Consider the following 144179-nt stretch of genomic DNA (forward strand, 5'->3'; position numbering starts at 1 on the left):
AGAAAATCTGTGCGAGATTACACAAGGGATTTCAGGGGCCTCTGATTAGATTTCACCAGGAAATTCAGGGCCCTCTGTCTAGATTACAGCAGTGAATTTAGCTCACTCTGGCGGGATTACACCTGGGATTTCAGGAATATCAGATTATTCCAGGGATTACAGGACCAGCTGTACTGTACTACACCAGGGATTTCAGGACACTCTGTCTAGATTAAACCAGTGAATTCAGTTCACTCTGGGCGGGAATACACTTGGGATTTCAGGAATCTCAGATTATTCCAGAGATTGCAGCACCATCTGTGCTGTACTACACAAGGGAAATCACGACCATCTGTGCTAGGCTACACAAGGGATTTGAAGTCCCTCAGTCAGAATTACACCTGGGAATTCAGTACACTGTGTCTAGATTACACAAGGGAATTCAGGACCATCCGTCTAGATTACACCAGGGAATTCAGAACACTGGGTGGGATTATATCCAGGATTTCAGGAATCTCTGTGCTAGATTACTCCAGGGATTGGAGGACAGTCTGTGCCAGACAACAGAAGGGAAATCAGGACCATCTGTGTGGGATTCCTCCAGGGAATTCAGAACCCTCTGACTCGATTAGACCTGGTAATTCAGTGCCCCCTGTGCTTTATCATATCAGTGAACTGACGACAGTCTGTGCGAGATTACTCTAGGGATTTGAAGATGTTCTGTCTAGATTACACCAAGGAATTCAGGACCCTGTGCCTAGAGTACTCAAGGGAATTCAGGAACCTCCGAGTAGATTACACTAGGGTATTCAGGAGACTCTGTCTAGATTACACCAGAGAATTCTGGGCACTCTGTGTCAGATTACACAAGGGAATTCAGAACCATCATCTAGATTACACAAGGGATTTCAGGGGCCTCTATTTAGATTTCACCAGGAAATTCAGGACCCTCTGCCCAGATTACACCAGGGAATTCAGGACCCTCTGCCCAGATTACACCAGGGAATTCAGGACCCTCTGTCTTGATTACAGAAGGGAATTCAGGACATTCTGTCTAGATTACACCAGGGTATTCAGGACACTCTGTCTAGATTACACCAAAGAATTGTGGGCACTCTGTGGCAGATTATACAAGGGAATTCTGAACCATCATCTAGATTACACAAGGGAATTCATTGCCCACTCTCTGGATCATACCAGAGAATTGACGACCAGCTGTGCCAGATTACACTGGGGAATTCAGTTCACTCGGTGCCATATTATACCTGGGCATTCAGTACACTCTCTGCTGCATTACACTAAGAAATTCAGTTCACTCTGTGCGAGATTACCCAGGGGATTTTAGGGGCCTCTGTTTAGATTTCACCAGGAAATACAGGACCCTCTGCACAGATTACACCAGTGAATTCAAGACCCTCTGACTAGATTCCACCAGGGAATTCAGGGCCCGCTGTCTAGGTTACACCAGAGAATTCAGGACCCTCTTCCTATATTACAACAGGGAATACAGGACCCTCTGCCTGGATTACAGTCGGGATTTCAGGACCTTCTGTCTAGGTTACACTTGGGAATACAGGACACACCGACTAGATTACACCAGGCTATTGAGGACCCTCTGTCTTGATTACAGCAGGGAATTCAGGACACTTTGTGCGGGTTACACCTGGGATTTCAGGAATGTCGGTGCTAGATTATTCCAGGGATTGGAGGATTGTCTGTGCTGGACTACACAACGGGAATCAGGGTCATCAGTGCCTGTCTACACAAGGGATTTCAGGACCCTCAGTCTGGATAACACTTGAGAATTCAGTACCCTCTGTGCGGGATTACTCCAGGGATTTCAGGACCGTCTGTGCTGGACTACACCAGGGAATTCAGGACCGTGTGTCTAGATAGAGCTGGGAATTCAGGGCCAACTGTGCTCTATCACATCGGCGAACTCACAACATTCTCTGCGTGATTACACAAGGGAATTCAGGACCTACTGTACTTAATTACACGAAGGAATTCAGGACCCTGTGCCTAGATTACTCTAGGGAATTCAGGACCCTCCGAGTAGATTACACCAGGGTATCCAGGACACTCTATCTAGATTACACCAGAGAATTCTGGGCACTCTGTGTCAGACAACACAAGGGAATTCTGAACTATCATCTAGATTACACAAGGGAATTCATTGCCCAATGTCTGGATCATTCCAGTGAATTGAAGACCAGCTGTGCCAGATTACACTTGGGAATTCATTTCACTCAGTGCCAGATTATACCTGGGCATTCAGGACTCTCTGTGCCGCATTACACTAAGAAATTCAGTTCACTCTGTGCGAGATTACACAAAGGATTTCAGGGGCCTGTGATTAGATTTCACCAGGAAATTCAGGACCCTCTGCTCAGATTACACCAGGGAATTTAGGACCCTCTGTCTAGATTACAGAAGGGAATTCAGGACAATCTGTCCAGGTTACACTTGGGAAGACAGGACACTCCGACTAGATTACTCCAGGCTATTGAGGACCTCTCTCTAGATTACACCAGGGAATTCAGGACACTTTGTGTGGGTTACACTTGGGATTTCAGGAACGTCTCTGCTAGATTATTCCAGGGATTGGAGGATTGTGTGTGCCGGACTACACAAGGGGAATCAAGACCATCAGTGACTGTCTACACAAGGGATTTCAGGACCCTCAGTCTTAATAACACTTGAGAATTCAGAACCCTCTGTGCTGGATTGCTCCAGGGATTTCAGGACCGTCTGTGCTGGACTACACCAGGGAATTCAGGAACCTCTGTCTAGATAGACCTGGGAAATCAGGGCCAACTGTGCTATATCACATTGGTGAACTCACAACACTCTCTGTGTGATTACACCAGGGTCTTCAGGACACTCTGTCTAGATTACACCAGGGAATTCAGGACACTTTGTGTGGGTTACACTTGGGATTTCAGGAACGTCTGTGCTAGATTATTCCAGGGATTGGAGGATTGTCTGTACCGGACTACACAAGGGGAATCAGGACCATCAGCGCTAGTCTACACAAGGGATTTCAGGACTCTCAGTCTGGATTACACCTGGGAATTAAGTACCTTCTGTGCTGGTTTACTCCAGGGCTTTCAGGACTGTCTGTCCTGGTCTTCACCAGGGAATTCAGGAACCTCTGTCTAGATTATCCCTGGGAATTCAGAGACCCCTGTGCTAGATTACATCAGCGAACTCACGACACTCTGTGCGAGTTTACACAAGGGAATTGAGGACATTCTGTCTAGATTACACAAAGGTATTTAGTACCCTATGTCTAGATTACTCAAGGAAATTCAGGACCCTCTGAGTACATTACACCAGGGTATTCAGGTCCCTCTGTCTAGATTACACAGAGAATTCAGGACGATGTGTCTCAGTTTTCACAAGGTAATTCCGGACCCTCCTTTTAGATTACACAAGGGAATTCATTGCCCACTGTCCGGATTACACCAGGGAATTCAGGACCCACTGCGCCAGATTACACTGGGGAATTCAGGATCCTCTGCCTCGATTACAGAAGGGAATTCAGGACCTTCTTTCTATACTACACCAGGGAATTCATGACCCTCTGTGTAGATTACACCAGGGTATTCAGGACCCTCTGTCTAGTCTGCACAAGGGATTTCAGGACCCTCAGTCTGTATTACCCCTGGGAATTCAGTCCCTTCTGTGCTGGTTTACTCCAGGGATTTCAGGACCGTCTGTGCTGGACTACGCCAGGGAATTCAGGACACTCTGTCTAGATTATACCTGGGAATTCATGGCCCCCTGTGCTAGATTATATCAGCAAACTCACGACACGCTGTGCGAGATTACATAAGGGAATTGAGGACATTCTGTCTAGATTACAGAAGGAGATTCAGGACCGTCTGCCTAGATTACTCAAGGGAATTCAGGACCCTCTGAGTAGATTACACCAGGGTGTTCAGGACATTCTGTGTCAGATTACACAAGGGAATTTAGGACCCTCCTTTTAGATTACACAAGGGAATTCATTGACCACTGTCCGGATTACACCAGAGAATTGAAGACCCGCTGTGCCAGATTACACTGGGGAATTCAGTTCACTCGGTGTCAGCTTATACCTGGGCATTCAGGAAACTCTGTGCCGCATTACACTAAGAAATTCAGTTCACTCTGTGCGAGATTACACAAGGGATTTCGGGGCCTCTGTTTAGATTTCACCAGGAAATTCAGGACCCTCTGCCCAGATTACACCAGGGAATTCAGGACCCTCTGTCTAGATTACAGAAGGGAATTCAGGACATTCTGCCCAGATTCCACCAGGGAATTCAGGGCCCGCTGTCTAGGTTACACCAGAGAATTCAGGACCCTGTTCCTATATTACAACAGGGAGTTCAGGACCCTCTGTCTGGATTACAGTTGGGATTTCAGGACCTTCTGTCTAGGTTACACTTGGGAATACAGGACACTTCGACTAGTTTACACCAGGGTATTGAGGACCCTCTCTCTAGATTACACCAGGGAATTCAGGACACTTTGTGTGGGTTACACTTGGGATTTCAGGAACGTCTGTGCTAGATTATTCCAGGGATTGGAGGATTGTCTGTACCGGACTACACAAGGGGAATCAGGACCATCAGCGCTAGTCTACACAAGGGATTTCAGGACTCTCAGTCTGGATTACACCTGGGAATTAAGTACCTTCTGTGCTGGTTTACTCCAGGGCTTTCAGGACTGTCTGTCCTGGTCTTCACCAGGGAATTCAGGAACCTCTGTCTAGATTATCCCTGGGAATTCAGAGACCCCTGTGCTAGATTACATCAGCGAACTCACGACACTCTGTGCGAGTTTACACAAGGGAATTGAGGACATTCTGTCTAGATTACACAAAGGTATTTAGTACCCTATGTCTAGATTACTCAAGGAAATTCAGGACCCTCTGAGTACATTACACCAGGGTATTCAGGTCCCTCTGTCTAGATTACACAGAGAATTCAGGACGATGTGTCTCAGTTTTCACAAGGTAATTCCGGACCCTCCTTTTAGATTACACAAGGGAATTCATTGCCCACTGTCCGGATTACACCAGGGAATTCAGGACCCACTGCGCCAGATTACACTGGGGAATTCAGGATCCTCTGCCTCGATTACAGAAGGGAATTCAGGACCTTCTTTCTATACTACACCAGGGAATTCATGACCCTCTGTGTAGATTACACCAGGGTATTCAGGACCCTCTGTCTAGTCTGCACAAGGGATTTCAGGACCCTCAGTCTGTATTACCCCTGGGAATTCAGTCCCTTCTGTGCTGGTTTACTCCAGGGATTTCAGGACCGTCTGTGCTGGACTACGCCAGGGAATTCAGGACACTCTGTCTAGATTATACCTGGGAATTCATGGCCCCCTGTGCTAGATTATATCAGCAAACTCACGACACGCTGTGCGAGATTACATAAGGGAATTGAGGACATTCTGTCTAGATTACAGAAGGAGATTCAGGACCGTCTGCCTAGATTACTCAAGGGAATTCAGGACCCTCTGAGTAGATTACACCAGGGTGTTCAGGACATTCTGTGTCAGATTACACAAGGGAATTTAGGACCCTCCTTTTAGATTACACAAGGGAATTCATTGACCACTGTCCGGATTACACCAGAGAATTGAAGACCCGCTGTGCCAGATTACACTGGGGAATTCAGTTCACTCGGTGTCAGCTTATACCTGGGCATTCAGGAAACTCTGTGCCGCATTACACTAAGAAATTCAGTTCACTCTGTGCGAGATTACACAAGGGATTTCAGGGGCCTCTGTTTAGATTTCACCAGGAAATTCAGGACCCTCTGCCCAGATTACACCAGGGAATTCAGGACCCTCTGTCTAGATTACAGAAGGGAATTCAGGACATTCTGCCCAGATTCCACCAGGGAATTCAGGGCCCGCTGTCCAGGTTACACCAGAGAATTCAGGACCCTGTTCCTATATTACAACAGGGAGTTCAGGACCCTCTGTCTGGATTACAGTTGGGATTTCAGGACCCTCTCTCTAGATTACACCAGGGAATTCAGGACACTTTGTGTGGGTTACACTTGGGATTTCAGGAACGTCTGTGCTAGATTATTCCAGGGATTGGAGGATTGTCTGTACCGGACTACACAAGGGGAATCAGGACCATCAGCGCTAGTCTACACAAGGGATTTCAGGACTCTCAGTCTGGATTACACCTGGGAATTAAGTACCTTCTGTGCTGGTTTACTCCAGGGCTTTCAGGACTGTCTGTCCTGGTCTTCACCAGGGAATTCAGGAACCTCTGTCTAGATTATCCCTGGGAATTCAGAGACCCCTGTGCTAGATTACATCAGCGAACTCACGACACTCTGTACGAGTTTACACAAGGGAATTGAGGACATTCTGTCTAGATTACACAAAGGTATTTAGTACCCTATGTCTAGATTACTCAAGGAAATTCAGGACCCTCTGAGTACATTACACCAGGGTATTCAGGTCCCTCTGTCTAGATTACACAGAGAATTCAGGACGATGTGTCTCAGTTTTCACAAGGTAATTCCGGACCCTCCTTTTAGATTACACAAGGGAATTCATTGCCCACTGTCCGGATTACACCAGGGAATTCAGGACCCACTGCGCCAGATTACACTGGGGAATTCAGGATCCTCTGCCTCGATTACAGAAGGGAATTCAGGACCTTCTTTCTATACTACACCAGGGAATTCATGACCCTCTGTGTAGATTACACCAGGGTATTCAGGACCCTCTGTCTAGTCTGCACAAGGGATTTCAGGACCCTCAGTCTGTATTACCCCTGGGAATTCAGTCCCTTCTGTGCTGGTTTACTCCAGGGATTTCAGGACCGTCTGTGCTGGACTACGCCAGGGAATTCAGGACACTCTGTCTAGATTATACCTGGGAATTCATGGCCCCCTGTGCTAGATTATATCAGCAAACTCACGACACGCTGTGCGAGATTACATAAGGGAATTGAGGACATTCTGTCTAGATTACAGAAGGAGATTCAGGACCGTCTGCCTAGATTACTCAAGGGAATTCAGGACCCTCTGAGTAGATTACACCAGGGTGTTCAGGACATTCTGTGTCAGATTACACAAGGGAATTTAGGACCCTCCTTTTAGATTACACAAGGGAATTCATTGACCACTGTCCGGATTACACCAGAGAATTGAAGACCCGCTGTGCCAGATTACACTGGGGAATTCAGTTCACTCGGTGTCAGCTTATACCTGGGCATTCAGGAAACTCTGTGCCGCATTACACTAAGAAATTCAGTTCACTCTGTGCGAGATTACACAAGGGATTTCAGGGGCCTCTGCCTAGATTACACCAGGGAATTCAGGATCCTCTGTCTAGATTACAGAAGGGAATTCAGGACCCTCTGTCTAGATTGCACCAGTGAATTCAACACCCTCTGACTAGATTCCACCAGGGAATTCAGGGTCCACTGTCCAGATTACACCAGAGAATTCAGAACCTTCTTCCTAAATTACAACAGGGAATTCAGGACCCTCTGTCTAGATTACAGTCGGGATGTCAGGACCCTCTGTCTAGATTACAGTCGGGATGTCAGGACCTTCTGTCTAGGTTACACTTGGGAAGACAGGACACTCCGACTAGATTACACCAGGCTATTGAGGACCCTCCATCTAGATTACACCACGGAATTCAGGACACTTTGTGCAGGTTACACTTGGGATTTCAGGAACGTCTCTGCTAGATTATTCCAGGGATTGGAGGATTGTCTGTGCTGGACTACACAAGGGGAATCAGGACCATCAGTGACTGTCTACACAAGGGATTTCAGGACCCTCAGTCTGGATAACACTTGAGAATTCAGTACCCTCTGTGAGGGATTACTCCAGGGATTTCAGGACCGTCTGTGCTGGACTACACCAGGGAATTCAGGACCCTCTGCCTAGATAGACCTTTGAATTCAGGGCCCCCTGTGCTATATCACATCGGTGTACTCACAACACTCTGTGCGTGATTACACAAGGGAATTCAGGACCTACTGTACTTGATTACACCAGGGAACTCAGAGCCCTCTGCCTATATTCCAACAGGGAATTCAGGGCCCCCTATGCTATATACAGAAGGGATTTCAGTACCCACTGTGCTGGATGACACCAGTGAATCCAGGACACTATGTACCAGGTACACCAGAGAATTCAGCATCAACTGCTTAGATTACACCAGGGAATTCATGATCCTCTGTGCAGGTTACTCAAGGGAATTCAGGACCCTCCGAGTAGATTAAACCATGGTATTCAGGACACTGTGTAGATTACACCAGAGAATTCTGGGCACTGTGTCAGATTACACAAGGGAATTCAGAACCATCATCTGGATTACACAAGGGAATTCAGAACCATCATCTGGATTACACAAGGGAATTCATTGCCCACTGTCTGGATCATACCAGAGAATTGAATACACTCTGTGCCAGATTACACTGGGGAATTCAGTTCACTCGGTGCCAGATTATACCTGGGCATTCAGGACACACTAAGAAAATCTGTGCGAGATTACACAAGGGATTTCAGGGGCCTCTGATTAGATTTCACCAGGAAATTCAGGACCCTCTGTCTAGATTACACCAGTGAATTTAGCTCACTCTGGCGGGATTACACCTGGGATTTCAGGAAAATCAGATTATTCCAGGGATTGCAGGACCAGCTGTACTGTACTACACCAGGGATTTCAGGACACTCTGTCTAGATTAAACCAGTGAATTCAGTTCACTCTGGGCGGGAATACACTTGGGATTTCAGGAATCTCAGATTATTCCAGAGATTGCAGCACCGTCTGTGCTGTACTACACAAGGGAAATCACGACCATCTGTGCTAGGCTACACAAGGGATTTGAAGTCCCTCAGTCAGAATTACACCTGGGAATTCAGTACACTGTGTCTAGATTACACAAGGGAATTCAGGACCATCCGTCTAGATTACACCAGGGAATTCAGAACACTGGGTGGGATTATATCCAGGATTTCAGGAATCCCTGTGCTAGATTACTCCAGGGACTGCAGGACCTTCTGTGCTGTACTACACAAGGGAAATCAGGACCATCTGTGCTAGGCTACACAAGGGATTTGAAGTCCCTCAGTCAGAATTACACCTGGGAATTCAGTACACTGTGTCTAGATTACACCAGGGAATTCAGGACCATCCTTCTAGATTACACCAGGGAATTCAGAACACTGGGTGGGATTATATCCAGGATTTCAGGAATCTCTGTGCTAGATTACTCCAGGGATTGGAGGACAGTCTGTGCCAGACAACAGAAGGGAAATCAGGACCATCTGTGCTAGGCTACACAAGGGATTTGAAGTCCCTCAGTCAGAATTACACCTGGGAATTCAGTACACTGTGTCTAGATTACACCAGGGAATTCAGGACCATCCTTCTAGATTACACCAGGGAATTCAGAACACTGGGTGGGATTATATCCAGGATTTCAGGAATCTCTGTGCTAGATTACTCCAGGGATTGGAGGACAGTCTGTGCCAGACAACAGAAGGGAAATCAGGACCATCTGTGTGGGATTCCTCCAGGGAATTCAGAACCCTCTGACTCGATTAGACCTGGTAATTCAGTGCCCCCTGTGCTTTATCATATCAGTGAACTGACGACAGCCTGTGCGAGATTACTCAAGGGATTTGAAGATGTTCTGTCTAGATTACACCAAGGAATTCAGGACTCTGTGCCTAGAGTACTCAAGGGAATTCAGGAACCTCCGAGTAGATTACACTAGGGTATTCAGGAGACTCTGTCTAGATTACACCAGAGAATTCTGGGCACTCTGTGTCAGATAACACAAGGGAATTCAGAACCATCATCTAGATTACACAAGGGATTTCAGGGGCCTCTATTTAGATTTCACCAGGAAATTCAGGACCCTCTGCCCAGATTACACCAGGGAATTCAGGACCCTCTGCCCAGATTACACCAGGGAATTCAGGACCCTCTGTCTTGATTACAGAAGGGAATTCAGGACATTCTGTCTAGATTACACCAGGGTATTCAGGACACTCTGTCTAGATTACACCAAAGAATTGTGGGCACTCTGTGGCAGATTATACAAGGGAATTCTGAACCATCATCTAGATTACACAAGGGAATTCATTGCCCACTCTCTGGATCATACCAGAGAATTGAAGACCAGCTGTGCCAGATTACACTGGGGAATTCAGTTCACTCGGTGCCATATTATACTTGGGCTTTCAGTACACTCTCTGCTGCATTACACTAAGAAATTCAGTTCACTCTGTGCGAGATTACCCAGGGGATTTTAGGGGCCTCTGTTTAGATTTCACCAGGAAATACAGGACCCTCTGCCCAGATTACACCAGTGAATTCAAGACCCTCTGACTAGATTCCACCAGGGAATTCAGGACCCTCTGCCTGGATTACAGTCGGGATTTCAGGACCTTCTGTTTAGGTTACACTTGGGAATACAGGACACTCCGACTAGATTACACCAGGCTATTGAGGACCCTCTGTCTTGATTACAGCAGGGAATTCAGGACACTTTGTGCGGGTTACACCTGGGATTTCAGGTATGTTGGTGCTAGATTATTCCAGGGATTGGAGGATTGTCTGTGCTGGACTACACAACAGGAATCAGGGTCATCAGTGCCTGTCTACACAAGGGATTTCAGGACCCTCAGTCTGGATAACACTTGAGAATTCAGTACCCTCTGTGCGGGATTACTCCAGGGATTTCAGGACCGTCTGTACTGGACTACACCAGGGAATTCAGGACTGTGTGTCTAGATAGAGCTGGGAATTCAGGGCCAACTGTGCTCTATCACATCGGCGAACTCACAACATTCTCTGCGTGATTACACAAGGGAATTCAGGACCTACTGTACTTAATTACACGAAGGAATTCAGGACCCTGTGCCTAGATTACTCTAGGGAATTCAGGACCCTCCGAGTAGATTACACCAGGGTATCCAGGACACTCTATCTAGATTACACCAGAGAATTCTGGGCACTCTGTGTCAGACAACACAAGGGAATTCTGAACTATCATCTAGATTACACAAGGGAATTCATTGCCCAATGTCTGGATCATTCCAGTGAATTGAAGACCAGCTGTGCCAGATTACACTTGGGAATTCATTTCACTCAGTGCCAGATTATACCTGGGCATTCAGGACTCTCTGTGCCGCATTACACTAAGAAATTCAGTTCACTCTGTGCGAGATTACACAAGGGATTTCAGGGGCCTGTGTTTAGATTTCACCAGGAAATTCAGGACCCTCTGCTCAGATTACACCAGGGAATTTAGGACCCTCTGTCTAGATTACAGAAGGGAATTCAGGACATTCTGCCCAGATTCCACCAGGGAATTCAGGGCCCGCTGTCCAGGTTACACCAGAGAATTCAGGACCCTGTTCCTATATTACAACAGGGAGTTCAGGACCCTCTGTCTGGATTACAGTTTGGATTTCAGGACCTTCTGTCTAGGTTACACTTGGGAATACAGGACACTCCGACTAGTTTACACCAGGGTATTGAGGACCCTCTCTCTAGATTACACCAGGGAATTCAGGACACTTTGTGTGGGTTACACTTGGGATTTCAGGAACGTCTGTGCTAGATTATTCCAGGGATTGGAGGATTGTCTGTACCGGACTACACAAGGGGAATCAGGACCATCAGCGCTAGTCTACACAAGGGATTTCAGGACTCTCAGTCTGGATTACACCTGGGAATTAAGTACCTTCTGTGCTGGTTTACTCCAGGGCTTTCAGGACCGTCTGTCCTGGTCTTCACCAGGGAATTCAGGAACCTCTGTCTAGATTATCCCTGGGAATTCAGGGACCCCTGTGCTAGATTACATCAGCGAACTCACGACACTCTGTGCGAGTTTACACAAGGGAATTGAGGACGTTCTGTCTAGATTACACAAAGGTATTTAGTACCCTATGTCTAGATTACTCAAGGAAATTCAGGACCCTCTGAGTACATTACACCAGGGTATTCAGGTCCCTCTGTCTAGATTACACAGAGAATTCAGGACGATGTGTCTCAGTTTTCACAAGGTAATTCCGGACCCTCCTTTTAGATTACACAAGGGAATTCATTGCCCACTGTCCGGATTACACCAGGGAATTCAGGACCCACTGCGCCAGATTACACTGGGGAATTCAGGATCCTCTGCCTCGATTACAGAAGGGAATTCAGGACCTTCTTTCTATATTACACCAGGGAATTCATGACCTTCTGTGTAGATTACACCAGGGTATTCAGGACCCTCTGTCTAGTCTGCACAAGGGATTTCAGGACCCTCAGTCTGTATTACCCCTGGGAATTCAGTCCCTTCTGTGCTGGTTTACTCCAGGGATTTCAGGACCATCTGTGCTGGACTACGCCAGGGAATTCAGGACACTCTGTCTAGATTATACCTGGGAATTCATGGCCCCCTGTGCTAGATTATATCAGCAAACTCACGACACGCTGTGCGAGATTACATAAGGGAATTGAGGACATTCTGTCTAGATTACAGAAGGAGATTCAGAACCGTCTGCCTAGATTACTCAAGGGAATTCAGGACCCTCTGAGTAGATTACACCAGGGTGTTCAGGACATTCTGTGTCAGATTACACAAGGGAATTTAGGACCCTCCTTTTAGATTACACAAGGGAATTCATTGACCACTGTCCGGATTACACCAGGGAATTCAGGACCCGCTGTGCCAGATTACACTGGGGAATTCAGTTCACTCTGTACCGGATTATACCTGGGAATTCAGGTCATTCTGTGCCAGATTACACTAGGGAATTCAGTTGACTCTGTGCCAGATTACAGCTGTGAATTCAGGAGCTACTGTACTAGTTTACACCAGCGATTTCAGGTCCTTCTGTTTAGATTTCACCAGGAAATACGTGACCCTCTGTCTAGGTTACACCAGGGAATTCAGTACCCTCAGTCTGGATTACACCTGGGAATTAAGTACCTTCTGTGCTGGTGTACTCCAGGGATTTCAGGACCGTCTGTCCTGGACTTCACCAGGGAATTCAGGAACCTCTGTCTAGATTATACCTGGGAATTCAGGGACCCCTGTGCTAGATTACATCAGCGAACTCACGACACTCTGTGCGAGATTACACAAGGGAACTGAGGACGTTCTGTCTAGATTACACAAAGGAATTTAGTACCCTATGCCTAGATTACTCAAGGAAATTCAGGACCCTCTGAGTAGATTACACCAGGGTATTCAGGTCCCTCTGTCTAGATTACACAGAGAATTCAGGATGATCTGTCTCAGATTTCACAAGGTAATTCAGGACCCTCCTTTTAGATTATACAAGGGAATTCATTGCCCACTGTCCGGATTACACCAGGGAATTCAGGACCCGCTGCGCCAGATTACACGGGGAATTCAGGATCCTCTGTCTCGATTACAGAAGGGAATTCAGGATTCTCTGTGCTGAATTACACCAGGAAATTCAGGACCCTCTGTGCTGGATTAGACGAGGGTTTTCACGTCGCTCAGTCCCAGTTTACTCCAGGGATTTCTGTGCTAGACTACACAAGGGATTTCAAGACCCTCTGTCTGAATTACACCAGGGATTTCAGGACCCTCTGACTAGTCTACACCAGGGAATTCAGGACCCTCTGTCCTGGTTACACCAGGGAATTCAGGACCCTCTGTCCTGGTTACACCAGGGAATTCAGGACCCTCTATCTAGATTATACCAGGGAATTCAGGACCCTCCGACTAGATTACACCAGGAAATTCAGGACCCTCTGTCCAGGTTATACCAGGGAATTCAGGACCCTCTGCCTAGATTACACCAGAGAATTCAGGACCCTCTGTCCAGGTTACACCAGGGAATTCAGGACCCTCTGCCTAGATTACAGCAGGGAATTCAGGACCCTTTGTGTAGATTACAGAAGGGTATTCAGGATCTTCTGTCTTGATTACTCCAGGGCATTTGGGACTCTCTGACCAGATTACACCAGGGAATTCAGGACACTACGTCTAGATTACACTATTGTTCCTTTTACCAAAATGCATTATCATATATTTCCCAACTGTATTCCACCTTTTGCCAATTCTTCAAATTTGTCTCAGTCCTGCTCCAATCGCATTGCTTCCTCGGCACTTCCTACCCCTCCACCTGTTTTTATATCAAATGCAAACTTTGGCACAAAACTATCAATTCCATTATCCAAATCATTCGCAAACAATGTGAAAAATAGTGGTCCCAATACTGAACCCTGTGGAACACCAATTGTTACTGGCAACCAACCAGCAAAGTTCCCTTTTATTCCCATTCACTGCCTCTTGCCTGTCAACCATTCTGCTATCCATGCCAGAATCTTTCCTATAACGCCATAGGATTTTATCTTATTTATCAAATGTCTTCTGAAAATCCAAGTAAATGACATCCACTGCCTCTTCTTTGTCCACTCTGCCTATTACTTCCTTGAAGAGCTTTAATATATTTATCAGGCAAGATTTCCCTTAACAGGAACCCCATGCAAAGTTTGATTTATTTTATATTAGTCACCAAGTACCTCGAAACCTCAGACTCCAACACTTTCCCAGACACTAAGGTTAAGCTAACTGGCCTATAGATTCCTCTCTTTAGCCTTAATCACTTCTTAAAGAGTGGAGTGACATTTGCAATCTTCCAGTCCTCGAGGACAATTCCAGAATCAAGTGATTCTTGAAAGGTCATGACTAATTCATCCATTATCTCTTCAGTAAACTCTCTCAGGACTCTGTGATGTAGTCCATCTGGTCTAAGTGACTTATCTACCTTATCCAACTTTAAGACCTTTCAGTTTTGCCTTTGTAATAGCAATGGCACTCACTCCTGCTCCCTGACAATAATCGAACTTCCCACTCGCTATTGCTACCTTATTTACCTTTTCCTTAATTTTTATGCAGTCCCTAACTTCCCTTGTTTGCCACGGTTGCCTATCCCTGCCATTTGAGAACTTCTTCCTCTGTGAGACATATCTATCCTGTGCCCTATGAACTATTTCCAGAAACTTCAGCCTCCTCTGCTCTGCCATCAGCCTCACCAGCATCCTCCTCCAATCCACCTGGGCAAGCTCCTCTCTCTTACCTCTGTAATTCCCTTTACTCCAATGTAATACTGATACATCTGACTTAATCTTTTGCTTCTCAAATTTCAGGATGAATTTGATCATATTGTGATCACTTTCCTCTAGGGGTTCTGTTACGTTAAGCTCTCAACACATTGCACAACACCCAGTCCAGAATAGCTGATCCATGAGCTGCTCTAAGAAGTCATCTCATAAACATTCTAGAAATTCCCCCTCTTGGAATCCAGTAGTAGCTTGATTATCCCCAATCTACCTGCATATTGAAATCCTTATTGTAACATTGCCCTTTTGGTATACATTTTATATCTCCTGTTGTAATTTGTAGCCCACATCCTTACTACTGTTTGGGTGTCTGTGTATAACTTCCATCAGGGTAGTTTTACCTTTACAGTCCTTTATCCACCACTCATTCAATTCCTTCCAATGCTCTGTCACCTCTTTCTAATGATTTGATTACATTTGTTTTCAACAGAGGAATGCTGCCCCCTCTGACTTCCTGCTTTTTCTTTTGATACAATGTGTACCCTTTGGACATTAAGCTCCCAGCTATAATCTTCTTTCAGCCTTGATTCAGTGTTGTCTATAGCATCATAGCTGCCAATCTGTAACTGTGCTACGTTCATCCATCTTATTCCATATACTGCGTGCATTCAAATATAACACTTCCAGCCCTGTATTCACTCTCTTTGATCTTTTCATCTTTGTTCCTCTAACTAAGGAAGCTTTGATCAAGACTGCAGTCCTCTTCACCTCTCCGATCTTCTGAGCCACAACACCAGACTCAGTGCTAGAAACCTAGACACCCAGTTAACACTTTGATGAACTTAGCTTACTTCTGTCAGGAGGTGCCTAGGTTGTTGCTGGAAATGATATTGAAACCATTTTTTGTTGCCTTGAATACCTTGTTCAGGTGTGCAGTAGAGAGTATTAAAGATAGAAGCCTAATAGCCCTGTGGTATGAGCTCCTCTGTCAGACTGCTGTGGCTGCTGTTGGTCCATGATGGCGTACTTGGACATAACCACCATATGCTTTGGTTGGCAAGTATGGACATAAAATCAATAACAGTAACATATTATTAATGCAGATTGATGGTGATAGGGACATCCCCTGGTCACAGAAATTTACCTTCCTGATGCTGATGATCAATTTGAGAAATGTGCTGATTAGCCTCTAAATGTGTTCCTTCATTGGATCCGTTTGTTTATAATGAACTATCCACTGGATCACAACTTTATGGACATGAGATATGCAAATGAAACCATCAATACAGACAACCGGGAGACTGTGGCTAACATCTGAGTTCTCCAGAGGCTGAGTTTTTGGAGTGCATCGGAAGTGATGAGAGATCATCAATCCTCAAATGGTCACTTGTCACCCTGTTCACAGACAATACCTATCCACATATGTGCTTCAAGCAGATCTTGTTTTTCAATGTAAAATTCAATTGGCTGAGAAAGAATAGCCAACAAATATTGTACCTTCTGAAACTATTGTCTTCATTTGTAGCAAGTGTGGCAGAAACTGCCTGCTGTGGAGAGTCTCCTGAAACAAGTGAACATAACATTCTGCATTTCACACCCCTGATCCCACTTTCAATGCGCACCCCTAGTATTTTAAATTTATGCCCTGGGTGAAAGATTCAGACTGTGTACCACATCTATGCCTCTTACAGTTTTATTAAGTTCTATCATGCTTCTCCTCAGCCTCCAAAACTCCAGAGTAAACAACCCAAGGTTGTCTAACCTTTTCTTATAGGTCATATCCACTAATCCAGGCAGGACTCTGGTAAACTTCCCTGCACCACTATTTTCAAGAACCCTAGTTGGTTGCGCTGAATAAGTCCTGCTCCACTTAAGGTTTCCCTCCACTGTTATCAATGCAAATGTCACCTGTATCTACTTCACTTCCAACACATCATCCCTCCCCCATCCCTGGTTCCCCTTTTCCTCACCTACCATTTCAAATGCCTCCACATCACTATATTATTCTCTGTGAAGTCCACTACCTCCAATGGATCCCACCACAAAGTGCATCTTCCCCTCCCTACCCTTTCTGTTTTCCATAGGGATTGCACTTCCTGCGACTCCCTTGTCCACTCTTCCCTCCTCACTAAAGGAGCTTTTGTCCTAGGCTCATCTCCATCACCATTGTCTGGCCACAAGCAATCCTTCCAGGTGAGGAAGCTCTTCATAAGTGAATGTATTGTTGCTATTTATTGCATTAGATGCTTCCTTTGAGGCCTCCTCAGCATCAGTGAGAGCTGACACAAATTGATGGAAAAGCACCTTGTTGATCAGCCAGGGGTGTCTGACACAAATGGTCATTTTATTATCATCTCTAGGAAACTGTATAATACTAAGGTAGTATTGGCTAACCTGTATGCTCCTAATTCAGATGATGCGAACTTTTTTTGAACATTTTTTTTCTTTATTGCCTGATCTGAATTTATATTCTCTTATACTGGGTGGTGACTTCAATCGCTAGTCAGATCCAGTTTTGGATCAATCATCCTCTGTTCCAAGATTGCCTAGTAAATCTGCTTTATCTGTTCATTCTTTCCTTTCTAACTATGGCATCATGAGTGTGGCATTTTTTTTTCCATCCTACTGAGAGATTACTCCTTTTTTTCCACATGTCTACCATACTTTTATTAGAATTGATTATTTTTTAATGGATAACCAGCTGATTCCATTAGTTCACTCTTGTGATTATCAGAGTAAATTGATTTAGGATCTTGCCCCAGTTACCTTGTCTATAAATTTTCCTGGTCTTCCTCAAATGAAAAACTTTGGTGTTTTAATCTGACTTTTTTATTGGATGATGATTTTGTAAAATTTATGAAGGACCAGATTATTTTTTTCTTAAACTCTAATACGTCATCTGAAATCTCATCCCAGATTGTCTGGGATGCTATGAAAACATTTTTGAGGGGTCAAATAATTTCGTATACAGCGAATCTTAAGAGACTCTTTAGAGTGATTAGATTTGATCAGTCAGATTAAAGTAATAGACCAACTATATGCCCAGACTAAAAATCCTGAACTGTACAAGAAGCGAGTAGAATTTCAAACTAAGTTTGACCATATCTCCACTCAACCAGTTGAACGTCAACTTCTTGTAAGCAAGAGCCAGATATTCATGAGCAAGATATTCATGGTGATAAATCTGGAAAGTTTTCAGTTAACCAATTAAGACACTCTAAAGCTAAACAACGTATTACAAAGATTTGAATGGAAAATAGGAATATTACTTTGAATCATTCTGAAATTAACAATTCATTTAAGAATTATTATTCTCGACTTTACACCTCTGAATCTTTAAATGATAATATTTCTGTTGATCATTTTTTAAATAGTCTGAATATTCTTTCGCTCTCCTCTGACTTTAAAGCAAAATTCAATGAGCCATTATTATTAGAAGAAATATTCTGTGCTATTTCTACTGCAGTTGGGCAAATCTCCTGCACCTGATGAGTTCTCTGCAGAATTTTATAAATCATTTTCCTCACTCCTCTCATTTCAGTTATTGTTAGTTCTATCTGATTCCTTTAAACATGATAAATTGCCAACGTCACTTAATGAGGCATGTATTATTCTTTTAGCTAAAAAAGGTAAAGGTCTAACAGAGTGTTCTTCGTATAGGCTGATTACTTTGTTAAATGTTGATGTTAAAATTTTGGCTAAAGTTTTGGCTCATAGATTGAAGATCATTCTACCTATTATTTCTGAAGACCAAACCAGTTTTATTAAAAATCGTCTTCTTTTTTTAATATACAGTGTTTATTTAATATCTTATATTCACCCTCAATTGGGACTCCAGAATATGTTATTTCTCTTGATGCTGAGGAAGTGTTTGATCGTGTAGAGTGGAATTACCTTTCTGCGGTATTAGAAAAAATTGATCTCGGACAAAGTTTTATTTCATTCATTAAATTATTACATTTATGTCCTACCACTTCTGTTTTGACTAACTCTCAGCAATCCCAGTCTTTTAACCATAAACTTGGCACAAGGATGTCCTTTAAGTCCCTATTCTTTGATTTGGCAATAGAGCCACTGGCGATTATGTTTCAAAGTTGTCCTGAATTGACGGGGATTTGGAGGGGAGGAGTTGAGCATAAAGTTTCTCTTTATGCTGACGATCTTTTACTTTTTGTATCAAATCCATCCAGTTCCTTGCTCCCATTGTTTTTACTTCTTGATCAACTCAGCCAGCTTTCTGGCTATAAACTTAATTTACACAAGAGTGAACTCTTCCCAATTAAAAGAGAAAAACAAGCATTGGTATTTCATGACCTCCCTTTTAAAGTAGTTAATAATCAATTTACTTACCTTGGTATTACAGTAATAAGGTCCTTCAAGAAGCTTTTTCAAGAAGATTTTGCTAATCTTTAAAATTCTACAAAACAGAGTTTGACACAATGGTCACACTTATCTATGTCTCTGGTAGGTCGAATTAATTTATTAAAATGTATATCCTTCCTAAATTTTTATACTTATTTCAGTCTATACCAATTTTTATTTCTAAAGCTTTTTTGACTCCTTAGTTTCTATCATTTTGACTTATTTACAGAAGGGCAAACATTCTAGACTTAATAAAGCTTACCTTCAAAAATCTAAAAAAGAAGGTGGTATGGCTTTACCTAACTTCCGTTTATATTATTAGCAGCGAATATTCACTGTCTAACTTTTTGGTTCTTTTTTTCATAATCAGTCTGATTGTCCAAAATGGGTGGCAACGGATTTGGCAACTAAGAATATCTCTATTTCCACACTTCTTGGATCTGTACTTCCTTGTCACTGGCCTAAACTAATTGTTAATCCTCTTATTAGACATACCTTGAGAATATGGGCTCAGTTTAGAAAATTTAATGGCCTTCATGGTTTCTCTCTTTCTAGTCCTATCTTATATAATCATCTTTTCCTACCTTCTAAGCAAGACTTAACATTTCATGATTGGTATAGATTGGGCATTAGATGCTTTAAAGATCTTTTCTTAGATAATTGTTTTGCAACTTTTCGACAACTCTCTGTAAAGTTTAATCTACCTAATACTCAGTTCTTTTGATACCTCAAAATTAGACATTTCATTAACTCTTTATTGTCTAATTTTCCTGAAATGCCCGAGAGAAATGTTGTGGACCTTTTTCTTTGTATTAATCCATTAGGCAAAGGCTTAATATCTTTTATTTGTGATAAATTAGTGACCTTGAGGTGAGCCCCCTTTGATAGAATTAGAACTGCTCGGGAGCTTGATCTAAATATTTCTTTATCTGATGCAGTTTGGGATTCAATTCTTAAGTCAGTTAATTCAACCTCTTCATGTGCTAACCACTGTCTTTTACAGCTCAAGGTTGTACATGGGGCTCACATGTCTAAAACTAAATTGTCGCGGTTTTATCCTGACATTAGTCCTGTTTGTGACTAGTGTAAAGGTGGCGATGCTTCTCTTATCCATATGTACTGGGCTTGTCCTAGTTTAGAGAAATTTTGGAGAGAAATTATTTTTATCTTTATCCCATATTCTTAATTGACACTTAGAACCTAATCCTCTGATTGACCTTTTTGGAACCTTGGGTGAGGGTCTGACTAAACATCGAACACTATCTTTTTCCTTCTTTTGGCTAGACACTTAGTTCTCCTTAGGTGGAGAGATGTTGCCCCACCCACTCATGCTCAATAGCTTAATAATATCATGTCCTGTTTAGATTTTTTAAAAATTCATTACTCACTTCTTAAGTCCAGCATAAAATTTCAAAAGGTGGGGGACATTTTCTTGAATATTTTCATAACTCCTCTTTAGATTAAGCTTATTCTTTTTAATCCCTTACGTTCAGCTTTTTTTTTCCCTCTGTAAGTTTTATGGTTTCTTTTTGATGGAAATTACATTATAGTTTTGGTAGTAGGCATTATTATTTTTTTATTTATATTTACAGTTTTGGGGGGTTGAATGCTCTCTTTTCTCAACATATTGGCCTGGAGTTTCTCAGTGGGAGGGAGGGGAGGATACTAACTGCATATGATTTTATTCTGGGTGCTGTTTCTTTATTGTTATGAATTATACAATTGATATGTTTATTTTGCACTGTATTAATTTTCATTTTGTTAATGGGTTTTTTCTTTGTAGTTGGTTTGTAGAAATGCCTTAAAAAATCAATAAAAAAAAACAGCCAGGATCTCCTAGTGGCTTCTCACTCCTGAGGTCGGTCCTCGGCGTCATCTACCGCCAAGTTGAAGGAACAGCATCTTGTTCTGTCTTGCTAGTCTCCATCCCAACGGCATTGACATCAATTTTTTTTTAAATGCCTCTCTTCAGTTCCACCCCTGCTTTGTTTTCCCTTTGTCTCTTCACACCTTTTCTTTCCCCACCATCTCCCTCATAATATGTCCATCACCCACACCTTCTGATTTCTCACCTCTCGTCCTTTATTTCATGATCTTCTACAGATCTCAAGTTCTTCAGCCCTTTGCAACTCCCACTGTTCACCTCCCAGCTTCTCCCATTAATCCCACTTACCCCCTCCCCAAACCTACCTGACTCTGTTCATCTGAGTTTATCTATCATCATTAGATCTTGATCCTACCCCTTTCCCACCATTTTATTCTGAATTTTACCCTCTTTGTTTCCCATTCTAATGAAGGGTCTTGGCCCAAAATGTCAACTGTTCATTCCCCTCCATAAATGCTCCAGATTTCCAGCTGCTACAGTCCTTCGTGTCCTTTTGTAGTAATGAAGTACAAGTCAGCCAATTCAGATTCAGTTATTTATCACATGGACATCAAAACATGGGCTGGCACTCATTCCAGTCTACCCAGAATGCTCAGCAGAACAATCAGAACACAACAACAACAAAACAAACCAACAACAGCAAAAGAAGCCCCTTCTATTCTCCCCCTTACCCACTCTCACATAGACAGGCCTCAAATTCCAGGAAACGCCCCTCCTGACCTCCAGTTCTTGGCCCCAGAGTCTCGGACAATAGGTCTCCAACCTGCTGCCTATCACAGGTTTGACCTTCAGGCCTTGACCCCATGCCTCACTAACCAAGGGTTTGACCTTCAGGCTTCTACTTCTGGACTTACATGCACCTCTGATCCCATGAATGGAGGGGAGGGTTGGTCACAAGTCTTCATGATTCCTGCCCATACTGGGGAAATTAAAATACCACATTATCACATTGTTTCTGCTCAATTCCATAATCTATCTACAGTGTACCATATGTATGATCCTCCACCTCTTGTTGGTTATTGAGTGGCCGAGACTATCATCCCATCAATCTGATTATGCCTTTTCATTTCACAACTCCACTCAAATCACCTCTGTGGACGAGCCCTCGAGTATGTGCTTTCTGAGTACTGCTGAGACATTCTCCCTAGTTGGTAGTGCAACCATTTCACTTATTTTAACCTGCCCCCTCATACCTAAAACAATGAAATCCAGGAATATTGAGCATCCAGTCTTATACCTATTGCACCCTGGTCTCTGTAATGGTAACAATAAAAGTAACCAGAGAACCCGGTGGAAACCCAAGCTATCATGGAGAGAATGTACCAACTCCTTACAGGCAGTGGTGGGAACTGATCCTGGGTTGCCTGCACTGTAAAACGTTGTGCTAATCACTACACTACCATGTTGATAATTAACAAGGATGGGCATGCATTTTTCCACCTGTGGCTGTAGTGTAATTGCTAAAGGTCACTGATTGAAAATACCCTAAACCTCAGTTTATTGACTCAGTGAAGGAACCCAAACTCAATACTGAAGTTACAACCTCAAAAATTTACACAAGAAAGTCTGTAGATGCTGGAAATCCAGAGTAACATACACAGAATGCTGGAGTAACTCAGCAGGTCAGGCAGCATCGATGGAAATGAATAAACAGTTGATGTTTCGGGCTGAGACCCTCCTTCAGTTTAAGAGGAGTGAGGTAATGTTGCAACTATATAGGACCCTGGTCAGACCCCACTTGAAGTACTGTGGTCAATTATGGTCACCTCACTACAGGAAGGATGTGGAAACCATAGGAAGGGTGCAGGGGAGATTTACAAGGATGTTGCCTGGAATGGGGAGTATGCCTTATGAGAATAGGTTGGGTGAACTCGGCCTTTTCTCCTTGGAGTGACGGAGGTTGAGAGGTGACCTCATAGAGGTTTATTAGATTATGAGAGGCATTGATCGTGTGGATAGACTGAGGCTTTTTTCCACGGTTGAAATGGCTGGCATGAGAGGGAACAGTGTTAATGTGCTTGGAAGTAGGTACAGAGGAGATGTTCGGGGCAATTTTTTTTTTTAATTACGCATAGAGTAGTGAATGCATGGAATGGGCTCTGCCGGTGGCTGTGGTGGAGGCGGAAATGATACGGTCTTTTAATTGACTCCTGGATGGATACATGGAGCTTAGAAAAGTAGAGGGTTATGGGTAAGCTTAGGTAGTTCTAAGGTAAGGACATGTTCGGCACAACTTCGTTGACCGAAGGGCCTGTATTGTGCTGTAGGTTTTCTATGTTAACAGTTCTCTTCAGTAACTTCCTTACCACTGATGTGAGACTCACTGGTTTCTAGTCTCCAGGATTCTTCTCATTCCCTTTTGACCAATAAAACCACATTACCTACTCATATAGTCTTCCAGGACCTCACCTCTGGCTAGAGAGGACAAAAAGTTATCTTTACTTGCCTTTCTCAAAAACCTGGGGTAAATCCCAACATGTCCATCTTAATACTCTTTAAAAGACCCAGTCTTACCTCCTCAACAACTTTGTAATGCCCCAGGATATCAATACACCTGGTACTGATTTCCATAGTCTCCACATTCTTCTCCTTAGTAAATATTGATGTAACATACTAATTAAGGACCTCACCCACATCCTCAGCATGCAAGCAAATGTTCTCATTTTAAATTTGAGAGACCCTACCTTCTCCTTATTTATCCTTTTGCTCTTAATGTATGTATAGAACACCTTGGGATTCCCTTTAATCCCATTTGCCAAGGACTTTTCATGGTCCCTCCTGGCTCTCCTAATTGCCTTCTTGAGTTCTTTTCTGTATTCTTTATAATCATCAATGACTCTGTTTGATTCTAGCTTCCTAAGCTTTGAATACTTTTCCTTTCTCTTCTTGACTAAATTGACCAGCTTTCTTGACACCCAAGGTTCTCTAACCTCACCATCCCCATCCTTCCTTCTGATTGGGACATTCCTGTCCTGTACTCTATGCAACTGGTCTTTAAAAATCCTCCTATGTGGGATGTGGACTTGCCTAAAAACAGCTGCTTCCAATTAACTGTATTTGTAGAAGAAATTAAAGGATTGGTTATTTTCTGAATGGAGAGAAAATACAAAAAACAGAGACACAAAGGGACTAGGGTGTCCTTCTGCAGGATTCCCCAAAGGTTAATTTGCTGGTTGAGTCTATGGTGAGGAATGCAATGTTAGCATTAATTTCAAGAGGACTGGAATATAAAAGCAAAGATACAATTTTGAGATTTCAGAAAATGCTGGTAGTATTGTGCTGGTAGTACTTGGAGAATTGTGAGCAGTTTTGGGCCCCTTATATCAGAAAGGATGTGCTGAAACTAGAGAGGATTCACAGGATTGAATGGCTTGTCAAATGATGAGCGTTTGATGGCCTGCATTCACTGGAATTCAGAAGAATGAGGGGTGACCTCATTGAAACCTATCAAATGGTGAAAGGCCTTGATAGAGCGGATGTGGAGAGTATGTTTCTTGTCATTGGGAGAGTCTAAGACCAGAGGATACAGCCTCAGAATAGAGGGAATTTCTTTAAGAACAGCAATGGAGGAACTTCTTTATTCAGAGGGTGCTGTATCTGTGGAAATCTTTGTCATAGGCAGCTGTGAAGGTCAAATCTTTATGCATATTGAAAGCAGAAATTGATAGATTCTTGATTGGTCAGGGCATGAAGGGATATGGGGAGAAGGCAGGAGATTGGGTCAGAGAGGAAAATAGATTAACCATGATGTGTCACAAGGGGACGTGGAGACTGGACCCAAATGCAGGACACAGGCACTGAAGTACTAAGGGCAGGACAGGAACAACTAAAGGATAGAACAAGATGGGGAGACCATGGCATACAAAGGTGATCCTGTGGTTCAGAGAGTTCATGGCAAAGGCAGGACCCTGGCTAGGCTAAAGGATAGGTCTATGGGACAAGGAATGCTGGGAGGATAGCCCCCTGTGTGGGCCACATAACTTCTGGGCAGGCCACCTCCCAGGCAGGAAACAGGGGCCTGGGCAGGTCACGGGGCACAACCCATCAGAAGAGAGGGGTAGGAAAGGGTCAGAGACCCCACCAGGCAACAGCAGTCCAGCCTGCTTACCCAACAGAGGCAAGGGATCAGAAGGGAGCTCAGTCCAGGGTGACTACAAGAACAGACTTACAGAACTAGATGATTAACAGCGGGTACTCCAAGCCAGAGTCAAGACAGGATAGCCAGGCAAAACAGCAGGTACAAGACAACAACAACCTAACCAGACTCAGTCCCAGAGCCCCTTATATACACCTGCCAGCCGATAGGTCTCAGGTGCACCTCCTTAAGCCAAGTTGATCCTATTTGGGCTTAAGGGTGAAAAGAGGGATGGCTACAAGACCCGAAGTCCAGAGTCCGTGGACCAGATCAGGACCCGGAATGTGGGCTCTGGACCAGACCATAACATGATGAAATTGTAGTGGGGGATCAATGGGCCAAATGGCCTAATTCTGCTTCTTTATCTTAAGCTCTTATAGTCTTATTTCCTGCCTCATGTGCTCGTAATTTTCCCTGCTCCAATTTAAGACTCTCCCCAAGGTCCATACCTATCCTTTCCCATAGCTTCAAACTTAAAGAAAAACACAAAATGCTGGCAGAACTCAGCAGGCCAGACAGCATCTATGGGAGGAAGTAGTGACAACGTTTCAGGCCAAAACCCTTCATCATGAAACCTTCACGATGAAGGGTTTCACTCCTGATGAAGGGTTTATTTCCAGCATCTGCAGATTCACTCGTGTTGTCTTCAAACTGAAAGAGTTGTGGTCACTGTTCTCTAACTGTTGAACACATCACCAGCATCAGCCTCCCTGTCTCCAAGGACATAACATACATACATAAAGGTGCTGAAAAATGGCTAGTAACATTAGGAAGGATCTCACCCACTCGGCCCATGGATTGTTTGTCCCACTCAGCATCCATGTCAGGACCATCAGACTCGAAAACAGTTACTGACCCCAAGCAGTAAGGCAGAACAACACTTCCATCCACTAAGACACCCCTCCACACCCCCCACCACTATTAATTTATCACTTCCTGTCAGTCATCTTCTGTACAGACACTCCTGTGCCTAGTGTCACTTTATGGACATACAATCAATCAATGTATATAAACTATCTTGTATATTTATTGTGTTTTACCATTGTCATTGTGTTCTTTATCTTATTATGTTCTTTGTGCTGCATCAGATCCGGAGTACCAATATTTCATTTTAACTTACATTTGTGTACTGGAAATGACATTAAACAATCTTGAATCTTGATTGCGCTGGGGAAAACCCTTGAAAGTGTCACCATGCTCCTGACACTAACAGTGTGCCTATAACTAACTAAGCCTGACTGTATTTGGAATGTGAAAGGAAGCTGGAGCACGCAAAGGAAGCACACTCAGTCAAGGGGAGAATATACAGACTCTAGCAAAAATGGAATCCAGATGAGTGATTGCTAGTATTGGAAAGTGGTTGTGCTACCCACTATGCTAACATGCCACCCTACAACTGAAGACTGTTAAGATTTTACTCAATCTTAGATTGCAGCTTCTCTGTAAGAAAGAAGTGTATTATCAGTAAAATGACTTGAAATTAAAAATCTAGGATAGCAAAAGATATATCGTTTGATAATTTAATCACATTCTCAAAAGAAATTAGAATGTTGCAAACATTTATTTGAGACCTTGTTTGAAATTTCCATTATTCATCCAGTGACTGCAAACATAAAACAATTAAACACAGAATGCAATAACAATATTGGCACAGAACAACATTTCTTTCAATTTTACATCAGATGCTTCATGGAGTTATCTTTTCATAGTTCGAACTTCATTACTTCTAAGGAATACAGCAACTTTGGGTAAATGTTGTTCATTTCTTTTGTTTCAACATTCATCTTTAGTATCCTCCTTTTTACATTGATCCATCACATTACAGTTACTGTATAATTAATCAAAGTCATTGAAAAGGACTGTACTAATGGTTGGCACACAGAATATTTCAATTAATGTTCAAGATTATGCAAGATTCGTACAATTCAGATGCATTTTTATAAGTGAATGGGAAGAACATTGTACATGCTTGGGTTTATTGATCCCTAAATCCACAATGATCCCCCAACAAATCTTTGACTTCACTCTCTAACTCAACATTGTGGCAAGTGCATGATAGGAATCTATAAAATTAGCAGTAGTAGTGCACTGGACAAGTTTAAAATACTCTCTAAGTAGAAAAATATTGGCATAGTATCTCAGCTGGTGATAACATTTATTCAATTCACAGTTTGTAAAACTTTTTTTTAAAGAATTCAGGCTTGTGTGGTGCAGTCAGTTTTTATTCTGTATTCAAATACAAACTGAGCTACACACACAGGTTTTAAAATTCTGATCAGATTACAACAAAATGGTGAAACAGGAGAAGAATGAAAGTACCAGTAAGCGAGGACTGTTAAGGCAGAAGTTCCAACCAGTTAGAAATTATATTTCTCTGTTTTGTTTGTGAGCATCTAGAGTGTATGCAAAATATATAGCTTTATATTTGTACTTATCTAACTATTTACAAATGAATTTTGTGATTTATACAACATAGGACCACCAAGCCTTTGAAACTATGTCTTGTAGATATTAATATGTGGGTTTAATGAATGAAATTCCTGCCAATCACTGTCAGTATGTATACTGACATTTACATATGTAATTTCCTAGTGCATACTTTTAAAAAGAGCAAAACCAAACTGTAGAAAATGTTATTTTCTCTACCATAGCTTTCAAAACAGTGTACAGTATTCAGATACAGAAATTCATCTATGGCCATGTGTTGATACCATTGGAGTCACACTTCATATATAGATTAGAAAGCACCCATTCTAGCATTTTGAATGTATTGTATACAGTATGTCATAAAAGATGAATGCCAGCCCCTCAGTCGCATTGAAAGAAAAATAATCCACACTTGTATAGAACTTTTTACAACCTCCTGGTAATCCGAAATGAATTACAGTCAATGAAAGACTGATTTTGCACAGTAGCATCACAGGAGCATCACTCAGATAACAATCAGAGAATCAGTATTAGTGATGTTGGACACTGTGCAGAGTATTGAGGAAAGCTTGCCTGGCCATTAGCAAATGGTGATGTGGAATCTTCTATATGCTTTTTTGACCAGTTGAAAAGATATCAATTACATTTTACCCTTTTGCAATGTAGTATGCTCTCAGAAAAGAACCTCCTAGATAAAAATTGGTACCCCAGCACCTGAATACTCTTTTGTTTTTTTACATGATGAGAAGCATTTCAGAATTGGATTGGTTTTGAGCCAACTTCTCCATATATGTCTAATTATAGAAACAATATGGAAGTAAGCCATGAACTGACATAAATATCAGCTTTAAGTTTTCCCTATGAGATGCCATTAATTGTAAAATAATTCTTTCCTACCAGAAAATTAGATGAAGGGAATTTTATTTAACTTCTCATTTTGTTTTAATCTGCTTTAGTAATTCCTTAATTGTATCGTAAACATTTACTTTAATGTTTCTGAAAATGATGCAAGTTTTCATACATTTAGCAACTATTTCTGATTATTCATTAAAAGCTGCTTATCATAGTGAATGAATAACAATTAGTAAGCTGAACAACTTCTTCAGAGTCTTCTATGTTTTCTACGCATTTTTTTTAAAGTTAGGCTTCTATTCACTGTGAACATAAACACTTTTCAACACTTTGGCATCTTGCAATAGTGTAGTGGTTAGCACAACACTTTACAGTACCAGGGACCTGGGTTCAATTTCCATCTTGCAGTAGTGTAGTGGTTAGCACAATGCTTTACAGTACGAGTGGCCCAGGTCCAGTTCCCATCTTGCGGTAGTGTAGTGGTTAGCACAATGCTTTCTTTACAGTACCAGTGACCTGGGTCCAATTCCTGTAAGGAGTTTGTATGTTCTCCCCATGCCCGCTTGAGTTTATTCCAGCTTCTCCTGTTTCCTCCCACAGACCAAAGACACACTGGTTGGCAGGTTAACTGGTCATTGAAAATTATCCTGTGATTAGGCTAAGGTTAAATAGGAGATTGCTCTGCGGAGCAGTTTGAAGATAGAGCATTCCGCACTCTATCTCAATAAATAAAATAAAACTAATCACAGCCCATCATCTGACAGTGACTGCTGGAGAGTTCTGAAAATCAAAGGCATGGAAATTCCCTACAGGTTTGACTTGCACATGAAAAGAGGCTGCATTAAAACCTCAAATCCAGACATTCTAGGATTCCCAAAGTGCAGCCAGAGGATGCTGGAAATACAAAGGACCAGCAGCATTTGTGGAGACTGAAAGGTGGCTCACAGCTGGCCCCAATCCTTTAACGGAAGTGTTTAGATTCCTCTCTGCTTAGTTTAGATCTGTAAATTCAAGTTGCTGGCAGGTCTACAGTGTTTCCTACATCAAGGAATAATTGATAATACTGTTGTTAAAATGCCAAGATGTTGTCCTCTTTAAATTCCTAAAAGATTTTACAAAGCCCTTGGCTATCATGATGTAACACCATTGAAGATGCCAGTACTTAATCTGTCTAAAATTATTGCACATGCCGGGGAATCTCTCCCCTTTGTTAGTTATAACTGGAGTAAAGGAATGGATAAAAGTGATTTCTTTGGTTTTACAGCTGTATTAGCTATCCCAATGATATGGCTTCTAACTTTGGATGAGGGAGGGCAGACATTAGAAACATAGAAAACCTACAGTACAATACAAGCCCTTCAGCCCACAAAGTTGTACCGAACATGTCCTTACCTTAGAAATTACCAGGCTTATCCAGAGCCTTCTATTTTACTAAGCCCCATGTACGTATCTAAAAGCCTCTTAAATGACCTTATCGTATCTGCCTCCACCACAGTTGCCAGCAGCCCATTCCACACATTCACCACTCTGAATAAAAAACTTACAATAGACAATAGATGCAGAAGTAGACCATTCGGCCCTTCGAGCCTGCACCGCCATTCTGAGATCATGGCTGATCATCTACTATCAATACCCGGTTCCTGCCTTGTCCCTATATCCCTTGATTCCCCTATCCATAAGATACCTATCTATCTAGCATAGCACCCCTGACATCTCCTCTGTACCTACTCCCTAGCACCTTAAACCTGTGTCCTCTTGTGGGAACCATTTCAGTCCTGGGAAAAAGCCTCTGATATCCACAGGATCAACGCCTCTTATCATCTTGTACACCTCTATCAGGTCACCTCTCACCCTCCTTCACTCCAAGGAGAAAAGGCCGAGTTCACTCACCATATTTTCATAAGGCAGCTCCCCAATCCAGGCAACATCCTTGTAAATCTCCTCTGCACCCTTTCTATGGCTTCCACATCCTTCCTGTAGTGATGCGACCGGAACTGTGCATAGTACTCCAAGAGGGGCCTGACCAGGGTCCTATATAGCTGCAACATCACTTCTCGGCTCCTAAATTCAATTCCATGATTGATGAAGGCCGATACACCATACACCTTCTTAACCACAGAGTCAACCTGCGCAGCTGCTTTGAGCGTCCTATAGACTCAGACCCCAAGATCCCTCTGATCCTCCATACTGCCAAGAGTCTTATCATTAATACTATATTCTGCCATCATATTTGATCTACCAAAATGAACCACTTCACACTTACCTGGGTTGAATTCCATTGGCCATTTTTTAGCCCAGTTTTGCATCCTATCAATGTCCTGCTGTAACCTGACAGCCCTCCACATTATCCACAACACCTCCAACCTTTGTGTGTGTCATCACCAATCTTACTAACCCATCCCTCCACTTCCTCATCCAGGTCATTTATAAAAATCACGAAGAGTAAGGGTCCCAGAACAGATCTGAGGCACTCCATTGGTGACCAACCTCCATGCAGAATATGACCCATCTACAACCACTCTTTGCCTTCTGTGGGCAAGCCATTTCTGGATCCATAAAGCAAGGTCTCCTTGAATCCCATGCCTCCTTACTTTCTCAATAAGCCTTGCATGGGGTACCTTATGAAATGCCTTGCTGAAATCCATATACACTACATCTACTGCTCTTCCTTCATCAATGTGTTTAGTCACATCCTCAAAAAATTCACAGGCTCGTAAGGCACAACCTGCCCTTTACAAAGCCATGCTGAGTACTCCTCATCATATTATACCTCTCCAAATGTTCAAAAATCCTGCCTCTCAAATCTTCTCTATCAACTTATCAACCAATGAGGTAAGACTCACTGGTCTATAATTTCCTGGGCTATCTCTACTCCCTTTCTTGAATAAAGGAACAACATTTGCAACCCTCCAATCCTCCAGAACCTCTCCCGTCCCCATTGATGATGCAAAGATCATCGCCAAAGGCTCAGCAATCTCCTCCCTCGCCTGCCACAGTAGGCTAGGATACATTTCGTCTGGTCCTGGCAACTTATTCAACTTGATGCTTTCCAAAAGCTCCAGCATATCCTCTTTCTTAATACTTTCTTAATACAAGCTTTTCAGTCTGCTGCAAGTCATCACTACAATCACTAAGATCCTTTTCCATAGTGAATACTGAAGTAAAGTATTCATTACTTGTAGAATACTTGTAGAATGCCTTGGGGTTTTCCTAATTCTGCCCACCAAGCTCTTCTCATGGCCCTTTCTGGCTCTCCTAATTTCCTTCTTAAGCTCCTTCCTGTTAGCCTTATAATTTTCTAGATCTCTAATATTACCTAGCTCTCTGAACCTTTTGTAAGGTTTTCTTTTCTTCTTGACTAGATTTATTACAGCCTTTGTACACCATGGTTCCTGTACCCTAAAATAAGTCCCAAAGAAAACTTTATTATTCTAGAAATATTCCTCATCTTGGAAAATGGCACAGTTCAACATGAATGCTTTCTAACTCAATCACAAAAATAACTGAAACTGTTACTCACAGGTCAAGAACATCATAGGGATATAACTGGTGGCTGAAGCATTTACTTCAACTAACAAGAATTATTAGGAATTGAAATAATTTGTTTGCCACATTATACTTCAACCAAATGTACAGAGAAAAGAGATACTGGATTATTGGGAACAAAAAGGAGAAATGGGTTATTTTCCAAGAGCCATATTCAATATAATGACTCCCGGCATTATTCAAGTATTTGATAATCAAATTTTCTGATTAAAATCAATGCTTGCATTTGTTTTGTAAGTTTCTTCACAGGTGCCCTCAAAATGCAAAGTGTGTTGAAATGCAAAAATGCCATTTATTGTAATAAATGCAACACAAAAATGGTCACTTGCAAAATTACACACACAAAATGCTGGTGGAACACAGCAGGCCAGGCATCATCTATAGGAAGAAGCAATGTCAACGTTTCGGGCTGAGACCCTTCGTCACGCCCGAAACGTTGAGAGTGCTTCTTCCTATAGATCAGGAGTTCCCATCCTGAGGTGCCCGCACCCCCAGGGGGTGCGAGATGGAATTTCAGGGGTGCAACAAAGAGTGGTTTATGTCCTTGAGTGACGAGTCACGAGTCACCACTCAGCCAGCTACTTGTGTGCCTTGAGAAGTGGTAGTAACATTTGTCCCAAGCACACTCCAGTCTCCCGCTGTCTGAGTCAGCGTTGAGGATTCTCATTAGTATTACCTGGGAAGTTACACCTCAGAGTTGAGGAGTCTCATCAATGTTAGCTCAAAGGTTACACCTCAGAGTTAAAAATCATCTCATAATGCCAAAATCTTTATACATCCCGAATCAACCATCGAGCAACAACTTTGCGTTAAAACCAAACCTGCAGACAGTAGGTAAATAATTCAATTATAAAATTTAAAAAGCCAAATTTTGATAAAAAGCAGCTGAAATCATTCATTCATATTTGTCTCAATGCATTAGAGAAGTTTTTGAATTTCAAAGTTATTTTCTCTTAAAAGGTTTTTTTCTTGAATTGTTGATAATTTTGAATCGTGTTAGTTGAGGTACCATGTTTAGCACCGAGGACTTTGAATCGTGTGATGGGAGTTCATATCTCCGGTAATCATCGGAAAAAGGTGTGTAAATTCAGTAAAGAGTGGCCTAATAAGTCGTGTCGTGTCCCGATAGCATTTCCACGGGATGATTTATCTTGGCGTAACTGCAGATACTATCATAATATTCGAAAGCGTATTTCTCACGATACTTTGCTATAGATGTGTTTGGTTGAGTAAAGCAGTCATCTCTGACTTAGTCAGATAGTTTTTCCTCATATTAGCTCATATTTTTCTCTTTATCCTTAACCCTTCAACACGTCACAAAAAAGGAAATGGAATGATGTCTATGTGTGCTTTGGTTTCACTTGCACAACAGGAAATGATGGCTTGCAAAAACCCCAGTGCATTCTTTGTAACGTTGTGTTTACCTACTCAAATCTGAAGCCATCCAAGCTTCAAGAACATGAATTGCGGAGCTGATGTTGAAGGACATGATGTTGGGTCATTGAAAATCAAAAGAGCTTGTTTTGATTCACAAGGAACTCTTCCAAAATTAGGTTTCATTTCTGTTGAAAAACCACTACTTCTTGCTTCATACCAAGTGTCATATAAAGTGGCCAAATCCAAGAAGCCCCATACAATTGCAGAAGATCTCATCAAGCTGTGTGCACTGGAAATGACAACAATTATCCTGGGCAAAGAAGCAAGAAAAAAATTTGAACAGGTGTCACTATCAAATAATGTCAGTCACAACTGAATCAATGATTTGAGTGAAGTTATTTTGGACCAAGTCATCTCAAGTGTCAGAGCTAGTCCTTTTAAAATCACTATTGTTAGATGAGTCAACTGATGTCTCCAGTTGTAGTCAACATTAGTGAGGTATGTCAATGATGGTGCTGTGAAGGAAGATTACCTGTTTTGTAAAGATCTGAAAACAAACACAACTGCAAAGGATGTGACGCAGCTGGTGAAAGACTTCTTTGCCAAATATGATTTAGATATCAAAGTCATTGGTTCTGTGTGCACTGACGGGGCACCTGCAATGCTTGGAAATAAATCTGGCTTTTCTGCATTGATGAAAAAGGAGATTCTAGACTTGCAAGTTACCCATTGTTTTCTTCATTGGCATGCTTTGGCATCAAAAACATTGCCTCCAAATTTGAAGAAAGTCCTTGATAATTGTACGAAGATCATCAAATGGATCGGGGGCATGCTTTAAACCATTGCATCTTCAAATCATTTTGTGAGGATCCGGGAAGTGAGCATTCAGTTTTGCTTTTCCACACAGAAGTCCGTTGGTTGTCACGAGGACAAGCTTTAACCCGCTTCTTTGAACTGCGGGAAGAAATCAAAGTTTTTCTGGAGGAACGTGAATGTGATCTGGTTGGGGCAATGGAATCACAGGAATTCGCCCAAATGCTGGCATACTTAGTTGATATTTTCACTTGTATGAATGACCTAAGTGTTTCTCTTCAAGGAAACATATTGAAGGCTTGTGAAAAGTTGAATGCCTTCAAAGAAAAGTTACGTCTTTGGCGTTGAAGGATCAAAAGAGGCAGTCTCTCAAATTTTCCTTCACTAGAAGAGATGGTTGATGATGCTGGATCCACAACTCCTACTGTGCGTGAAGAAATTGTGGCTCATTTGGAAAAGCTGTCAGAATCGTTTGATGGATATTTTGCTGCTAGAGACCTGAAGATTTCAAAAGAATGGATCATGAATCCATACTCCTGCAATTTGGAGAAGATGTCAGATGATGAAGAGCTGAGGGAAGATCTTATTGATTTGCGGACAAATCAAGCTCTTGAAATGCAATTTGAAAGCAAGACTTTGGAGGAGTTTTGGTGTGCAGCACTGGATATGTTCCCAAGACTTGGTGGAAAAGCACTCCGTGTCCTCATTCCATTTGCAACAACATACTTGTATGAATCTGGATTCAGTTCTCTTTTGTCAATCAAGACAAAATCTAGGAATCACTTGAATTGACAGGCAGACCTGCGGATTGCAGTCAGCAAGAAAGTTCCACGTTTTGACCAAATCATGAATGAGAAGCAGGAGCGAAGAAGTCATTGAATTTTATGTTCACAATTGGGATTGATTTTACTATTTACAATTTTTTCTGAATAAATTAGAATCTAATTGCTCAATTTATAATTGCATTTTATGCACTGAGTTAAAGCTTATTTTTTAAAGCTCAATTTGTTCACCCGCGGTGTTGTAAGTGGTTCAATTTGTGGTTCAAAAATTAAAAATTAGACTTCTTCATCTTCAAATGTGATATTACTTTTGTAGGGGGTGCGAACATTAATCAAACATTTCCTAGGGGTGTGGGGCATAGGAAAGGTTGGGAACCACTGCTGTAGATGTTGCCTGGCCTTCTGTGTTCCACCAGCATTTTGTGTGTGTTGTTTGAATTTCCAGCATCTGCAGACTTCCTCGTGTTTGCATTTGCAAAATTATGTAGCCAAAACAAAAAGAAATAAATTACAAAGACATGGGTGAAGACTGAGGGTGTGCAGTGAACCAAAAGGGAAAAGACACAGTGAGCTGAATTACCTCATCTTCCACGTAAATCAAGTAAAAGAAAACTACTTTTTTCAGTTGGTTGTCTTTTCAATTGCCTTGTCTTTTTTGTCTGTTAACTCTCCTTTTATTTATTTACCAGGCAGGTTGCCACGGTGATAAACAGAATTATACTTGGCAGTTTTAGAAGCAACAAAAGTAACTGTTTTCAACCTTTTGTTGAAAGTGTCATACAAGCCTAAAAGGAAATACTGTTCAATAAATCTAATACATATTTTTCAAGTATTAATCAGTATAAGCTAAAAATCCTGTTGAAATATTCCTCACAACAGAACAAAGACTAGTTCATAAATCTTGCTTGAAAGGACATGAATCAAGTAAGACCATTGCAATGTCAAGATTTTAAATTTAAGTTAACTCAAAACTGAAATTTTCCTGTATATGTGCAAGAATCAAGGGCAAATAAATCAAGGGGCAGCATAGTAGTAGTTAGCATAACACTTTATAGGACCAGGGTTCAATTTCCACCACTGCTTGAAAGGAGTGTATACATTCTCCCTGTAACTGTGTGGATTTTCTTCTGGGTGCTCCCGTTTCATTCCACATTCCAAAGATGAACCAGCTGGTAGGTTAATTGGCCATTGTAAACTGTCCTGTGATTAGGAAAGGATTAAATAGGGAGTTGCTGGGCAGTGTGACTCAAAGGGTCTATTCTGCACTATATCTCAATAAAATAAATAAAATAAAAAAGCTAACATAATAAACTGCATTGAACATGTTTTGTTATGATCAATTATTAATTGTTGCAGATTAAGTATTGGATGGAACCATTTTAGGCAGCCAATAAGATAATATTAATCTGCTGGGATGTGCAAGATGGGATTCACAGTTGAATTCAGTGTCGTTTTAGTACACAACTCCATTGAAGTCAATGCAAGGGGTTCCTTATCAGTTGGGTATTAAACAGCTAATTGCAACTTAAAATGCTCCATTAAAGCTCATTAAAAAGTCTGTAGGCATTTCAGTGGCTGTTGCTTCAAATAATGTCCATTATCACTGAGCAGCTGCAGGAAATGTTGAAGCCAATTTCAAATTTAAAAGAATATTCAGCATTTCAAGATTATTGTCATTGCAGCTGTGAAGAGCAACGTTGAAAACACAATGAGCTGCTCTGTCAAAACTTCACTAATGCTTCACCCACATTTATTCAAGGAACTCTGATTACTTCAACAGAAAATATTAACTGTTGTGCTGGGTCATCTAATTCGCACCTTTCAAGAGAGAGGGGAAGCTCTGGGAATCATGTAATTTTGCCTCTTCATCTACATAATGACAAGTGGCCAAACAGAGTAATGCCTATTGCTGGCAAAGAGAAAGGGAAGGGGAAAGTGATCATTTCCCCTTTGTTACGACCTTCTACACCAAGCAAGCTGTGCCACTTTTCCATCGAACCTACTGAGTTAGCCACAATACCACAAACCTTGCAGTCAAAGCACACATACCACCTTCTACATAAGCTCCACCTGCTAACTCCATTTGCTACTTCCCAGCCCAGTATTGCATCCTATCAATGTCCCACTATAACCTCTAACAGCCTTCCACACTGTCCACAACACCTCCAACCTTTGTATCATCAGCAAACTTCCTAACCCATCCCTCCACTTCCTCATTCAGGTAATTTAAAAAAATCACGAAGAGTAAGGGTCCCAAAACTGATCCCTGAGGCACTCCACTGGTGACCGACCTCTATGCAGAATATGACCCGTCTACAACCACTCTTTGCATTCTATGGGCAAGCCAGTTCTGGATTCACAAAGCAATTTCCCCTTGGATCCCAAGCCTCCTTACTTTCTCAGTAAGCCTGGCAAGGGGTACCTTATCAAATGCCTTCCTGAAGTCCATTTACACTACACCCACTGCTCTTCATTCATCAATGTGTTTAGTCACATCCTCAAAAAATTCAATCAGGCTCGAAAGGCACGACCTGCCCTTTACAAAGCCATGCTGAGTACTCCTCATCATATTATACCCCTCCAAATGTTCATAAATCCTGCCTCTCAGGATCATCTTCATCAACTTACCAACCACTGAGGTAAGACTCACTGGTCTATAATTTCCTGGGCTACCTCTACTCCCTTTCTTGAATAAAAGAACAACATCAGCAACCCTCCAATCTTCTGGAATCTCTCCCATCTCCATTGATGATGCAAAGATTATTGCCAGAGGCTCAGCAATCTCCTCCCTCACCTCCCACAGTAGCCTGGGGTACATTTCATCTGGTCCTGGCAACTTATCCAACTTGATGCTTTCCAAAAGCTCCAGCACATCCTCTTTCTTAATATCTACATGCTCAAGCTTATCCATCTGCTGCAAGTCATCACTACAATCACTAAGATCCTTTTCCATAGTGAATACTGAAGTAAAGTATTCATTACTTTATTTCCTTCGGTTCCATACACACTTACCCACTGTCACACTTGATGCATCTTTCATATCTTATCCTCTTGCTCTTCACATACTTGCAGAATGCCTTGGGGTTTTCCTTAATTCTGTCCACCAAGGACTTCTCATGGCCCCTTCTGGCTCTCTTCTTAAGCTCCTTCCTCGTAGCCTTATAATCTTCTAGATCACTAACGTTACCTAGCTCTCTGAAACTTTTGTAAGCTTTTCTTTCCTTCTTGACTAGATTTATTACAGCCTTTATAGACCATGGTTCCTGTATCTCACCATAACTTCCCTGTGGCATTGGAATGTACCTATACAAAACTCTACCCAAATACCCCCTGAATATTTGCCATATTTCTTCAGTACATTTCCCTGAGAACATCTGTTTTCAATTTAAGCCTTTAATTTCCTGTCTGATAGCCTCATAATTCCCCTTACTCCAATTAAATGCTTATCAAACTTTTTTGTTCCTATCTCTCTCCTATGCTATTGTAAAGGAGATAGAATTATGATCACTATCTCCAAAATGCTCTCCCACTGAGACATCTGACACCTGACCAGTTCATTCCCCAATACCAAATCAAGTGCAGCCTCTCCTCTTGTGGGTTTATCTACATACTGTGTCAAGAAACCTTCTTGATCACTCCTAACAAACTCCACCCCATCTAAGCCCCCCGTTCTAGGGAGATGCCAATCGATATTTTGGAAATTAAAATCTCCCATCATGCCAACTCTGTTATTATTACACCTTTCCAGGATATGTTTCCCTATCTGCTCCTCAATATGACTGTTACTATCGGGCGGCCTATAAAAAACACCCAGTAAAGTTATTGACCCCTTCCTGTTCCTAACCTCCACCCACAGAGATTCCGTAGACAATCCCTCCATGGCGTCCACCTTTTCTGCAGCTATGACATTATCTCTGATCAACAGTGCCCACCCCCACCTCTTTTGCCTCCCCCCCCCCCCCGTCCTTTCTGAAACATCCTAAACCCGGCATTTGAAGTAACTAATCCTGTCCCTGAACTTTCCAAGTCTCTGTTTCCACCACATCATATCTCCAAGTACTGATCCATGCTCTAAGCTCATTCACTTTGTTTAAAACACTCCTTGCATTAAAATAGACACATCTCGAGTCTTCGGTATGAGCGCGTCACTTCTCTATCACCTGCCTATCCTCCCTCTCACACTGTCTACAAGCTTTCTCTATTTGTGAGCCAACCTCCTTTTACCCAGTCTCTTCAGTTCGGTTCCCACCCCCCAACAATTCTAGTTTAAATTCTCCCCAGTAGCCTCAGCAAACTTCCCCGTCAGGATACTGTTCCCCTGGGATTCAAGTGCAACTAGTCCTTTTTGTACAGGTCACACCTGCCCCAAAAGAGGTCCCCAAAATCTGAATCCCTGCCCCCTGCTCCAATCCCTCAGCCACGCATTTATCCTCCACCTTATTCTGTTCCTATTCTCACTGTTGCGTGGCACAGGCAATAATCCCGAGATTACTACCTTTGCAGTCCTGCTTCTCAATTTCCTTCCTAACTCCCGTAGTCTTTTTTCAGGACCTCTTCCCTTTTTCTACCTATGTCGTTGGTACCAATATGTACCACAACCTCTGGCTGTTCTCCCTCCCACTGCAGGATATCTTGGACGCGATCCAAAATATCCCAGACTCTGGCACCTGGGAGGCAAACTACCATCTGAGTTTCTTTCCTGCATCCACAGAATCACCTGTCTGACCCCCTAACTATAGGGTCCCCTATCACTACTGCCTTTCTCTTCCCTTTCCCTACCACAGGGCCAGACTGTGTGTCAGAGGCACGGGCACTGTCAATGAAGATTATCAAGCTGTACCTCCAGTTCCCTAACTCGGTCCCTCAGGAGCTACAGCTCAACGCACCTGGTGCTAATATGGTCGTCTGGGAGGCTGGGAGACTCCAGGGCACCTCACATCTGACACTGAGCACAGAAAACTGGCCTCACACACATACTTCCTACCTCTCCTCGTCCCGTTACTGCCTAAGTCCATTGAACCAAAGCCCTACCACTCTGCTGCCTCTCATTCTATCGCCCACTCTGAACACTGCCCACTGGATATGGCGGTCTTTTTAAACCTTTGGCTCGCTACTGGCTGTTGTCCTGCACCTGCGCAGTCTCACCTCTCTTTAACCCGAGTAGCAAAAAAACTCCCTTCGCTCTGAAAAACCAGGAGTTCACTCGCAGCCTTCTTGCTCTGTATTAAAATTATCATCCAAACCTTTATAAAATGGTAAGATTATTATTTATAACCATATTATTTATAAATGTACTACAATTACTGCAGGTTCCTAGCCTATTACTTGCAGACTATCTTAATCATTAATTATTTGAATCAGCATTTCTCATCAGCACTGAAACCATAGAGCATCTTTTGGATTAAACAATACCTGTTTTCTCTAATAGGGTCAATCGGTTTAATTCATAAATCAAAGTATTGGGCTGCTTAATGTAGGGACCTGTACTTTTGTTAAGCAGATATAAATGAATGATACTCATGTCTAAGCACCAAACAGAAATATTCTACCTGGTGTCGTTTTGGGAGCAGTTGGTGCCTGGGTAAAACATGAAGATGCTGTATGTGACATTCCTTGGAATGTTGAAATTGGCTCTTTGATTGAACAGATTCATTTTCCCTGAAGTAAAAACTTGGTTTGAAAGAGATACAGCTGAAACGAAGAAGTTATTTCAAGGTCACAGAATGTTAAAATTATAACGTAGCTTGTGGAAATCACACTGCGTCCATATACTGCCCCATTCATGGTGTACTGAATTCTGAGCTGCAAGCTTTTATCACAAGGGCAGTGACCTTGTAAGCTACTGTCTCAGTCCAAATGGCATGTCCTGAAATGATTATTCAATTAGCTTTAATGACCTATCAACATAGCTTAGGCACTTGGGTGACACATTATTTACAAAGACTCTTTGGTTAATAAATGATTTCTTGATCGCATGATCATTTCACATTTGGGGAATTATTCCTACATGCACTTTGTGTTGCCAATTACTCTTATGTAACCACAACACTTCAAGTATGAAGTGGTTATTCCCAATGCACTCAGTATTTCTGATCATTGATACACTTCGGTAACTACATTTTCACTGGAAAAGCGTTTGTGATCTTAACCACAATCACCAAAACACAAGTACAAAGGGCTGCAATTTAGATGATCTAACTTAAGTTAATAACATATCTTTCTACATCTGTATTGGTTTAACAGTTTACAGAAAAAAACCCATTCCCTGCTATTATAATCCTGTCTGTGCTTAATCAGTTCTGAGATTATTTCATACCAACTAAGCATTTAAGTTTATAATGTGGCACACATATAGTTTGGTCATCCATTTGCAGCCCAGCTTAAATGTGGGTTACCCAGAAATTAGCGTGTATCCTCAGTCATCAACAGAATCAAATACAGCCTTCCTCTTCCTTCAGCTCTCTGAGACTTAAAAGCCTGGGTGTAGTTCAAAGTCTGATATTTGAATTTGTTTTAAAACTAAACCATACTAGTCTGCATATTGATGTGGAGTAAATAGGGCTGACACACAAGTTGCCGCTGTCTGTGTGCTATGTAGTAATTACTAAAGCTCCGGTCACTGACATAAGGGGCAGGCTGATAGTAGCAAGTGACATTAGCAGCATTCGGTATGATATTCTGTTCACCTAGCACCCTAAGAGCCAAAAGGGTGATCATGTTCAATGTCTGTCTTCTCTCATGTCCCATCAGACAGACAGTGCTTTCATTCACAACTTGGTGCAAAGTCATTAGGTAATCATATTTGTTTTCCTCTTCCCCAATGAAATGGTTCCTTAAGTAGGATTCAATTTTTCTTTGCTGTTCAGATACCTCTGGGAAATCAATGAAAAACCTTGAGCACATGTAACGCTCCAAACTTTTGATCTCTGCATTAGATGCTGGTTTAAATTCTCGAACCAGGAGATCACTGTATTTAAGCAAGCCTCCACCACGAATTTCTTCAGGGTTTCTAGTAGCAATTAGTTTGTACTTCAGATGATCCATTGCTTCCTGGAAATCCCCATACATACTCTCTGCTACAACAGTTGGATAAGACTCCATTGTTATAATGTCTTGTGCACAGTTGATAAGAGATAGCAGTGAATCTAGAATTATTTGGAAAGAGTCTACACTAAATTCAAATTGGCGACGCAAGGAATCAACAAATTTTAGCTCAACATTTTTCCCACTGTTGTTAGACAAGGAGATGAGACTCCACCGATCATGATCATTGGAAACTTTAACCATTTTCTGAACATAGGCCTCTTTCAGAGTAAGTCCTGTGATCTTCTCTTTATTAACACCATGAGGTAGAAAGTCCAGGAGAGAATCTAATACCACTGTCTTTACCATCTGGAACTCTTCCTCCCCAACCAATTCAACTCTGAAGATAACATCAAGATCCTTATAACTTGTTCCATTTTGATTCACAAGGATGTGACTTGCTGTGGAGCCATTGAGTCGAATGTCATGAACCATAATCCCATTCTCTTCGAGCCGATCCTTCACAACATAAATTATGTCTTTTGGCTTTATTTCCAAGGTGGGAAAATTGCCTCTTCCATGAATTGGTATTACTTCTGTTAAGACTTGGTCCAAGCTCTGAACTTGTTGCCAGCTAAGTGTTTTGAATCTACGGTCAAAACTTGCATCCATGATGTGGTTTAATAATTCTTTGTCTACAAGCACAAAGTAAAGACAATAAATATGTGGTGTAAGTGTTTGTTTATTCCAATCCTATTTTGTGATTATTGTTTTTACAAAACCTGGTAAAACTAAAATCACTCAGCCGACCAAGCAGTGACAGGAGCTGAGAATCCTGTCAGTGCCAATGATTAGACACAAGTGATTAAAGCTCATCAGTGTAGAAAGATCTTTCCAAATTTTCCTTGTTTATGTTCAGGACCAGTGTTTGACTTTGTTTTGTGGTAATATCCATGCCTGAGGATTCCTGGGGAGGGAGGTAGCAATAAATATCTCCTGGCAATCTAGAATAAAACATCAATAATCACTAGATGAGATCAACAGCATGTGACAACACACACAAAATGCTGGAGGAATTCAGCAGGCCAGGCAGCATCTATGGAGAAGAGTGTACAGTTGACTGATGCTCAGTTTCTCCAGCATTTTGTGTGTGTTGCTCAGATTCACAGTATCTGCAGATTTTCTTTCATTTGCAACAGCGGGTGGGAGGGAGGTGTTAAGTTTTTGGATTAGCAACCAGAGTTCATTTTTTAATGAAGCATCGCATTTGACAGGAGGGGGAAGAGAAGGGTCACAAGACATGGCAATGCAGAATTTGAGATGTTCCCACTAGTACGTGGATCTCAAACCTGGGGCAGCACAGATGACAGATGTTGGAATTTGGAGCAACAAAAAAACTGCAAGAGGAACTCAATTGGTCAGGCAGCTTCTGTGGATAGATGATCCAAATGAATAGTTTTGAGCTGGAACACTGATTGTCCATTTTGCTCCACCTGCAGAGCACCTCTATCAGTTTGTTTGTCAAATTTGTGGGTCTGAATAGGCAGAAAACAGGTGCAATAAACCCGAAGTACATCAATACCAAATGTGCATTAAACCTGTGGTGCACTTAAATGCACAGATGCTTGTGAATCTCTGGAATTTTCCACCCACAGAGTTGTGGAGGTAGATAATTCTTTAAAGGAGAGTGGTTGCTATCTGGAACTCACTGCCAGAGGTACTGGAATTGGACAGATTCACTACATTTAAAATGCATTTAGACAGACACTTGAAGACAAGGCATAGAAGGATACAGGTCTAACACAGGTCAATGGGATTCATGTAGATCGAGAAAACAGCCAACTTGAACATGATTGGCCTTTTCTGTGCTGGACCCTTTTGGTACTGTAGGGATTGTGACAGACAGCAGGCTGCCTACAAGTGTGAAAGTTGGTCACTGAGAAGCCAGAAAATGAATATTCTACTGCTCATACTCACCATTATTGGGGCCCTACAATGGCAGAGGCTGAACAGGCTGATCTCCAAACTCAAAAGGTGGCCTGAGGCTTCGCAGGCTCTGGGCAGTGAGCAACAGGAGGCTCTGTATCCAGAATGTTCTGACTGTCCTCCTTGGCAACTGACAAAACCAATTTCTTTTCATGGCTTTGAATTGCTGCTTGGATAGCATCCCTCCTTAGCATAAAACTGTTCCATTAACCCCTGCCATGTTCCAATTTTCCAAAAATTAACTTGGTGTTCACTATTTCTACAATTTTGCTGAGGAGCCATAATACCGAAAGATGACAGCAATTGAAAACAGGTGTTTTTATTTTATCTATATTATTTAACTAAAATAATACCAAATTACAACTAATTAAATTAAGTATGGATACAGCATCCCGTGATGTGCTGTAGCTGCATAATGTGGGAGCTGATGGACCCCACTGTGGTTTCTGATGACCACGTCAGTAGCATGTGTTCATTTCTTGAGGAGCTCAGGCTCCAGTTTGATGATCTAGAATCTGAGCTTCAAACACTGCAATGCACCAGAGAGGCAGAGAGTTACCTGCACACTTTCTGGAGGCAGTCTCACCCATTAGATTAACAACTTCAAATTGTCAGGGACAGGAGAGTGTGTTTGTGAGTGAGAAAGATAGGGAGATCCAAGAGATAGTGCTGGAGGGGCCTCAGCTCTTGAACTTTAGCAGCAGGTGAGACATTGTGCTCTTTGTGAGGATGAGTGTGGGGCTGTGTGAAGGACAAGCAACTGAACTATGACGCAAGTTCAGGGAACCATTCTAGCGAGAGAAGTGGAGAGAAATGTAATTGTAAATGGTGATAGTATAGTCAGGGAATAGACACAATTCTCTGTCATAAGGGTTGAGAGTCGTAAAGGCTGTGCAGTCCACCTGGTGCCAGGGTTTGGAACATCTCAATGTCATGTACAGAGGAATTTGAAGTGAGAAGGGAACATTCCAGTTGTTATGGTTATATTGGGGAAAGTTGAGCAGCTGGAACTGAAAAAGAATAATCTCTGGATTGTCATCTGGGATATAGAGACTATAGGACATAGGAACAAAATTAGGCCATTCAGCCCATCGAATCTGCTCCACCATTCCGTCATGGCCGATCCCAATTCCACTCAACCCCACACACCTGCCTTCTCGCCATATCCATTGATGCCCTGACCAATCAGAAAACTGTCAACTTCTGTCTTAAATATACTCAAGGACTTGACCTCCACTGCACTCTTTGGCAGAGCATTCCACAGATTCACTACTCCACCTAAAAAAAGTTCCTCCTTACCTTTGTTCTAAAGGGTCACCATCAGTTTTGAGGCCGTGCCCTCGAGTTCTGGATACAGCCACCAGAGGAAACATCCTCTCCACATCTACCCTATCGAGTCCTTTCAACATATGGTAGGGTTTAATGAGATCCCCACATGTTCTTCTAAATTCCAGTGAGTGCAGTCCCAAAGGTGCTAAACACTCCTCATATGTTAACCCCTTCATTCCCAGAATCAACACATCTTTTCTGAGATATGGGACCCAAAACTGTTGACAGTACTCCAAGTGCGACCTGACTGGTGTCTTACAAAAGCCCAGCATTATCTCCTTGCTTTTATATTCTATTCCCCTAGAAATAAATGCCAACATTGCATTTGCCTTCTTTACCACAAGCTCAACCTGTAAATTAACCTTCTGGGAGTCTTGCATGACAACTCGTAAGTCTCTCTGGACCTCTGATGTTTGAGCCTTCTCCCCATTTAGATAATAGTCTGCACTATTATTCATTTTACCAAAATGTATTATCATACATTCTCAAACACTGTATTCCACCTGCTACATTTTTGCCCATTTTTCCAATTTGCTGCAATCACATTGCCTCCTCAGTGCTACCTACCCCTCCACCTAACTTTGCTTCATCTGCAAACTTTGCCACAAAACCACCAATTCCATTATCCAAATAACTGACAAATAATATGAAAAGTGGTGATCCCAATACTGACCCCTGAGAAACATTACTAGCCACTGGCAACCAACCCCTTTTATAACCCACTCACTGTCTCCTGTCTGTCAGACATTCCTCTATCCATTTCAGTATCTTTCCAGTAACACATAGGATTTTATCTTGTTAAGCAGCCTTGTGTATCAAATGCCTTCTGAAAATCCAAGTAAATGACATCTACTGCCTCTCCTTTGTCCACCCTGCTTGTGACTTCCTCAAAGACCTCTAGCAAATTTGTCAGGCAAGGTTCCCCTTAACAGAAACCATGATGACTTTAACTTACTTTATCATTAGTCTCCAATTACCCCAAACATCATCCATAATAATGAACTCCAACACTTTCCCAACCACTAAGGTTAGGCTAACTAGTCTATAATTGTCTTCCTTTCGCATTCCTCCCTTCTTAAAGAGTGGAGTAATATTTGCAATCTTCTAATCCTCCGGGACCATGCCAGAATCAAGTGATTCTTGAAAGATAATGCATCTATTATCTCTTCAGCAACCCTTCTTGGGACTCTGGGATATAGTCCATCTGGTCCAGGTGACTTATCTATCTTAAGGCCTTTCAGTTTGCCTAGTATAATTTCCTTTGTAATAGCAATGGCACTCACTCCTGCTCCCTGACACTCATGGATCTCCGGCACACTGCTAGTGTCTTCCAAAGTGACGATGCAAATTACCCATTAAATTCATCTGCTATTTCTTTATCCCCCATTACTACCTCACACCATCATTTTCCAGTGGTCCAATATCAACTCTCACCTCCCTTTTACTCTTTATATAACTGAAAAACTTTTGGTATCCTGCTTTATGTTATTGGCTAGTTTGCCCTCATATTTCATCTTTTCCCTTCTTATAGTTTTTTTAGTTGCCTTTTGCTGGATTTTAAAAGCTTCCCAGTCATCCAATTTCCCATTCACTTTTGGTATTTTATATGCCCTTTCCTTGTCTTCTATGCAGTTTGCAAAATTGGCATGGAGTAATAAGATCAGAGAGCTAAATGCAGGGCTCAAAGACTTGTATGGGAGATGAGGGTTTCGATTTGTGGGACATTGGTATCAGTATTGGGGAAGGAAGGAGCTGTTGAAATGGGACAGGCTATATGTGAACCATGATGAACCAGTGTCCTGGAGAATCATTATAACTGTAGCTGTTTGTGGGGGGGGGGGGGGTGGGGAAGGTGTGGATTCAACAGCTTGGCCAAGTGAGGATAAAGTAAATGTGAAGGAGATAGCAGGAAAGGTCACTGACATCTCCAGAATAAGACACAAAGTTTAGAAAGGAATAAGAATTTAACTTCAAGCAACATAGAAACAAATTTGAAAAGGAAGGCGATGAATACAGGATTGAAGGTGTTATATTAGAATGCACACTCTATATGAAATAAGGTAGATGATCTTGTAACATTGTTAGAAATTGGCAGGTATGATGTTGTGGTCATTGCTGAGACATGGCTCAAAGATCACAGCTGGCAGCTGAACGTCCAAGGATAAACATCGTATTTAAAGGACAGGAAGCTGAGCAAAGGGGGTGAGGTGGCTTTGTTGGTAAAGAAGTGACATAGGATCTGAATATGTACAATCCTGTGGGTAGAGTTAAGAAACAGCACAGGTAAAAAGACCCTGATGAAAGTAATATGCAGGTTTCCAAACAGTAGCCAAGATATTGCAACAAATTATAATAGGCAATGTTACAAAGGGCATTGGGAATTTCAATATGTAGGTAGATGGGGAAAATCAGATTGGTGTTGAAACTCAAGAGAAGTAATTTGTAGAACGCCTGCGAGGTGGCTTTTTAGAGCAGCTGGTGGTTGAGCTCACTTGGGGAAAGGCAATTCAGGATTGGGTGTGTGTAATTAACCTATTATTTTTAGAGGCTCAAGAAGCACTGATCAGGAAATGGTAGAATTCACTCTGCAGTTTAAGAGAGAGAACTAAAGTCAGATTTATGAGTTTTGGAGTGGAGCAAGTGTAACTACAGAGGTATGAGAGAGGAGCAGACTAAAGTTGATTGGAAGGGGACACTAGTAGAGCAGCAATGGATAGATATTCTGAGAATAACTCAAAAGATGTAGTTGTGTGGGTTTCCTCCCACATTCCAAAGTCGTACGATTATGGTTAGTGATTTGTGGGAAACGTGGCTGCTCAGCACAATCCTTACTGACTTCAGTTAATGTGAACAATGCATTTTGTCATCTGTTTCAACGTACATGTAACAAAGGATGCTCCTCTTTCCTTGAAATAACAGGCAGGATAGACAAAGGAGAATCAGTACATGTTGTGTACTTGGATTTCCAGAAGGCCTTTGACAAGGTGCTACAAATGAAGTGACTAAACAAGTATTACAGGAAAGGTACCTGCATGGATAGAAGATTGACTGTCTGGTAGGAGACAAAGTGTGGGAATAAAGGGAGCCATTTCTGTTGCCTGCCAGTGATTAGTTGTGTTCTACAGGGTTCAGTGTTGTGTTTACTACTTTCCATATTTTGTGTTAATGATCTGGATGCCAGATATCATGGCTTTGTGGCCAAGTTTGTGGAGCTACAAAGATATGTAGTGGGGAGTCTGCAGAAACATAGAAAACATAACACAATACAGGACCTTCGGCCCACAAAGTTGTGCCAAATATATTCCTACCTTAGAACTACCTAGGCTTTACCCATAGCCGCTGGCAGCCCATTCCATGCAATCACCACTCTCTGCATAAAAAACACTACCCCTGACATCTCCTCTGTACCTACTTCCAAGCACCTTAAAACTATACCCTCTCGTGCTAGCCATTTCAGCCCTGGAAAAAAGCCTCTGACTATCCACACGATCAATGCCTCTCATTATCTTGTACACCTCTATCAGGTCACCTCTCATCATCTGTCGCTACAAGGAGAAAAGGCCGAGTTCACTCAACCTATTCTCATAAGGCATGCTCTCTAATCCAGACAACATCCTTGTAAATCTCCTCTGCACCCTTTCTATGGTTTTCACATCCTTCCTTAGTGAGGCGACCAGAATTGAGCACAGTAGTTCAAGTGGGGTCTGACCAGGATCTAATGTTGTATATAGCTACAACATTACCTCTCGGCTCTTAAACTCAAATATAAACTCCTTACAAGCAGCGCTGGGAATTGAACCCAGGTCACCTGTACTGTAAAGCGTTGCACTAACCACTGCGCTACCATGGAAGGACCATGACAGATAAGACAATGGACAAAGAAATGGCTAACGGAATACAGTGTAGGGAAGTGTACTTTGATAGAAAGAATAAAGGCATAGATTATTTAATAAACAGGAAGTACAGAAATTGGAGTTGCAAGGGGTCTTGGGAGTCCTCATGCACAATTCCCTGAACATTAATTTGCAGTTTGTCAGTAGTAAGGAAGGCAAATGCAGTGTTAGCATTCATTGCAAAAGAACTGGAATATAAAAGGAAGGAAGGAATACTGAAGCTTTATAAGGCATTGTTCAGACTGCATTTGGAGTATTGTGAGCAGTTTTGGGTCCCATATCTAAGAAAAGATGTGCTGGATTTGCAGAATATTCAGAGAAAGTTTACGAGAATGATCCTTGGAATAAAAGGGTTATAGTATGAGCAACATTTGATGGTTCTGGGCTGGTTTTCATTGGTTTAAAAAATATCATTGAACTCTAATGAATATTGAAAGGCCGACATAGAATGGATGTAGCGAGGATGCTTCCAATAATGTGAGAGTCTAGGACTAGAGGGCACAGCCTCAGAATACAAGGACATCACTTTAGAACAGAGATGAGGAGGAATTTCTTTAGCCAAAGGTTGGTGAATCTGTGTAACTCATTGCCGCAGATGACTGTGGAGGCCAAGTTATTGGGAGGTTCGTAAAGACATCAAAGGTTATGTGGAGAAGGTAGGACAATGGGATTGAGAGTGAAATTAAATAATCAAATGGTTGAAAAGTCTCAGAAACTGAATCAGATTCCAGTTTACTATCCCAGCCATATGTCATGAAATTTGTTATTTTGTGACAGCAGTACAGTGCAAATATACGAATAAAAATCTGTACATTAGAACAAGAGATACTGTATATGTAAAACATTAAATTAAATAATAACACAAAAGAGAACAAAAGAAAGAAAAAATTTCTGAGGTGGTGTTCATGGATTCATTGTGAATTCAGAAACCTGATGATGGAGGAGAAGAAGTTGTTCCTGAAACATTAAGTGCATGACTTCAGGCTCTTGTGCCTCCTCCTTAGTGATTACAATGAGTAGTCCTGGGTGATGGGGGTCCTTAATGAACCACCGCCACCTATTTGAGGCATCACCTTTTAAAGGTGTCCTCAGTGCTGGGGAGACTGGTGCCCGTGATGGAGCTGGCTGAGTTTACAATTTTCTGAGGTTTTTTTCTGCTCCTCCATACCAGACAGCGATGCAACCACTTAGAATGCTCTCCTTGGCATGTCTGTAGAAATTTGCGTGAGTCTTCAGTGACTTACAGAATCTCCTCAATCTCCTAATGAAATATAGCTGCTGTAAACACAAAGTAGACTGCAGATACTGGGGTCAGAGCAACACGTCCCTCTTCAGTCCTTACAAAGGGTCTCGGCCCAAAACATTGACTGCTCAGTTCCATGAAATATAGCTGCTGTAAACACAAAGTAGACTGCAGATACTGGGGTCAGAGCAACACGTCCCTCTTCAGTCCTTACAAAGGGTCTCGGCCCGAAACATTGACTGCTCAGTTCCATGAAATATAGCTGCCATATTTGTATCATTATGCCTTTATATTTGTATCAGTATGTTAGGCCCAGGATAGATCCTCAGAGATGCTGACATCTAGGAACATGAAACTGCTCACCCTTTCCCATCCCTCAATAAAGACTGGTGTGTATCCCCTTTCTGAATTTCACAATCATATCCTTGGTCTTACTAACATTGAGTGTAAGGTTGTTGTTGTTGCTACCCCAATCAAAACTAGCTAATGGGACAATCAGCCAGTTTTTAATTTAACAGCTTTCAATTACGTCATGTCCTCTTCTATTTTCCATTTTTAAAAAACTATCTTCTTAAAAAATTCACAAGTTTACAGCTTCACTGCATTTTTCTCAGACCAGTTTAAACTGCAACATTCAGCATTTTCACAGCTTTTCTCTCTGGAAAGAGAAGGATGATAGGTGGCTTAAAAAAGTTATACAAAATTATAGGAAGCATTGATGTAGCATATAGATACAGCCTTTATTCCCAGGGTGGAAATAGCTAATATGGGGGAGTGGGGGAGAGAACTCTAGGGGGGATGTCAGAGTGCAGAGTGCATGGATTGCTCTGCCGTGAGGGGGTGGGGGAGGGTAATGGAGGGCTATGTAAGGGTTAGATTTATCTTTAGGGTTAAAAGGTTAGCACAGCATTATGGGCTGAAGGACCTGTACTATGTTGTAATGTTCTATGTTCTATGTTTAAAATTATGTTCATAGGTAGTCATCACATCACAACACTGCACTATAATAACCAAGTGCTGTGAACTTAGAAATTGTAATTGCTACCAAGATAACATTACTTTGAGCACGGGTTGTCAGTTAGATTCCAGATCAGATGCCAAGTAGAGATTTCTCTCGACTCCCCAACGCTAAACGAAATGGCCTTACTACATGAGTTTCACCAGTTCCAACACAATCATCAATTTTTTTCAATAAGATGACAGCTTATGCTACAGTATTATGTTCAACAGTCAAAGTTATTAGGGCTAACTAACTCATACCATATGGGTAATTTATTGCTGAAGAGGTATTTATTGAAAACTCCCAGAGAGGGAAAGCCATGGTTAACTGTACTGTGGCATAATGGTTAGAAAGCTCTTTGCATACCTATGTAAAATACAAAATACATATAGAGGTCTTTCTTTCATAAATAATATCAAATTCTCTGCACAAAAAGTTTGAAATCATGAATGAGTCTTAAAAACCATTATATAACCATATAACAATTACAACTCAGAAACAGGACATCTCGGCCCTTCTAGTCCGTGCTGAACGCTTACTCTCACCTAGTCCCACCTACCTGCACTCAGCCCATAACTCTCCATTCCTTTCCTGTCCAAATACCTATCCAATTTATTTTTAAATGACAAAATTTAACCTGCCTCTACCACTTCTACTGGAAGCTTGTTCCACACAGTTACCTCTCTCTGAGTAAAGAAGTTCCCCCTTGTGTTACCCCTAAACTTTTGCCCCCTAACTCTCAACTCATGTCCTCTTGTTTGAATCTCCCCTACTCTCAATGGAAAAAGCCTATACATGTCAACTCTATCTATCCCCTTCATAACTTTAAATACCTGTATCAAGTCCCCCATCAACCTTCTATGCTCCAAAGAATAAAGACCTAACTTGTTCAACCTTTCTCTGTAACTTAGGTGCTGAAACCTAGGTAACATTCTAGTAAATCTCCTCTGTACTCTCTCTATTTTGTTGACATCTTTCCTATAATTCGGTGAACAGAACTGTACACAATACTCCAAATTTGGCCTCACCAATGCCTTGTACAATTTTACTATTACATCCCAACTCCTATACACAATGCTCTGATTTACAAAGGCCAGCATAACAAAAGCTTTCTTCACCACCCTATCCATATGAGATTCCACATTCAAGGAACAATGCAGCATTATTCCTAGATCACTCTGCTCTACTGCATTCCTCAATGCCCTACCATTTACCATGTATATCCTATTTTGATTAGTCCTACCAAAATGTAGCACCTCACACTTATCAGCATTAAACTCCATCTGCCACCTTTCAGCCCACTCTTCTAACTGGCCTATATCTCTCTGCAAGCTTTGAAAACCTACTTCATTATCCATAACACCACCTATCTTAGTATCATCTGCATACTTACTAATCCAATTTACCACCCCATCATCCAGATCAGTAATGTAAATGACAAACAACATTGGACCCAGTACAGATTCCTGAGGCACACCACTAGTCACTGGCCTCCAACCTGACAAACAGTTATCCACCACTACTCTCTGGCATCTCCTATCCAGCCACTGTTGAATCCATTTCACTACTTCAATATTAACACCTAACGATTGAACCTTCTTAACTAACCTTCCACGTGGAACCTTGTCAAAGGCCTTACTGAAGTCCAAATAGACAATATCCACTGCTTTACCCTCATCAACTTTCCTCGTAAGCTCTTCAAAAAATTCAGTAAGATTTGTCAAACATGACCTTCCACGCACAAATCCATGTTGACTGTTCCTAATCAGACACTGTCTATCCAGATAATTTTATATACCATCTCTAAGAATACTTTCCATTAATTTACCCACCACTGACGTCAAATTTATAGAGCGATAATTGCTAGGTTTACTCTTAGAACCCTTTTTAAACAATGGAACCACATGAGCAATACGCCAATCCTCCGGCACCATCCCCATCTCTAACAACATTTGAAATATTTCTGTCAGAGACCCTGCTATTTCTACATTAACTTTCCTCAAGGTCCTAGGGAATATCCTGTCAGGACCCAGAGATTTATCCACTTTTATATTCTTTAAAACCATCAATACTTCCTCTTCTTTAATCATCATAGTTTCCATAACTACCCTACTTGTTACCTTGCACAATTCAATATCCTTCTCCTTAGTGAATACCGAAGAAAAGAAATTGTTCAAAATCTCCCTATTTCTTTCGGCTCCGCACATAGCTGTCCACGCTGATTCTCTAAGGGACCAATTTTATCCCTCACTATTCTTTTGCTATTAATATAACTGTAAAAACCCTTTGGATTTATTTTCACCTTACTTGTCAAAGCAACTTCATACCTTCTTTTAGCTTTTCTAATTTCTTTCTTAAGATTCTTTTTACCTTCTTTATATTCCTCGAACACCTCATTTACTCCAGGCTGCCTATATTTATTGTCGATCTCCCTCTTTTTCTGAACCAAGTTTCCAATATCCCTTGAAAACCTGGCTCTCTCAAACATTTAACCTTAACTTATATCTGATATATCTATCATGAAAGGACTGAAACCACTAATTTCCCAGTTACTTGACAATTAATCACTTTGATTTTGATGTATTTTTCAGATTAATAAACTATTTCCTGCTCACACTTTGTACACAATTTTTTGCATTATTATTTAATACCTGAGAAAAACCTGGTTTCAATCCTCAAGAAAGGAGACAAAGAAAAGGTCCTCCCAAACTGCAGCAGCCAAATATGTTCAGTGTAAAGAATAAGGTCATATCCAAAGTATTTGAGGCTGGTGTCCACTATCTAACCACTCTAAGCAATGTATGAACAGAAATATTTCTCACTTCTTTGGTCCAGTGTAAACTATCATGACCTATTGAATCTGATTGGGGGATGAGAACTGGAGTGATAGCAGTGAGGATGGGGTGGTTGGTTTACAAACAGAGGCAGTGTGTAGTGAAACTCCCAGCAAGGAGAGGACAATGATAAGGCAAAATTGCTGTCAACAGGATGAGATGCAATGTAAAGATATTGTATAGGAATGTATAGGAAAGATATCAATAAATTAGAGAGAGTGCAGAGACGATATACTAGGATATTACCTGGGTTTCAGCACTTAAGTTACAGAGAAAGGTTGAACAAGTTAGGTCTCTATTCATTGGAGCATAGAAGGTTGAGGGGGGATTTGATCGAGGTATTTAAAATTTTGAGGGGGATAGATAGAGTTGACGTGAATAGGCTGTTTCCATTGAGAGTAGGGGAGATTCAAACTAGAGGACATGATTTGAGAGTTAGGGGGCAGAAGTTTAAGGGAAACACGAGGGGGTATTTCTTTACTCAGAGAGCGATAGCTGTGTGGAATGAGCTTCCTGTAGAAGTAGTAGAGGCCAGTTCAGTTGTGTCATTTAAGGTAAAATTGGATAGGTATATGGACAGGAAAGGAGTGGAGGGTTATGGGCTGAGTGCGGGTAGGTGGGACTAGGTGAGATTAAGAGTTCGGCACGGACTAGGAGAGCTGAGATGGCCTGTTTCCATGCTGTGATTGTTATATGGTTATATGGTAAAAGGTAGAAAAAATCAAAAAGGGTGAATACAGGACTGAAGGTGTTAAATTTGAATGCTCACAGTATACGGAATAAGGTAGATGAACTTAGCAGGGAGCTTAACGGCCAAGGATACACTTTGGATCTGAAGGACAAGCAGATAGACAAAGGGGTTGGCATGGCTCTGTTGGTCAAAAAAAAATTAAATCAAATCATTAGAAGGAGGATCAGAAGGTGTTGAATTATTGTGGGTGGAGCTGAGGAACTGCAAGGGTAAAAAAAAGGCCCCTGCATCCTCCTTCTTCAGTCCTATCCAGAAAGGACATGGTGGGGGGGGGGGGGGTTGCAGTCGGTGGCTGTGCACCAAGTCAGGAGGGAGACTGGTAAGCAGACAAAGCGAGTGGAATGTTTTCAGTGTGGAGGGATGCATTATGTAAATGATTGCAAATTCAAAGATACTGTCTGCCATGCTTGTAGTAAAAAGGGATATTTAGCTAAAAAGGGTAAGGTTAAGCCTGGGCAGGGGAAAGCTCAACAGGCTCAGGCAGCCACACACCACCTAGGAGAAGCAGACGAGGAGGCAGCGTGTGCCTACAACATGTTTGGGGTGGAAACTGATGAGGAACCACCTGAAACATATTGTGCCACAGGTACTGTCAGGGTTAAGGACATTAAGTTTGAGATTGATTCAGGGGCTACTGTATCGGTCATTAGTGAGGAGACATACAGGAGGGTCCAATCTGCCTCCCATCAGATTGTCTAAGCTCAAACTCAGGACCTATACGGGGCAGTCCATACCTCAGTTAGGGGTGTTATATGTGAATATTTCAGCCGGGGGACAGAAGGTTGAAGCTAGGCTGGTGATAGCTAAGGGCAGTGGGCCCAGTCTTTTGGGCTGCGATTGACTTTGCAAAATCTGGCTCAACTGGCATAAAATTAAGTATGCACACATGAAGGAGAACATTCTGCAGCAGTATAGTGACATTTTCAGGGACGAGCTGGGAACACTGAAGGGCGTGACTGTGAAAATCCATGTTGACCCTGAGGCCACACCACGGTTTTTTAAGCCCAGGTCGGTGCCCTATGCCATGAAAGGCAAAGTCGAGGAGGAGCTGGAATGTTCACAGGGGCTGGGCATCATTGAGCCCGTCCAGTTTTCAAGGTGGGCAGCTCCCATTGTTCCAGTTGTTACGTACTCGTGACACATGACAGTGGTACCCTTGTCACGTGACTGGGGTTGAAGCTTTACTGGACTTGAGGTAATGGTCTTGTGATGGTGGAGTGACATTATTTTCCCGCCAGTAGAGATCATGTGACAGGTTTTTTTTCAGGTTATAAAAGGAAGACCCCACCCTGTGAGGAGGGGCAGTTCGTGGCTGGATTTGCCAAGTTGACTTCATGCCACTGTGTGATTTAAGTGATGACGCAGTTTAGTTGAAAGATGAAGTTTTATCTAATGCCTAAAGTTTAAAAGGTCATTGCCAGCAGGTTCTTTACGATTCTGCTAGTTCGAGAAATCAGTGGAGAGTGAAGATCGAAGTTCGGGAGTTAAAGATCGAGGAGAATCGCTTTCTATGGTGAAACAGGTTTCGACCTTTGTTTGATCCTTATTTGGAAGGATTTTGTTGACTATTCTCACGTTAATCCCTGGGTTTACCAGAAAGGATTGAGGATAGTGAGGAAGGAAATGTCAGTGCCTTTAAGCCGTTACATTTCGTAAATTCTTCGTGGGAAAAGTTCGACACTGGGGTTCGAAGCAAAGCGACGTGAAGGAGAATTTAAATCGTCTTATAAAGTCTCTCCTTTTTAAATGGACTGTGAGCATATCGAACTTTTGGCAATACCACTGTGAAGAACTGTTTTTGCAATATCGCTTTAAGAACTGTTTGAGCTGCCACACAGCAGCTGTTTCCGGTTACGTTAGTGTTTGTTTACTTTGGGGGGGGTTGCTTTCTGTGTTTAATAAACGTGTTGTTTGTTATAAGAAACCCTTGCTAAACTCTTATATTTATTGTTGCATGAATACGTAACATAACTATGGGGGCTGTGTCTGGATTGGATCGTTTGAGTTTATATGCTTGCTAACTTTTGAATCGGTGTTTTGGAATAGGGGAATACTCGATTCTTTTGTTTGATTGGTTTGTGAGTGGTATTCGGCAACAATGAATATTGATGAGTTTCTGGCTTCGCCAGATGCGGAGTTGTTGGCGAAGGCGAAAAAAACTGAGGTGTTTGAGATAGCTAGTAGATTGCAACTTAAAGGTATTTTGACGACTACATCAAAGGCTGTGATACAGAGAAAAATCGCGTCACACTATGTGGTCTCAGGTGTTTTTGATGATTCGGTTTTAGAGTCGTTTCCAATAAGTAATCTGGAGATGCAGTTGCAAATCGAACAAATGAGGTTGGAACAAAGTAAAGCTGATTTGGAGCGGGGTAAATTGGAGGCGGATCAAAAGAAGCGGGCATTTGAATATGCAATGGAGGAATTAAGGTCTGGGAATCAGTCTTCTGGTTCAAGAAAACCGTTTGTTGCTAGTCAAGAAATTAAATTGGTCCCTCCATTTAGTGAAACAGAAGAGGAAAGATATTTTCAACATTTTGAAACTATTGCTCAGATGTCAGAGTGGCCAAAAGATAAATGGTCAGTGTTGTTACAGAGTGTAATTAAAGGTAAAGCACAACAAGTTTACACAGCTTTAACTGCTGCGCAAGCACTTGATTATGATATTGTGAAGATGCATATCTTAAACGCATACGAATTAGTCCCAGAAGCTTATAGGGAAAGATTCAGAAGTTTGAAAAAGTCTGTGGAAAAAACTTATGTGGAATTTGCCTATGATAAAGCTATGTGTTTTGAGAGATGGGTTTCTTCTAAAAATGTAAATGGGGACGATGATACATTGAGAGAGCTGATTTTAATGGAGGAATTTAAAAGAAGCCTTCCTGTTGAAGTAAGGACCTACTTAATTGAGAGGGATACTGATAAATTGCAGGACTGTGCTAGATTAGCTGATGAGTATGTTTTAATCCATAAGAATAAATTTCCTCAGGGCAGAAATTTTAAGAGGAAAAATAACATGGAGACTCAAGGTAAATCAGAAATTAAATCAGAGGTTAATGAGAAAGGTAAGGAGGAAGGAAAGCCTGTGAAGGAAAGACAGTTTGGTCTTATTTGTAACTATTGTAAGAAGCCTGGCCATGTAATAGCTAACTGTTTCAGATTGAAAAAGAAAGAGAAGGAAGCAGTTCCAGATGCTTGTGTGCAACATACTGAAGCACCTGTAAAGTTACAGGGTTTGATAAACACAAATGAGGCTTTGTTAGAGTCTGACCACATTAAAAAGGGATATGATCATTTTATAACTGAAGGGTTTATATCCTTGAAAGAAGTATCTACTCTGGTGCCAATAAGAATCCTTAGGGATACTGGAGCTTCTCAATCACTGATGTTAGACAGTGTGTTGAAGTTTAATGAAGAGTCTGATACTGGTGAGGTAAATTACATAAGAGGTGTTGGGAGTGATTTTATGCCTGTACATTTACATAAAGTAAATTTAAAGTCAGGGTTAGTTACAGGATTTGTTAAAGTAGGATTACAGCATAGCCTACCTGTGAAGGGTATTTCTTTATTGTTAGGTAATGACTTGGCAGGTGGACAAGTTTTTCCTGAAGTGCATTTGACAATGGATTCAGAGGAACCAGAGTTGAATTCTAACACAGATTCTTCCTGTGTTGTGACTAGAGCTATGGTTAAAAAGATTGATGTGCAGAATGAGGTTGTTACTCAGGACTGTTCAACTCAGGATTCGAGTTTTGAGGATGTGTCAGAGACTTTCTTATCTTCGTTGTTTGAACAAGATTCTTGGAGTAAGTCTGACTATAAAGATTTATCTCTGTCTCGGAAGGAGATGATAGCAGAGCAGAATAGAGATTCTGAGATTATAAAATTAAGAGAGCAGGCTTTAATAGATAGTGAAATTGCGAAGGTGCCAGTAGGATATTACTTGGAAAAAGGAGTGTTGATGAGGAAGTGGAGATCGCCTACAATTCCTGCAAGTGAGGATTGGAATGTTGTTTACCAGGTAGTTGTCCCGAAAGTTTATCGAAATGAGATTTTGACTTTAGCTCATAGTGTGCCTTTGGGTGGACATCAAGGGGTAAGGAAAACTGTGGACAAGATTTTAAAACATTTTTACTGGCCTGGTCTAAGAAAAGATGTGGCGATGTTTTGTAAAACGTGCCATACTTGTCAAATTGTGGGTAAACCAGATCAGGTTACACCAGTAGCTCCATTACAACCTATCCCAGCATTTGGTGAACCATTTTCTAAAGTTATTGTAGATTGTGTTGGTCCATTACCAAAGACAAAAACTGGTTATCAGTATTTGTTGACTGTCATGTGTACTTCGTCTAGGTTTCCAGAGGCAGTACCACTTAGGAATATAAAAGCTAAAACTGTGACAAAGGCCCTTATAAATTTTTTTACTTATTTTGGATTACCTAAGGAGATACAAACTGAGCAAGACAGTAATTTTATGTCTGGATTGTTTCAACAGATAGTTTATAAATTGGGAGCTAAGCAAATCACTTCGTCTGCATACCATCCAGAATCGCAAGGTGCCTTGGAGAGGTTTCATTCTACCCTCAAGAATATGATTAGGACATTTTGTGTGGAAAATGAAAGTGACTGGGATGAGGGTATAAACTTACTTTTATTTGCAGTAAGGGAATCGGTACAGGAATCTTTAGGGTTTGAACTTGTGTTTGGACATAGAGTTAGAGGACCTTTAGCTTTATTGAAAGAACTGTGGATTAGTAAGGAAGTACACACTAATTTGTTGGACTATGTTTTGAAATTTAAGGACAGGTTACATAAAGCTTGTAGCTTAGCTAAGGAAAATTTAAAGTTGGCTCAGGAGAAAATGAAGACTTGATATGATAAAGAAGCTAGGATGAGGATGTTTAAGCCTGGAGATAAGGTGTTGGTTCTTTTCCCAGTGCAGACAAATCCTTTACAAGCTAGATTTCATGGTCCTTATGAAATTGTGTCTAAATTCAATTATGTGGATTACGTGATAAAAATTCCAGATCATAGAAGGTCAACACAACTTTGCCATATAAATATGATAAAACCATATTTTAAGAAACAATCTGATACTGTGACTGTTGTGGTTAGTGAGAATGAGTTTGATTTAACTAGGAACATGATAGATGATTCATCTGACTTTCATTCTAAATCCAACATTCTTTCTGTTAGGTTACCAAATTCAACCATTCTGGAAAATATTGATGAGAAATTAGCACATTTACAGCTAGAGCAGAAACAACAGATGAAAGAGTTAATTTTTAAATATAGGGAGTTGTTTCCAGATGTTCCGAGAAGGACTACTGTAGCTTCACATGATGTAGATGTTGGAGATGCCAAACCTATTAAATAACATCCATATAGGATGAACACAGAAAAATGTGAACTTGCTGAGAAAGAAATTGAATATATGTTAGAGAATAATATCATTAGACATTCTAACTTGAATTGGAGTTCGCCATGTGTTATGGTGCCAAAACCAGATGGTAGTATTAGGTTTTGTATGGATTATAGGAAGGTGAATGCTGTAACAAAAACAGATGCATATCCAATTCCTAGAGTAGATGATTGTGTAGATAAAGTTGGAAAAGCAAAGTTCCTTACAAAGATTGACTTATTGAAAGAGTATTGGTGTGTTCCATTAACGGACAGAGGTAGAGAGATTTCTGCATTTGTAACTCCGTCTGGGTTATATGAGTATAATGTTCTTCCATTTGGGATGAAGAATGCCCCAGGTACTTTCCAGAGGATGATTAACTCTGTGATTCAGGGATTGAACGATACTGATGCTTATATTGATGATTTAGTGACAGGAAATGATACTTGGGAAGCACGCATTATTGCAATGGAGAAATTGTTTGAAAGGCTTTCAAAAGCGAACTTAACTATTAATTTAGCTAAGAGTGAATTTGGACATGCCACTGTGACTTACCTTGGTTATGTTGTGGGTCAAGGTAAGGTAGCTCCTGTTCAGGCAAAAGTTCAGGCAATTTTAGAGATTCCTACTCCAATGGGGAAAAAAAACTCTCAGAAGATTTTTGGGAATGGTAGGATATTATCACAAATTTTGTAAGAATTTTGCTAATGTTGCCCTTCCATTAACTAACCTTCTACAGAAGAATGAGAAGTTTGTGTGGACAGTGCCTTGTCAAGAAGCATTTGAAAAATTGAAAACAATGATATGTCAACATGTGCTTAAGGCACCTGACTTTGAAAAACCTTTTTCATTGGCTGTGGATGCTAGTGATGAGGCTGCAGGAGCAGTATTAATGCAAAGGAATGAGGGTGATGAGGTTGATCATCCAGAAGCTTACTTTTCTAAGAAATTTAATAAGCATCAAAGAAACTATTTGACAATAGAGAAAGAATTGTTATCTCTTGTTTTAGCTTTGGAATATTTTGAGATATATGTTGGTACAACTCAAAAACCACTTATTGTTTACACTGATCATAATCCGTTAGTTTTTCTGAGTAAGATGAAAAACAAAAACAGAAGATTATTAAATTGGAGTTTGATGCTACAAGAGTACAATATTGTGATAACTCATATTAAAGGTAAAGATAATGTGGTTGCTGATTGTCTATCTCGATTTTGAATGTACAATGCAATTTTTTTTATGGTGTGGATTTTTTTTTCTATTGTAACACTCCTACTATATTGTGAGTTATAAGCTGTTATATGATGGTATTGTATATTGTGTATGTTATAAAATTTATACCTTTGTTTTTCTTGTAAGCAATTGTTAAAAATTTTTGTTCTTGTCAGACCAAAAATGTTTTTTTTTGGAGGGAGGTGTTACGTACTTGTGACACATGACAGTGGTACCCTTGTCACGTGACTGGGGTTGAAGCTTTACTGGACTTGAGGTAATGGTCTTGTGATGGTGGAGTGACATTATTTTCCCGCCAGTAGAGATCATGTGACAGGTTTTTTTTCAGGTTATAAAAGGAAGACCCCACCCTGTGAGGAGGGGCAGTTCGTGGCTGGATTTGCCAAGTTGACTTCATGCCACTGTGTGATTTAAGTGATGACGCAGTTTAGTTGAAAGATGAAGTTTTATCTAATGCCTAAAGTTTAAAAGGTCATTGCCAGCAGGTTCTTTACAATTCTGCTAGTTCGAGAAATCAGTGGAGAGTGAAGATCGAAGTTCGGGAGTTAAAGATCGAGGAGAATCGCTTTCTACGGTGAAACGGGTTTCGACCTTTGTTTGATCCTTATTTGGAAGGATTTTGTTGACTATTCTCGCGTTAATCTCTGGGTTTACCAGAAAGGATTGAGGATAGTGAGGAAGGAAATGTCAGTGCCTTTAAGCCGTTTCGTTTCGTAAATTCATCGTGGGAAAAGTTTGACGCCGGGGATCGAAGCAAAGCGACGTGAAGGAGAATTTAAATCATCTTATAAAGTCTCTCCTTTTTAAATGGACTGTGAGCATATCGAACTTTTGGCAATACCACTGTGAAGAACTGTTTTTGCAATATCACTTTAAGAACTGTTTGAGCTGCCGCACAGCAGCTGTTTCCGGTTACGTTAGTGTTTGTTTACTTTTGGGGGGGGGTTTGTTTTCTGTGTTTAATAAACGTGTTGTTTGTTATAAGAAACCCTTGCCGAACTCATATATTTATTGTTGCCTGAATACATAACACAGTTTTGAAGGCAGATAAAACGATGAGGATATGTAGGGACTACAAGCTTACAGTGAATCGGGTCTCTAAGCTGGAGGAGTACCCATTGCCACGGGTGGATGATCTGTTTGCGACCCTGTCAGTGGGTAAGCTGTTCACAAAGCTGGACATGAGCCACGCCTACCAACAGCTACTGCTCGACAAGGATTCAAAGGAGTACGTCACCATCAATACGCACAAGGGATTATTCAAATACAGTCACCTGGTGTTTGGAGTGGCGTCTAGCCCCACCATTTTCCAAAGGACTCTTTGCTGAAGGGGATTCCGCACATAGCAGTGTATCTTGATGATATTTTGATCACAGGAGCCACGAAAAGGGAGCATCTGGCTAACTTAGAACAGGTGCTGAAGAGGTTCTCAGATGCAGGGCTGTGATTGAAACGCAGAAAATGTGTGTTCCTGACTCTGAGTGTGACCTACCTGGGACACAAGATTACAGCTGAGGGGCTTTACCCAGTGGAGGACAAAGTAAGGGCTATCAAGGAGGCCCAAAGCCCCAAGAGTGTCACTGAAATCAGATCATTTTTGGGCATGGTGAATTATTACGGTAAGTTTCTTCCGGACCGCTCAAAGGTTTTGGCCCCACTGTATAAGCTGCTTCACAATGACACTAAGTGGCAGTGGGGTGAAGAGCAGGAGGAAGCTTTCAAGGAAGTGAAAGAACTCCTCCACTCAGTGAAGCTGCTCGTTCACCCAGACCAAGAGATCACCCTTTCATGCGACGCTTCGCCCTATGGAGTCAGGGCAGATCTCTCACACAAAATGGAGGACTGTTCTGAAAAGCCTATTGGTTTTGCTTCACATACCCTGTCGGCTGCTGAGAAGGGATATTCACAGCTAGACAAAGAAGATCTGGCCATTGTTTTTGTGGTCAAACACTTTTATCAGTACATCTATGGACATGCATTCACAATTTATATGGACCATAAACCACTGATGAGCCTTTTTAGGGAGACCAGATACATCCCTCCGCTAGCCTCAGCCAGGATACATGTTGGGATCTCACATTGTCAGCCTACCAGTATACTATCGTGTACAGAGCGGGTGGGGATGATGCAAACGCTGATGCACTGAATCGACTACCTTTACCTGAGATGCCTGTTACTATGTATGTGCCTTCAGAGACTGTGTTTTCATTGGAGAGGCTGTCAGAGATACCTGTAAAGGAAATTCAGATCAAGCAATGGACAGAGAGGGACCCAGTCCTGTCTCAAGTCAAGACTTTCCTTTTACAAGGTTGGCCCAGAGTTGTGGAAGGAGAGGAACTGAGGCCTTATGCAAAACGCAAGGTGAAACTGAGTCTGTAGGATGGTTGCATTTTCTGGGTGGCGAGGGTCATCGTGCCTCCCCCCGGCTGTTCACAGATTGTGAAGGAAATTCATGAGAATCATCCGGGGTGTCACAAATGAAAAGCCTTGCAACATCCTATGTCTGGTGGCCAAGAATGGATCAGGATGCACGCAATGTCCGACCAATCAGAACATGCCACCACCAGCTCCTTTGCACCCATGGGAGTGGCCAGTCTATCCCTGGTCTAGGCTACATTTGGACTTTGCTGGCCCCTTTATGGGGCAGATGTTTCTTGTAATGGTAGAAGCGTACTTCAAATGGATCGAAGCTCACATCATGAGCCACATCACAGCCCCCTCAACCACAGACAAACTCAGGCAAGAGTTTGCAGTCCACAGGTAGTCTGACACTCTGGTCACTGATAATGGCCTGACGTTCACCAGTGAGCTGTTCGGTGAGTTCATGCCGCAGAATTTGACCCGGAACAGCCTCAAAGTACAAAAATTTGTAGCACCTGTACAAAAGTATAAAATTTTAAAATATTTTCATTTTTGAGCATTTTGGGTCACTTTAGGAAAAGTCATCAAATTTCAGCTAAAAACTGGCATTTTGGGTGTTTTTACTGCTGTCAAATGTCAAAACAGGTCAAATTTGACCCGAACAGTATGTAAGGGTTAAGAAACTTTTACATAGGTACATGGAGCTTAGTAAAAGAGAGGGCTATAGGTAAGCCTAGCATTTTCTAATGTAGGGACATGTTCGGCACAACTTTGTGGGCCAAAGGTCCTGTATTGTGCTGTAGGTTTTCTATGTTTCTATGATCTGCTAAACCTGAGATCATTCTCAGATGAATTGTTTGTTGTGTACAACGGCAGCTGTGCAGAGGTAATCTTGTTATCTCGGCCCAATGTCTAGAGGATCCGGTTTGACTAGTTTGAACCAGAATTGAATAGAACTAAAGAAGTCACATAAGGCACAAAGTTGTGCAGTCCTTGGCAACATCCAATGTTCTGGGATGTCTCTGACTGGGTGCACAGCATCCTGGTATGAGAGGGAAAGCAACAAGAAGTTGTGATACATGTTGGGACCAACGACATAAGCAAGAAGAAGGATGAGGTCCTGAAGTGTGAGTTTCGGGAACTAGGCAGAAGGCTGAAGAACAGGGTGACGTTCTCAGGATTGCTGCCAGTGCTACGTGATAGTGATGGTAAGAATTGGGTGGCAGTTGAATGCAGGGCTGAGGAGTTGGTGCAGGGGGCAGGGTTTTAGATTTTTGGATCATTGGGATCTCTTCTGGGGAAGGTGGGACCAGTACAGATTGGATGGGTTGCATCTGAACTCGAGGGGGAGCAATATCCTTGCAGGTAGGTTTGCTAGCATGGTTCAGGAGGGTTTAAACTAATTTGCAAGGGGGTTGGGACCCAGAGCGATGGAGCAGTGGAAGAAGTGCATGGAGTAAAGCCAGATCTAACATTAAGCTTTGAGGAAACAGAAGCAGAATAAAGGGTGTAAAGGTAGTAAGGTAGAAGGGCTAAAGTGCATGTACTTCAATGCAAGAAGCATCAGGAACAAAGGTGATGAACTGAGAGCTTGGATACATACATGGAATTATGATGCAGTGGCCATTACAAAGACTTGGCCGGCAATAGGGCAGGAATGGATTTGCAATATTACTGGATTTCAGTGCTTTAAAAGGGATAGAGAAGGGTGAAAAGGGGGAGGAAGGGTGTCAATACAGGTCAGGGATACTACTACAGCTACAGAAAGGGTGGGTAATGTAGCAGGATCCTCTTTTGAGTCAGTATGGGTGGAAGTCAGGAACAGGAAGGGAGCAGTTACTCTACTGGGAGTACTTTATAGGCCCCTAGTAGCAGCAGAGATATCGAGAAGCAGATTGGGAGGCAGATTTTGAAAGGCTGCAAAAATAACAGGGTTGTTATCATGGGTGACTTTAAATTCCCTAATATTGATTGGCATCTGATTAGTTCCAATGGTTTAGAGGGGCAGAGTTTGTTAAGTGTGTCCAGGACGGATTCCTGTCACAGTATGTTGACAGGCCGACTAGGGGGAATGCCATACTAGATCTAGTATTAGGTAACAAACCGGGTCAGGTCACATATCTGTCAGTGGGTGAGCATCTGGGGGACAGTGACCACCGCTCCCTGACCTTTAACATTATCATGGAAAAGGACAGAATCAGAGAGGACAGGAAAATTTTTAATTGGGGAAGGGCAAATTATGAGGCTATAAGGCTAGAACTTGCGTGTGTGAATTAGGATGATGTTCTTGCAGGGAAATGTACTGTGGACATGTGGTCGATGTTTAGGGATGTTAGGGATAAATTTGTCCCGGTGAGGAAGATAAATAGTGGTAGGCTGAAGGAACCATGGGAAGAAAGGTGAGGTGGAAAATCTAGTCAGGTGGATGAAGGCAGCATACATGAGGTTTAGGAAGCAAGGATCAGATGGGTCTATTGAGGAATATAGGGTAGCAAGAAAGGAGCTTAAGAAGAGGCTGAGGAGGGCAAGAAGGGGGCATGAGAAGGCCTTGGTGAGTAGGGTAAAGGAAAACCCCAAGGCATTCTTCAATTATGTGAAGAACAAAAGGATGACAGGAGTGAAGGTAGGACCGATTAGAGATAAAGGTGGGAAGATGTGCCTGGAGGCTGTGGAAGTGAGCGAGGTCCTCAATGAATACTTCTCTTCGGTATTCACCAATGAGAGGGAACTTGATGATGGTGAGGATGATATGAGTGAAGTTGATGTTCTGGAGCATGTTGATATTTAGAGAAAGGAGGTGTTGGAGTTGTTAAAATACATTAGGACAGATGTCCCTGGGGCCTGACGGAATATTCCCCAGGTTGCTCCACGAGGCAAGGGAAGAGATTGCTGAAACTCTGGCTAGGATCTTTATGTCCTCGTTGTCCACAGGAATGGTACCGGAGGATTGGAGGGAGGCGAATGTTGTCCCCTTGTTCAAAAAAAGGGAGTAGGGATAGTCTGGGTAATTATAGACCAGTGTACCTTACATCTGTGGTGGGAAAGCTGTTGGAAAAGTTTCTTAGAGATAGGATCTATGGGCATTTAGAGAATCATGGCCTGATCAGGGACAGTCACCAAGACTTTGTGGAGGGCAGATCGTATCTAACAAGCCTGATAGAGTTCTTTGAGGAGGTCACCAGGCATATAGACAGTGTGGCAAATAGACAGAGTGGACAGCCAGCGCCTCTTCCCCTGGGCACGACTGCTCAGTACAAGAGGACATGGCTTTAAGGTAAGGGGAGGGAAGTTCAAGGGGGATATTAGAGGAAGGTTTTTCACTCAGAGAGTGGTTGGTGCGTGAAATGCACTGCCTAAGTTAGTGGTGGAGGCAGATACACTAGTGAAATTTAAGAGACTACTAGACTGGTATATGGAGGAATTTAAGGTGGGGGGTTATATGGGAGACAGGTTTTGAGGGTCGGCACAACATTGTGGGCCGAAGGGCCTGTAATGTGCTGTACTATTCTATGTTCTATGAAATCTGACACAAGTCAGTCAGGTGACCTTGAGCCGATGAGATTGAATTGCAACATATGAACTGATAAGGAAAGATGGTTCTTTTGAGTGAAAGAGTGAAAGAGTGAAAGGATTCAAATGAAAAGTGGTGAGAAGTCCAGACACTATTGCAAAGAAGTACCCCATATCAGGGACTGGGAGAAAGTGGATTTATCGTTTGGCCAATTGGAGAAATGGCCTGAATGAGTATTGGTACAGAGGGAACAGTGGAATTCATATTTTATGTTGTTGGCCTACGGTTACATTGATGATTGTGCAAAGACAAAAAAAACAATAATGTGTAAGTTTTGATTAATTAAGAGTTGCATCATGAATTGCTTAACCTGGAACAGTTGATAATATTCAACAGAATCTGGTGTCGCTGGGTTGGCTTGAAAAGAAAGAATCAAGGTCTGGGACCCTAGTTACAAGCTGAAGCACCCATTAGGTTAGAATATTAAAATGGGGAGAGGAAAGAACCCAGGGGTTTTGGAGGATTGGAGAGATTACTTCCATAGATATGTACTAAGAAAATGGCATGACTACGGTGAGTGGATAGGAAAGATTGAGAGTGGAGAGTCAGGAACCCTCTTGATGTATTGTGGCAAACAGTTAGTAAAAAGAAATCAAAGAATGGGATGAATGCTGGAAGATCTAATTGAAATGAAAAGAGGGAAACAGAAACTGGCAGAGGAGTTGTATAAGTGTAGGGAAGAGTTAGAGAAAGAGAGAAAAGAGCTGGAGAGAGGAAAGAAAATGAAATTCTGCAGGAGCTGAGTCAGGCAAATTTGATCCACTTGAGCTCAGTTTCAGGCTCAGTGTGAGCACATAATGGGTAAAAAGAACAGTAAACAGGCAAATACAGAAATAGAGAAATGGAAAAGTCAGTGTCAGGATTTACGAACTGCTATGAAATGTTGTGCAGCAATCGGTAGCTGACAAGAAAGGCAGCGCCAATCACACCAAGATTGAAAATCTGCACAGTCAACTATCAGTTCAGAGAGGAGTGATGTGTCCATTTACTCAGCTCAGTGATATTGATAGTGATATGTGCATTTGGTGTGAGGACTGACAATGATAGTGATGTAGAATGGGGTGATTTAGCATATGAAGCAATGCACCATAATAGGGTGGATTATTAGGGAAGTGGCCCACCTCTTTACGAGAGGGGATGGAAACTTCAACACCTCTGCCCCAATGGCACCTGTGGTAATGGAAAGAGTTCAGGAGACACTAGAGCCAGGAGGACTAGTTGTGACACAGTATTATACCCTTTTTGACATACATGGCCCAGTTGAGTTCTACAACTGTGAATTTACCAAAGTGTGGGCTGGGAGATGATCCTTGAGAGCTTTTCAGCATATTCTGCAGCACAGTTCAGTTTCAATGAAGCAGAGGAGCAGAAATTAATCCTGTGTCTAACCTCAGTGTTACTCTCAGCCCTGCCAGAGGAACAGGCACAAGGTCAGGGTACACCAGATGATTTATAGGAGGCTATATTCAAATCTGCAGGGACTAATCAAGGTGACCACATGGAGGCTTTGCACAAATGCAGACAATGGAAAGGGGACCACCCCTCAGTATTTGTGATGAGGTTGTGACCGGTTTTCTTCAGTGTTTATGGTCCTACTTTGGATAAGCGGAAAATAATACTGGAGAAGTACTAATGGGGGCTGATGATCTGAATAAATACTGTATTTTGCATCAGTCTTCATTAGCAGTATGCCGGAGGTTCGAGAATGTCAAAGGGCAGGAAGGAATTAAGTTACCATTACAAGTGAGAAACTGCTTGGGAACCTGAAAACTGTGAAGATAAATAAGTCAGTTAGACCTGATTGTCCACACCAGTGTTCTGAAGGAGGTAGTTGAAGGAATTGTGGAGCATTAGTAATCATTTTTCTAGAATCACAAGATTCTGGCATGGTTCTGGGGTAGTGAAAAATTGGAAATGTCACTCCATTCTTCAAGAAGGGAGAGTGACAGAAGAAAGGAAATTATAGGCCAGTTAGTCTGAACTCAATGGTTGGGAACATTTTGGAGTACTTGGAGGCTCATGAGTCAAACAACACACACAAAATGCTGGTGGAACGCAGCAGGCCAGGCAGCATCTATAGGGAGAAGCACTGTCAACGTTTCGGGCAGAGACACTTCATCAGGACTAACTGAAAGGAAAGATACTAAGAGATTGGAAAGTAGGAGGGGGAGGGGGAAATGAAAAAATGATAGGAGAAGACCAGAGGGGGTGGGATGAAGCTAAGAGCTGGAAAGGTGATTGGCGAAAGTAATACAGAGCTGGAGAAGGGAAAGGATCATGAGACGGGAGGCCTAGGGAGAAAGAAAGGAGGAGGGGAGCACCAGAGGGAGATGGAGAACAGGCGGAGTGATGGGCAGAGAGAGAGAAAAAAAAACAAACAAATAAATATGTCAAGGATGGGGTAAGGAGGGGCATTAACGGAAGTTAGAGAAATCAATGTTCATGCCATCAGGTTGAAGGCTCCATCTTCCTCTCGCTCCAACCCTTCCCTCTCCACTGACACTACCAGCCTCCTTCCCCCCTCTGATCCCATCTCTCATCCATGGCGGGTCTTTACCATTCCCTCTGACCTTCAACTCTCTGAGGCAGAGTGCTCTGTCCTCAGTAAGGGCCTCGGTTTTGTCCCCCTTCGTCCACACCTCACCGCATACGCCATGACGCTGAACTCTTCTTCCGCCGGCTCCGTCTCCAAGTTTACTTCTTTGATAAGGACTCTCCTACCCCCACCGATGACCCCTTCTCCCGTCTTCAACCCTCCTCCTTTTCATGGACACCCCGCTCTGGTCTTCTGCCTGCTCTGGATCTCTTTATTGCTAATTGCCAACGGGACATCAACCGTCTCGAGTTCACCACACCCTGTTCCAATTCCAACCTCACTCCTTCCGAAAGCCTCCAACCTGATGGCATGAACATTGACTTCTCTAACTTCCGTTAATGCCCCTCCTCCCATTCTTACCTCATCCCTGACATATTTAGTTGCTTGTTTTTTTTCTCTCTTTCTGCCCATCACTCTGCCTGTTCTCCATCTCCCTCTGGTGCTCCCCTCCCCCTTTCTTTCTCCCTAGGCCTCCCGTCTCATGATCCTTTCCCTTCTCCAGCTCTGTATCCCTTTCGCCAGTCACCTTTCCAGCTCTCAGCTTCATCCCACCCCCTCCGGTCTTCTCCTATCATTTTTCATTTCCCCCTCCCCCTCCTACTTTCAAATCTCTTAGTATCTTTCCTTTCAGTTAGTCCTGTCGAAGGGTCTCGGCCCGAAACGTTGACAGTGCTTCTCCTATAGATGCTGCCTGGCCTGCTGCGTTCCACCAGCATTTTGAGTGTGTTGTTTGAATTCCCAGCATCCGCAGATTTCCTTGTGTAGGCCAAGGTCAACATGGTTTCCTCAAGGGAAAATCTTGCCTGCAAATCTGTTCGAATTCTTTGAAGAAATAGCAATCAGAATCGATAAAGGAGAGTCCGTGGATGTTGTGCACTTGGATTTTCAGACGGGCTTTGACAAGGTGCCACGCTTGAGGCTGTTTAGCAAGTTAAGTACTTATGGTATTATAGGAAAGATACTCGCATGATTAGCTGATTGGCTGGATGCAGAGTGGGAATAAAAGACATTTCTGGTTGGGCTACCAGGTGACTACTGGTGTTCCACAGGGGTCTGTGTTAGGATCACTCTTTTGTGATAAAGGAAATGATATCATTGTGGCCAAATGTGCTGACTATACAAGTAAAAGATGAGGGGTAGATAGTGCTGAGCAAGCAGGGAGGCTGCAGAAGGACTTAGACAGATTAGGAGAATGGGCAAAGAAGTGGCAGATGGAATACAGTGCCAGGAAGTGTATGGTCATGCATTTTGGTAGAAGAAATAAAAGTGGAGTCAATTTTCTAAATGGAGAGAAAATTCAAAAATCCAATGTGCAAAGTGACTTGGGAGTCCTCGGGCAGGATTCCTGATATCAAGGGTTCCCAACCTTTTTATGCCATGGACCCCAACCATTAACTGAGGATCCCAGTGGGAACCCCCGCTCTAAAGTTTAATTTGCTGGTTGAGTCAGTAGGAGGATGGCAAACACAATATTAGCATTCATTTCAGGAGGAATAAAATACAAAAGCAAGGATGTTATGTTGAGACTTTATAAAGCACTGGCGAGGACTTGTTTGGAGTATTGTGGGCCCTTTATCTTAGAAAAGATGTGCTGAAATTGAAGAGGGTTCAAAGGAGGTTCAAAAAAATGATTCCAGGGTTCAACAGCTTGTCATATGAAGAGCGTTTGATGGCTCTGAAGAATGAGGGATGACCTCATTGAAACCTATAGATTCCAGTACCAGAGGGCATGGATTAATAAGAGGTCAGTTATTTAAAACAGAGTTGAGGAAGAGCTTCTTCTCCCAGAGAGTTGTGGAGGTGTGGAATGCACTGCCTCGGAAGACGGTGGAGGCCAATTCTCTGGATGCTTTCAAGAAGGAGCTAGATAGATATCTGATGGATAGGGGAATCAAGGGATATGGGGACAAGGCAGGGACTGGGTATTGATAGTGAATGATCAGCCATGATCTCAGAATGGCGGTGCAGACTCGAGGGGCCAAATGGTCTACTTCTGCACCTATTGTCTACTGTCTATTGTCTATTGAATAGTGAAAGCCCTTGAGGATGTTTCCTATGGTGGGAGAGTCTAAGACCAAAGAGCACAGCCTCAGAATAGAGGGACATCCATTTAGAATGGAGAGGAGGTGGAATTTCTTTATCCAGAGAGTACTGAATCTGTGGCATTTGTTGCCACAGGCAGCTGTGGAGGCCAAGTCATTGGGTATATTTAAGGCAGAAGTTGATAGAATTTTGATCTGTTGGTATATGGAGAGTTACAGGGAGAAGGCAGAAGATTGGGACTGAGAGGAAATAGATTAGCCATGATGAAATGGTGGAGCAGACTCAATGGGCCAAATGGCCAAATTCTGCTCCTTTATCTTATGGCCTTATCATGGTTTGTAAAACCATTCTGGGAATAATATATAGGCCTTCAAATAGTAGCCAAGATGTGGGGTTGAGATTGCGAAGGGAGCTGGAAAGGGCATGTAATAAGGTTAATGACACAATTGTAATAGAGGATTTCAATATGCAAAGGGATGGGGAAAATCAGGTTGGTGTTGGATCACAAGACAGGGAATTTGTTGAATGCTTATGAGACAGCATTTTAGAGCAGTTGGCGTTCGAGTTTACTTGGGGAAATGCTATCTTAGATTGGGTGTTGTTTAATAACACAGATTTTATTAGTCAGTTTAATGTAAAGGAACCTGTAGGAGGCAGTGATAATAATGTGATTGAATTCATACTGCAATTAGAGAGGGAGAAGCACAAGTCACATGTAACAGTATTGCAAATGGAATAAGGGGAGTTACAGAGGCATGAGAGAGTAGTTTGACCAGGTAGATTGGCGGGGGATACTGGCAGGGATGATGGCAGAGCAGAGATAATAGAAGTTTCAGGAAATAGTTCACAAGGCGCAGGATAGAAGATGATATTCTCAAATGGCAGGGGTAGGCAACCATGTTTGCCAAGGATAGTTAAGGAATGTATAAAAGCCAAAGGAAAGGATAGAAAAGGTAAAAAAAAAAAGTGAGTGGAAAGTTGGATGATTGGGAAGCTTTTAAAATATAACCAAATACGTACTTTGTTTCAGTCTTCACTGTGGAAGACACTACCCATACGCCAGAGGTCCGTGAGTGTCAGGGAGCATGAGTGAGTGTCACTGCTACTACAAAGGAAAGAGCGCTAGGCAACCTGGACTACATCCCAGAGTTTTGAGAGAGGCTGCTGATGAGATAACGGATGAATTAGTCATGATCTTTCAAGATTCAGTTGATTCTGGCATGGTCCCAGAGGACTGGGAGATTGCAAATATCACACTTCTCTTTAAGAAGGGAAACAAGCAAAAGAAAAGTTATAGTTGGTAAAGTGTTGGAGTCCATTATTAAGGATGAGGTTTCCAGGTACTTGGGGACTAATGATAAAATGAGTCAAAGTCAGCATAGTTTCTGTAAAGAGAAATCTTGCCTTAAAAAGTCTGTTTTAGTTCTTCGAGGAAGTCCACCCTTCTTGTTACAAAGGAGAGGCAGTGTATGTCACTTACTTTTAGATTTTCAGAAGGCATTTGATAAGATGCCTCACATGAGGCTACTTAACAAGATAAAATCCTATGGTGTTACAGGAAAGATACTGGCATGGATAGCAGAATGGCTGACAGGCAAGAGGCAGAGAGTGGGAAGAAAGGGGGCCTTTTCTAGTTGGCTGCCAATGACTAGTGGTATTCTTCAGGGGTCAGTATTGGGACCGCTACTTTTCACATTGTTAGTCAGTGATTTAGATAGTGGAATTAATGGCTTTGTAGCAAAGTTTGTGGATGATACAAAGATAGGTGGAGGGGTAGTTAGTGCTGAGGAAGCAATGTGATTGCAGCAGGACTTAGATAAATTCAAAGAATGGGCAAAAATGTGGCAGATGGAATACGATGTTGGGAAATGTATGATATTGCATTTTGGTAAAAGGAACAATAAAGCAGACTGTTATCTAAAAGGGAATAAAATTCAAACATCAGAGGTGCAAAGGGACTTAGGAGTCCTCATGCAAGTCTCTCAGAAGGTTAATTCACAGGTTGAGTCTGTGGTAAAGAAGGCAAATGCAATGTTAGTATTTATTTCAAGTGGAATGGAACATAAAAACATGGAATTAATGCTGAAGCTTTATAAGACACTAGTCAGGCAGTTTTGAGTTTTCAGTTTTGAGCCCCATATTTCAGAAAGGATGTGTTGTCATTGGAGAGAGTACAGAGGTTTATGAGGATTATTCTGGGAATGAAGGGGTTAGCATATGAGAAGCGTTTGACAGCTTTGGGCCTGTTCTCACTGGAATTTAAAAGAAAGTGTGGGGATCTCATTGAAAATCACCAAACATTGAAAGGACCATACAAGGTGGATGTGGAGAGGATATTTGCTCTGGTGAGGATATCCAGAACTTGAGGGGACAGCCTAAAAATTGATGGGCGAACTTTTAGAACAGAAATAAGGAGGAATTTTTATAGCCAAAGAGAGGTGAATCTGTGGAATGCTCTGCCACAGTCTGTGGTGGAGGCTAAGTCCATGGGTGTATTTAAAGCAGAATTTGATAGCTTCCTGATTGGTCAGAGCATCAAGGGATATGGTGAGAGGGCAGGTGTATGGGTTTGAGTTGGATCTGGGATCGGCCATGATGGAATGGTGGAGCAGACGTGATTGTCTGAATGGCCTAATTCTGCTCTTATGTCTTATGGACATCTGCCACTGCTTCCAGTAGTTTTACCAAGTATTTACTGTTATGGGAAGGTGGAGGTTATTTTGCTGCTGGTGAACTTTTACCATCAGTATTCTTGTTGAAGTATATACAGTCGGTCCTCCTTATCCGCGGGGTTATGGTTCCAGGACCCCCCCCCCCCCGCGGATACCAAAAAATGCGGATGCTCAAGTCTCTTATTTAACCTGTCTCAATACGGTGGCCTTTAGGACCCAGCGGAACCCCGGACCTTATTTAACCTGCATCAGTACAGTGGACTTTAGGACCTGGCGCAGCTCTGATTCTGCAGTGTTTCTGTTCACGAAAATAATCATGATCACGATTGAAAATAAAGTGGAAGTAATAAAGCGATTGGAAAGAGGTGAAACACCATTGGTCATTGAAAAAGACTTAGGCTACAGTTGGTCAATGATCGGAACAATTTCAATGGAGCATTTGAAAGGCCCTGCCCCGATGAAAGCTACAATTATTACTAAGCAACATAATACCGGATGTACCTGTTCTGACTTCAATCAGACTTAAAGATGGACTCAGGAACGGAACTCGTTCATAACCTGGGGACTGCCTATATTTTTAAATCATCTCTAGATTACTTATAATACCTAACACAATGTAAATGCTATGTAAATAGCTGTTATACTGTATTGTTTAGGGAAAAATGACAAGAAAAAATAGTCTGTACATGCTCAAACAACGAGTGCCGGAGAGAGAACTTCCAGGTTTTTCTGATCCATGGTTGGTTGAATCCACGCATGTGGAACCCACAGATAAGGAGGGCCGACTGTATTTGAGAAGGCACGAGGAAACAGGTTTTGTCCCAGTCCTGCTCACCCAGCCTGGAACATCTAGCAATCAAGTATTGTCTATTTTATCTGCCACGGGAGTTTTGAGCCTTGGTAGCAGTGTACGTTCCACCCATGTCAAGAAGGCTATAGATGAATTGGGTGACATAATCAACAGGCATGAAAAAGCACATCCTGATGCTTTCTCTTGTCAGTTTAGAGGATTTTAATCAGGCCATCTTGAAAAATTATCTGAATAATTATCACCAACATATCACGTGGAAAAGAGGACCCAACACACTGGTCAACTGTTATACCACCATTAAGAACACTTACCGTGCCATCTCATGCCATCACTTTGGAAAGTATGATCATCAGGCTGTATTTCTACTTCCTGAGTACAGGCAGAGACTGAAGACTGTAGCACCAGTAGTGAGGAGCAAGAAGGTATGTACAGGGGAGGGGGGTTGCAAGAGCACTTATAGGACTACTTTCAATCAGTGGACTGGACTGTATTCAGAGATTCATCTTTGAGTCTAAATGAATATGCTACAGTTGTCACTGACTTCATTAAAACCTATGTGGATTAGTGTGGGCCTTTGAGAATACGTACCTGAATCAAAATCCATTGATGAACCAGGAGATTTGTAGTCTGCTGAAGGCTAGATATGTGGCATTCAAGTTTGGTGATCCAGTACTTTACAAGAAGGCCGGCTGTGACTTACAGAGAGCTATCTTGGAGAAAAGGAACAATTCTGATTGAGATGAGAGGCAGTGTGGGACGCATGTCAACTCTGGCAGGGTTTGCAAGTCATCACTTCCTACAAATTGAAACACAACACCATGAATAACGGTGATACTTCACTCCCAGATGAATGAACTCAACACCACTTATGCTCGCTTTGAAAGGGAGAATAAAACTACTGCAATGAGAATACGTGCAGCACCCAGTGAACCTGTGACCTCTGTCTTGGTGGCCAACGTTAGAACGTCTTTCAAGAAGCTGACCCCTCATAAGCTATGTTCCCTCTAAGCAGTGCACATGTGTGCACACACACACATTTTTCAACCAGCACACAAAGGAAATTAATGTGTGCACAAAAGTTTAGTTACCTAAAATAATGTAGTAATCAATAATTATAGAAAATAATCATTTAGCTAAATGTTTCTGTTAACTAGTTAGTCGATTTTTCAAATATCACAATGCAGGTCACTAATTTACATCACCTCACCTTTCCTGTTCCAGATTGTACAGCTGCATCACAGCGGCAGCCGTGTTTGGCTGACAGTGTTCATATCATAAACTTCACATTCGGCGATGAACAAGTTAATGACTTATGTCTAAACTATCATGATTTTCTAGCTGAAAATGCTGTAATAATTAGACTATATAACCATATAACAATTATAGCTTGGAAACAGGCCAACTCAGCCCTTCTAGTCCGTGCCGAGCGCTTACTCTGATCTAGTCCCACCTGCCTGCACTCAGCCCATAACTCTCCATTCTTATCCTGTCCATATACATATCCAATTTTTTTTTTTAAATGACGATATCGAATCTGCCTCTACCACTTCTACTGGAAGCTCATTCCACACAGCTACCACTCTCTGAGTAAAGAAGTTCCCCCTTGTGTTACCTCTAAACTTTTGCCCCTTAACTCTCAACTCACGTCCTCTTGTTTGAATCTCCCCTACTCTCAATGGAAAAAGCCTATCCACGTCAACTCTATCTATCCCCCTCATAATTTTTAATACCTTTATCAAGTCCCCACTCAACCTTCTATGCTCCAAAGAATAAAGACCTAACTTTTTCACATGAGGAAATCTGCAGATGCTGGAAATTCAAGCAACACACACAAAATGCTGGTGGAACACAGCAGGCCAGGCAGCATCTATAGGAGAAGCATCTATAGCATCTATAGGAGAAGCACTGTGGTCACAGTCTGTGACTTTAACAGGACTTCAGAGGACAATGTGGGAAGAATCAATGGCATCCGCTTACTGGGAAAACAAATCACTCCTTTCTCTCTCCTCAATTCTACTCAACTCAATATCACGAACTGAACTGACTTCATACCTATATCATCATAAGACTGTATCATTTACCACCTGAGCTTGAAGAAGTTTGGGGTTTTATATTTCCACACTTATATATGCATAAACTCTGCTAACCTGGTTGATTTATCTGATTTTATTACTATATTATGTAGATACTAATAAATAGTGTTTTGCTTATAGCAAAACCAGACTCCAGGTGTGTTCCGTTTCTGCTGGTTCGGGGTACGTAACATAGTAAATACACTTCCTGTATGCTGTGTACGATCTGTTATTTCTTGCCATTGGATAATTGCATATGAGCAGTATTTACACAGCTTTCCCTCAAATTGGGGTTGCGTTAATCGAACCACCCGAACTTTTCTGATTGGTGAGACCCAAATCATACTGACCCGAGATATACATTGTTTGAGAAAGGTGGCTTTCTCACCACTGAGTCCAGTGGTCAGCAGAGCTGGCTAACAAGCCAAGTTTCTGTACAAACACGGTGAGGGGGCTTCATACGGGGTACTTACAAAGCCATCCTACATCCTCACCTTAACCTCTCTGACTACATCTCCATCATGCTAAACCCAGCATTCAGACTGCTGCTGAAAATGGAGAAATTAGTCAAGAGAAGTAGCACTGGATGGCCTAATTGAGACCATCTCTATGCTTCAGGACACAGAAAACGCTGGTAGAACACAGCAGGCCAGGCAGCATCTATAGGGAGAAGTGCTGTCGACGTTTCGGGCCGAGACCCTTCGTCAGGACTAACCGAAAGGAAAGATAGTAAGAGATTTGAAAGTAGTGGGGGGGAGGGGGAAATGATAGGAGAAGACCGGAGGGGGTGGGATGAAGCTAAGAGCTGGAAAGGTGATTGGTGAAAGTGATACAGAGCTGGAGAAGGGAAAAGATCATGGGATGGGAGGCCTCGGGAGAAAGAAAGGGGGCGGAGCACCAGAGTGAGTTGGAGAACAGGCAAACAACTAAATACGTCAGGGATGGGGTAAGAAGGGGAGGAGGGGAATTAACAGAAGTTAGAGAAGTCAATGTTCATGCCATCAGGTTGGAGGCTACCCAGCTGGTATATAAGGTGTTGTTCCTCCAACCTGAGTTTGGATTCATTTTGACAATAGAGGCCATGGATAGACATATCAGAATGGGAATGCGACGTGGAATTAAAAATGTGTGGCCACTGGGAGATCCTGCTTTCTTTGGTGGACAGAGCGTAGGTGTTCAGTGTAATGGTCTTCCAGTCTGCATCGGGTCTCACCAATATATAAAAGGCCACACCGGGAGCACCGGACACAGTATACCACACCAGCCGACTTACAGGTGAAGTGTTACCTCACCTGGAAGGACTGTCTGGGGCACTGAATGGTGGTGAGGGAGGAAGTGTAAGAGCAGGTGTAGCACTTGTTCCGTTTACAAGGATAAGTGCCAGGAGGGAGATCGGTGGGAAGGGATGGGGGGGATGAGTGGACAAGGGAGTCACGTAGGGAGCGATCCCTCTGAAAAGCAGAAAGGGGGGGAGGGAACGATGTGTTTTGTAGTGGGATCCCGTTGGAGGTGGCGGAAGTTACGGAGAATTATATGTTGGACCTGGAGGCTGGTGGGGTGGTTGGTAAGGACAAGGGGAACCCTATCCCGAGTGGGGTGGCGGGTGGATGGGATGAAGGCAGATGTGCGGGAAATGGGAGAGATGCATTTGAGAGCAGAGTTGATGGTGGATGAAAAGGAAGACATCTCCTTCGTCCTGGAATGAAAAGCCTTATCCAGAGAGCAAATGCGGCGGAGAAGGAGGAATTGTGAGAAGGGGATAACCTTTTTGCAAGAGACAGGGTGGGAAGAGGAATAGTCCAGGTAGCTGTGAGAGTCTTTAGGCTTATAGTAGATATCAGTAGATAGACCGTCTTCAGAGATGGAGACAGAAAGATCAGGAAAGGGGAGGGAGGTGTCAGAAATGGACCAGGTAAATTTGAGGGCAGGGTGAAAGTTGGAGGCAAAGTTAATGAAGTCGACGAGCTCAGCACACGTGCAAGAGGCAGCGCCAATGCAGTCGTCGATGTAGCAAAGGAAAAGAGGGGGATGGATACCGGTATAGACTTGGAACATGGACTGTTCCACAAAGCCAACAAAAAGGCAGGCATAACTGGGACACATACGGGTGCCCATGGCTACACCTTTGGTTTGGAGGAAGTGTTAGGAGCCAAAGGAGAAATTATTGAGAGTAAGAACTAATTCCGCTAGATGGAGGAGAGTGGTGGTAGAGGGGAATTAGTTAGGTCTGGAATCCAAAAAAACCCGAAGAGCTTCGAGACCATCTCGGTGGGGGATGGAGGTATATAGGGACTGGACATCCATGGTGAAAATAAGATGGTGGGGGCCAGGGAACTTAAAATCATCAAAAAAATTCAAAACATGAGAAGTGTCACGAACATAGGTGGGAAGAGATTGAACAAGGGGGGATAAGACAGTGTCAAGGTATGCAGAAATGAGTTCAGTGGGGCAGGAGCAAGCTGAGACAATAGGTCTACCTGGACAGGCAGGTTTGTGGATCTTGGGTAGGAGGTAGAAACGGGAAGAGCGGGGTGTGGGAACTATGAGGTTGGTGGCAGTGGATGGGAGTTCCCCATAGCTAATAAGGTTGGTGATGGTATAGGAGAGAATGGCCTGGTGCTCCTTAGTGGGGTCATGATCAAGGGGTAAATAAGAGGAGGTATCAGAGAGTTGTCGAGCATCTCTCCCATTTCCCGCACATCTACCCTCACCCCCATCCACCCACCACCCCACTCGGGATAGGGTTCCCCTTGTTCTTACCTACCACCCCACCAGCTTCCAGGTCCAACATATAATTCTCCGTAACTTCTGTCACCTCCAACGGGATCCCACTACCAAACACGTTTTTCCCTCCCCCCACTTTCTGCTTTTCGCAGGGATCACTCTCTACACGACTCCCTTGTCCACTCGCCCCCACCCCCAATCCCTTCCCACAACACCTGTCCTTACACTTCCTCCCTTACCACCATTCAGGGCCCCAGACAGTCCTTCCAGGTTAGGCAACACTTCACCTGTGAATCGGCTGGTGTGGTATACTGCGTCCGGTGCTCCCGGTGTGGCCTTTTATATATTGGTGAGACCCGACAAAGACTGGGAGACCGTTTCGCTGAACACCTAAGCTCGGTCCGCCAGAAAAAGCAGGATCTCCCAGTAGCCACACATTTTAATTCCACGTCCCATTCCGATTCTGATATGTCTATCCATGGCCTCCTCTATTGTCAAAATGAATCCAAACTCAGGTTGGAGGAACAACACCTTATATACCAGCTGGGTAGCCTCCAACCTGATGGCATGAACTTCTCTAAATTCCGTTAATGTCCCTCCTCCCCTTCTTAACCCATCCCTGACATATTTAGTTGTTTGCCTGTTCTCCATCTCCCTCTGGTGCTCCCCCCCCCCCCACCTTTCTTTCTCCCTAGGCCTCCCGTCCCATGATCCTTTCCCTTCTCCAGCTCTGTATCACTTTCGCCAATCACCTTTCCAACTCTTAGCTTCATCCCACCCCCTCCAGTCTTCTCCTATCATTTCACATTTCCCCCTCCCCCCACTACTTTCAAATCTCTTACTATCTTTCCTTTCAGTTAGTCCTGATGAAGGGTCTCGGCCTGAAACATAGACAGCGCTTCTCCCTATAGATGCTGCCTGGCCTGCTGTGTTCCACCAGCATTTTGTGTGTGTTGTTGTTTGAATTTCCAGCATCTGCAGATTTCCTCGTGTTTGCTCCATGCTTCAGGACTGTTTTGAACAGATGAACTGGCAGATGTTCAAGGAGGCCACCACGAGTAGAGAAGACATGGACCTCAAGGAATGTGCCTCATCTGCCATCAGCAACATCAGTAAATGCATGGACAGTATAGGTACCTCAAGAATGGTCATCTCCCAGCTCAACGAGAAGCCCTGGTTGAATGCTGAGCTGCACTCACTACTAAAAGCTCGAGACACTACCTTCAATTCTGGAGACAGAACAGCTCTCAAAGGAGCCAGGAAACACCTCATCTTAAGTATCAGCAGGGCAAAGACTGCCTACGTACAAAAATTTCAGGATCATAACAATCCTTGGCATATGTGGCTGGGCAACAAGCGAATTACTGAATATGCAAGGAAAAAACGTGTCGACTGTACCAGTGACAACTCCCACCAAACAACTTTTATGTATGCTTTGAGGCATGCAACACAATGCCAGCCATGAAAGCTACCTCACCCCTCCTGGTGAGCAGCCACTGTCTGTACCATCAGCAGATGTGAGAAGGACTCTTTACAGAGTCAACCCCTGTAAGGCGGCCAGACCAGATATTTCAGGGTGAGTATTCAACGAGTGTGTACACTAGCTCACGAATGTTTTCATGGACATCTTCAACACATCTCTCATCCAGGCTACTGTACCCACATGCTTCAAATCGGCCTCCATATCCATGTACCAAAGAACTCCACACCTTCAGAACTAAATGACTACTGCCCAGTAGCTCTGATGCCAACCCCTCTATCACAGATGCCGTGGCATCTGTCATGCACCTGGTGCTATCACACCTCAAAAACAAGGACACTTACCTCTGAATTCTGTTTCTGTATTTCATTTCAGCATTCAACACTACTGTCCCACAGAACAAATTCCGAGTCTTTGGTCTAAATACACCTCTGTGCAACTGGCTATTGGTCTTCTTAAACAATGGACCACAGATAGTCAGAATGCACAGCCACTCATCTCTCCCCATCACCCTCAACATGGGAGTCCTCCTGAGCTGTGTAGCTCTTTTAGCCCATGACTAAACACTCTGCTCACATATGACTGTACAGACAAACACCCAAGTAATCACATTGTCAGGGCTCATCACCAACAACACTGCGATGGCCTTCAGGGAGAAGGTGGAAGAGCTTGAGGTCTTGAGTCAAGCAAATAACTGCTTCCTCATCGTCAATAAGATGTTTATCGACTTCAGAACTCGCTGCACACATAACCCCCTCTTTACATCAACAGCACCGCAGAGGAAACTGTGAGCAGTTTCTAACTCTTGGGAGCACACATCTCACACAACATCTCATCATCCTAGAACACATTCTACACAATTAGGAAAGGTCACCAACTCCTCTACTTTCTGAGGAGGCTGAAGATTGGTGCACATCCATATCCATTGCACATCAATCTGCAGAAGCACAGTACAGAGCATCCTGATGAACTGCATCACTGCATGGTATGGAAATTGCAATGCAGCAGACAGGAAGGCTCTACAACAGGTGGTCAAAACTGCTCAATGCATCCCCTAGACATATATATATACAGAAAGGTACTGGGAAAAGACCAGTAAGATCAAGCAGGATCTCAGCACCCTGCTGATGGACTCTGTCCAACACCCATCAGGGAAGAGACTATGTAGGGCTACCAGACCCTAAAACAGTCACTTTCCAGACCGCTTTTTATATACCAAGGACACGGCCTGGAAGACTACTGCGCCTTTAGGGTGCTGGATTTTTGTGGCTCTAGAGGTGGGTGGATTCAAGGTCGGTGCTGCTGCATGATGTGTTGTGGGAGACAGAAGATCGAAAGCAGTGAGCTGGCTGTTGGCTGTGTTCCCAGAGACCAGAGTTCTTTCGGCACAGAGCTCAGAAAAAGTGACGCAACTGACTTTTAGCACCATTAATCAGTGAGTTGTTATGTCTCCTGTCTTGCTGTGAAACGGGGCACCTCTTTTTCCTTTATTAGGGAGAGAGAGAGAGAGAGCCTGTGGTATGTCAAAGTACCGGGTGAATGAGTAGTCTTTGCAGTACTGTAAGTCTGTGCCTTTACTGATGCTTTGCTGCATGCTTGAGTGCTCAGTGGAGGGTGCAGATGCTTTTTTTTCCACTGGAGGGGGAGGGGGGATTATTACTTTGCCACTGCTTTTGTGTGGGAGGGGGGAGTTGGGGGGGCTTTGGGGTTCTAACAATTAAGTGTCACTCATTCTTTGGGACACACCTCTGTTTTCATGGATGTTTGCAAAGAAAAAGAATTTCAGGATGTATAGTGTATACATTTCTCTGACATTAAATGTACCTATTGGAACCTATTGACCAGATGGGCTGAAGGGCCTGATCTTCTCTATGACTCTGTGACTTTGTGACATTTCTCTTATGACCAAAACTGAACACAATATTGCAAATGCAGCCCCACAACTGCTACTTAACATTTCAACTTCCATCTCAGTGTTCTGATGGATGATGCCGCTGTTCCACAAACCTTCATCACTACCCTGTCTACATGCAATGACACTTTTGGGGAACCATGCTTTGATTCCCAGGTGCTTCTGTTCTACAACACTCTTCAATGCCCATCTGTTCACTGTGAAATTCCTACGCTCATTTGCTTTCCCAAAATGGAGACCTTGTACTTAACAAAATTCTATTTGATACTCCTCAGCTCACACCCAGCTGATCAAGTAAATCTTGATGAAAAATTTTACCGTCTGCACCACACATTTTAGTATTATCATCAGACTTACTAAACATACCTTGTACATTTTTATCCAAGTCATTGGTATAGATGACGTACAGCAATGGACCCATCACTGAGCCTTGGTGACACCTACCTACGAGCTTCCAGTTCAAAAGCAACTCACCATTATTGTTATCAGTTTCTTGCCTTCCATACAAGCACATGGCTGCCCTTGGGACTCAATAATGAATTCAACAACCTCACTCTCTCCTGATTCTCTCAGCTTGTTCTGACACAGGTCTTACACTGCAACATTAATTTAGTTTTTCTTCCTCTACTGATACTGCCCAGTCCGTGTACTATCTCAGCACTTTCTCTTATTTCAGATTTCCTCCAGATCTTCATTTCAAGCACTATTTTTATTTTCTTTATAGTACTTATGCCATTCTTTATTCTCTGTTTACAGTCCTCCAGATGATTAATTCTGAGTAATAAACATTCATTGCTTTCACTGAAAGCAACATTTGTATCACATGAAGAACCCCAGGAGCTATATAATCACAAACATTTCACCCCTATCTTGTCTGTAGCTTCAGTTTCCCATTTTCAGTTCTGATTGGGGTCATCAACATGAAATATTAACTCTCTTTTGCAGTCCACACGTGCTACGTATTCCATGTCTTTTTCATTTTTATCCAAGATCTTAACATCTGTATACTCACGAACCAACACCTAGTATTTCTGATGTGGGTGCTCCCACAATAGTATTGAGTGAGGGTTCCTAGATTTAGACCTGGTAAAAGTGAAAGGGTAGTAATATATTTCCAAATCAGGAGTGGAGACTCATAAGTTGCAGTGTTAACAGGGAATTTGGGGACACTAGTGGATGAGTACAAAAGTGTTGGCATTCAAGTACAGCAAATGGGTCATGAGGACAATGAATTTTTGCTTTTATTGTATGCAGAGTGAGGACTAAAGGAAAGGTTTAATAAGACCATAAGCTATAGGAGCAAAATTAGGCCATTTGGCCCATCAAGACTGCTCTGCCATTTCATTGTGGCTGATCAATTATTCCTGTCAGCCTCAATCTCCTGCCTTCCCACCCAGAATCCCTTCATGGGCTGACCAGTCAATCTCTGCCTTAAATATACATAAAGATTTGGCCTCCACAACTTCTTGTGGCAACAAATTCCACAGATTCACCACACGCTGGCTTAAACAATTTCTCCTGATCTCCATTCTGAAAGAACACCCCTCCATTCCATATAACCATATAAAAATTACAGCACAGAAACAGGCCATCTTGGCCCTGCTAGTCCATGCCGACACTTACTCTCACCTAGTCCCACTGGCCCGCACTCAGCCCATAACCCTCCATTCCTTTCCTGTCCATATGCCTATCCAATTTTACTTTAAGTGACAATACCAAACCTGCCTCTACCATTTCTACTGGAAGCTCATTCCACACAGCTACCACTCTCTGAGTAAAGAAATTCTCCCTTGTGTTACCCTTAAACTTTTGCCCCCTAACTCTCAAATCATGTCCTCTTGTTTGAATCTCCCCTACTCTCAATGGAAAAAGCCTATCCACATCAACTCGATCTATCGCCCTCATTATTTTAAATACCTCTATCAAGTCCCCTCTCAATCTTCTACGCTCCAAAGAATAAAGACCTAACTCGTTGAACCTTTCCCTGTAACTTAGGTGCTGAAACCCAGGTAACATTCTGGTAAATCTTTTCTGTACTCTCTCTATTGATATCTTTCCTATAGTTTGGTGATCAGAACTGTAAACAATACTCCAAATTCGGCCTTACCAATGCCTTGTACAATTTTAACATTACATCCCATCTCCTATATTCAATGCTCTGATTTATAAAGGCAAACATACCAAAAGCTTTCTTCACCACCCTATCCACATGGGATTCCACCTTCAGGGAACTATGCACCATTATTCCTAGATCACTCTGTTCTGCTGCATTCTTCAATGCCCTATGTATGTCATGCCATGTAGGACATACCATGTATGTCCTATTTGGATTATTCCTACCAAAATGTAGCACCTCAAGGCTGTGTCCTTTGGTCTTAGACTCTCCCACCATTGGAAATATCCTCTCCATTACCACTCTATCGAGGCCTTTCACCATTTGATAGGTTTCAATGAGGTCACCTTTCATTCTTCTGAATTCCAGTGAATAAAGACCCAGAGCCATCAAACACTCTTTATATGACAAACATTCAATCCTGGAATCACTTTTGTGAACCTTCTTTGAACTCTGTTCAGTTTTGGCACACCCTTTCTAAGATGAGTAGCCCAAAGCTGTTCACAATACCCCAAGTGAGGCCTCACCAGTGCATTATAAAGTCTCAACATAACATCCTTGCTTTTATATTCTAGTCCTCTTGAAATGAATGCTAACATTTCATTTGCTTTCCTCACCACAGGCTTAACCTTGAAATTAATCATTAGGGAACTCTGCACTAGGAATCCCAAATCTCTTTCTGCCTCAGTCTTCTGTATTTTCTCTCCATTTAGAAAATAGTCAACCCTTTCATTTCTTCTACGAAAGTGTATGACCATACACTTCCTGACACTGTATTCTAACTGCCACCCAATCTGTCTAACTCCTTCTGAAGCTTCTCTACTTCCGCAGAACTACATGCCCTTCTTCATATCATCTGCAAAATTTGCAACAAATCTGTCATCCAAATCATTGACATACAACATAAAAATAATCAGTCCTAGCACAGACCCCTGTGGAACACCACTAGTCACCGACAGCCAACCAGAAAAGTCTCTCTTTATTCCCACTCTTTGCCTCCTCCCAGTCAGTCGCTGCTTTATCCATGCTAGAATCTTTCCTGTATTGCCTTGGGTTTGTAACTTGTTAAGTAACCTCATGTGTAGCACCTTGTCAAAGGCCTTCTGAAAATCCAAATACATAACATCAACCAATTCTCCTTTATCTACTTGTTATTTCTTCAAAGAATTCCAACAGATGAGTCAGACAAGACTTTCCCATACTGACTATGGCCTGTTTTATCTTGTGCTTCCAAGTACCCCAAAACCACATCCTTAATAATCAACTTCAGCATCATTCCAACCACTGAGGTCAGACTAATTGGCCTATAATTCCCTTTATTCTGCCTCTCTCCCTTCTTGGAGAGTGGAGAGATATTTGCAATTTCCCAGTCTTCTGGAACCATTCCAGAATCTAGAGATTCTTGAAAGATCATTACTAATGCCTCCACAATCTTATCAGCCACCTTTTTTGGAACACTGGGGTGTACACTATCTGGTTCAGGTGACTGACCTACCTTCAGACCTTTCAGTTTCCCATAAACCTTCATCCCAGTAATGGTAACTTCGCACACTTCATGACTTGACACCTGGGACTTCCACGACACTACCCATGCCTTCCACAACAAAGACTGATACAAAATACTTCTTCAGTTCATCTGCCATTTCCTTGTCCTCCAGTACTGCCTCTCCTGCATCATTTTCCAGTGGTCCAATATTCACCTCTAGCTTCTCTTTTACATTTTCTTTACCTGAAAAGAACTTCTGGAATCCATTTTTAAAAGCTTCTGAATCCTCAAACTTCTCACTAACTTTTGCTCTATTATATGCCCTATCTTTGGCTTTTATGCTTGCTTTAACTTCTCTTGTTAGCCACAATTGTGGCATCTTGTCTTTACAATACAGGTGTTCCCCTCCCCCCCTTTACAAGGGTAGTGTTATGATCCGGTCCGCACACCAAATAGGATCAACTTGGCTTAAGGAGGTGCACCTGAGACCTATCGGCTGGCAGGTGTATATAAGAGGCTCTGGGACTGAGTCCAGTTGGGGGGGTTGTTGTCTTGTTTGCCTGGCTATCCTGTCTTGACTCTGGCTTGGAGTACCCACTGTTAATCATCTAGTTCTGCAAGTCTGTTCTTGTAGTCACCCTGGACTGAGCTCCCTTCTGGTCCCTTGCCTCTGTTGGGTAAGCAGGCTGGACTGCTGTTGCCTGGTGGGGTCTCTGACCCTTTCCTACCCCTCTCTTCTGATGGGGTGTGCCCTGTGACCTGCCCAGGCCCCCGTGTTCCTGCCTGGGAGGTGGCCCTGCCCAGAAGTAATGTGGCCTGCCCAGGGGACTATTGTCCCAGCATTCCTTGTCCCATAGACCCATCCTTTAGCCTAGCCAGGGTCCTGCCTTTGCCATGAACTCTCTGAATCCCAGGATCACCTTTGCATGCCACGGTCTTCCCATCTTGTTCTATCCTTTAGTTGTTCCTGTCCTGCTCCTAGTACTTCAATGCCTGCATCCTGCATTTGGGCCCAGTCTCCACATCCCCTTGAGACAGGTAGAGCATTCCTATGAAACCTTTCTTAAACCAAAATGGTGTAAAGTGAAGAACCATTAATTTATTTGGGAAACATTTTCGTAAAAGCGAAAATCCTCTTTGTAATGAAAAAACAGGTTACTAATCTAGGTCTTTTGTAAAAGTGAACATTTGTAAAGTGGGGTACACCTGCACTTCTTCCTCTTTGAGATGTATCTATCCTGTGCCTTCTGAAGTTTCAGAAATTCCAGCCATTGCTGCTCTGCCATCATCACAGCCAATCATTCTGGCCAGCTGCTCTCCCATGCCTCTATAATTCCCTTAACTCCACTGTATTACTGATACATCTGACTTTAGCTTCTCTGTCTCAAACTTTAGGGTGAATTTGTCCCTCAAGTTTCGTTTATCTTATCAATCTTATCTGATCAATTCCGGTTCATTGCACAACACGCTTATCACATGCATTTTCTACCTCACATTGAAATTGTAGGTCACATCAGTACCTACATCAGTTTGGGGGTCTGTATACAACTCCCATCACGGTCTTTTCACCCTTGCAGTTCCTTAGCTCTATCCACAATGATTCAACATCTTCTGATCCTATGTCGCCTCTACCTAATGATTTGATTTCATTTTTTACCAACAGAGCAATGCTGCCCCCTCGGCCTTCCCACCAATCCTTTCAATATAATGTGTATCCTCAGTCATAAGCTCCCAGATATAATCTTCTTTCAGCCACGATTCAGTGATGCCCACAACATCATACATGCCAATCTGTAACTGTGCTACAAGTTCATCTACAGTACCTTATTCTATATACTGTGCGCATTCAAATATAATGCCTTCAGTCCTGTGTTCACCCTTTTCTATTTGGTCCACCTTTCACATTGCAGCTCATCTTGTTGACTGCAATTCTGCCCTATCATCAGCCTCTCCTCACTACACATTGCCTGTTTGTAAACCAGCTACCTCATCTTCAGCACTACCACTCCAGTTCCCATCCCCCTGTCAAATTAGTTTAAACCCACCTAAACTCCAGACAACCAGGCAAAGATATTGGACCCCCTCGGGTTCAGGTGTAACCTGTCCCTTTTGGACATGCCATATCTTCCCCAGAATGGATCCTAATGATCCATAAAACTGAATGCTTGTCCCCTGAACCAGTTCCTCACCCAGCTCACCCAGACATTCACCTGCCAAATCATCTTATTCTTACCTTCACAGGCAGATTATTCCCCTGGAGGCCCTGTTTCCAACTTTCCACCTAGCTCCCTAAAATCCATCTTCTGGATCTTTTCACTTTGTCTATCATCTTTTCACTTTTCACTGGTGGCAATACATACCAAGACTCCTGGCTACTCAACCTCTCCCTTTAGAATACCATGGATACAATCCAAAACATCCCTAACCCTGGCACCAGGGAGGCAACATACCATCCAAATATCTCTATCGCACCCACAGAACCTTGCCTCTGTTCCTCTGACTATGGAATCTCCTATCAACACCACAGTCCTTTTCACCTCTCTGCTCTTCTGAGCCACAGCACCAGACTCTGTGCCAGAGACCCAGTTATTGTGGCTCCCTCTAGTAAGTCATACCCCTCAATAGTATCTAATGTTGTATAATTATTATTGAAGTGAACAGCTACAACTGTATACTGGCTGTATATTTCCCCTCCTTCTCCTGACAGTCACCCAGTTATCTGTGACTACCTACCTGGCTCCTGTCTGTCACCTCCTCATTCTCCCATATGAGTTGAAGGTCATTGAGCTGCAGCTCCAGTTCCTTAACACGTTCTCTCAGGAACTGCAGCTTGGTGCACCTGATACAGATGTGTTTATCTGGGAAACTGGACATCTCCCAGACTTCCCCACATCCCACACACAGTACAGACCACTGCCCCCAGAGACATTCTCAGTAATCTACATGCCCTAACATGAGGAATAAACAAATAGGGACAGAGAGAGAGTAACTTACAGGGCAGTGTATCTCACCCAAACTTGATGTGCCAAAGCCACTGTAAAGACTGGCACACTCAGAAAGAATGGCTGCTCAGCAAATGGCTGTTCCACTTGCACTTGGATTATTCTTATTGGCCCTTCCTCATGAATCCCTCTTGCTGATTGATCACTTCTCAACTTAGAAATGTAAAATTACTAAATACAGTTTTGGAATCAATATTTAAGGAAGGCTATACTAGAGCTTGTTTAGCAAGGATTCACTAGTCTGATTTCTGGTGGTTCCTGGAGTATGAGGTGTGATTTTACTAAAATATAAGGTCCTTGAGGGATTAACAGTGTGGTTGCTGAGAGGATGTTTCCACTGTAGGCATGTCTAGAATTGGAGCATATAGTTTTAGAATTAAATTTCAAGCATTTCATTTGGAGATGAAAAGGAATTTCTTTCCTTAGAGGGCAATAAATCTTTTAATTTATCTATTGAGACAGCTGTGAAGGTTGATTAATTGAAAACATTCAAGGTGGAAACTGACAAACATTTTAACCACAAAGGGAGTCAATAGGCAAGGGAAGTGTGAGAAAATAATTTGAAAACCAAGCTCAGATCACTGATAGACAGGACAAATGCAGAACAAGTTCATTGACTTCCTCCTGTTCCTGTTTCTCACTTTAATTTCTCAATTAGCTGATTCCTCCTGGCAACTGTTAAGCAAATCTAAAGCTGCACTCATCATGTCAAATAGAGAGAAATCCCTCACACTCTTGAGTAATGCCTTGTAGATGGTGTTTGCTGTGCAGAATATGCAGAATCTGACCTGCTTGTGTTCATTTAGATGGTTCAATTGACTTTCTAATTAATCATGCCTCCCAGGAGATTGATGATGAGATTTGCCAAAGGTAATGCCAGGAATATCAAGGATAGGTGGTTAGATTCTCAATGTGAGATGGTCTTTCTTTGGTACGTACCCGTGTGGTACAAATGATGTTTGGCAGCCGTTCCAGCGTGATGTCCCACCTGTGCTGAAACCAGGCATAGAGATATTCATGTTATAACGAACGGAAACTGGAACTAAACATTGCACTGACATTATTAAGCATCATTACTTATCTTATGAAGGAAGCTCAGTAATATGCAGCTGAAGAAGGTTGGACCCAGGACACTATGCTGAGAAACCTCTGCGGCAATATTCTAGATCATGGATGACAGAACTATTACAGCTGGCTTCTTTGTGAGGCACATAGGGCATAGTAGATTCCAACCATTGGAATCTGCACCAGATGACTCGTACCCCTATGAGATTCCCTTCCAATTGGCTCAACTGAAAGTATCAACATTGCCTCTTTGATGCCCATTCACTTCAATTTCACTAACATTTAACGTTGCATTGGATCACAAACTTCTTTAATAACAGGGGTAGTCACCCTCACCCAGATCCTCACTACAACTTATGTAAAGTGGACTAAAGTTGATTATTCCTAGAGAAAATCAGTACTGGTGAGCAGTTTCTTGGAAAGTAGTGATGAAGAGTAGACAATAATTTGTCCAACTTATTTAGTGTTTACTAGCGTTGGACTTGTACTGGAATAGCTTTGCTAAACATTGGTCAAGCCTCAAGTAGAAGTCTTCAGCAACATTCCTGGTATAATTAGTTTTTGTTTACTTTTTGCTACATCCAGTGCTCTCAGTCATTTGTTCACGCCATGTAGAGTGAATCAAAATTGGCTTTTTTGTTAATGGGAATGTAGAGAATAACCAATTTGAATCATCTGGCTGAAGAAGTTTGTAGATACTTCAGTCTTGTATTTGATACCACTGTACAGGTCCTGCTAGAATAGTGAATAAAGATCTGCTCACCACAATTCTGGGGTGCCTAGGCGCAATTCGAGTAGCAGCAGTATTCTCAATGGACACGATTAAATATTCCTGTTTCAGCCTGGTACAGCTAAAAAGCACAACTGCTTCCAAGGTCAGTACAGTCAACAAAGATGTCTTAATGCATTTAAATGAACTATCACTGCTTAAAACTGACAGAAACAACATCGATTGTGGTCGAAATTGCCCATGGAGGACACCTTGGAGGAAGCGCGGGCAAAGGTCACGATTACAAATGCATTTAAGGAAATGGGGTGTTAAACTCACTATACTGACCATCTTGCTGGTGAACTTATGGTCTCTGGTGAATAAAATCAATTATCTCAGAACCAGGGTGCTGAATCAGGGGGACATAGGACCATGTGTGTCATTTGTTTCATGGAATCCTGGTTAATTCCTATGTACCAGATGCAGCAATTCAGATCGACGGGTTTACTGTACACTGTCAGGATACATCTATAGAGTCTCTCAAAAGCAAAGGTGGAGGAGTATGCCTCATGATCAACTCTTCTTGGTGCACAAATATATTAGTGCTGTCCCAATTTTGTTCACCAGACATGGAATATCTAGCAGTAAAGTGTCATCCTTTTTACCAACCATAGGAGTTCTTCGGGGTCATTTTGGTAGCAGTTTAAATTCCACCTCAGGCCAATGTCAAGCAGGTTTCAGATGATCTGAGTAATAGGATCAACATGCACAAAACAACGCACCCTAATGCCTTCATCGATTTGGGCCAGTCTGAAAAAAATCACTAAGCAACTACCATCAACAGATCACTTGCAATACCAAAGGAAACAATACACTGGAGCATTATTACACCACCATCAAGAATGCCTACCATGCTATTCCATGCCCTCACTTCAGGAAGTCTGATCACCTGGCTGTACTTCTACTCTCTGAGTATAGGAAGAGACCGAAGACTGCAGCACCAACAGTGAGGACCAAGAAGTTATGGACAAGGGAAGCACAGGAGTGCCTACAGGACTGCTTTGAATCCGTGGACTGTACTGTATTCATGGATTTAACTTTGAATCTGGATGAGTATGCTGCAGTTATTACCAACTTCATTAAACCTGTGTGGATGAGTGTGTGCCTACAAAGACTTACTGTACATTCCCAAACCAAAAGCCATGGATAAAACAGGAGATACTTCATTTGCTGAAGGCTAGATCTGTACTAGAAAACCAGGTATGATTTGTGGAGGGCTATTTCAAGGACGAAGAGACTATTTTGAAAGAGGTTGGAGGTGATATCAGATGCACAGCAACACTGGCAGGGCCTGCAAGACATTACTTCCCACAAAGCGAAACCCATTAGTATGAATGGCAGCGATGCTTCACTACCAGATGAACTCAATGCCTTTTATGCATGTTTTGAAAGGGAGAACACAACTACAGCTGTGAAGATTGCTGCATCTGATGACCCTGTGATCTCTGACTCAGAGGCTGATGTTGGGCTGTCTTTAAAGAGAGTGAACCTTCGCAAGGCTCAAGGTCTCGATGGAGTACCTGGTAAGGCTCTAAAAACCTGTGCCAACCAACTAGCAGGAGTAATCAAGGACACTTTCAACCTCTCACGGGCAGAGGTTCCCACTTGTTTCAAAAAGGCAACAATTATACCAGTGCCAAAGAAGAATAATGTGAGCTGCCTTAATGACTATTGGCCGGTAGCACTCACTTTGACAATGATGAAATGCTTTGAGAGGTTGGTTATGACTAGACTGAACTCCTGCCTCAGCAAGGACCTGGACCCATTGCAATTTGCCTATCGCCACAATAGGTCAATGGCAGATGCAATCTCAATGGCTCTCCACGCAGCTTAGACCACCTGGACAACACAAACAACTATGTCAGGATGCTGTTCATCAACTATAGCTCAGCATTTAATACCATCAATCCAACATCCTGATTGAGACGTTGCAGAACCTGGGCCTCTGTACCTCCCTCTGCAATTGGATCCTTGACTTCCTAACTGGAAGACCACAATCTGTGTGGATTGGTGATAACATTTCCTCCTCATCGATGATCAACACTGGTGCAACTCAGTGGTGCTTAGCCCACTGCTCTGCTCTCTATATACACATGACTGTGTGGCTAACCTGGTCCCAACATATTGATGTAGTTATAAAGGCAGCAAGACAGTGGCTATACTTTATTAGGAGTTTGAAGAGATCTGGCATGTCAACAAATACACTCAAAAACTTCCATAATTGTAGTTGCAGTGACAGGCTGCATCACTGTGTGGTATGGAGGGGCTACTGCACAGGACCAAAAGAAGCTGCAGAAGGTTGTAGATCTTGTCAGCTCCATCTTGGGTACTAGCCTACAAAGTACCCAGGACATCTTTTGGTTGCGGTGTCTCAAAAAGGCAGTGTCAATTATTAAGGACCTCCAGCACCCAGGGCATGCCGTTTTCTCACTGTTACCATCAGGTAGGAGGTAGAGAAGCCTGAAGGCACACACTCAGTGATTCAGGAACAGCTTCTTCCCCTCTGCCATCTGATTCCTGAATGGACATTGAAGCTTTGGACACTACCTCACTTTTAAAAAAAATATACTGTATTTCTGTTTTTGCATGTTTTTTAAATCTATTCAATATACATAATTGATTTACTTGCTTATTTTTTACTTTTATGTTTTATTTCATTTATTGTTATTATTTTATTTCTCTTTGCTAGATTATGTATTGCATTGAACTGTTGCTATTAAGTTAACAAATTTCATGTCACATGCCGGTGATAATAAACCTGAATCTGAATTCACAATGTGACAGCACCAAAAGGCTTTGATCTGACACTTTGAATGTGGCATTGCTTAGTTCTGTCCATTGCATTCTTTTTTGTCTTTTTTGTATGCACATTATTCAGTGCTTAAGCTTCCCAAGATATCACTTGACTGTGAGTTGGATTGAAGCTGATTACAACTGCCTTTCTACATTTCTCATTGAACCGAGGTTGGTACCACTCCTCCAGACCTTGATTATAATAGGAGAGTGCAAGAACATGATGGGCCACAAGGTTATGGACAACTCTGGTTCCATTACACACCAACACACATTATGGGTGTCTGGTTTTAAGCTACCAGATCTGTTCTGATTCAGTATTGTGGACATGGTGATAGTGGCTCAATGCACAATGTAATATCTCTGTGCTGCGTACCTAGAACTTTTTCTCCACAGGCACTATATTGTGGTAGAATATGAGAAGATGCAACATGCAAATTCATCATGGAAGCATAAAGCATGGAACCAGTCCATTTTAGCCCACAACTTCCATGCTAACTAGTGGGAACACATTTGCATCAATCCCAATTTTCAACATTTAGCCAATATCCTTCCATACCTACATGATTAGAATGCTCATCGAGACACTTCACCTCTTAAAAGTTGTCACTGACTTTATTTTCATTACCCTCCATGTAAATGTATCATTACTCATTCATTACTCTCTGGGTGAGAAAGGTCCCCCCTCAATCTTTTATCCCTTGCTTTGTCCTGTAGCTCTATTAACCTTTGATGTGGGGAAATGTTTTCCACAGTCTGTCTTATCTCTACTTCAGTCTGTCCCCTCTTAACCTCATCTACTCTATGGAAAATAGACCTAACCTCTTCAGTCTCTCCTCATAACTGAACTGCTCCATTTCTGGAGCACCTGCTGCAGCATTGTCACTGCTTTGTTGACTACCGTTACACACGGTGCTCCAAGTAAGGTCTGACCAATATATTACAAAGCTGATGTATAACCTGCCTGCTATTGTATTCAATGTCTCAATTAATGAAGGCCATACACCTTCCGAATCAGATTATCTAACTGTTCTGCCAGTAAGGATGGAATCAAGCACATTTAACCCTCATTAATTAATTCATACAGATCATAGCTTTCAGTTGTGTCCTTACCATTCAGCACTTCCACCATGTACAGAATTCAGGATGAACAACAGATCATCATCGGGAGATGTTGAGTTCACATGAACTATTAAGTTAAAGTTGATAATTTTCAGTATCACTCCTTGGTTCCTGCATAGCCTTAGCCTTCCACTTATACAGCAGATGCCCAAGGACTTTGAGAAGGAATATAGAACAATTCTGTGCTAAACAGCAGATACAAAATGATCCACCTTTTAATAGCATCTCACCAAAGAAATTAATTCTGAAAACAAGTAGTTGAACATTTAGTAAAGAATATGTTCAAAGTGAAGTTAAACATTGATTGGTAATCTTGTTGAGTAATTTAAATGTTAAAGTAAATTGAAAAACAAAATATAGGGGTTAAGGAAAGGTCTGCTGATGGGTACTCCAGAAAATAAAGAAATAATTTCTTAAAATTAGAGAATTAAAGTAGTGTGGCACACGTGGGACTCGAACTGCCATCGGGAGCCACGGGCAGACACGCAGTAGTGTGTTTGGAACTACCCACTCGGGGACAGTCTGACATCATGTCCGCCCCGCGGGTCACAGGCCCATGGGAGGGGAGATTTAAGCGTGCGATTTTGAATCAGTAAAGGCATTCTGAGTTCAGCTCTCTCTGTCTCCGTGTGTTTCTTTAGTAGCGAGTTGCGCGTGACTACATTGGTGACCCCGACATTCCAGATGGCATCTGGAGCCAGCGACTCAGCGACCAGACATGAGTTTGAGCAACTCGCACAGCGTGGTCTCTCTGAAGCTCCCAACTTTCTGGGCCACTCAGCCCCACGGTTGGTTCGAGCAGGCTGAGGCCCAGTTCAATACCAGAGACATTACAGCCGACACCACTTGGTATTACTACGTGGTCAGCACGCTCAACCAGGAGACGGCAGGCCGGATCATTGACTTTCTATGCCAGCCACCAACGGAGGACAGGTACAATAAACTAAAGGCGCTCCTGATCCATATGTTCAGACTCTCCCGTCGCAAACTCCTACACATGGACGGCCTGGGCGACCGCACACCGTCTGAGCTCATGAACGATATGCTGTCACTCATGGATGGCCATAAGCCGTGCCTTTTATTTGAACAGTTGTTCCTCGAACAAATACCAGAGGACATTCGTCTCCTCCTTGTGAGTGAGGATTTCAGTGACCCACACAGGGTCGCTGCTAAAGCAGATGTCCTTTGGCAGAGCAAGCAATGTGGAGCAGCCGCCATTGGCCTAGCTATGATCGTGCTCCATAGCCCAGGCCCTGCAACCGAAGCCGTCGAGACCCACAGGGGGGAGAAAGACGAAAGTTCGGAACAATGGTGTTTCTATCACCAAAGATGGGGCTCAGATGCGTGCTGCTGCCATCCAACATATGCTTTTCCAGGAAACGCCAGGGCCAGCCGTTGCTAATGGCTATGACGGCTGGCCACCGAGACAGCCTCCTGTACCTCTGGGACCGACACTCTGGGCGGTGCTTCCTGATAGACACTGGGGCCGAAGTCAGCATACATCCCCCTCGAACATGGACACTCGTAACGCGGTCCGAGGCCCCAAACACACCACTGCAAATGGCACCAGTATTCGAACGTACGGCCCGCGAACTATCTCACTGCATTTTGGGTCCAGTTGTTTCACTTGGACTTTCACATTGGCAGTGGTGTCACAGCCATTACTAGGGGCAGACTTCCTACGAGCCAACTGCCTCCTGGTCAACCTAACAGGCTGGCGTTTGGTCCACGCCGAGACGTTCCAGATTTTCCAGCACGGAGAAGCCAAGCTACCGGCCCTCCACCTGGATTCCGTGACCCTCTCAGTTAACAAATTCGCCAGGGTGTTGGCGGAATTCCCCTCCATAGTCACCCCACAGTTCTCCACGGCCGACCCCAAGCACAGCGTGCATCACCACATCCCCACACAAGGACCGTCACTGCACGCCCGAGCTCGCAGGCTCCCACCCAACAAGCTCCACCTCACCAAGGAGGAGTTCCGTAAGATGGAAGAGATGGGAAACGTATGCCGCTCAGACAGCCCGTGGACATCCCCGCTGCACATGGTGCCCAAGTCCGCAGGAGGATAGAGGCCCTGCGGAGACTACAGAAGGCTCAACGACACCACAACCGTTGACAAATTCCCAGTACCCCACATCCAGGACTTCATGGTGAACCTGCACAGAGTGACCAACTTCTCGAAAATCGACCTGGTCAGGGGATACCATCAGATCCCAGTGCATCCTGTCAATGTGCCCAGGACAGCCCTCATCACCCCGTACGGCTTATTTAAATTCCTGAGGATGCCTTTCGGTCTCAAGAATGCAGCCCAAATGTTCCAAAGCCTCACGGACTCGGTGGGACATGGCCTGGATTTCCTTTTAATTTACTTGGACGATATCCTGGTGGCCAGCAGTTTGCACCAAGAGCATGTGGCACATTTGCGCCAGCTGTGCCAAAGCCTGAGCAACCACGGACTGGCAATCAATCCGGCGAAGTGCCAGTTCGGGCTGATGGAGATCGACTTCTGGGGCCACAGAGTGAACTGACACGGTGCAGTTCCCCTACCGGACAAGGTCCAGGCCATCCACCAATTCCCCAAGCCCAGCACAGTCAAGGGCCTGCAGGAGTTTGTAGAGATGGTCAACTTTTATCATCGATTTGTGCCGCCAGTGGCAAGCATCATGAGACCCTTGTTCAGCCTGATGGCCAGCAAGGCCAAAGAAGTGGCATGGGACGCGGAGTCCACGGAGGCGTTCGAGCAGGCCAAGGAGGCGCTGGCAAAGGCAGCCCTCCTAGTGCACCCGAGAGTCGATGTACCCACGGCACTCACAGTCGTCGCTTCCAACACGGCAGTCGGGGGAGTCCTGGAGCAGCTCGACGAGGACCAGTGGCAACCACTTGCTTTCTTCAGCCACCAGAGGTGAAGTACAGCGCCTTTGACAGAGAGTTGCTAGCGCCCTACCTGGCTGTCCGGCATTTCCAGTATTTCATCGAGGGAAGGGAGTTCACCGTGTATACGGACCACAAGCCCCTCACCTTCGCACTGGCCAAGGTATTGGACCCATGGTCAGCTCGACAGCAGAGGCACCTGTCCTTTATTTCAGAATTCACCACGGATGTCCGCCACATCGCAGGGAAGAACAACGTCGTCGCCGACACACTGTCTCGCCCCATCTCCACTCAGTAGGCATATTGTCCACAGCGATAGACTATGCAGCACTGGCGGAAGCACAACGGTCAGACACTGAGATATCGACTTACTGCACTGCTGTTTCGGGGCTTCAGTTGGAGGATGTCTCCATTGGCCCAGCAGCGGATCAACTCCTGTGCAACGTGTCTACCAGCAAACCCCGACCTGTGGTACCAGCAGCGTGGTAGCTTCTTTAGTAGCATGTTGTGCGCGACTACAGTAGTAGAAATGGTAACTTCCTTTACTTCCATCTCCCATGTTGAGCCAGCTAAAGTTTTCAGCTCAAGTTCAATTGTCATTCAACCGTACATGATTATCCTCCTCATGAATACAAGCAAATGAAGCAGTGGTACTCCAGGACCAAGAAGCAAAACACTATACTAACAGTCATACACAGCACATATGATAGAGAAGTAAAAAAAAACAGTACCCCAGGCTTTATAAACTTACCCATGTCATCAAGAACCATTAATATTCTAATATTCTGCCAATTCTGTGTGCCAGAAATTAGAAATCCTGCCACCCAGAATTGGCTACAATATTAAAATATTGATGGCTTCATTTATAAAGCCATTTATATATACTGATGTTTTATTTATTACCACTTTCCTGTGATCTTTTGCCACCTTTAGGACTGGTTTCAGACAGTCTGTTCATGTTTACATATTTTGGGATGATTAAGATAAACACTGAGTGCTCCCCACCAGAGTAAATATGCAGGTTAGATCTGAATATCACCTGCACCAACTGCTCTGTGTGCAGGGAGACTGGTATCTAACGAACATCCCTCTAGAATTGAAACAAAAACTTTCCTCCCATCACAACTGTCACATCAATTTTATTATTCAACAACTTGACCAATTCTACTGTACTTCCTGGAACATCTCTCTCAATCGGTCACCACCAATGGAATTATTCCGCCCCTTTCCCCATAATTCCCTTCAGGCTTGAATGTTGTAGAAGTCCTGGGCACTTTGCTATCCGTGATGGCTCAAGCATCATGCCTACAAATGAGGCTTGCTGATTGTTATCATTACCTAGTGGACACATTCCCAAGGAGCTTTGCTTATTGTGGACTGTTTCTATCAGCAGGTTAGCCATTAAAATGAATTGTATTCAGCCTATATTGCAGTGGTTAAGGCACCCATAATCTCATAGATGTGCCTGTTTCCACATGCAGACTGCTACACAAGGCTAGAATCAGAATTACAATCAAGTCTCATTTCACTGACATATGTCTTGAAGTTTGTTTTACGGCAGTAGTACGTTACAATAATTAATAATAAAATTATCAAATTCAAAATTAAATAAAATAAGGAGTGAAAGAAGAGAGAAAAGTGCTGAGGTAATGTTCATGGGTTCAATGTCCATTCAGAAATCTGAAGGCAGGGGATGGGGGAAGAATCTGCTCCTGAATTGCTGAGTGTGTGCCTTCAGGCTTCTGTACTTCCATCCTGATGGTAGCAATGAGAAGACATGTCCTGAGTGATGGGGGACCTTAATAATGAATGCTGCCTTCTTGAAATATTGCCCTTTGAAGATGTTGACAGTACTAGGTAGGGTGGATGGGAGAGGATGTTTCCTGTGGTGGGGTTATCCAGAACTAGAGGGCACAGCCTCAAAATTGAGGGGTGACTTTTTAGGACAGAGGAAAGGAGGAATTTTTTTTTAGCCAGAGAGTAGTGAACCTGTGGAATGCTCTGCCACAGACTGCTGTGAGGCAAAGTCCATGGGTATTTTTAAGGCAGAAGTTGATTGTTTCCTGATTGGTCAGGGCATCAAAGGATATGGCAAGGCAGATGTATAGGGTTGAGTGGGATCAGCCATGATGGAATGGTGGAGCAGACTCAATGAGCTGAATGGCCTAATTCTGCTCCTGTGTCTTATGGTGTTATGTCCTGGATACTGTAAAATCTAGTGCCCATGATGAAGCTGGCTGACTTCACAACTTTCTGCAGCTTTTCTGATCTGTGCAGTGGCCCCTCTATACTAGACAGTGATGCAACCAATAAGAATGCTCTCCACAGTATTTCTGTAGGAATTTGCGAATGCTTTTGGTGACATACCTAATCTCCTCAAACTCCTAATGTTGTAATTGCATCAATATGTCGGAACCAGGATAGATCCTCAGAGATGTTGACACCCAGGAACTTGAAACTGCTCTCCACTTCTGATCCTCCGATGAGGATTGGCGTGTGTTCTCTTCCCTTGGTTTTACTGACTTTGAGTGCAAGGTTGTTGCTGCTACACCACAGGACCAACTGATCCACCTTGCTCTTTCCGCCTTCAGGACACCATTTGAAATACTGCGTCGTCGAAAAAATTATAGATGACGTTTGAGCTGCGCAAGGCCACATAATCGTGCGTGTGGGGAGGGTAGAGCAGCGGGCTAAGCACACATCCTTGAGGTGTGCCAGTGCTGATCCTCAGCGAGAAGGGGTTATTCCCGATCCGCACAGAGTGTGGCCTTCCGGTGAGGAAGTCAATGGTCCGGTTGCAGAGGGAGGCAAAGCTGGTCAGATTTTGGGTGGACAGTGCGGTCGCTTTGTACAACATGCCTGTACTGTTGTGTGGATGTGAGGATAAGAAGGTACTGTACATTTTCATGTATCTCGGACCATATAGTCCCAGACAACGGACCCCGATCCAAGCAGCCCGGCCCAGTGTTGTGAAGGCGGTGCGGAGAAAGTGCACAGAGCCCAGCTTCTCTGTAGTTGTTTACATTCTCAGCACCGAGGTCGTCGGGTTGCACCCGCAGCCTTTCCTCTAAGAACACTGTTCTGTAACCACTATCTGTTAAGGGATGAGAAGGGCCAGGTCCCAGATCACTGTGGGGGGAATCTCCCTTTGTGAACTTGTGCTATTCCCTCGACCTAGCCCCTCAAATGATGAGGGTTGATTCCTGACACCGGGTTTGCTCGCGGTTTCAGTCTCCGCGGGAATCGCAGTTTACTAAATGGGTGGGCGCAATGGGAAATCCCAGGAAGTCGCCCGCAAAGAGTAACGGTACTCACCGACACTAGGTACCCGGCGCTGGTCTTGCTGGTGTGAGGCTGCCACTCGCGATTGTGTTCTGGCTGTCTCACTCTGGAGGTACGGCTCCGGCAGGGACTGGCTCCAGCTGTCAGTCACCCTTGGCTGCTGAATGCCAACCTGGAACCCTTTTCCGAGCTGAAGTCACAGGATCCGGATCACTCGTGGATCCTGGTCTATCAGGCGTGCTACCTGAGGCTCCTTTGCTGTTTAGGCGGGTGGATCCAGCTCCGAGTTCAGATGTTGCGGTCGCCCCTGGTCTGGGTCCCACTCTTCGCTGCAACCGCAGCGTTGAATCTACGACGGGCTCTCCGGGAGCAGCGAGGATCTGTCCGGAAGAGCGGTGTTACTGAGAGAAATCTCCGTGTCGGTGTGTTTTCTAGCACAGTCCTTGGAGCGTAAAGCTGTTGTCCTGGAGATGCTGTCGTCAGATATTTAAGGTGGCCCAGGACTAAAAACATACGGCCCTTCAAAGTGATCTCGCGAATGGAAGCACGTCCCCCGGAGTGACCGGTATCGATGCAAGTGCATCCATTCGCCGCTGTAAACTTTAGTTCATGTGCATTGTACATTCAATTCTATCCAACCAACGTGTAAATTCAGTTTAATTCCTTTCGGTTAGAATCACTCTCAGTTCTGCGAGAAATAATTCTGGAGGAGAGCTGTGGGGTTAGGGTGAGGAGGAACTGCTGACCCCTGCTTCCCAACCCCTCCACTCCGCGGCCCCGAGCTGATGGGGAGCGGAATATTGTGCTTCACGGAGACAGGTTGACACCGTTTGGAAACATACTTTGTCTTGATTAAGTTCGGTTTGTTTAACCACAGAAGACACCTGTTAACAGAAGCGAGTTCTGATTTGGAATATATTGCTTGAAAGAGCTGTGGGAGCGATTTCAATCGTATATTGTAAAGTGGAATTGCATAGGTATATGGAAAATGAATATAAGTTCGGGAGTCGGTAGAGTTACACCCCAAACCCGGCAGTCAGTGAGTGGTCTTTCTCTATAGATACGGCCCTCGGGGCAAGGTGAAATGGACAAAAGGAGATTCTGCGAATGGTCCCACCCCTCGGAGCAAACTATTTTCCTCTCACATGGCGCCGGGAAACTCATTTTTAAATGGTTTATTAGTAAGGGTGTGAAAGGTTACGGGAAAAGGCAGGGGAATGAGGTAATAAACCAGCCATGATCGAGTAGCAAAGCAGATTCGATGGGCCGAACGGCTTAATTCTGTTCCTATGTTTATGGTTGTGAAAGCCATCAGTGACACTTAACAAACTTCCGTATAATTCGCGGTAACATGGGTGTGGGGATGTTACAGCCCACAGCTGTCGTTGTTTGGCTTGAATGTGCCATGCGCCATGAAGTTTGGTGAGCATTCGGCAATTCTCATTGACATCGTGGTCCCCAGGCCGAGCACTGCTTCGTCTCCATGCTGCTGCTCTGGTTACCGGTGACCGTCCTCTCCGGGCAGGAAATTTCTTATAGGGAGCATTTGCGACTGAACTCCACGATCGCTACATACACGCGGAAGACAGGTAAGGACAGTTTATTCTGTACACCTGCAAAAAGTTCAATCAGTATGAACACAAAGCAACTGGTGTATTGGGCTCCTCGGAGTCCTGACGAAGGATCTCGGCTTCTCCCTATAGATGCTGCCTGGCCTACTGTGTTCCACCAGCCTTTTGTGTGTATTGATGTATTGGGCTCAACGCCCAATGCGGTGCCCTGCAGGGTCGATGAGATTGGCAGTAAAGGAAAAGCAGAATCAGCCTCTGAATAGTCACCGCAACGGGGCCGGTGCTGTTCCACTCAGGCCAAGTCCCCGCCCGGTCCCCTAGCAAGCAAGCAAAGGACAAGTGCTTAAGTCGTCAGGAAATAAAACCAAGATGAAGCGCAATTTAAAACTAATGACTGGCCGCTGCGATTAGTGAATCGCAGATGTAGTCACCATCAAAGCAAATAGATTTGGAACGTAACGTTGGGGGGGGGGGGGTCATTGATTGAACCACCTGATTATTGGTCTACTTATGCTGTCTGCAGTAATTGAACAGAGGTTTGTTTTAGGTTGATTTCAAAGAATGTACATGAGTAACAACAAATAATCCGCTGGAGAAAATCAGCGGGTCCAAAGACATCTTTATGCAGATACAGAGCGGAATAGGCTCTTCCGGTCTTTCGAGACCCGCCGCCCAGCAACCACCGATTCAATCCCAGCATAATCACTGAATAATTTACAATGACCAATTAATCTACTAACCAGTACGTCTTTGAACTATGGGAGAAACCGGAGCACCGAAGAAAACCACACACTCCACAGGGAGAAGGGAGGTTTCCTTACCGATGACGTCAGAATTGAACTCCGACCTCCAGCTGCGCTACTGTGATGTTCATGCTACTGGTCTTCTGGTGGAGTATCGTTGTTTCGGGGCCAGACCTTGCACTAGAATCCAGATAGCATGTCTTGTCGCAGGATTTCATTCCGAAAGGGCACTACTGAGCTGACTGAAGTTATGAAATCCACTTTAAGACAATTTTGCTACATTATTCTGGCTCTCCTGTGGTGGTGCTCAGCAGCAGTGACCGCATTTAAAACACTTAGACAGCTGTTAGACTGGCAAGACGTAGGAAGGGATGGAGCTAATAAAGGCAGGTTGAAATACTATAGAACAGGGCAGGACTTCCCAACCTGGGGTATATGTACCCCTTGCTTAATGGCATTCGTCCATGGAATTTAAAAGGTTGGGAAACCCCAAAGAATCAGACCGCCAAGAGGACAACAACCTTGTAGTGGTTTGGAGGCTTGTGTGCCTCAATGAATTGGAGAAGTATGATGGCTGGAATTAGGCCTTTGGCTTTTGGGTAGAGGCCAGACAAAGAGTGGTCCACTAGTCCCCAGGTCCGGGGGTTCAGCTAAGGACTAACTGAACTAACTCGGCCCGAAACGTTTACCTAACTGGTAAAACAAAATTGCTACAAAAGCAGCAATGAAGAATCCTATATCTGAGGTGACGGTATTCCTGAGTCTCCACCCAGGACCTGCATGACTGACAGTAGTGCAAACTGAGTGGAAGCTACAGACACCATGCAGGAAGCTGTGAACACTGCCAAAGATGGAGGGCCTTTATTCCTGCCCTAAACACCCATGAGATAATAGGCAAAAGAAAAAGGATCAGAAATTTCAGCACGGACAGGGTAAGTGATATTGTGCCTGTGGCTGTCCAGTCAATATAAGTTTGGATTCTGAGACAGGGTGTGAAACTACAGCCATCAAAAAAGGGCAGCTCTTAGAAGTTATCAGAGTTGGCCAGGCTTATGTTTTCAAAGGCCAGACCCACTTTGCCATCTGATATCTCAGTGCAGTGGTGATGCAGAAGTTTGGGAAACATGGCAACACATTCCCAATCTTGCCATGTTTCCCAAACTTCTGCATCACCACTGCACTCTCGATCACATTGTTGGTGGCAGGTGGCATCATGGCCTGATATGGAAACCCCAATGCCTAAGATATAAGGAAGGATAGGAATGTGTACGGCACAAATGCCAAAATTATTTCCATGTTTGACACCAGGAATAAAAAATAGTTTGCAGATGAAGAAGTGCACTGACTAATTTTGAAATAGGCAATACTTATTCAGGGCAATCTACTTCTCGTTAAATCATGTTTTGCATAAGTGTCTAAAAACACCAAATAAAAGCAGGAAATATTGGAAATAGTCAACATAGCTGGCGCACCTGTGGGAAGAGAATAAGAGTCAATGTTTCAGTCTTCCTAAACTAATCAGAATCGTTTATTGTCACTACTGAGCAGGTTGACAGCTACGCACTAACTGAAATGTTCCTGTGCACATCACCTCTGTTGCTGCACAGCTGGAATTTTCCTTTGTAAAAGAGTTGTACAGTTTTCAATCGGTGTAAAAATTTCCTGCCCAGAGCAATGGTTAGACTACGCAGCTGTAAAAAAAAAAATCAGAATGTTGATTATCGGTGTCTTGCATGATACAGAGTTTGATGTTTTGCAGAAGCAGTACAGTCCAAGACATCAAATAATCACAAATCATGACATAAATAAATAGTGCAAAAAAAGTTACAAGTTATAAGTTCCTCTTGTTCAGAAATAAGACAATGAAGTGGTGGATTCTGTTTTATTAATGCTGAATGTGGGTCTACAGGAATCTCTACCTGAATCCTGACGATAGTAATATTAAGTGTGGGACTACAGGGATATCTACCTTTACCCTGACAATAGTAATATTGAGTGTGGGTCTACAGGGATCTCTACCTTTAACTTGACAACATAAATATTGAATGTGGGTCCACAGGGATCTCTACCTTAACCCTGACGATAGTAATATTGAGTGTGGGTCTACATGGATCTCTACATTTAACCTGACAATAGTAATATTGAGTGAGAGTCTACAGGGATCTCTATCCTTATCCTGAAAATAGTAATATCGAATGTGGGTCAACAGGGATCTCTACCTTTACCCTGAAGATAGTAATATTGAGTGTGGGTCTACAGGGATCTCTACCTTTACCCTGAAGATAGTAATATTGAGTGTGGGTATGCAGGGATCTCTACATTTATCCTGAAAATAGCAATACAGAATGTGGGTCTACAGGAATCTCTACCTTTATCCTGGTGATCATAATATTGAGAGTTGGTCTACAGGGATCTCTACCTTTACCCTGACGATAGTAATATTGAGTGTGGGTCTACAGGGATCTCTACCTTTACCCTGACGATAGTAATATTGAGTGTGGGTCTACAGGGATCTCGACCTTTACCCTGACAATAGTAATATTGAATGTGAATCTACAGGGATCTCTACCTTTATCCTGACAATAGTAATATTGAGTGAACGTCTACAGGGATCTCTACCTTTAGCTTGACAATAGTAATATTGAATGTGGGTCCACAGGGATCTCTACCTTTACTCTGACGATAGTAATATTGAGTGTGGGTCTAGAGGGATCTCTACCTTTACCCTGAAGATAGTAATATTGAGTGTGGGTATGCAGGGATCTCTACATTTATCCTGAAAATAGCAATACAGAATGTGGGTCTGCAGGGATCTCTACCTTTAGCTTGACAATAGGAATATTGAATGTGGGTCTACAGGGATCTCTACCTTTACCCTGACAATAGTAATATTGAATGTGGGTCTACAGGGAGCTCTACCTTTATCCTGACGATAGTAATATTGTGTGCGGGATTACAGGGATCTCCACTTTTACGCTGACGAAACTAAAGTTGAGTGTGGATCTACATGGATCTCTACATTTACCCTGACAATAGTAATATTGAGTATGGGTCTACAGGGATCACTATCTTTACACTGACGATAGAAATATTGAGTGTGGGTCTACAGGGATCTCCACCTTTACCCTGACGATAGTAATATTGAGTGTGGGTCTACAGGGATCTCTACATTTAACCTGACAATAGTAATATTGAGTGAGAGTCTACAGGGATCTCTATCCTTATCCTGAAAATAGTAATATTGAATTTGGGTCAACAGGGATCTCTACCTTTACCCTGAAGATAGTAATATTGAGTGTGGGTCTACAGGGATCTCTACCTTTACCCTGAAGATAGTAATATTGAGTGTGGGTATGCAGGGATCTCTACATTTATCCTGAAAATAGCAATACAGAATGTGGGTCTGCAGGGATCTCTACCTTTACCCTGACGATAGTAATATTGAGTGTGGGTCTACAGGGATCTCGACCTTTACCTTGACAATAGTAATATTGAATGTGGATCTACAGGGATCTCTACCTTTATCCTGACAATAGTAATATTGAGTGAAGGTCTACAGGGATCTCTACCTTTAGCTTGACAATAGTAATATTGAATGTGGGTCCACAGGGATCTCTACCTTTACCCTGACGATAGTAATATTGAGTGTGGGTCTAGAGGGATCTCTAACATTACCCTGACGACAGAAATATTGAGGGTGGGTCTACAGGAATCTCTACCTTTATCCTGGTGATCATAATATTGAGAGTTGGTCTACAGGGATCTCTACCTTTACCCTGATGAAAGTAATGTTGAGTGTGGGTCTACAGGGATCTCTACATTTAACCTGACAATAGTAATATTGAGTGTGGGTCTACAGAGAACTCTACATTTTCCCTGACGATAGTAATATTGTGAGTGGGTCTACAGGGATCTCTCCCTTTTTCCTGATGATAGTAATTTTGAGTGTGGTTCTACAGGGATCTCTACCTTTACCCTGACGATAGTAATATTGAATGTGGGTCCACAGGGATCTTTACATTTACGCTGACAATAGTAATATTGAGTGTGGGTCTACAGGGATCTTTACCTTTATCCTGACGACAGTAATATTGAGAGTAGGTCTGGAGGGATCTCTACATTTACCCTGACGATAGTAATATTGTGAGTGAATCTACAGGGATCTCTACCTTTTTCCTGATGATAGTAATTTTGAGTGTGGGTCTACAGGGATCTCTACCTTTACCCTGATGAAAGTAATGTTGAGTGTGGGTCTACAGGGATCACTACCTTTATCCGGCAATAGTAATATTGAGTGTGGGTCTACAGGGATCTCTCCATTTACCCTGACAAATAGTAATGTTGAGTGTGGGTCTACAGGAATCTCTACCTTTATCCTGACAAGAGTAATATTGAGTGTGGGTCTACAGGAATCTCTACCTTTATCCTGACAAGAGTAATATTGAGTGTGGGTCTAAAGGGATCTCTACTTTTACCCTGACAATAGTAATATTGACTGTGGGTCTACATGGATCTCTACATTTAACCTGACAATAGTAATATTGAGTGAGAGTCTACAGGGATCTCTATCCTTATCCTGAAAATAGTAATATCGAATGTGGGTCTACAGGGATCTCTACCTTTATCCTGACAATAATAATATTGAGTGTGGGTCTACAGGGATCTCTACCTTTACCCTGAAGATAGTAATATTGAGTGTGGGTCTAGAGGGATCTCTAACATTACCCTGACGACAGAAATATTGAGGGTGGGTCTACAGGAATCTCTACCTTTATCCTGGTGATCATAATATTGAGAGTTGGTCTACAGGGATCTCTACCTTTACCCTGATGAAAGTAATGTTGAGTGTGGGTCTACAGGGATCTCTACATTTATCCTGACAATAGTAATATTGAGTGTGGGTCTACAGGGATCTCTACCTTTACCCTGAAGATAGTAATATTGAGTGTGGGTATGCAGGGATCTCTACATTTAACCTGACAATAGTAATATTGAGTGTGGGTCTACAGAGAACTCTACATTATCCCTGACGATAGTAATATTGTGAGTGGGTCTACAGGGATCTCTACCTTTATCCTGATGATAGTAATATTGAGTGAAGGTCTACAGGGATCTCTACCTTTAGCTTGACAATAGTAATATTGAATGTGGGTCCACAGGGAACTCTACCTTTACCCTGACGATGGTAATATTGAGTGTGGGTCTAGAGGGATCTCTAACATTACCCTGACGACAGAAATATTGAGGGTGGGTCTACAGGAATCTCTACCTTTATCCTAGTGATCATAATATTGAGAGTTGGTCTACAGGGATCTCTACCTTTACCCTGACGACAGTAATATTGAGAGTAGGTCTGGAGGGATCTCTACATTTACCCTGACGATAGTAATATTGTGAGAGAATCTACAGGGATCTCTACCTTTTTCCTGATGATAGTAATTTTGAGTGTGGGTCTACAGGGATCTCTAACTTTACCCTGACGATAGTAATATTGAGTGTGGGTCAACAGGAATCTCTACCTTTACTCTGACGATAGTAATATTGAGTGTGGGTCAACAGGAATCTCTACCTTTATATGGCAATAGTAATATTGACTGTGGGTCTACATGGATCTCTACATTTAACCTGACAATAGTAATATTGAGTGAAAGTCTACAGGGATCTCTATCCTTATCCTGAAAATAGTAATATCGAATGTGGGTCAACAGGCATCTCTACCTTTACCCTGAATATAGTATTATTGAGTGTGGGTCTACAGGGATCTCTACCTTTACCCTGAAGATAGTAATATTGAGTGTGGGTATGCAGGGATCTCTACATTTATCCTGAAAATAGCAATACAGAATGTGGGTCTGCAGGGATCTCTACCTTTACCCTGATGATAGTAATATTGAATGTGGGTCCACAGGGATCTCTACCTTTACCCTGACGATAGTAATATTGAGTGAAGGTCTACAGGGATCTCTACCTTTAGCTTGACAATAGTAATATTGAATGTGGGTCCACAGGGATCTCTACCTTTACCCTGACGATGGTAATATTGAGTGTGGGTCTAGAGGGATCTCTAACATTACCCTGATGACAGAAATATTGAGGGTGGGTCTACAGGAATCTCTACCTTTATCCTAGTGATCATAATATTGACAGTTGGTCTACAGGGATCTCTACCTTTACCCTGACGACAGTAATATTGAGAGTAGGTCGGAGGGATCTCTACATTTACCCTGACGATAGTAATATTGTGAGTGAATCTACAGGGATCTCTACCTTTTTCCTGATGATAGTAATTTTGAGTGTGGGTCTACAGGGATCTCTAACTTTACCCTGACGATAGTAATATTGATTGTGGGTCTACAGGGATCTCTAACTTTACCCTGACGATAGTAATATTGAGTGTGGGTCTACAGGGATCTCTAACTTTACCCTGACGATAGTAATATTGAGTGTGGATCTACAGGGATCTCTACCTTTACCCTGACAATAGTAATATTGACTGTGGGTCTACAGGAATCTCTACCTTTATACTGACGATAGTAATATTGAGTGTGGGGCAACAGGAATCCCTACCTTTACTCTGACGATAGTAATATTGAGTGTTGGTCTACAGAGACATCTACATTTACCCTGACGTTTGTAATATTGAGTATGGGTCTACAGGGAACACTACCTTTACCCTGACGATAGTAATATTCAGTGTGGGTCTACAGGAATCTCTACCTTTACCCTGACAATAGTAATATTGAGTGTGTGTCTACAGGGATCTCTACCTTTATCCGGCAATAGTAATATTGAGTGTGGGTCTACAGGGATCTCTCCATTTACCCTGACAAATAGTAATGTTGACTGTGGGTCTACAGGAATCTCTACCTTTATCCTGACAAGAGTAATATTGAGTGTGGGTCTAAAGGGATCTCTACTTTTACCCTGAGAATAGTAATATTGACTGTGGGTCTACAGGGATCTCTACCTTTATATGGCAATAGTAATATTGAGTGAGGGTCTACAGGGATCTCTACCTTTACCGTGACAATAGTAATATTGAGTGTGGGTCTACAGGGATCTCTACCTTTAACTTGACAACATAAATATTGAATGTGGGTCCACAGGGATCTCTACCTTTACCCTGACGATAGTAGTATTGAGTGTGGGTCTACATGGATCTCTACATTTAACCTGACAATAGTAATATTGAGTGAGAGTCTACAGGGATCTCTATCCTTAACCTGAAAGTAGTAATATCGAATGTGGGTCAACAGGGATCTCTACCTTTACCCTGAACATAGTAATATTGAGTGTGGGTCTACAGGGATCTCTACCTTTATCCTGACAATAGTAATATTGAGTGTGGGTCTACAGGGATCTCTACCTTTACCCTGAAGATAGTAATATTGAGTGTGGGTATGCAGGGATCTCTACATTTATCCTGAAAATAGCAATACAGAATGTGGGTCTGCAGGGATCTCTACCTTTACCCTGATGATAGTAATATTGAGTGAAGGTCTACAGGGATCTCTACCTTTAGCTTGACAATCGTAATATTGAATGTGGGTCTAGAGGGATCTCTGACATTACCCTGACGACAGAAACATTGAGGGTGGGTCTACAGGAATCTCTACCTTTATCCTGGTGATCATAATATTGAGAGTGGGTCTACAGGGTGCTCTACCTTTATCCTGACGATAGTAATATTGTGTGCGGGATTACAGGGATCTCCACTTTTACGCTGACGAAACTAAAGTTGAGTGTGGATCTACATGGATCTCTACATTTACCCTGACAATAGTAATATTGAGTATGGGTCTACAGGGATCAATATCTTTACACTGACAATAGAAATATTGAGAGTGGGTCTACAGGGATCTCTACCTTTACCCTGACAATAGTAATATTGAGTGTGAGTCTACAGGAATCTCTACCTTTACCCTGACAATAGTAATATTGAGTGTGGGTCTACAGGGATCTCTACCTTTAACTTGACAACATAAATATTGAATGTGGGTCCCCGGGGTCTCTACCATTACCCTGACGATAGTAATATTGAGTGTGGGTCCACAGGGATCTCTACATTTAACCTGACAATAGTAATATTGAGTGAGAGTCTACAGGGATCTCTATCCTTATCCTAAAAATAGTAATATCGAATGTGGGTCTTTAGGGATCTCTACCTTTACCCTGACGATAGTAATATTGAGTGTGGGTCGTCAGGGATCTCTACCTTTACCCTGACAATAGTAATATTGTGTGTGGGTCTACAGGGATCTCTACCTTTACCGTGACAAAAGTAATATTGATTGTGTGTCTACAGGGATCTCTACTTTTACCCTGACCATAGTATTTTTGAATGTGTGCCTACAGGGATCTCTACCTTTTTCTGACAATAGTAATATTGAGTGTGGGTCTGCAGGGATCTGTACCTTTACCCTGATAATAGTAATATCGAGTGTGGGTCTACAGGGATCTCTAACTTTACCCTGACGATAGTAATATTGAGAGTGTGTCTACAGGGATCTCTACATTTACCCTGATGATAGTAATATTGAGTGTTGTTCTACAGGGATATCTACCTTTACCCTGATGATAGTAATATTGAGTGTGGGTCTACAGGGATCTCTACCTTAATCCTGACAATAGTAATATTGACTGTGGGACTACAGCGATCTATACCTTTACCCTGACTATAGTAATTTTGGGTATGGGTCTACAGGTATCTCTACCGTTACCCTGTCGATAGTAATATTATGTTTAGTCCTCAGGGTTCTCTACCTTTACCCTGACAATAATAATTTTGAGTGTGGGTCTACAGGCATCTCTAACTTTATTCTGACAATAGTAATTTTGAGTGTGTGTCTACAGGGATCTCTACATTTATCCTGACGATGGAATGTTGAGTGTTGTTCTACAGGGATCTCTACCTTTACCCTGACAATAGTAATATTGAGTGTGGGTCAACAGGGATTTCTACATTTATCCATCAATAGTAATATTGAGTGTGCGTCTACAGGTATCCCTACCTTTACCCTGACAATAGTAATATTGAATGTGTGTCTACAGGGATGTCTACCTTTACCCTGACAATAGTAATATTGAATTGGTGACTACAGGGATCTCTACCTTTACCCTGACAATAGTAATATTGAATGTGTGGCTACAGGGATCTCTACCTTTACCCTGACAGTAGTAATATTGAGTGTGGTTCTATAGGGATCTCTACCTTTATCCAACAATAATAATATTGAGTGTGGGTCTACAGGAAAATCTAACTTTATCCCGACAATAGTAATGTTGAGTGAGGGTCTACAGGGATCTCTGCCTTTACACTGACATTAGTAATATTGAGAGTGGTTCCACAGGTTTCTCCACCGTTTCCCGGACAATAGTAATTTTGAGTTTGTTCTACAGAGATCTCTACGTTTACCCTGATGATAGTAATATTGAGTGTGGGTCTACAGGGATCTCAGCCTTTATCCTGATGATAGTAATTTTGAGTCTGGGTCTACAGGGAGCTCTACCTTTGCCCTGACGATATTAATATTTAGTGTGAGTCTACAGGGATCTCTACCATTATCCTGATGTTAGTAATATGAGTGTGGGTCTACCGGGACCTCTACATTTATCCTGACAATAGTAATATTTACTGTGGGTCTGCAACGATCTCTACCTTTACCTTGACAAGTTTAATATTGAATGTGGATCTACAGGGATCTCTACCTTTAACCTGACAATAGTAATATTGAGTGTGGGTCCACAGGAATATTTACATTTACGCTGACGATAGTAATATTGAGTGTGTGTCTACAGGAATCTCTACCATTACTATGACAATAGTCATATTGAGTGTGGGTCTACCGGAATCTCTACCTTTACCCTGACAGTAGTAATAATGAGTGTGAGTCTACAGGGATCTCCACCTTTACTCTTATGGTAGTAATATTGAGTGTGGGTCTACAGTGATCTATAACTTCAACCTGACAATAGAAATACTGAACGTGGGTCTACAGGGAACTCTACCTTTATCCGACAATTGTATTATTGAGTGTGCGTCTACAGGTATCTCTACCTTTACCCTGACAATAGTAATATTGAATGTGTGTCTAAAGGGATGTCTGCATTTACCCTGACGATAGTAATATTGAGTATGGGTCTACAGGGCTCTCTTCCTTTATCTGACAATAGTAATATTGAGTGTGGGTCCACAGGGATCTCTACCTTTACCCGGATAATAGTAGTGTTGAGTGTGGGTCTACATGATTCTCCTCCTTTATCCTAACAATCGTAATATTTAGTGTGGGTCTACAGGGATCTCTACCTTTTCCCTGATGATAGTAATATTGAGTGTGTGTCTACAGGTATCTCCAGCTTTTACCCGGATAATAGTAATATTGAGTGTGACTCTACAGGGATCTCTACCTTTACACTGACCATAGTAATATTGAATGTGGGTTTACAGCGATCTCTACATTTACCCTGACAGTAGCAATATTGAGTGTGGGACTACAGGGATTTCTACCTTTATCCTGACAATAGTAATATTGACTGTGGTTCTTTGGGGATCTCTACCTTTACCCTGACGATAGTAATATTGAATGTGTGTCTACAGCGATCTCTACTTTACCCTGACAGTAGTAATATTGAGTGTGGTTCTACAGGGATCTCTACCTTTATCCGACAATAATAATATTGAGTGTGGGTTTGCAGGAATCTCAGCCTTTATCCTGATGATAGTAATATTGAGTGTGGGTCTACAGGGAGCTCTACCTTTATCCTGACAATAGTAGTATTGAGAGTGGTTCTACAGGTTTCTCCACCATTACCCGGACAATAGTAATTCTGAGTGTGGCTCTACAGAGATCTCTACATTTAACCTGATGATAGTAATATTGAGTGTGGGTCTACAGGGATCTCAGCCTTTATCCTGATGATAGTAATATTGAGTGAGGGTCTACAGGGAGCTCTCCCTTTACCCTGACGATATTAATATTTAGTGTGAGTCTACAGGGATCTCTACCAGTAACTGATGATAGTAATATTGACTGTGGGTATACAGTGATCTCTACCATTATCCTGATGTTAGTAATATGAGTGTGGGTCTATAGGGATCTCTACCTTTACCGTGACAAAAGTAATATTGATTGTGTGTCTACAGGGATCTCTACTTTTACCCTGACCATAGTATTTTTGAATGTGTGTCTACAGGGATCTCTACCTTTTTCTGACAATAGTAATATTGAGTGTGGGTCTGCAGGGATCTGTACCTTTACCCTGATAATAGTAATATCGAGTGTGGGTCTACAGGGATCTCTAACTTTACCCTGACGATAGTAATATTGAGAGTGTGTCTACAGGGATCTCTACATTTACCCTGATGATAGTAATATTGAGTGTTGTTCTACAGGGATCTCTACCTTTATCCTGATAGTAATTATATTGAGTGTTGGTCTACAGGGATCACTATCTTTACATTGACAACATTAATCTTGAATGTAGGTCTACAGGGATCTCACCCTTTATTCTGACAATAGTATTATTGAGTGTGGGTCTGCAGGGATCTCTACCTTTTCCCTGACAATAGTAATATTGAATGTGGGTCTACAGGGATCTCTACCTTTATCCTGACAATAGTAATATTGACTGTGGGACTACAGCGATCTATACCTTTACCCTGACTATAGTAATTTTGGGTATGGGTCTACAGGTATCTCTACCGTTACCCTGTCGATAGTAATATTATGTTTAGTCCTCAGGGTTCTCTACCTTTACCCTGACAATAATAATTTTGAGTGTGGGTCTACAGGCATCTCTAACTTTATTCTGACAATAGTAATTTTGAGTGTGTGTCTACAGGGATCTCTACATTTATCCTGACGATGGAATGTTGAGTGTTGTTCTACAGGGATCTCTACCTTTACCCTGACAATAGTAATATTGAGTGTGGGTCAACAGGGATTTCTACGTTTATCCATCAATAGTAATATTGAGTGTGCGTCTACAGGTATCCCTACCTTTACCCTGACAATAGTAATATTGAATGTGTGTCTACAGGGATGTCTACCTTTACCCTGACGATAGTAATATTGAATTGGTGACTACAGGGATCTCTACCTTTACCCTGACAATATTAATATTGAGTGTGGGTCTACAGGGTTCTCTACCTTTACCCGGAGAACAGTATCGTTGAGTGTGGGTCTACAGGAATCTCCACCTTTATCCTGACAATAGTAATATTGAATGTGGGTCTGCAGCAATATCTACCTTTACCCTGACAGTAGCAATATTGAGTGTGGGTCTACAGGGATCTCTACCTTTATCCTGACGATAGTAATATAGAGTGTGGGTCTTCAGGGATCTCTATTTTTAGCCTGATGGTAATAATATTGAGTGTGGGTCTACAGGGATCTCTACCTTTTCCCTGACAATAGTAATATTGAATGTGGGTCTATAGGGATCTCCTCTTTTATCCTGACAATAGTAATATTGAGTGTGGGTGTACAGGCTTCTCTAACTTTACCCTGACAATAGTAATATTGAGTGTGGGTCTACAGGGATCTCTACCTTTTTCTGACAATTTTAATATCGAGTGTGGGTCTACAGGAATCTTTACCTTTACCCCGACAATTGTAATATTGAGTGTGCGTCTACAGGGAACTCTGCCTTTACCCTGACGATAGTAATATTGAGTGTGGGTCTACAGGGATCTCTACCTTTACCTGGATAATAGTAGTGATGAGTGTGGGTCTACAGGAATCTCCTCCTTTATCCTAACAATCGTAATATTTAGTGTGGGTCTACAGGGATCTCTACCTTTTCCCTGATGATAGTAATATTGAGTGTGTGTCTACAGTTATCTCCAGCTTTACCCGGATAATAGTAATGTTGAGTGTGGGTCTACAGGAATCTCCACCTTTATCCTTACAATAGTAATACTGAGTGTGGGTCTACAGGGATCTCTACCTTTACACTGACGATAGTAATATTGAATGTGGGTTTACAGAGATCTCCACATTTACCCTGGCAGTAGCAATATTGAGTGTGGGACTACAGGGATCTCTACCTTTATCCTGACAATAGTAATATTGAGTGTGGGTCTTTAGGGATCTCTACCTTTACCCTGATGATAGTAATATTGAATGTGTGTCTACAGCGATCTCTACTTTACCCTGACAGTAGTAATATTGAGTTTGGTTCTATAGGGATCTCTACCTTTATCCGACAATAATAATATTGAGTGTGGGTCTACAGGAAACTCTAACTTTATCCTGACAATAGTAATGTTGAGTGAGGGTCTACAGGGATCTCTACCTTTACACTGACATTAGTAATATTGAGAGTGGTTCCACAGGTTTCTCCACCATTTCCCGGACAATAGTAATTTTGAGTGTGGGTCTACAGAGATCTCTATGTTTACCCTGATGATAGTAATATTGAGTGTGGGTCTACAGGGATCTCAGCCTTTATCCTGATGATAGTAATATTGAGTCTGGGTCTACAGGGAGCTCTACCTTTACCCTGACGATATTAATATTTAGTGTGAGACTACAGGGATCTCTACCAGTACCCTGACGATAGTAATATTGACTGTGGGTATACAGGGATCTCTACCATTATCCTGATGTTAGTAATATGAGTGTGGGTCTACCGGGACCTGTACATTTATCCTGACAATAGTAATATTTACTGTGGGTCTACAGCGATCTCTACCTTTACCTTGACAAGTTTAATATTGAATGTGGATCTACCGGGACCTCTACCTTTACCGTGACAAAAGTAATATTGATTGTGTGTCTACAGGGATCTCTACTTTTACCCTGACAATAGTATTTTTGAATGTGGGTCTGCAGGGATCTCTACCTTTTTCTGACAATAGTAATATTGAGTGTGGGTCTGCAGGGATCTGTACCTTTACCCTGATAATAGTAATATCGAGTGTGGGTCAACAGGGATCTCTAACTTTACCCTGACGATAAGAATATTGAGAGTGTGTCTACAGGGATCTCTACATTTACCCTGACGATAGTAATATTGAGTGTTGTTCTACAGGGATATCTACCTTTACCCTGATGATAGTAATATTGAGTGTGGGTCTACAGGGATCTCTACCTTTATCCTGATAGTAATTATATTGAGTGTTGGTCTACAGGGATCACTATCTTTACATTGACAACATTAATATTGAATGTAGGTCTACAGGGATCTCACCCTTTATTCTGACAATAGTATTATTGAGTGTGGGTCTGCAGGGATCTCTACCTTTTCCCTGACAATAGTAATATTGAATGTGGGTCTACAGGGATCTCTACCTTAATCCTGACAATAGTAATATTGACGGTGGGACTACAGCGATCTATACCTTTACCCTGACTATAGTAATTTTGAGTATGGGTCTACAGGTATCTCTACCGTTACCCTGTCGATAGTAATATTATGTTTAGTCCTCAGGGTTTTCTACATTTACCCTGACAATAATAATTTTGAGTGTGGGTCTACAGGCATCTCTAACTTTATTCTGACAATAGTAATTTTGAGTGTGTGTCTGCAGGGATCTCTACATTTATCCTGACGATGGAATATTGAGTGTTGTTTTACAGGGATATCTACCTTTACCCTGACAATAGTAATATTGAATGTGTGTCTACAGGGATCTCTACCTTTACACTGACATTAGTAATATTGAGAGTGGTTCCACAGGTTTCTCAACCGTTTCCCGGACAATAGTAATTTTGAGTGTGTTCTACAGAGATCTCTTCGTTTACCCTGATGATAGTAATATTGAGTGTGCGTCTACAGGGATCTCAGCCTTTATCCTGATGATAGTAATATTGAGTGTGGGTCTACAGGGAGCTCTACCTTTACCCTGACGATATTAATATTTAGTGTGAGTCTACAGGGATCTCTACCAGTACCCTGACGATAGTAATATTGACTGTGGGTATACAGGGATCTCTACCATTATCCTGATGATAGTAATATTGAGTGTGGGTCTACAGGGATCTCTACCTTTATCCTGACAATATTAATATTGAGTGTGGGTCTGCAGGGATCTCTACCTTTTCCCTGACAATATTAATATTGAGTGTGGGACTACAGGGTTCTCTACCTTTACCCGGAGAACAGTATCGTTGAGTGTGGGTCTACAGGAATCTCCACCTTTATCCTGATAATAGTAATATTGAATGTGGGTCTACAGGGATCTCTACCTTAATCCTGACAATAGTAATATTGACTGTGGGACTACAGCGATCTATACCTTTACCCTGACTATAGTAATTTTGAGTGTGGGTCTACAGAGATCTCTACGTTTACCCTGATGATAGTAATATTGAGTGTGGGTCTACAGGGATCTCAGCCTTTATCCTGATGATAGCAATATTGAGTCTGGGTCTACAGGGAGCTCTACCTTTACCCTGACGATATTAATATTTAGTGTGAGTCTACAGGGATCTCTACCAGTACCCTGATGTTAGTAATATGAGTGTGGGTCTACCGGGACCTCTACATTTATCCTGACAATAGTAATATTTACTGTGGGTCTACAACGATCTCTACCTTTACCCTGACAATAGTAATATTGAATGTGGATCTACAGGGATCTCTACCTTTACCCTGACAATAGTAATATTGAGAGTGGGTCTACAGGGATCTCTAACTTTTTCTGACAATTGTAATATCGAGTCTGGGTCTACAGGAATCTTTACCTTTACCCCGACAATTGTAATATTGAGTGTGCGTCTACAGGGAACTCTGCCTTTACCCTGACGATAGTAATATTGAGTGTGGGTCTACAGGGATCTCTACCTTTACCCGGATAATAGTAGTGTTGAGTGTGGGTCTACAGGAATCTCCTCCTTTATCCTAACAATCGTAATATTTAGTGTGGGTCTACAGGGATCTCTACCTTTTCCCTGATGATAGTAATATTGAATGTGGGTTTACAGAGATCTCTACATTTACCCTGACAGTAGCAATATTGAGTGTGGGACTACAGGGATCTCTACCTTTACCCGGATAATAGTAGTGTTGAGTTTGGTCTACAGGAATCTCCACCTTTATCCTTACAATAGTAATACTGAGTGTGGGTCTACAGGGATCTCTACCTTTACCCTGACGATAGTAATATTGAATGTGGGTTTACAGAGATCTCTACATTTACCCTGACAGTAGCAATATTGAGTGTGGGACTACAGGGATCTGTACCTTTATCCTGACAATAGTAATATTGACTGTGGGTCTTTAGGGATCTCTACCTTTACCCTGATGATAGTAATATTGAATGTGTGTCTACAGCGATCTCTACTTTACCCTGACAGTAGTAATATTGAGTTTGGTTCTATAGGGATCTCTACCTTTATCCGACAATAATAATATTGAGTGTGTGTCAACAGGAAACTCTAACTTTATCCTGTCAATAGTAATGTTGAGTGAGGGTCTACAGGGATCGCTACCTTTACACTGACATTAGTAATATTGAGAGTGGTTCCACAGGTTTTTCCACCGTTTCCCGGACAATAGTAATTTTGAGTGTGGGTCTACAGAGATCTCTATCTTTACCCTGATGATAGTAATATTGAGTGTGGGTCTACAGGGATCTCAGCCTTTATCCTGATGATAATAATATTGAGTCTGGGTCTACAGGGAGCTCTACATTTACCCTGACGATATTAATATTTAGTGTGAGTCTGCAGGGATCTCTACCAGTACCCTGACGATAGTAATATTGACTGTGGGTATACAGGGATCTCTATCATTATCCTGATGTTAGTAATATGAGTGTGGGTCTACCGGGACCTGTACATTTATCCTGACAATAGTAATATTTACTGTGGGTCTACAGCGATCTCTACCTTTACCTTGACAAGTTTAATATTGAATGTGGATCTACAGGGATCTCTACCTTTACCCTGACAATAGTAATATTGAGTGTGGGTCTACAGGGATCTCCACCTTTACCGTGACAAAAGTAATATTGATTGTGTGTCTACAGGGATCTCTACTTTTACCCTGACCATAGTATTTTTGAATGTGGGTCTACAGGGATCTCTACCTTTTTCTGACAAAAGTAATATTGATTGTGTGTCTACAGGGATCTCTACTTTTACCCTGACCACAGTATTTTTGAATGTGGGTCTACAGGGATCTCTACCTTTTTCTGACAATAGTAATATTGAGTGTGGGTCTGCAGGGATCTGTACCTTTACCCTGATAATAGTAATATCGAGTGTGGGTCTACAGGGATCTCTAACTTTACCCTGACGATAGTAATATTGAGTGTGGCTCTACAGGGATCTCTACCTTTATCCTGATAGTAATTATATTGAGTGTTGGTCTACAGGGATCACTATCTTTACCCTGACAACATTAATATTGAAAGTAGGTCTACAGGGATCTCACCCTTTATCCTGACAATAGTATTATTGAGTGTGGGTCTACAGGGTTCTCTACCTTTTCCCTGACAATAGTAATATTGAATGTGGGTCTACAGGGATCTCTACCTTAATCCTGACAATAGTAATATTGACTGTGGGACTACAGCGATCTATACCTTTACCCTGACTATAGTAATTTTGAGTATGGGTCTACAGGTATCTCTACCGTTACCCTGTCGATAGTAATATTATGTTTAGTCCTCAGGGTTCTCTACATTTACCCTGACAATAATAATTTTGAGTGTGGGTCTACAGGCATCTCTAACTTTATTCTGACAATAGTAATTTTGAGTGTGTGTCTACAGGGATCTCTACATTTATCCTGACGATGGAATATTGAGTGTTGTTCTACAGGGATATCTACCTTTACCCTGACAATAGTAATATTGAGTGTGGGTATACAGGGATTTCTACGTTTATCCGTCAGTAGTAATATTGAGTGCGCGTCTACAGGTATCACTACCTTTACCCTGACAATAGTAATATTGAATGTGTGTCTACAGGGATGTCTACCTTTACCCTGACGATAATAATATTGAATTGGTGTCTACAGGGATCTCTACCTTTACCCGGAGAACAGTATCGTTGAGTGTGGGTCTACAGGAATCTCCACTTTTATCCTGACAATAGTAATATTGAGTGTGGGTCTTCAGGGATCTCTACCTTTATCCTGACGATTGTAATATTGAGTGTGGGTCTTCAGGGATCTTTATTTTTACCCTGATGGTAATAATATTGAGTGTGGGTCTACAGGGATCTCCACCTTTTCCCTGACAATAGTAATATTGAATGTGGGTCTATAGGGATCTCCTCTTTTATCCTGACAATAGTAATATTGAGTGTGTGTCTACAGGCTTCTATAACTTTACCCTGACAATAGTAATATTGAGTGTGGGTCTACAGGGATCTCTACCTTTTTCTGACAACTGTAATATCGAGTGTGGGTCTACAGGAATCTTTACCTTTACCCCGTCAATTGTAATATTGAGTGTGCGTCTACAGGGAACTCTGCCTTTACCCTGACGATAGTAATATTGAGTGTGGGTCTACAGGGATCTCTACCTTTACCCGGATAATAGTAGTGTTGTGTGTGGGTCTACAGGAATCTCCTCCTTTATCCTAACAATTGTAATATTTAGTGTGGGTCTACAGGGATCTCTACCTTTTCCCTGATGATAGTAATATTGAGTGTGTGTCTACAGGTATCTCCAGCTTTACCCGGATAATAGTAATGTTGAGTGTGGGTCTACAGGAATCTCCACCTTTATCCTTACAATAGCAATACTGAGTGTGGGTCTACAGGGATCTCTACCTTTACCCTGACGATAGTAATATTGAATGTGTGTCTACAGCGATCTCTACTTTACCCTGACAGTAGTAATATTGAGTGTGTTTCTATAGGGATCTCTACCTTTATCCGACAATAATAATATTGAGTGTGGGTCTACAGGTAACTCTAACTTTATCCTGACAATAGTAATGTTGAGTGAGGGTCTACAGGGATCTCTGCCTTTACACTGACATTAGTAATATTGAGAGTGGTTCCACAGGTTTCTCCACCGTTTCCCGGACAATAGTAATTTTGAGTGTGGGTCTACAGAGATCTCTACGTTTACCCTGATGATAGTAATATTGAGTGTGGGTCTACAGGGATCTCAGCCTTTATCCTGATGATAGTAATATTGAGTGTGGGTCTACAGGGAGCTCTACCTTTACCCTGACGATATTAATATTTAGTGTGAGTCTACAGGGATCTCTACCAGTACCCTGATGTTAGTAATATGAGTGTGGGTCTACCGGAACCTCTACATTTATCCTGACAATAGTAATATTTACTGTGGGTCTACAACGTTCTCTACCTTTACCTTGACAAGTTTAATATTGAATGTGGATCTACAGGGATCTCTACCTTTACCCTGACAATAGTAATATTGACTGTGGGTCTACAAGGATCTCTACCTTTACAGTGACAGAAGTAATATTGATTGTGTGTCTACAGGGATCTCTACTTTTACCCTGACCATAGTATTTTTGAATGTGGGTCTACAGGGATCTCTACCTTTTTCTGACAATAGTAATATTGAGTGTGGGTCTTTAGGGATCTCTACCTTTACCCTGACGATAGTAATATTGAATGTGTGTCTACAGCGATCTCTACTTTACCCTGACAGTAGTAATATTGAGTGTGGTTCTATAGGGATCTCTACGTTTATCCGACAATAATAATATTGAGTGTGTGTCAACAGGAAACTCTAACTTTATCCTGTCAATAGTAATGTTGAGTGAGGGTCTACAGGGATCGCTACCTTTACACTGACATTAGTAATATTGAGAGTGGTTCCACAGGTTTTTCCACCGTTTCCCGGACAATAGTAATTTTGTGTGTGGGTCTACAGAGATCTCTATCTTTACCCTGATGATAGTAATATTGAGTGTGGGTCTACAGGGATCTCAGCCTTTATCCTGATGATAATAATATTGAGTCTGGGTCTACAGGGAGCTCTACATTTACCCTGACGATATTAATATTTAGTGTGAGTCTGCAGGGATCTCTACCAGTACCCTGACGATAGTAATATTGACTGTGGGTATACAGGGATCTCTATCATTATCCTGATGTTAGTAATATGAGTGTGGGTCTACCGGGACCTCTACATTTATCCTGACAATAGTAATATTTACTGTGGGTCTACAGCGATCTCTACCTTTACCTTGACAAGTTTAATATTGAATGTGGATCTACAGGGATCTCTACCTTTACCCTGACAATAGTAATATTGAGTGTGGGTCTACAGGGATCTCCACCTTTACCGTGACAAAAGTAATATTGATTGTGTGTCTACAGGGATCTCTACTTTTACCCTGACCATAGTATTTTTGAATGTGGGTCTACAGGGATCTCTACCTTTTTCTGACAAAAGTAATATTGATTGTGTGTCTACAGGGATCTCTACTTTTACCCTGACCACAGTATTTTTGAATGTGGGTCTACAGGGATCTCTACCTTTTTCTGACAATAGTAATATTGAGTGTGGGTCTGCAGGGATCTGTACCTTTACCCTGATAATAGTAATATCGAGTGTGGGTCTACAGGGATCTCTAACTTTACCCTGACGATAGTAATATTGAGTGTGGCTCTACAGGGATCTCTACCTTTATCCTGATAGTAATTATATTGAGTGTTGGTCTACAGGGATCACTATCTTTACCCTGACAACATTAATATTGAAAGTAGGTCTACAGGGATCTCACCCTTTATCCTGACAATAGTATTATTGAGTGTGGGTCTACAGGGTTCTCTACCTTTTCCCTGACAATAGTAATATTGAATGTGGGTCTACAGGGATCTCTACCTTAATCCTGACAATAGTAATATTGACTGTGGGACTACAGCGATCTATACCTTTACCCTGACTATAGTAATTTTGAGTATGGGTCTACAGGTATCTCTACCGTTACCCTGTCGATAGTAATATTATGTTTAGTCCTCAGGGTTCTCTACATTTACCCTGACAATAATAATTTTGAGTGTGGGTCTACAGGCATCTCTAACTTTATTCTGACAATAGTAATTTTGAGTGTGTGTCTACAGGGATCTCTACATTTATCCTGACGATGGAATATTGAGTGTTGTTCTACAGGGATATCTACCTTTACCCTGACAATAGTAATATTGAGTGTGGGTATACAGGGATTTCTACGTTTATCCGTCAGTAGTAATATTGAGTGTGCGTCTACAGGTATCACTACCTTTACCCTGACAATAGTAATATTGAATGTGTGTCTACAGGGATGTCTACCTTTACCCTGACGATAATAATATTGAATTGGTGTCTACAGGGATCTCTACCTTTACCCGGAGAACAGTATCGTTGAGTGTGGGTCTACAGGAATCTCCACTTTTATCCTGACAATAGTAATATTGAGTGTGGGTCTTCAGGGATCTCTACCTTTATCCTGACGATTGTAATATTGAGTGTGGGTCTTCAGGGATCTTTATTTTTACCCTGATGGTAATAATATTGAGTGTGGGTCTACAGGGATCTCCACCTTTTCCCTGACAATAGTAATATTGAATGTGGGTCTATAGGGATCTCCTCTTTTATCCTGACAATAGTAATATTGAGTGTGTGTCTACAGGCTTCTATAACTTTACCCTGACAATAGTAATATTGAGTGTGGGTCTACAGGGATCTCTACCTTTTTCTGACAACTGTAATATCGAGTGTGGGTCTACAGGAATCTTTACCTTTACCCCGTCAATTGTAATATTGAGTGTGCGTCTACAGGGAACTCTGCCTTTACCCTGACGATAGTAATATTGAGTGTGGGTCTACAGGGATCTCTACCTTTACCCGGATAATAGTAGTGTTGTGTGTGGGTCTACAGGAATCTCCTCCTTTATCCTAACAATTGTAATATTTAGTGTGGGTCTACAGGGATCTCTACCTTTTCCCTGATGATAGTAATATTGAGTGTGTGTCTACAGGTATCTCCAGCTTTACCCGGATAATAGTAATGTTGAGTGTGGGTCTACAGGAATCTCCACCTTTATCCTTACAATAGCAATACTGAGTGTGGGTCTACAGGGATCTCTACCTTTACCCTGACGATAGTAATATTGAATGTGTGTCTACAGCGATCTCTACTTTACCCTGACAGTAGTAATATTGAGTGTGTTTCTATAGGGATCTCTACCTTTATCCGACAATAATAATATTGAGTGTGGGTCTACAGGTAACTCTAACTTTATCCTGACAATAGTAATGTTGAGTGAGGGTCTACAGGGATCTCTGCCTTTACACTGACATTAGTAATATTGAGAGTGGTTCCACAGGTTTCTCCACCGTTTCCCGGACAATAGTAATTTTGAGTGTGGGTCTACAGAGATCTCTACGTTTACCCTGATGATAGTAATATTGAGTGTGGGTCTACAGGGATCTCAGCCTTTATCCTGATGATAGTAATATTGAGTGTGGGTCTACAGGGAGCTCTACCTTTACCCTGACGATATTAATATTTAGTGTGAGTCTACAGGGATCTCTACCAGTACCCTGATGTTAGTAATATGAGTGTGGGTCTACCGGGACCTCTACATTTATCCTGACAATAGTAATATTTACTGTGGGTCTACAACGTTCTCTACCTTTACCTTGACAAGTTTAATATTGAATGTGGATCTACAGGGATCTCTACCTTTACCCTGACAAAAGTAATATTGACTGTGGGTCTACAAGGATCTCTACCTTTACAGTGACAGAAGTAATATTGATTGTGTGTCTACAGGGATCTCTACTTTTACCCTGACCATAGTATTTTTGAATGTGGGTCTACAGGGATCTCTACCTTTTTCTGACAATAGTAATATTGAGTGTGGGTCTTTAGGGATCTCTACCTTTACCCTGACGATAGTAATATTGAATGTGTGTCTACAGCGATCTCTACTTTACCCTGACAGTAGTAATATTGAGTGTGGTTCTATAGGGATCTCTACGTTTATCCGACAATAATAATATTGAGTGTGGGTCTAGAGGAAACTCTAACTTTATCCTGACAATAGTAATTTTGAGTGTGGGTCTACAGAGATCTCTACATTTACACTGACAATAGTAATATTGAGTGTGGGTCTACAGGGAGCTCTAACTTTACCCTGACGATATTAATATTTAGTGTGAGTCTACAGGGATCTCTACCAGTACCCTGATGTTAGTAATATGAGTGTGGGTCTACCAGGACCTGTACATTTATCCTGACAATAGTAATATTTACTGTGGGTCTACAACGATCTCTACCTTTACCTTTGCAAGTTTAATATTGAATGTGGATCTACAGGGATCTCTACCTTTACCCTGACAATAGTAATATTGAGTGTGGGTCTACAGGGATCTCTACCTTTACCGTGACAAAAGTAATATTGATTGTGTGTCTACAGGGATCTCTACTTTTACCCTGACCATAGTATTTTTGAATGTGGGTCTACAGTGATCTCTACCTTTTTCTGACAATAGAAATATTGAGTGTGCGTCTACAGATATCACTACCTTTACCCTGACAATAGTAATATTGAATGTGTGTCTACAGTGATGTCTACCTTTACCCTGACGATAGTAATATTGAATTGGTGTCTACAGGGATCTCTACCTTTACCCTGACAATATTAATATTGAGTGTGGGTCTACAGGGTTCTCTACCTTTACCCAGATAATAGTATCGTTGAGTGTGGGTCTACAGGAATCTCCAACTTTGTCCTGACAGTAGCAATATTGTGTGGGTCTACAGGGATCTCTACCTTTATCCCAGAATAGTAATATTGAGTGTGGGTCTACAGGAATCTCTAACTTTACCTTGACAATAGTAATATTGAGTGTGGGTCTACAGGAATCTCTACCTATATCCTGACAGTAGTAATGTTGAGTGAGGTTCTACAGGTATCTCTACATTTACCCTGACAATAGTAACACTGAGTGTGGGTCTACAGGGATCTCCACCTTTACCCTGATAGTAGTAATATTGAGTGTGGGTCTACAGGGATCTCTATCTTTTTCTGACGATAGTAATATTTGGTGTGGATCAACAGGGATCTCTACCTTAATCCTGACAATAGTAATATTGACTTTGGGTCTACAACGATCTCTACCTTTACCTTGACAAGTTTAATATTGAATGTGGATCTACAGGGATCTCTACCTTTACCCTGAAAATAGTAATATTGAGTGTGGGTCTACAGGGATCTCTACCTTTTTCTGACAATTGTAATATCGAGTGTGGGTCTACAGGAATCTTTACCTTTACCCCGACAATTGTAATATTGAGTGTGCGTCTACAGGGAACTCTGCCTTTACCCTGACGATAATAATATTGAATGTGTGTCTACAGGGATCTGTACTTTTACCCTGACCATAGTATTTTTGAATGTGGGTCTACAGGGATCTCTACCTTTTACTGACAATAGTAATATCGAGTGTGGGTCTACAGGAATCTCCACCTTTATCCTGACAATAGTACTATTGAGTGTGGTTCTACAGGGATCTCTAACTTTACCGTGACGATAGTAATATTGAGTGTGGGTCTACAGGGATCTCTACCTTTACCCTGACGACAGTAATATTGACTGTGTGTATACAGGGATCTCTAACTTTATCCTGACTATAGTAATATGGAATGTGGGTCTACAGCGATCTCTGCCTTTACCTTGACAAGTTTAATATTGAATGTGGATCTACAGGGATCTCTACCTTAACCGGACAAAAGTAATATTGAATGTGGGTCTACAGGAATCTCTACATATATCCTGACAATAGTAATATTGAATGTGGGTCAACAGCGATCTCTGCATTTACCCTGACAATAATAATATTGAACTTAGATCTACAGCCATCTCTGCCTTTATACTGAGAATAGTAATATTGAGTGTGTGTCTACTGTGATCTCTACCTTCAACAAGACAATAGAAATATTGAACGTGGGTCAACATGGAACTCTACCTTTATCCGACAATTGTATTATTGAGTGTGCGTCTACACGTATCTCTACATTTACCCTGACGATAGTAATATTGAGTGTTGTTCTACAGGGATATCTACCTTTACCCTGATGATAGTAATATTGAGTGTGGGTCTACAGGGATCTCTACCTTCATCCTGATAGTAATTATATTGAGTGTTGGTCGACAGGGATCACTATCTTTACATTGACAACATTAATATTGAGTGTGGGTCTGCAGGGATCTCTACCTTTTCCCTGACAATAGTAATATTGAATGTGGGTCTACAGGGATCTCAACCTTAATCCTGACAATAGTAATATTGACTGTGGGACTACAGCGATCTATACCTTTACCCTGACTATAGTAATTTTGAGTATGGGTCTACAGGTATCTCTACCGTTACCCTGTCGATAGTAATATTATGTTTAGTCCTCAGGGTTCTCTACATTTACCCTGACAATAATAATTTTGATTGTGGGTCTACAGGCATCTCTAACTTTATTCTGACAATAGTAATTTTGAGTGTGGGTCTGCAGGGCTCTCTACCTTTTCCCTGACAATAGTAATATTGAATGTGGGTCTAAAGGGAAGTCTGCCTTTACCCTGACGATAGTAATATTGAGTATGGGTCTACAGGGCTCTCTTCCTTTATCTGACAATAGTAATATTGAGTGTGGGTCCACAGGGATATCTACCTTTACCCTGACAATAGTAATATTGAGTGTGGGTATACAGGGATCTCTACGTTTATCCGTCAATAGTAATATTGAGTGTGGGTCTACAGGGTTCTCTACCTTTACCCGGAGAACAGTATCGTTGAGTGTGGGTCTACAGGAATCTCCACCTTTATCCTGACAATAGTAATATTGAATGTGGGTCTACAGCGATATCTACCTTTACCCTGACAGTAGCAATATTGAGTGTGGGTCTACAGGGATCTCTACCTTTATCCTGACGATAGTAATATTGAGTGTGGGTCTTCAGGGATCTCTATTTTTACCCTGATGGTAATAATATTGAGTGTGGGTCTACAGGGATCTCTACCTTTACCGTGACAAAAGTAATATTGATTGTGTTTCTACAGGGATCTCTACTTTTACCCTGAGCATAGTATTTTTGAATGTGGGTCTACAGGGATCTCTACCTTTTCCCTGACAATAGTAATATTGAATGTAGGTCTATAGGGATCTCCTCTTTTATCCTGACAATAGTAATATTGAGTGTGGGTCTACAGGCTTCTCTAACTTTACCCTGACAATAGTAATATTGAGTGTGTGTCTACAGGGATCTCAACCTTTTTCTGACAATTGTATAATCGAGTGTGGGTATACAGGAATCTTTACCTTTACCCCGACAATTGTAATATTGAGTGTGCGTCTACAGGGAACTCTGCCTTTACCCTGACAATAGTAATATTGAGTGTGGGTCTACAGGGATCTCTACCTTTACCCGGATAATAGTAGTGTTGAGTGTGGGTCTACAGGAATCTCCTCCTTTATCCTAACAATCGTAATATTTATTGTGGGTCTACAGGGATCTCTACCTTTTCCCTGACAATAGTAATATTGAAAGTGGGTCTACAGGGATCTCTACCTTTACCCCGACAATTGTAATATTGAGTGTGCGTCTACAGGGAACTCTGCCTTTATCCTGATGATAGTAATATTGAGTGTGGGTCTACTGGGATCTCTACCTTTACCTGGATAATAGTAGTGTTGAGTGTGGGTCTACAGGAATCTCCTCCTTTATCCAAACAATCGTAATATTTAGTGTTGGTCTACAGCGATCTCTACCTTTTCCCTGATCAGAGTAATATTGAGTGTGTGTCTACAGGTATCTCCAGCTTTACCCGGATAATAGTAATGTTGAGTGTGGGTCTACAGGAATCTCCACCTTTATCCTTACAATAGTAATACTAAGTCTGAGTCTACAGGGATCTCTACCTTTACCCTGACGATAGTAATATTGAATGTGGGTTTACAGAGAACTCTACATTTACCCTGACAGTAGCAATATTGAGTGTGGGTCTTCAGGGATATCTAACTTTACCCTAACGATAGTAATATTGAGTGTGGGTCTACAGGGTTCTCTACCTTTACCCGGAGAACAGTATCGTTGAGTGTGGGTCTACAGGAATCTCCACCTTTATCCTGACAATAGTAATATTGAATGTGGGTCTACAGCGATATCTACCTTTACCCTGACAGTAGCAATATTGAGTGTGGGTCTACAGGGATCTCTACCTTTATCCTGACGATAGTAATATTGAGTGTGGGTCTTCAGGGATCTCTATTTTTACCCTGATGGTAATAATATTGAGTGTGGGTCTACAGGGATCTCTACCTTTACCGTGACAAAAGTAATATTGATTGTGTTTCTACAGGGATCTCTACTTTTACCCTGACCATAGTATTTTTGAATGTGGCTCTACAGGGATCTCTACCTTTTCCCTGACAATAGTAATATTGAATGTGGGTCTATAGGGATCTCCTCTTTTATCCTGACAATAGTAATATTGAGTGTGGGTCTACAGGCTTCTCTAACTTTACCCTGACAATAGTAATATTGAGTGTGTGTCTACAGGGATCTCAACCTTTTTCTGACAATTGTATAATCGAGTGTGGGTATACAGGAATCTTTACCTTTGCCCTGACAATTGTAATATTGAGTGTGCGTCTACAGGGAACTCTGCCTTTACCCTGACAATAGTAATATTGAGTTTGGGTCTACAGGGATCTCTACCTTTACCCGGATAATAGTAGTGTTGAGTGTGGGTCTACAGGAATCTCCTCCTTTATCCTAACAATCGTAATATTTATTGTGGGTCTACAGGGATCTCTACCTTTTCCCTGATGATAGTAATATTGAGTGTGTGTCTACAGGTATCTCCAGCTTTACCCGGATTATCGTAATGTTGAATGTGGGTCTACAGGAATCTCCACCTTTATCCTTACAATAGTAATACTGAGTGTGGGTCTACAGGGATCTATACCTTTACCCTGACGATAGTAATATTGAATGTGGGTTTACAGAGATCTCTACATTTACCCTGACAGTAGCAATATTGAGTGTGGGACTACAGGGAGCTCTTCCTCTACCCTGACGATATTAATATTTAGTGTGAGTCTACAGGGATCTCTAGCAGTTCCCTGATGTTAGTAATATGAGTGTGGGTCTACCGGGACCTCTACATTTATCCTGACAATAGTAATATTTACTGTGGGTCTACAACGATCTCTACCTTTACCTTGACAAGTTTAATATTGAATGTGGGTCTACAGGGATCTCCACCTTTACCGTGACAAAAGTAATATTGATTGTGTGTCTACAGGGATCTCTACTTTTACCCTGACCATAGTATTTTTGAATGTGGGTCTACAGTAATCTCCACCATTATCCTGACAATAGTAATATTGAGTGTGGGTCTACAGGGATCTCTAACTTTACCCTGACGTTAGTAATATTGAGAGTGTGCCTACAGGGATATCTACCTTTACCCTGATGATAGTAATATTGAGTGTGGGTCTACAGGGATCACTACCTTTACCCTGGCAACATTAATATTGAATGTAGGTCTACAAGGATCTCACCTTTTATTCTGACAATAGAATTATTGAGTGTGGGTCTGCAGGGATCTCTACCTTTTCCCTGACAATAGTAATATTGAAAGTGGGTCTACAGGGATCTCTACCTTTACCCCGACAATTGTAATAATGAGTGTGCGTCTACAGGGAACTCTGCCTTTATCCTGATGATAGTAATATTGAGAGTGCGTCTACAGGGAAATCTGCCTTTATCCTGATGATAGTAATATTGAGTGTGGGTCTACTGGGATCTCTACCTTTACCCGGATAATAGTAGTGTTGAGTGTGGGTCTACAGGAATCTCCTCCTTTATCCAAACAATCATAATATTTAGTGTTGGTCTACAGCGATCTCTACCTTTTCCCTGATCAGAGTAATATTGAGTGTGTGTCTACAGGTATCTCCAGCTTTACCCGGATAATAGTAATGTTGAGTGTGGGTCTACAGGGATCACTACCTTTACCCTGGCAACATTAATATTGAATGTAGGTCTACAAGGATCTCACCCTTTATTCTGACAATAGAATTATTGAGTGTGGGTCTGCAGGGATCTCTACCTTTTCCCTGACAATAGTAATATTGAAAGTGGGTCTACAGGGATCTCTACCTTTACCCCGACAATTGTAATATTGAGTGTGCGTCTACAGGGAACTCTGCCTTTATCCTGATGATAGTAATATTGAGTGTGCGTCTACAGGGAACTCTGCCTTTATCCTGATGATAGTAATATTGAGTGTGGGTCTACTGGGATCTCTACCTTTACCCGGATAATAGTAGTGTTGAGTGTGGGTCTACAGGAATCTCCTCCTTTATCCAAACAATCGTAATATTTAGTGTTGGTCTACAGCGATCTCTACCTTTTCCCTGATCAGAGTAATATTGAGTGTGTGTCTACAGGTATCTCCAGCTTTACCCGGATAATAGTAATGTTGAGTGTGGGTCTACAGGAATCTCCACCTTTATCCTTACAATAGTAATACTGAGTCTGAGTCTACAGGGATCTCTACCTTTACCCTGACGATAGTAATATTGAATGTGGGTTTACAGAGATCTCTACATTTACCCTGACAGTAGCAATATTGAGTGTGGGACTACAGGGATCTCTACCTTTATCCTGACTATAGTAAAATTGAGTGTGGGTCTTTAGGGATCTCCACCTTTACCCTGACGATAGTAATATTGAATGTGTGTCTACAGCGATCTCTACTTTACCCTGACAGTCGTAATATTGAGTGTGGTTCTATAGGGATCTCTATCTTTATCCGACAATAATAATATTGAGTGTGGGTCTACAGGAAACTCTAACTTTATCCTGACAATAGTAATGTTGAGTGAGGGTCTACAGGGATCTCTATCTTTATCCGACAATAATAATATTGAGTGTGGGTCTACAGGAAACTCTAACTTTATCCTGACAATAGTAATGTTGAGTGAGGGTCTACAGGGATCTCTACCTTTACACTGACGATAGTAATATTGAGAGTGTGTCTACAGGGATCTCTACATTTACCCTGATGATAGTGATATTGAGTGTTGTTCTACAGGGATATCTACCTTTACCCTGATGATAGTAATATTGAGTGTGGGTCTACAGGGATCTCTATCTTTACCCTGGCAACATTAATATTGAATGTAGGTCTACAGGGATCTCACCCTTTATTCTGATAATAGAATTATTGAGTGTGGGTCTGCAGGGATCTCTACCTTTTCCCTGACAATAGTAATATTGAAAGTGGGTCTACAGGGATCTCCACCTTTACCCTGACAATAGTAATTTTCAGTGTGGGTCTACAGGGTTCTCTAACTTTACCCTGACAATAGTAATATTGAGTGTGGGTTGACAGGGATCTTTACCTTTACCCCGACAATTGTAATATTGAGTGTGCGTCTACAGGGAACTCTGCCTTTACCCTGATGATAGTAATATTGAGTGTGGGTCTACTGGGATCTCTACCTTTACCCGGATAGTAGTAGTGTTGAGTGTGGGTCTACAGGAATCTCCTCCTTTATCCAAACAATCGTAATATTTAGTGTTGGTCTACAGCGATCTCTACCTTTTCCCTGATCAGAGTAATATTGAGTGTGTGTCTACAGGTATCTCCAGCTTTACCCGGATAATAGTAATGTTGAGTGTGGGTCTACAGGAATCTCCACCTTTATCCTTACAATAGTAATACTAAGTCTGAGTCTACAGGGATCTCTACCTTTACCCTGACGATAGTAATATTGAATGTGGGTTTACAGAGAACTCTACATTTACCCTGACAGTAGCAATATTGAGTGTGGGTCTTCAGGGATATCTAACTTTACCCTAACGATAGTAATATTGAGTGTGGGTCTACAGGGTTCTCTACCTTTACCCGGAGAACAGTATCGTTGAGTGTGGGTCTACAGGAATCTCCACCTTTATCCTGACAATAGTAATATTGAATGTGGGTCTACAGCGATATCTACCTTTACCCTGACAGTAGCAATATTGAGTGTGGGTCTACAGGGATCTCTACCTTTATCCTGACGATAGTAATATTGAGTGTGGGTCTTCAGGGATCTCTATTTTTACCCTGATGGTAATAATATTGAGTGTGGGTCTACAGGGATCTCTACCTTTACCGTGACAAAAGTAATATTGATTGTGTTTCTACAGGGATCTCTACTTTTACCCTGACCATAGTATTTTTGAATGTGGCTCTACAGGGATCTCTACCTTTTCCCTGACAATAGTAATATTGAATGTGGGTCTATAGGGATCTCCTCTTTTATCCTGACAATAGTAATATTGAGTGTGGGTCTACAGGCTTCTCTAACTTTACCCTGACAATAGTAATATTGAGTGTGTGTCTACAGGGATCTCAACCTTTTTCTGACAATTGTATAATCGAGTGTGGGTATACAGGAATCTTTACCTTTTCCCTGACAATTGTAATATTGAGTGTGCGTCTACAGGGAACTCTGCCTTTACCCTGACAATAGTAATATTGAGTTTGGGTCTACAGGGATCTCTACCTTTACCCGGATAATAGTAGTGTTGAGTGTGGGTCTACAGGAATCTCCTCCTTTATCCTAACAATCGTAATATTTATTGTGGGTCTACAGGGATCTCTACCTTTTTCCCTGATGATAGTAATATTGAGTGTGTGTCTACAGGTATCTCCAGCTTTACCCGGATTATAGTAATGTTGAATGTGGGTCTACAGGAATCTCCACCTTTATCCTTACAATAGTAATACTGAGTGTGGGTCTACAGGGATCTATACCTTTACCCTGACGATAGTAATATTGAATGTGGGTTTACAGAGATCTCTACATTTACCCTGACAGTAGCAATATTGAGTGTGGGACTACAGGGAGCTCTACCTCTACCCTGACGATATTAATATTTAGTGTGAGTCTACAGGGATCTCTAGCAGTTCCCTGATGTTAGTAATATGAGTGTGGGTCTACCGGGACCTCTACATTTATCCTGACAATAGTAATATTTACTGTGGGTCTACAACGATCTCTACCTTTACCTTGACAAGTTTAATATTGAATGTGGGTCTACAGGGATCTCCACCTTTACCGTGACAAAAGTAATATTGATTGTGTGTCTACAGGGATCTCTACTTTTACCCTGACCATAGTATTTTTGAATGTGGGTCTACAGTAATCTCCACCATTATCCTGACAATAGTAATATTGAGTGTGGGTCTACAGGGATCTCTAACTTTACCCTGACGTTAGTAATATTGAGAGTGTGCCTACAGGGATATCTACCTTTACCCTGATGATAGTAATATTGAGTGTGGGTCTACAGTGATGACTACCTTTACCCTGGCAACATTAATATTGAATGTAGGTCTACAAGGATCTCACCCTTTATTCTGACAATAGAATTATTGAGTGTGGGTCTGCAGGGATCTCTACCTTTTCCCTGACAATAGTAATATTGAAAGTGGGTCTACAGGGATCTCTACCTTTACCCCGACAATTGTAATATTGAGTGTGCGTCTACAGGGAACTCTGCCTTTATCCTGATGATAGTAATATTGAGAGTGCGTCTACAGGGAAATCTGCCTTTATCCTGATGATAGTAATATTGAGTGTGGGTCTACTGGGATCTCTACCTTTACCCGGATAATAGTAGTGTTGAGTGTGGGTCTACAGGAATCTCCTCCTTTATCCAAACAATCATAATATTTAGTGTTGGTCTACAGCGATCTCTACCTTTTCCCTGATCAGAGTAATATTGAGTGTGTGTCTACAGGTATCTCCAGCTTTACCCGGATAATAGTAATGTTGAGTGTGGGTCTACAGGGATCACTACCTTTACCCTGGCAACATTAATATTGAATGTAGGTCTACAAGGATCTCACCCTTTATTCTGACAATAGAATTATTGAGTGTGGGTCTGCAGGGATCTCTACCTTTTCCCTGACAATAGTAATATTGAAAGTGGGTCTACAGGGATCTCTACCTTTACCCCGACAATTGTAATATTGAGTGTGCGTCTACAGGGAACTCTGCCTTTATCCTGATGATAGTAATATTGAGTGTGCGTCTACAGGGAACTCTGCCTTTATCCTGATGATAGTAATATTGAGTGTGGGTCTACTGGGATCTCTACCTTTACCCGGATAATAGTAGTGTTGAGTGTGGGTCTACAGGAATCTCCTCCTTTATCCAAACAATCGTAATATTTAGTGTTGGTCTACAGCGATCTCTACCTTTTCCCTGATCAGAGTAATATTGAGTGTGTGTCTACAGGTATCTCCAGCTTTACCCGGATAATAGTAATGTTGAGTGTGGGTCTACAGGAATCTCCACCTTTATCCTTACAATAGTAATACTGAGTCTGAGTCTACAGGGATCTCTACCTTTACCCTGACGATAGTAATATTGAATGTGGGTTTACAGAGATCTCTACATTTACCCTGACAGTAGCAATATTGAGTGTGGGACTACAGGGATCTCTACCTTTATCCTGACTATAGTAAAATTGAGTGTGGGTCTTTAGGGATCTCCACCTTTACCCTGACGATAGTAATATTGAATGTGTGTCTACAGCGATCTCTACTTTACCCTGACAGTCGTAATATTGAGTGTGGTTCTATAGGGATCTCTATCTTTATCCGACAATAATAATATTGAGTGTGGGTCTACAGGAAACTCTAACTTTATCCTGACAATAGTAATGTTGAGTGAGGGTCTACAGGGATCTCTACCTTTACACTGACGATAGTAATATTGAGAGTGTGTCTACAGGGATCTCTACATTTACCCTGATGATAGTGATATTGAGTGTTGTTCTACAGGGATATCTACCTTTACCCTGATGATAGTAATATTGAGTGTGGGTCTACAGGGATCTCTATCTTTACCCTGGCAACATTAATATTGAATGTAGGTCTACAGGGATCTCACCCTTTATTCTGATAATAGAATTATTGAGTGTGGGTCTGCAGGGATCTCTACCTTTTCCCTGACAATAGTAATATTGAAAGTGGGTCTACAGGGATCTCCACCTTTACCCTGACAATAGTAATTTTCAGTGTGGGTCTACAGGGTTCTCTAACTTTACCCTGACAATAGTAATATTGAGTGTGGGTTGACAGGGATCTTTACCTTTACCCCGACAATTGTAATATTGAGTGTGCGTCTACAGGGAACTCTGCCTTTACCCTGATGATAGTAATATTGAGTGTGGGTCTACTGGGATCTCTACCTTTACCCGGATAGTAGTAGTGTTGAGTGTGGGTCTACAGGAATCTCCTCCTTTATCCTAACAATCGTAATATTTAGTGTGGGTCTACAGGGATATCTACCTTTTCCCTGATCATAGTAATATTGAGTGTGTGTCTACAGGTATCTCCAGCTTTACCCGGATAATAGTAATGTTGAGTGTGGGTCTACAGGAATCTCCACCTTTATCCTTACAATAGTAATACTGAGTGTGGGTCTACAGGGATCTCTACCTTTACCCTGACGATAGTAATATTGAATGTGTGTCTACAGCGATCTCTACTTTACCCTGACAGTAGTAATATTGAGTGTGGTTCTATAGGGATCTCTACCTTTATCCGACAATAGTAATATTGAGTGTGGGTCTACAGGGATCTCTACCTTTTCCCTGACAATAGTAATATTGAGTGTGGGTCTACTGGGATCTCTACCTTTACCCGGATAATAGTAGTGTTGAGTGTGGGTCTACAGGAATCTCCTCCTTTATCCAAACAATCGTAATATTTAGTATTGGTCTACAGCGATCTCTACCTTTTCCCTGATCATAGTAATATTCAGTGTGTGTCTACAGGTATCTCCAGCTTTACCCGGATAATAGTAATGTTGAGTGTGGGTCTACAGGAATCTCCACCTTTATCCTTACAATAGTAATACTGAGTCTGAGAAAACAGGGATCTCTACCTTTACCCTGACGATAGTAATATTGAATCTTGGTTTACAGAGATCTCTACATTTACTCTGACAGTAGCATTATTGAGTGTGGGACTACAGGGATCTCTACCTTTATCCCGACTATAGTAATATTGAGTGTGGGTCTTTAGGGATCTCTACCTTTACCCTGACGATAGTAATATTGAATGTGTGTCTACAGCGATCTCTACTTTACCCTGACAGTAGTAATATTGAGGGTGGTTCTATAAGGATCTCTACCTTTATCCGACAATAATAATATTGAGTGTGGGTCTACAGGGATCTCTACCTTTACACTGACAATAGTAATATTGAGAGTGGTTCTACAGGTTTCTCCACCGTTACCCGGACAATAGTAATTTTGAGTGTGGGTCTACAGAGGTTACTACGTTTACCCTGATGATATTAATATTGAGTGTGGGTCTACAGGGATCCCAGCCTTTATCCTGATGATAGTAATATTGAGTGTGGGTCTACAGTGAGCTCTATCTTTACCCTGACGATATTAATATTTAGTGTGAGTCTACAGGGATCTCTACCAGTACCCTGATGTTAGTAATATGAGTGTGGGTCTACCGGGACCTCTACATTTATCCTGACAATAAAAATACTTACTGTGGGTCTGCAACGATCTCTACCTTTACCTTGACAAGTTTAATATTGAATGTGGATCTACAGGGATCTCTACCTTTACCCTGACAATAGTAATATTGAGTGTGGGTCTACTGGGATCTCTACCTTTACCGTGACAAATGTAATATTGATTGTGTGTCTACAGGGATCTCTACTTTTACCCTGACCATAGTATTTTTGAATGTGGGTCTACAGGGATCTCTACCTTTTTCTGACAATAGTAATATTGTGTGTTTGTCTTTAGGGATCTCCACCTTTACCCTGACGATAGTAATATTGAATGTGTGTCTACAGCGATCTCTACTTTACCCTGTCAGTCATAATATTGAGTGTGGTTCTATAGGGATCTCTATCTTTATCCGACAATAATAATATTGAGTGTGGGTCTACAGGAAACTCTAACTTTATCCTGACAATAGTAATGTTGAGTGAGGGTCTACAGGGATCACTACCTTTACCCTGGCAACATTAATATTGAATGTAGGTCTACAAGGATCTCACCCTTTATTCTGACAATAGAATTATTGAGTGTGGGTCTGCAGGGATCTCTACCTTTTCCCTGACAATAGTAATATTGAAAGTGGGTCTACAGGGATCTCTACCTTTACCCCGACAATTGTAATATTGAGTGTGGGTCTACTGGATTCTCTACGTTTACCGTGACAAATGTAATATTGATTGTGTGTCTACAGGGATCTCTACTTTTACCCTGACCATAGTATTTTTGAATGTGGGTCTACAGGGATCTCTACCTTTTTCTGACAATAGTAATATTGTGTGTGGGTCTTTAGGGATCTCCACCTTTACCCTGACGATAGTAATATTGAATGTGTGTCTACAGCGATCTCTACTTTACCCTGACAGTCGTAATATTGAGTGTGGTTCTATAGGGATCTAGATCTTTATCCGACAATAATAATATTGAGTGTGGGTCTACAGGAAACTCTAACTTTATCCTGACAATAGTAATGTTGAGTGAGGGTCTACAGGGATCTCTACCTTTACACTGACGATAGTAATATTGAGAGTGTGTCTACAGGGATCTCTACATTTACCCTGATGATAGTGATATTGAGTGTTGTTCTACAGGGATATCTACCTTTACCCTGATGATAGTAATATTGAGTGTGGGTCTACAGGGATCTCCATCTTTACCCTGGCAACATTAATATTGAATGTAGGTCTACAGGGATCTCACCCGTTATTCTGATAATAGAATTATTGAGTGTGGGTCTGCAGGGATCTCTACCTTTTCCCTGACAATAGTAATATTGAAAGTGGGTCTACAGGGATCTCTACCTTTACCCCGACAATTGTAATATTGAGTGTGCGTCTACAGGGAACTCTGCCTTTATCCTGATGATAGTAATATTGAGTGTGCGTCTACAGGGAACTCTGCCTTTATCCTGATGATAGTAATATTGAGTGTGGGTCTACTGGGATCTCTACCTTTACCCGGATAATAGTAGTGTTGAGTGTGGGTCTACAGGAATCTCCTCCTTTATCCAAACAATCGTAATATTTAGTGTTGGTCTACAGCGATCTCTACCTTTTCCCTGATCAGAGTAATATTGAGTGTGTGTCTACAGGTATCTCCAGCTTTACCCGGATAATAGTAATGTTGAGTGTGGGTCTACAGGAATCTCCACCTTTATCCTTACAATAGTAATACTGAGTCTGAGTCTACAGGGATCTCTACCTTTACCCTGACGATAGTAATATTGAATGTGGGTTTACAGAGATCTCTACATTTACCCTGACAGTAGCAATATTGAGTGTGGGACTACAGGGATCTCTACCTTTATCCTGACTATAGTAAAATTGAGTGTGGGTCTTTAGGGATCTCCACCTTTACCCTGACGATAGTAATATTGAATGTGTGTCTACAGCGATCTCTACTTTACCCTGACAGTCGTAATATTGAGTGTGGTTCTATAGGGATCTCTATCTTTATCCGACAATAATAATATTGAGTGTGGGTCTACAGGAAACTCTAACTTTATCCTGACAATAGTAATGTTGAGTGAGGGTCTACAGGGATCTCTATCTTTATCCGACAATAATAATATTGAGTGTGGGTCTACAGGAAACTCTAACTTTATCCTGGCAATAGTAATGTTGAGTGAGGGTCTACAGGGATCTCTACCTTTACACTGACGATAGTAATATTGAGAGTGTGTCTACAGGGATCTCTACATTTACCCTGATGATAGTGATATTGAGTGTTGTTCTACAGGGATATCTACCTTTACCCTGATGATAGTAATATTGAGTGTGGGTCTACAGGGATCTCTATCTTTACCCTGGCAACATTAATATTGAATGTAGGTCTACAGGGATCTCACCCTTTATTCTGATAATAGAATTATTGAGTGTGGGTCTGCAGGGATCTCTACCTTTTCCCTGACAATAGTAATATTGAAAGTGGGTCTACAGGGATCTCCACCTTTACCCTGACAATAGTAATTTTCAGTGTGGGTCTACAGGGTTCTCTAACTTTACCCTGACAATAGTAATATTGAGTGTGGGTTGACAGGGATCTTTACCTTTACCCCGACAATTGTAATATTGAGTGTGCGTCTACAGGGAACTCTGCCTTTACCCTGATGATAGTAATATTGAGTGTGGGTCTACTGGGATCTCTACCTTTACCCGGATAGTAGTAGTGTTGAGTGTGGGTCTACAGGAATCTCCTCCTTTATCCTAACAATCGTAATATTTAGTGTGGGTCTACAGGGATATCTACCTTTTCCCTGATCATAGTAATATTGAGTGTGTGTCTACAGGTATCTCCAGCTTTACCCGGATAATAGTAATGTTGAGTGTGGGTCTACAGGAATCTCCACCTTTATCCTTACAATAGTAATACTGAGTGTGGGTCTACAGGGATCTCTACCTTTACCCTGACGATAGTAATATTGAATGTGTGTCTACAGCGATCTCTACTTTACCCTGACAGTAGTAATATTGAGTGTGGTTCTATAGGGATCTCTACCTTTATCCGACAATAATAATATTGAGTGTGGGTCTACAGGGATCTCTACCTTTTCCCTGACAATAGTAATATTGAGTGTGGGTCTACTGGGATCTCTACCTTTACCCGGATAATAGTAGTGTTGAGTGTGGGTCTACAGGAATCTCCTCCTTTATCCAAACAATCGTAATATTTAGTATTGGTCTACAGCGATCTCTACCTTTTCCCTGATCATAGTAATATTCAGTGTGTGTCTACAGGTATCTCCAGCTTTACCCGGATAATAGTAATGTTGAGTGTGGGTCTACAGGAATCTCCACCTTTATCCTTACAATAGTAATACTGAGTCTGAGAAAACAGGGATCTCTACCTTTACCCTGACGATAGTAATATTGAATCTTGGTTTACAGAGATCTCTACATTTACTCTGACAGTAGCATTATTGAGTGTGGGACTACAGGGATCTCTACCTTTATCCTGACTATAGTAATATTGAGTGTGGGTCTTTAGGGATCTCTACCTTTACCCTGACGATAGTAATATTGAATGTGTGTCTACAGCGATCTCTACTTTACCCTGACAGTAGTAATATTGAGGGTGGTTCTATAAGGATCTCTACCTTTATCCGACAATAATAATATTGAGTGTGGGTCTACAGGGATCTCTACCTTTACAC

At 42.2% G+C, this 144179-nt stretch overlaps 1 protein-coding gene across 1 annotated transcript; it reads right to left on the reverse strand.

Moving 5' to 3' along the window:
* Nucleotides 1-41002: 41002 nt before the first annotated feature.
* On the reverse strand, nt 41003-103094 carry LOC132397781 (terminal nucleotidyltransferase 5C-like). Its single transcript, XM_059976541.1, has 4 exons — nt 102721-103094; nt 91725-91778; nt 76585-76792; nt 41003-42966 (listed from the first exon to the last, which is right to left on the reverse strand). The coding sequence occupies exons 3-4, from the start codon at nt 76598-76600 to the stop codon at nt 41768-41770; spliced, it is 1215 nt and encodes a 404-aa protein (XP_059832524.1). The 5' UTR covers nt 76601-76792; nt 91725-91778; nt 102721-103094; the 3' UTR covers nt 41003-41767.
* Nucleotides 103095-144179: the final 41085 nt, after the last annotated feature.

The sequence above is a fragment of the Hypanus sabinus genome, chromosome 8 (assembly GCF_030144855.1).
Source record: "Hypanus sabinus isolate sHypSab1 chromosome 8, sHypSab1.hap1, whole genome shotgun sequence".
NCBI lineage: Eukaryota > Metazoa > Chordata > Chondrichthyes > Myliobatiformes > Dasyatidae > Hypanus > Hypanus sabinus.